This window comes from Liolophura sinensis, chromosome 6 (genome assembly GCF_032854445.1).
Source record: "Liolophura sinensis isolate JHLJ2023 chromosome 6, CUHK_Ljap_v2, whole genome shotgun sequence".
In the NCBI taxonomy this organism is placed as follows: Eukaryota; Metazoa; Mollusca; class Polyplacophora; order Chitonida; family Chitonidae; genus Liolophura; species Liolophura sinensis.
In genome coordinates this window covers 24,040,880-24,155,329 of record NC_088300.1, presented here as the reverse complement: position 1 = coordinate 24,155,329, position 114,450 = coordinate 24,040,880, and the positions used below count along the sequence as shown (strand labels likewise).

At 38.3% G+C, this 114,450-nt stretch overlaps 2 protein-coding genes across 2 annotated transcripts; one reads left to right on the top strand and one right to left on the bottom strand.

Moving 5' to 3' along the window:
• Positions 1–62,946: 62,946 nt before the first annotated feature.
• LOC135468756 (dynein regulatory complex subunit 5-like) lies at positions 62,947–67,180 on the bottom strand. Its single transcript, XM_064747166.1, has 4 exons — positions 67,110–67,180; positions 66,278–66,615; positions 64,851–65,875; positions 62,947–63,778 (listed from the first exon to the last, which is right to left on the bottom strand). The coding sequence occupies exons 2-4, from the start codon at positions 66,603–66,605 to the stop codon at positions 63,563–63,565; spliced, it is 1,569 nt and encodes a 522-aa protein (XP_064603236.1). The 5' UTR covers positions 66,606–66,615; positions 67,110–67,180; the 3' UTR covers positions 62,947–63,562.
• Positions 67,181–67,249: 69 nt separating this feature from the next.
• Positions 67,250–111,368, top strand: LOC135467025 (RNA polymerase II-associated protein 1-like). The gene is made up of 32 exons (XM_064744780.1): positions 67,250–67,390; positions 68,417–68,636; positions 68,879–69,013; positions 69,381–69,421; positions 70,151–70,246; positions 71,035–71,164; positions 73,207–73,374; positions 73,506–73,706; positions 73,923–74,032; positions 75,136–75,237; positions 76,131–76,232; positions 76,790–76,957; positions 77,268–77,426; positions 78,480–78,617; positions 79,721–79,790; positions 80,000–80,103; positions 80,382–80,437; positions 80,772–80,873; positions 81,797–81,967; positions 82,629–82,764; positions 83,870–83,941; positions 84,480–84,586; positions 84,857–85,025; positions 85,294–85,443; positions 86,267–86,391; positions 88,207–88,414; positions 90,562–90,617; positions 90,988–91,139; positions 101,262–101,394; positions 104,930–105,095; positions 107,775–107,999; positions 110,351–111,368. Exons 2-32 carry the CDS (start codon positions 68,441–68,443, stop codon positions 110,477–110,479), a joined length of 4,077 nt encoding a protein of 1,358 aa, XP_064600850.1. The 5' UTR covers positions 67,250–67,390; positions 68,417–68,440; the 3' UTR covers positions 110,480–111,368.
• Positions 111,369–114,450: the final 3,082 nt, after the last annotated feature.

Sequence of the window (114,450 nt, the reverse complement as noted above, 5' to 3'; positions counted from 1 at the left end):
CGATGGCTACAAGTGCTGTTTAAACGATACATAAATAGAAGTGCAACAAAGATACCGCACTATATTCATATAATCGCAAAATTGAGACAGCTCAAACACTTTCACCCGAAGATGTGTATTTGTGTATTTATGTTTTATGCCTAAACTCGTGTGGTTTTGGTCCATAAGATATGACGTGTCATGCGTATACGTAGAACTACACTACCTCCTCTGTAGCCTTTGTCCCCAGTGTCCATAGATGGAGTGATGGCGTCCAATTTAACAATGGTTACCGTGGACCAATGGTACCATCCACTTACCCAAACAATACTTGTTGACTGTTACTTCCTAAGAACAATTGCAGTGAAGAAAAGAAATATTTAACAAATGGAAAATAAGGCATTTTCTTTGTCTGTGTTGATAAAACGAAATAACTTGTCATGTTTATAACAATGTTTTTTAATCGAAATTGATCATGATCATTATCTTTTTACCCGTGATAAACGATATTGTAAAGACAATTCCTTTGCCATATTCTCTAAACCAACCTGTTGTCAACTTTACTGAGATGTTCTGATTAAACACCGTATGCCAAAAGGAATAACTGACTGGAACCACTGCTTATTCAAACTGGCAGCTCTAGTAATCGAAATAATGGTTCGACTGAATCCGTCAGAAGCAATGTTACATGTCTAACTTGAGAGTCTTACCCTTGGTTCACTTCGTCCACAATGACAAACGTGATGGGAGAAAATGTGTGCAATATGGCTGTTTCCTGCTGTATTTGTCGGCAAGCACTCTATAAAAGCTTTCAACTCGTAATTCAGAGACGAGAATCAAGACAACATTCGCATTCCCAGTTCCACATGGTCCTCGGAACTGCAAGCCAACAAGCTTTCGTCGGTGTCATGTAAAATACACCTTTAGGCTTTCATTGCTGGCTTTCCTTATCCAACATTACTTATCGATTATATAAAATGTTCCGTCCGACTGAATCCAGACAGACGCGGCGACAGATAGTTATTCTCTACATAACAAAGGCCTCGAATTTACCAGCGGCAAGCCCAACAAAGGTTATGCTTCTTAATATCTCGAAAATTGGCGTAAAACAGGCACAGACGAATTTTTTTTACCCTCTTTGGTCAAATTATATCGAGATCAAAAGGAATATTATTGCACAGCAATTGTATGGCTTAAATGACAAAGGAAAGAAATGATAATATAACTAAAGGTGTACAGCATAGATAGTAAAAGCAGGGCAGCGGCGACAGTAGCCATTCACGTCACATGGCTAATTGCAATTTATTAGACGTCACTGGCCTGGAATTAGTCAAAATGCTGTGTCGTCATCACATTCAGATGATAGCGTTAGGAGTGGACAATAACAAAGACAAAACTCTGTGACTTTGAGAAATAATTACATTTGTGTCAGTTACAAAGGAAACACTACTGCTCCATATCTGCAGCGATAGTTGACCCTTTTTCGTTAAACTTCAGGGATACCCTCTCATTTCTCCTGAGCCGGCGTAAAAGACAAATTAAACAGAATTAAACATTACCTATATGCTTACAGCATCAACATAGATACTCTGTTGGTAGTTAGAACTACTTACAAAAAAACCTCTTTTGGGAGCCTCGGCACCTACCGCTCTAGATATAATCTAGACTTGATAAGGTCGCTTGGTCAACCATGATCCACAAGCTCCACAGAGACATTTTGTCACGAGATTTTGCATTGCACTGCGAGATAATCCGGTTCTATCATAAAACGTTTTTAGGTACATTATTTTTGACAGAAAGTATAATATTAGTATAATAGATAAATAAATGTTCTCTGGAAGACCATGTTATTCACAAAACATCCTTTTATAAAAGAGAGAAAATTATCTTATTCCTGGTATTTCCTAATCATGATGCATTATCATGAATACACGGTTAATGCTGAGAGTTTATTCAATGCTTAGCTTCTGTTAATGCTGAGTTTCCTTTCACTGACACTGTCACCTTAATCAAACTCTCGGTGTACTAAAGCTTTAGCTTTTATACTTCAAATAAACAGACTTTAACCAATGAGGTAGTTCATGTGGGAGGTTTGTGGGATTCGTCTACTGGATCGTTAAAACGTTCTCCGCACTGTATATGCGGAGTAAAGGGAGGGATACTCTAGAGCCCGGATGTCAAATATTCGCACCCTGGAATCTGCCACAGGCTATAACATGATTAAAGGATCAGCAAATAGTTCTACGTCAGTAATATGGTTCTACATGGACTTTGGTCAATTCGAAACCACAAACACAGTCATAGTGTAAACAAACAATAAAGTTAGATATGGAATTTTAACGGCAAATATCAAATATATTACAAAAGGAACAAACAAAGGAGTAAAGGAAATGTTTTTATGGCCTTTACTTGTTGTTTGTGTTTTTAAGATCTCGTAAGTAATAAATACAGATTAAATCTGCATTAAGATTGTCACAAAAATACAGTGTTCATTCATGTATTCTAATTATTATGTTATATTTATTTTACAAACACCAAATGTTGCCTGCCCAGCTGTCTACTCTAAAGTTACCTGTTATTTAGACAGAGAAATCATGAGAACGTCAGCACTGGCAAAACAAATAAAAAGCTTGCAAAGAAGAAAGGAATGGTTTCCTACAAGCCTTTACATTAACGAAATGAAAAAAATTAAATCACTCAGAAGAAAAGGACGAACATGTCCACAGTTTCTTGTTTTTGTTTCCTCTTGATGAAACACACCAATGTTTATTGCCACCATTGCAATTTTAAACTGCCCATAATGTGTTCATTAGCCCAAATAGGGCACCAGGTCAATTGTTTGTATGACCCTCGGGCCAATCTGTCACAGCAACAACAAGGGGATCATGTACCAGTCAGATAAAGACCAGTGGGAGGCTCTGTGGGCAGGATTAACTTTCAGTTACGGTCTCGTAACCATAACCGCGAAGGCTCCAGGGAAATTGATGCCATTTTCCTGTGGGTGTGAGAAATAACTCTCGGTGTAACAAAGGTATTTCGTGTTCCTCAGGTTCTGTAACAATACTCATCGTGTGCTGTGATAGTGGTTGCCGAGTGCAATTCATTCTGCCACCTGGTGACAGGTCTCGACTTCCATCGCCATTGGTAATTAGTGAGCAAATCGCCATTGTAGCTTTCTGAATCAAAAGCATACAAGTCTGATTGCTGATTCTCATCAGCTTACACCCACGTAAGCAAAATTAATCCGTATGCAGCTTAAGGTTAATCCACCTGCATATCTTTTTGTATTAACTCACACTGCACGTATTCTTCACTTACAAACCGCTGAACTTTGCTTCTGTTTAAAGACTCACATGGGATATAAATTTGAGGACGGGTTCCCAGTTGGATAGCCGTAATATTTGAACACGAAAAGCACATCCATTGTCTTCTTTTAGATTACTGTCAAGTTTGTGCGAAAACAAAATGCAGCTAGTTTGCGCTTATGTGTCAAAATTAATAAAAACTAAGGCCAGATTTTTAAGGGAGAAAGTAAAATCAAACCTGTAAAAAGCCAACTCAACTCACCATAATTCCTGTCTCTCCTACATGGGATAAATTCTCAAGAGTCAGACTTTGCGGGAGGGAGGGGGGGCGGAATCCATAAATTTCTATTTATGAGGAGCAATAAATACTGTTGCTGTGTTTATAGGGCGTCAGCTGTAACGAATTATCAATATTTTACCTTTTAACAAAGTCAGCTATCCACAGAACGACTAATCTGTTGTCAAAGGGCTCCCTGTGTGTAGAATATTCATGGGTAAAGTTACAATGGAATCTGTGATGAAACATGAAATAACAATTCAAGGGATCAAAGGGCAATGAATCCTTCGTAACGTTTGAGAAAAAAAAATGCCATGCAATTCATCAATTCCTTTTCTACCGAGCATCGCTTTCTACATTTACAGGCTCAAAAATAAAAAAAAGAAATTCAGAAGAAGGTATACTTTTGTTTTTGTTGCTGTTGTGGCATTAAAACGAGGGAGTTTTTCTGTGTTAATAATGAGCTTACACGGAAGAGGCTATTTGTGGGGTTTGTAACACATGACTGAATACCATAACTTTCGTTTATCGTTGTGTTGTACCACATTAACTGGGACGACTTGCAGATAAGCAGACGGATGGAGTGAACAAAGTTCCCAAAATTTCGACATGACAAATGACAAATTCTTTTACATTCTGTGACCTTATTCTCGTTGTTTGTTTACAGAAATTGAGTATATTCAAAAGTAGTCAATTTTCTTCAAATAAAAGAAATTCCCTACCGTCTGACAAGCCATTACTATTTTATGCATACCTTTATACCTCTAACAACTGCAAAATTTGAATCGTATTGGAAGTAAACATCCTTCAAGCAAGATTTATAAGTTCCAACTTTGCATCCCGCAGTTTATGTCCAGTCTTCAGGGATTTCTTCTTTTCAAGTTAAAAGAGAAACCATTGTTTGAGACTCCAATTATACACTTCCCGACAGAGACCAAGTGAAGACACGCTGAAAAACAATCAGTCAAACTGAACATTTAGTTACAGTGTGTGAAATCTGTATTGGTGATAAGACCTTGACTGTACGGACTCACTTGAGAGTTGATCACTACACTGACAATAAACTAGTCAAACAAAAAACAATGGACTTGAGTGCTGCTTTATACCTTAGCGATAATGGCTTCATCGTTTTTTCTACAGTATTATTCAGACAATTTTAAGTACTGTCCCTCAACGGAGGCAAATTGTCCGCAAAGGCACCGTAAGACTGACATGGAGAAAACAAGATTGCCTTTGTGTTACAAGGCAAATGCTGTAGCATTCTTTAGGAATGGGTTTTTACGTCTACTTCCCCATCTTATATTTAATGACAATGATCACGTGTTGATATTGGCCAATTCCTAACGAACTAAAATAAATATACCCTTGATCAAAGTATCTACGATCTCGGAGCAGCATCAAGACGATGTTAGATAATAATCTTATCATGTTCGGAAGAAATAAAGTTGTAATATATATGTGGTAAAAAAAAGGAATTTAGCTTAGTTATAAAAAAAAATTAGTTTTGGGTAATTACGTCAGAGTTTCACTTTAGTAAAGATTTGATGTTGAAATGGGTTTTACTTTTACATCATAGGCCTAAACATAAACGTGTGATTTTAATGATTCGGTTTGCCATTATTTCGAGCGAGCGAACAATCTTAAGCCAAGGCCATCGGTAAAGTCCAAAAGCACTCTTGAATGAGTTCGGTTTTCTCTAGTTCCAGTCAGATTATCTGTGAAAATCTCCTCACTGTAGACAAATGCTTACTTTATAACTGTCAAGACGAGCAACTGGGACGCCTTTCCGTGGGTATTCACACGATTTGCCCGTCCGTCGCGGACTCCCTGCAGTTAATTAATGCTTGGAATAAGTTATCACAAAAAGACACTCAGAGTGTAACAACGCAATTAGTAATGAATAGCACTTTGTAATATATTGAAAGGGAGTTGCAATTTGTAATAATTATTACAAAGCAGTGTTGCAAAAATCTCATTATTAGCAAACAAATAGTTCTGATTTAACCACGATTAAAAACGACGTTAAACCTCAGTCACAAATTAGGGGAAGAAGATTTAAACGTGGAATCCTCCATTTTTGTTGTTTTTGCTTTTCACAGACAAGATTGCCATTTCTCCTATGCCTATTGCCATCATTTATGTTACTTCAAACGTATCAAAAAAGTTACATTAATAAAAAACCTGTTTTATAGATCGGAACGGAAAATGTAAATGTAGCAATGTTTAGTTAATACTGCCACACAGACATTTTAGGTTGTCGATACACTATACATTTCTACACTGTTAGCTTGCACTCAGTAAAAATAAATCAGAATTTTGTCTGTTTGGGATAGAGCTGAAAACTTTTATGCTGGTGTTACTTCTTATCATTTTGAGATTATCAAGGCAACTTCACATCCAGCAACCACAGCTCAAAAAATGGTGGTCATAGTGGGTTGATTTTTTTTATATGTTGTAGAGAAACGTGCACGCTGTATGTGGTATTGTACCATGGAAAAGTTACGGCATATATATTTCTGAGGTTGATGTTGACAAATTTACTACATAAATAGTAAGGAAAATCAATGCGCTCGTGTAACGTATAAGCTATGACGGAGCATGCACCTGTCACAGCGTACATGGAAAAACAATGTCTCTTCCGAACCTTTGACATGAATGGTGTTAGATCGAGTCTCGATGCCCTATTGGGTAAGAGTTACTATTTACCAGACAATACTTGTTGACTGCTAACACATTTCTTTGGCATAAATGGAGCGAGCAAAAAGAATATTTAATGGATGGAAAAGATTGTGTTGCAGCTGTCTGTGTTTATGAAAAGGGAAGCACTTTAACAATGTTTAGAATCGATATTCAACATGATAGTCTCCTTCTACGCGTGATAAACTATTGCAAAGGTAATTAGTTTGCCCGTGAAAAAAGGAGTTCTTCTTCAAGACACTCTTTCCCAATTGTAAATTGTAAATTTTTTAGTACACAACCTGTTCCTTGCCCTTAATAGTTTAAAGTTTTGTGATTTTTTTAACTGAACAAATTTGACAATGTTGCGAAGTTCAGTGAGTTGTTCTGCTTAAACGCGATATGCCTAATGGAATCACTACTTATTCAAACTGGCAGCTCTAGTAATCGAAATAACGGTTCGACTGAGAGTTTTACCCTTGGTTCACGTCCTCCACAATGGCAAACGTGATGGGAGAAAATGCTGGCAAAAAGACTGTTTCTTGCCACAAATAGCTCGCAGGATTTGTCGGCAAGCACTCTATAATGCTTTCAACTCGTAATTAGGGGCAAGCAGAAAGACAACATTCTCAGTCCCATTTCCACATGGCATTCGGAAATGCACGCCAACAAGCTTTCGTCTGTATCATTTGAAGTGCGCCCTTAGGCTTTCACTGCTGGCCTTCCTTATCCAAAAACCAAAGAATAGTACGTATCGATTATATAAGATTTTCCGTCCGACTGAACCCAGACGGATATGTGGCTACGCCTAGATAGCGATTCTTTATGGCAGTACATACACTGAACTATTACATAACAAAGGTCTTCAATTTATCAACAGAAAGCCCAACAAATGGATTTTGTTTTTCAGTGTGTCCAAATTTGGCGTGAAATTTGCAGAGATGAATAGTGATATACATTCTGTGGTCAGATTATATCCAAATTATTGCCGTTTGTCAAAAAGAATAACCTCATCGGAGATCAATAAAATGGCTTAATTGACAAAGGCTGTCCTTTTGTCAACTTAAAGGACGGAATAGACTCTCAGAGCATTCGTGTGAAATGAAATATATTTTACTTGTTTCATAACGTCAGAAAAACTATCGCAACCAAGTGAGCTTTAGAACTTTTACATCGAGCTTTTGCTCAATAATGGGTTGAAAAGAAACAATATTGTATGTGTAAATGATTGTCTTTTCCCACAGTTTCCCTTTCATCCCACTTAGATATAAGACTAAAACATATTTAGGAAAACACGTCTGAGATGATAGCGTTAGGACTGGATAGTCTGACAATGACAAATCTGCGTGACATGTCGGTTACTAATAATATTTGGAAAGGTTACAAAGGAAACACGATAGCTCCACATCTGCTTCCGACATCTGCAACGATAGTTATCACTTTTGAATTTCATGGATCTGACACCACACCACACTGACATGTGTCTCTTCAATTAGATTGGAACAAACATAATTTGGACCTATTTGTTTGCAGCATCAACATAGATACTAGTTAGAAGGTAGTTAGAACTACTCGCAGGAAACGTCTTTTGGGAGCCTCTCCATCCGACCGCTCCAGAATCCATTTGCTTGGCCATGACGTCTTGCCTCGAGATTTGCCTACTCTGCGAGGTGCTGTTGGTTCCTCCAGTATCAACCCATAAAGCGTTTTATCGAAAGTCAAATATTTGTGATTGGAGTGTTTAATATCGGCCTCAAAAATAAATGAAATAAATAAATACATGCAAATAAAAAATAAAGTCTTCTTTAATTGGAAGGAAAGCAACTTTTATTCACGAAATACCCATTTATAGTGTAATATAAATCAGTGTTCCAGGCCAACCCTTGGACCCAGTTGTTCAGAAGTGTATGATTTATTTATTTGATTGATGTTTCACGCCGTACTCAAGAATATTTCACTTACGACGGCGGCCAGCATTATGGTGGGAGGAAACCGGGCAGAGCCCGGAGGAAACCCACGACCATCCGTAGGTTGCTGACAAACCTTCCGACTTACGGCCGGAGAGGAAGCCACCATGAGCTGGACTTGAACTCACAGCGACCCAGAAGTGTATGAGATAATACTGGCAATAAGTCATATTCTATATTTAAAATTATTCTAAAAATCAGCAGCCAAAGCAGTTCCCCAGAGTCAAAATATAACAGCTTCAGTTCATATTTAATATACTGTTACACAATTTGTTTACGTTAAGTATAAAACCAGGTTTGAACAACCCGGTTCAGATAGCAGTTATTGCTATATTGCTATCTTGTAATGCACTTAGACATGCTATACAATTTTAACGGCAAAAATACTACAACAGAATCACAACTCTTTTTTTTTTTCGTCGTTCAAAATATTATTTGATTGTCCTTCACCTGTTGTTCGAACTTTTAAATTTCTTAAAGTAACAGATTAAAATTGAATTGTACCCATGGATTCTAATGTTAAACTCGATTCATAGAAGCACTCAAGAGCATCGACATGAGTAAAACAAACAAACTACTTGAATCAATGAATTGAAATAGGCCATTCCTGTACAATGCTGTTTGTGACAGCAGAATGCAATGGTTTCCAACAAGCTATTATCTTAACGAGATACAAAAAATAAACTCAAAAGAGAGGTGCTATTTTCCCAGTTTCAGGTTTTTCCTTCTACCATATAAATTCTGATGAACACAATTTGTTTCAGAGCCTTTTTAAAAACACAAATGTTCATTGCCACTATTGCCATCAAAAGTTTCCATAAGATGTCCATTAGTCCAAACAGTGCACAAGGTCAATTGTTTGTATGACCCTGGGCTAATCTGTTACCACAACAAGGGGATGTATCAGTCAGAAAATGATCAGTGGGAGGCGGTGCGGTTAGTTATAATAACATCTGTGGTACAACAAAAATATAGCTTTGCTATAATTTGTTATGTGGTACAAAGACGAATTTAGCTTGGTTAGTATTACAATTCATATTTGATAAAAAACGACCACGTCACAGTTTTACTTCAGAAAATATTTTACACTGAAGTGGGTTTTATTGTTCCTTCGCATGCCTTGTCTTTCATCAAAATCCAATTTCATACTTGAAACATTCGCACTGACAAAAGACGTGTCCAATTTCCATATGGATTGCAGTGGTTTCTGAAGAGATTTCATTTACTCATTTGCTATTATCTTGAGCGAGAATACGACCTTGAGCCAAGGTCATCAGAGGACACCAGACGCACGTTAAGAAAAGTTAACTCTAGTTCCAGTCAGGTTATCCGTAAAAATCTCCTCACTGTATTAGAATAAATGCTTACTTTATGACTGTCCAGACGAGCTCCTCGCACGTCTTTCAGTGGGTATTCACAGGATTTCCCCGTCCGTCCAGCCGTGCCGTCAGTCAGACGCCGACGACTGTAGCTCGAGTCGCCGACAAAAACAGACTCTCTGAAATTCATTTAGCACAGATTGGTTTTGCAATACCTTAGAAAGCCCGTCAAATTGGATTCAGGTCTGCCCTGTGTTTAGAACCTGGTACAAATTTGGCCAGAATTATCTGGTAGGAATTGCCATCAGTGGTCGTGTCTATATCGCAGATTCCCCTCACAATGGGAGATTTTTCTTTGAGCTAGCTAAAGAAGGACTATCACACCGAAGGAAGTCTGACATCCGCAAACGGGGACTGTCTATTGTATCTATGCAGTTGCACAGCTTGGCTATCCAAATAACTTTCATTATCCGGGACGGTCATTTTTAACAAACTTTTGATACATAAATACGATAGAATTGACACCATTGGTGATAACAGTGTCAATGCGTGGTTACTACATGTGCGTCATGTATTGTGGTTACTACACTATAGACTTTTACTTCGTTCACACGTCCAAAATTTAATCCGGATCTAATATGACCCTGTTTAAAACTAAGCCAGTTGTAAAAATGCGTACATTCACACGAACGTATGGCCTAGTTGGTTTTAAACCAATTCTGGCATTTGTCCATTCACACGGTGACCTTTAAGCCGCTTTAGTAATTGCAACGTCATCGTGACCTCAACGTATAAGGGGCATTTAATCCAGTTACCGTTCACACGGCATAGATAAACCGGCTCAAGACCTGAAACTGACCTGAAAAGCTCTACACTTAGATACGTTGGACGTCCATGTTATTACAAAGAAATTGAGGTTAGAATACCTTTTCTAATTCATAATGTTAAACTCCATAAGGTTAGTTTCGACACCAAGAACTCATTGCCTCGGTGACGTCATAATTATTCAAAAACAAGTTGCATGCTGGACAATGGACGTAGAAAGTAATTTGTTTTATAATGGCTGCACCAATGAGCAGATTTCAAATATGGCAGTGTCAGAAGCAGGGTTAACAGTAAAGGTGACATCAGTTCAGGTAACTAGGGTTACCCTCCTTCACAATATTTTGAACTGCGTCCAATATCCAGCATGTCACTGGTTTTTGAATAATTATGACGCCACCCGAGGCAATTGACTCTTGCCGCCGAAACCGATCCTATGGGCTTTAAGCAATTCAGCAAGAATATGAACTTCAAACATATCCATGTGTAGAGCTTGTGTTGTTAATGTCACTGACTGAAGTCAATTTTGTAGCGAGTATGACTGATTTTACAGAGAGCTGAATATAAGCGACTCTCTAAAAGAAATACTATAGCAGGAGCAAATAAATCTGATTTGCCTTCAAACAAGCAACGTCAAACCGGAGAAAGCCACTTTTGGATTCAAACCAGTCTAACTTTGTGCGTGTGAACGGCTGGTCATAGATGGACCAACGGCGTTCTAATGAGTAACAGTTAAAATGGAAGAACTTTAGCAATGTTTAAAATCAAGATTCAAATTAATACTTCTCTTTTTATCTGTGATAAACTATGCTACAAAGGCCATTTCTTTGCTTGTGAAATATAACAGGGGATTATTCTCTGAAAGAATCGTTTCCTACTTATTAAGACTTGCAGCTACCGACAGTAATGTTCCACGACTAACTTGAGAGTCTTACCCTTGGTTCACTTCCTCCACAATGGCAAACGTGATGGGAGAAGTGCCCATAATAAGGCTGTTTCTTGCCACAAATAGCCCGCAGGATTTGTCGGCAAGCCCTCTATACAAGCCGTCAACTCGTAATTCAGACCCTAGAAGCAAGACAACATTCACAGTTTTATTTATATATGGCACTTGGAAATGCAAGCCAACAAGCTTTCGTCTGTACCCTATGAAGTACATGTACACCCTTAGGCCTTCGGTGCTGGCCTTCCTTATACAATCCCTGAGATTGGTACGTATCGATTATATAATATTGTCCGTCCAATTTAATCCAGACAGATGTATGGGTAGATAGTGATTCTATACATACACTGATATGTTATATCACAAAAATCTTTCATGGCCAGTTTACCTAGAATCAAACCTAGCAAATATATTTTCGCTAAATTTGATATATCTTTGGTCTGATGAATTTGGATTAACACACTTTGGTCAGATTACATCCAAATTAATATCGTTTGTGAGAATAATGTTATCAACAAAGGCTGATATTAACAAAGGCTCCTCTTTTTTGACCCTTTTTTTTTTGCCAAGTTTAAAGATGATTGGAAAGAACATTCGTGTTAAATGAAATACATCTATTTCATAGACATTGAACGAGGCCTCGTTAAACCCTGTTACGTCTACCATTTATTCAGTAATGATAAGAAGCCAGCGATATTATATGGGCAAATGAATACATTTCTCCCACAGTATAAATTACCGACAGAAATGGCCATGGCATATTCAAGGAAACATGTATGAGATGATAGTGTTAGGAGTGGACACGGATAATAGCAGATCTGCGGGACTTGAAGAACTGGCTATATATGTGAAGGTTACAAACGAAACACGATAGCTCCACATCTGCTTCCGTGCAAAGACAGTTGTCACTTTTATAGATAGTTATGACTTTATTTCTCCTGAATCTCCTGAATATATCTCATATCCCAGCGTTACATGACAACCACTTGAAAACTATCTCACTTAACTACAACTCTTTGTTAGTTCTTGACTACTTTTTGCTATTTTGAACTTTTCACATAATTAACAAATAAGAGTTTTGGGAATTTATAGATTTCCCGCAGTCGACCATTCGTTAAAGACAACTTATCTTCCATCGATGTGGTATACACAGATGTACGTTGCACGTGGGAAACTAATTTGCCAAATATGAATGGTTTACCCCGGACACTCCTTTATTCTCCACCCATAATGCTGAATGCCGTAGAACAAGTGCAAATTTCTTCAATTAAGCAAACAAATAAATAAATAGATTAAATCTTACATTAATGCGGTGCTAAAACACACTGTCAATGCATTCTGAGCAAATGTGGCATTTCGGATTCTCATAAACACTATACTATGTCACGTTAATGTCTAAGGGAATGCACCCTGTCTTCCTTAAACGTTTTCTAGTGTCCTTGCCGAACTGCCTTTATGCATTAATAACGATGTAACCACGTTGACGAAAGAGAACAGTACGCCAAACCCGCCGTAGTCCTGTCTCGAGAAAGGTCATTAAGATAAGAGATCACCATAGGTTATCAGCTTAAGCCATTCGTACACACCTATATAAACTTTAGGCGATTTATCCTCGTGGTTATCTTATTTTCTTCAGCCTCTAATAAATATTTTCGATGTGTGAGCTATGTATCAATAGTCTGCACGATGAAATGATTGATGTAAATGCCAACCATTGATACTTGAAGATTTGGTTTTGGCAAATGTCTAGATAGCAACAAAAATGCATCTCATTTGTGGAATCTGGAAATCCAACCATTACACAAGGTACCTGAACTTATTATAATATATACACTGAGACGGCAATATTTATATTTTCAGGACTTAAGTACGACCTAAAACTCCAATCGTTTAAATAAATATGTATATTTTCAGGAATGCATGAATCGGTAAAGTGAATTACCTTTCAATTTTGTGATTTAGTAAACATCATTTGCCATCAGATTGCAGAGCTAGGTGTTTCACCATCCTCCTACAGATAGCGTAAGTCAATCAGTGAGTTTTGCAAAACTACCAATCAGTCGATCAATTGTCCAGGATCTTGACAATATAGCATTCCTGAAATCCCAGTCTGGCGATCGCGCCGATCGTCAAACTTGGCCGTGTGCCAAAAACCAGAATTATTACCCTGGAAAGTAGAACGTGTTACGTCACCATAATCGTTGGGAATGGTCGTAAACTCCTGTCATTTTGGAGACGCGTTCTGACAAGATTGAACCGACAATGGTCGCCTTATTTCTGTCTTGAGAATTCTGATTCCCGAACAGGAGACAGAATGACAGAAAGCTGTTAATAATTTACAGGAACGTTTTTATAGGCATTGTCAACGAAGCATGTGGATTGCGTCTGCACCAAGTGTCCCTAGACAGACCTGAACTGTTTACTGTTTCGCAGGACAGAAGAAGACTATTGATTTCCCTCGTGTCGGTAATGTTTGCTAGCGCGCCAATCCTTGTTTTCAAGTTAATCACGGTCGAAGCGTACAGGTTCCGTAAATCGTGATTGTACCGAGAACTGTAAGATTTCGCGAAATTAACTATATATTGCACTCTTTCTTTCATGAACTTCGTCCATTCAATAAATCATTCATCCATTCACTCTTGCTTTTTCTCGGAATTTCCCAAAAAAATTTACTTTAGTGCGGTTTCAGGGCCAAGTTTCAAAAAGATAGGTCAATGGTACGGTAATAGTGACGTACAAAATATCATACGATAAATGTACGATAAAAAATGTCGTACGCCGCTTTGTGAACTGGACCCTTCTCCATAACAAACATAAATTATCATCATGAATGCGAAATCAGAGCCATCACTTAAGTCACCAAACAGATTACTAACCCAGCCATATACTCTATACACAAGACATAAATTTTCAGGCTCTTTTCAGGCGATTATCACAAATAACCATCAAACTTTCACGGTTTTACCGACAGATGTTTGGCTTTATACATACAAAACAAATTCGTTTCCCACTATTAGGGTGATGCAATTGCTGAGAATATTGATAATTCATTCTTAAATGGAGATTAAAAATATTTGTGCGTTTGTGCGTAGGGAAGACCATTGACCTTCGATTGTCTACATATATCCTATACTAGTATAGGTATATTCCCAATTACATACGATCTGTTATTGTCCTTTGCAAAAACTATGCAAGGAGCGGTTACCTTAATGACGTGTAGGGGGTGTTATTGATGTAAAAGTAGTCTAGATACGGGATACATTTGCGCATAATATAAAGGAATTAATCGATGGGAAGATATCTTAACGATACGCACTGAAATAAACACAAAACAAAAACGAAAGTTCCTGACTGGGAAAAAAAATAATTTGTGTCTATAACTCTATCCTTGTGGAAGACTTCTAAAATTGGTACACATACTAGTTTTAAACATAAATCGGCGTCAATAAAAGTGCTTTTTTCCGTTAATCCGCTAAGATGAACGGGATGAGTTTCATCATGTCAGATAACAACGCAGCTGGCTTCTATCAAAGAGTATACGCTGCTTCACGTACTTTCACTGAAGTTGGTACACAGACTGTGTTTCCTAATAATATCTGAATCCAGTTAAAGAAATGAATTCCTTCTGTTCGAGTGTTTCAAGCTCCAGAGTACTTCATACGACTAATATGTCGTTCGTAAATTTTACTGTTCATGGTGAAATTTTCTTTGGCAGAGATGAAATCTGGATTGTATCAAACCTTACAGTGTGTCACCCACAAGACCCTGAAAGGCTCGCTGCAACGATCAGTCCCTGGCCATTGCCGTCGCGTGTTCAAATCCAGCTCTCGCCACTTCGGGTGAGCTCTGATCCCGGGCACCTAACGAAGGTTTGCCGTTTGTACCGGGCAAACAAGTTTCCTCTACCCATATACATGACCTGCATTATACAAGTAAAAATTCTTTAGGACGCCATTAAACACCGATTAAGTAAATAAATGCACATAAAATCAGGGGTTATACACTTTAAGTATAATAAAACGGGTGGGTTTTACAGCTCGGGGATTTGTATACTTCCCACCGTTACTTGTTATGTTGAGTTATTTTCATTATTATGCATGATAGAATGGAATTCTGCTTTCCTTGAGCTTTATATAACACCCAAAGATTTCGAATTACGGTCAAGAGGGCTAGTGGTTTTTATTTTCGAAACTACCATTTATCTATACCGGAAATATGCTATTTCAACGCAGTACCCAAAGATTCCATTCGATGTTATTTATTTAGTTATTTGATTGGTGTTTTACGCCGTGCTAAAGAATATTTCACGACGGTGACCAGCATTATGGTGGGAGGAAACCGGGCACGCCCGGGGGAAACCCACGACCATCCGCAGTGTGCTGAAGGCTTCGATGTTAAGATATGCTGTATAATCCCCAACCCGGTTGGTGTGGTCCAGAGAACGTGTCCAGACTAAAGATGATGGATTGGGTGCATGCAGGCGGAATAAAATCCACTCGTTCACCCGTAAATGAGAAATACCGGACAGATACATGCGGTACCGATATCCCTGTACGCCGATGCGCCAGGCCAATGAATCTTATGTGAATGGCGATGGCCGGGCCATTCATTGTGGAAACCGCTGACAAAGGGTTTGTCTCTTATCGAATGACCTGTGTGGCAGAGAATACAAAAGCGATATTCCAAGGAGAACAAACCACTTTCGTCTACTCCGAGTCAGATGAAGGACGAAGCACCCTTTGAGGGCCAAGCCGTCTAGACGGTCTCTGTTAATGCCACTAACGTTGTACCATGACGAATGAGGTCGAGCGTTCGAATCCAGCTTTTGCGGTTCTTCTGTGGAGGTCGATGGGTACCTGGCGATGAACAGAGATTTCACTCCATGCGAGAAGGAGTTCTCTTTCTAATTTCATCAAATCATTGTTCGCCATAACATTCTTGAGCGTGTAGCCCTCAAGCGAATGAACAAAATTAGGGATACCACACTCTTATTTAGTGTAAAATGGTGGTCAAGGAATCCTCGAGATTTCTTTCTCTCCAGTGTTAGTGGTCAATAGCGCTCGTAGTGCCGTTTATAGGCAGTCGGACATGAGATTTGTTGGCTTCATCAACATTGATATACCTTGAGATTGCGCTGCGGATAAAAGTCTGTGTATCACGCTTAGGTTTGTCAGTTACTCATGGTTTTACTCAAAGCACTCCAGTTTTCTATTACCCATAAAACTGACCAGGAACGTAAAGAGCTACGTAGTCGTGAAAACGGAAATTGAGAAGTTATATTTATTCAACCTTAAAAGCACTGAGCGAAAATGAGTCTTGTTTCGTTAATAAATGACATCATATTTTCAACGTGATACTGCTGTTCTTGCATGGGAGACGAACATTTTCTGATGTAGACAACATTTGTAATACTAATTCATTCTTTTCCTGATGACATGACGTAATTTTCGATGGTTTTATCCTGTTGACATTGGTTTTGCTGCATGAATCCGTTGTACTCTTGTTTAAGCAGTTGGCTAGTTGCTTTTGAGAAGTACAAAAACCACAGCAACATTGAACATCGTTGTCTTACACAATACGACTAAGTCAAGCAACCAGATATTCCTCTCACGTCTCCACAGCGTTCCCAATCCGACCAACTAATCTCGGTGTAATCAGCCTTAGCAACCGTCCAGCGGATTCTGGCGCCTGACTGCCCGCATGCAACAAAGCGTTGCTGCTACAAATAGATAGAACCATTTGTATTAAGCACAAAGCTCAATGGGAATTCGGAACAGAGTCTTTCAGAGGTTGACGTCTTAGATGGCATTGTCAGTAGACAAAAAGGCTTTTTGCTATGTGGATACACCATGCCTTATTTTTACGTACATACAGAGCATCAATTTGTCGGAGGGACCAGTTGTAAAGGACCAGCCGTTTATAAATGCAAATGTCAATGTTAAGTTTATACTGTAGATGAAGATCCATTACGTGAATCATCCATAGCCTCATCATGTGTATACGGCTCTTCTGTTAATTAGTCATATTCCTAATCATAAAGCTTGGAAGATCATTAAGTTTTTTACTGCAGGGACCAGGCATATTTACTTAATTTAAAGGTGTTCTTTGTTTTGTACTAAAAGAAAATTGGAGTTGTATCTCATCCGCTTTTATTGAAAACGTTTACATTTTCCTAACTCTCCCGTGTTAATGTATTTCCATCTGGCTGTCCCAAGAGGGTATGCATGCTTTGGGTATCAGTGAGGAAATTCTTTGTTTTCGAGACTTTGGAGACGTCTTATGACGTCACCACCACCCAAACATATCACTTGGAAAATGAAGGATTTCATTCTATGGTATACGAAATTCCCATGTTCAAGAGCCCACTTTTTCCGAAAAAATTCAAAAATTATCAACTTACATCTAAACGTTGCCTAATCTCATACCAAAATGGGCTATACCGGAGATAATTTTGTTAAAACATTTATATTAGCTTATCAAATCAAATTTTTGTTATTCACCAAGAATGGCTCAAAATTTCAGTAAATATCAAGACTTGTACCTGTGTTATTTATGGTGATAAAGTGATTCAAAAGTTATAAAAACGGGTCGCATTTTAAATTTTAGTGCTGTAGTAAGTTTGCCACAAGAAAAAATCGTTACACCAGTTAAGCTTGAAAGTTCCCAGGAACATTCGACATGATTTCGGGTGTTACGGGTGTCCAACGAGCCAGTTAGCACTGTGTTCGAGATATGAGCTGTGTTTATTCCCGTGAAACGAGTTGTGTTAATCTCCCGGGAATATAAAATTATTAATGCGGCCTTCTATGAATGCAGTGACGCATCAACTTAATGATTAAGAATATAACTGGTTAGACAGAGGAGAGTCTGTATATGATTCACGTAGTATAGACCTAACATGGACATTTGCATTGGGCTGATCCTTTACCACTGGTCATTCCCTGTGATATTCCTCATTAACTGCTTATGACTTTAGTCTGTTCAATAGATTATCATCGTGGTTAACCACTGTTCATTAAAAATAAAAATTGTAGATGACCAAAAACTGTGCAAATTGGTTTCTTCGTTTCCTCCCACCTGAATAATATTGATCGCCGTTGCATAAGTAAAATATTCGACATAAAACACCAACCAAATATATAAATCAAACCAATATTGATTTTTTGCAGAAAAAGAATATAAACCTTGCATTCATTTCTTATAGTAAGAAAATTTTATGAGAGATTAATGGGATGCATTTACTTACAGGTTCCCAATACAGCACTACTTCGTTCGTCACTGTCTATTAGTTTGCATTTTATTTTTACTACGATTGTGAACATATTACAACTGTGGTATCTATGCATTGTACAATTGACGATTTCCTCTGTGCTTTGTGGATCCTCTTATTTTAACCCGCGGGCTACCCAATTCTTTGATTCTGAGCTAAAGTTAAGTATGACGTTAAACCCCAAGCATTCATTCATTCGTTCTAAGCTTAAAAGCTTCTTTATCAAGGTAAACTGGTATAAAATATGTAAGATGAATTGACTGAATTACCGTCCGTGATTCTGGTTGGTTGTTATGTAGAGAGTGGGCGTATTTGTTGATATGTTCTTGACTCATGTTGAACGGTTGGTGGAATTCAGGGATATATTCTTGCCTAACGTTGTATGATAGAGGAAATTTAGTAATATGGGTTCAGTTGTACAAAAGTGTATTAAGACTTGAGCCCGGTAGTAACTTGTCATTAGTAATTGTAAATTGTCATTAACTTTGATACACTTTTGAACAACTTACCACGTCTGTTGCCTGACGTTGAATGGTTGGGGATTCAGTGATATGTTATTGTCTTAAGTTGAATTGTTGGGAGAATTCAGCGATATGTTATTGCCTCACGTTGAATGGTTAGGAGAATTCAGTGATCTATTATATATATATTTTGCCTCACGTTGAATGGTTTGGGGAATTCAACATATGTTATTGGCTCACGTGGGATGGTTGGGGGAATTCAACGATATCTTACTGCCGCATGGTTGGGGGAATTAAACGATGTGTTATTGCCTCACATTGAATGGTTGGGGGAATTAAACGACATGTTATTGACTCACATTGAATGGTTGGAGGACTTAAACTATGTGTTATTGACTCGCGTTGAATGACTGGGGGAATTAAACGATATGATATTGACTCACATTGAATGGTTGGGGAAATTAAACAATATGTTATTGACTCATGTTGAATTGTTGGGGGAATTCAGTGATACTTTGTTGCTTCACAATGGCTGGTTGTGTGGATTCAGTGATTTGCTGTCACTGGTTGGGCTGGTTGGGGAAATTTAGCGATACGTTGCTGCATGTATTTATCCACTGATGGATAGTTGCATTGTTCACGCATTCTTTCGTTCATTTTGCTTGATTTATCAAATCCACTCAGCACTTTAATACTCATTCAACGAATAATGGAGAGGAATGCCAGCGTGAAATACGGTCTACAACGCCCCATCACCGAAGATGTCGATAAATCCGGCATGACACCTCGCATTCCCTCGACCTATGTATCAGCACCCCTGTAATTTCTGTTAACTCACCCCTGTTATTCCTCACCTTGGCATCTCATCAACTCTGGCTGAATGGTGCTTTGCTCCGTAACGCTGTGGAGTTCTAAAGCCGTTGATTCAAAAGTTCCCTTTATAGCAGAACTACTTCTGATCAGGAATAACTCGAACTCGTTTTTATCTCAAGAACATTAATTTACAAATAAATTGGAAATAGGGGAAAAGCTTCTAGCTCAAAGCCCATTACTAGCGCAATTGATGCTTCAAAAACGAATTTCAATTTCCGCTCGCTGAAGTAAGTCTTAGAATCCCTACTTCTTCGCCAAACCTGCTGTCTAACGTTTTAGCTGTGACGTGCACACTACGGCAGGGTTATGTGGTGAAACACGCTCAGCAGATGTTCAGACTGAGCTTAAGTCCAGCATTTTGTACGACCTTAGTAATTATTTCTAGCGCACTATCACTTTGCAAAGTCTTAAAAGTGACTGAGTGATTACCCAGGAACAAGGGGACGTGTGTAGATCGTATGATCCGATTCATTCCAGTCTCGATCAATAAATTTTCCAATGTTTTGGGGTCTTTGGTAGCAAAAAGTCTGGCTGGTCGCTTAGGACGTCTTACATGTTTGTTTAAGATAACACAACACACATTTAGATCGTTGCACGGATGAAAGTTAATACGCCATATGTGGAAAAGTTCATCATTTACATGCCCAAGAGCGTTGGTTTACACCGGGCATGCCTATGCCCGCCATCCCTGAAACTGACCGTCGTCCTATAAGTAAAGTATTCTTGACTACAGCTGAAGTATTTTTGGAGTACTGTCTCCAATGCCAATAAGCCAGTATTCATAATGTCTAAACTACTGATTACTAGGGCAGACTAGTGTACATGACACGTCCATAACTATTAACCTTGCTGCGTCTTAAGCAACGAAGAGTTATTTCTGTCTGGTGTAGAATCAGAGATCGTTACTAAAATGTTCTGATGACATCCGCACAAGGCTCACACAATACACTACCTATTGTAACCGTTCCAAACAATTGACTGACAATGTAATTGTCGATATTTGACAGTTTTACGGTACTCTTATTTGCACCATGACCATTGTTGATAATTAGCTAGATTTCGGATTTTGGAAAAGTGCACCTGACTTTAAGACATAATATATGGACGCCTTTAATCTTAAAGGAAACATAAAAAGAAAATCCAAAACGGAGATATTATGGTTTAAAGGGAAATTAATAAAGTAGTGTCAAAAATGGAAAAATAAATTATTGATGAGGCATATTAACATCTCTTAATAATAACCTCTCTATTTTATGCATATTTTCCACCAATAGTCCAAAACTTCCGGAATTAATGTCATCGATGGACTTTCTGGGATTTGAATTCTTCCCCCTTTAATCAGCCATGTTAGCTGCAGCATTACATATCTTTGTCGAGGATTACAATGTTTATGATGAAGTCCACGCACAAACCGCTCGGTCGCTACACTTACAGGAAATCGTAAACGGATTTCCTGTAAGTGTTTCCACACTCAGATTTTCTACAGAACTACCCAGATAAGGAACATCAGGTGTAACTTTCGTACGGAAAGTTACTAGGCATTTTACTGCCAAATTAACATGGGAAATATGTCTTTTGGGGGTCATCAACACTGGAGAAAAACGTCATTTTTATGATTTGTGTCCTCCATTTCACCAAAATTTCCAATAACTTCCTCGGCTGCGAGATTATAACAACAAAACATACATAACATAGGCCCCAGGAGAAATAACAGCTGCAGACTGACGACAGTTGGTCCCTAGATAATACAGGTGCGGCTCTTCTAACAATGAAAGGTGAATGTAACCCCACAAAATATTCATGTCCAAATGATACACAGAATATGGAAACTGGGTAATTGATCATAACCAATATCAGCCAAAAGTCTGTAATTGCCCCTCCTTCATTTATTCATTCATTTATTAATTATTCATCCACTCATTCATTCATTCATCGAATGGATTATTGATTTATTAAATACTTACATTAGTTGCTTCATTTTTTTGTTTGGTTGATTTATTTAATCATTATTTATTGCTTGGTTTCTTAATTTAAAAAATTGCACGAAATGTTTTTAGAATCAAGGAATAGCAAAATTATACGTTACTTAAAAGATGACGTCAGATTTTCTGTCCGGTTCTGGACTTCAGAGGTAACTACAAGACAGTGGCATAGGGTTGGAATGTCATAGTGACACCGCTAGGAATTTTTTCAGGAGTTAGAATTGCTGTGGTTAAACAACACATAAGTTAGTGAGATGCTTCAGGAATGATGTCACGTTGCTCCCTCCCCCTTAAACTTGTACTTATTCTCCCCTTTGGACGTGGTTTGACTCTCCTTGCTGACTGCGCCATATGCGATACATCATTTTCCTGTTAACATTCAATGCCCCCAGGGTAATACCTAGACATGCTTTCTGGCTCTGTGCACTGTAAATTCTCATATTACCTTAAAATAAATATCCGTATAAAACCCCAAAATTCCTATCACGAACCAGCTTTAGCTTTATTTCCAGTTCAGGAATAGCCTTTTTAAATCGATTTGAATTCAACATAATTTTCAGTTGCGCATTAATTCCTAAATAAATTGGAGGGCTGCTGGTCCCAGGCGAAAACTTCTACGAATCCGCGAAAACGATGAGTTGTAGAAAAACAACAGCCCAATTTCCGTTGTGAGACATTGTCAGCAAAACAGTAATCTATATGCACATGGTGTAGGCCGATGTTCTGGAGCAGAACCTTTGGGAGACAATTTATTTTACCACGAAAGCTTTTCCACGTTTCACCAAAAAAGAAGTGGCGCAATATTCATCAAAAGAGAAACTCACTTTGTCATGAATATGTTAAGAGCGTTTTGTAGTAAAATATCTACTTTAAATAATGGCCCGGGTGAAGTTTTACATATTTTCCACAAACGAATAAAGAGTGCTTTAAGCACGGAATATTGAAAAGACTTGCCACCACAAAACAATAAGCAGACTTACCAGATGTAAACTTCTGTGAGGTAATGAAACCGGGACTTAATTAGCGAAACGTGTTTGTTTTATATCATTCGAATCCAGTCATTTAAAGTGAATGGTCTGATGATACGAGGCAAGTTCGAAATCACAAATTTAAACGGTACATCAAACAGTTGGGGTGGGGTGGAGGAGTTAAGAGTTTTTCGCAAAGGGAATTCAAGATTCCGATACTCTCATTGTTTGTTTCGTGGCAAGAAGCGGCTGATGATGCTTTCTCGTGTAGTGTTACGTGAAGTTTCTTGAAGACCACTAGTCTTTCCATCAGTGTGAGACATGTGATACGTGGACAAGTCGTTGGTTTACTCTGGGCATTCCGGGCTCATCACATACTTTTGGTATAAGTGAAAAGTATTTCAGTATGGTGTTCAACAACTATCAAAACAAGAAAACACCAAAATTGCATTAGTTATGTGGACGGAGACCCTATTGTGGTGTAACATATGTAACTCGTTTATACTCTCAGTTGAAAAACGTTTCTTTCTTGCAAATAATTCGACGGTGGTAAGCGTTGTTGTGCAGCACAATGACCCAGAAGCACGTCACCAATGTGATCCCTGTGACTTGAAGTACAGCTCAACAAGTAGTGTTCTGGCTTCCTCTCGGATTGTGCGTGGGAGTGAGTGAGTGAGTGCTTGGGGTTTAACGTCGTACTCAACAATTTTTCAGTCATATGACGACGAAGGAATCATTAGGGTGCATGCACGTGTAATGTGCCTCCTTGTTGCAGGACGGATTTCCACCGCTCTTTTATTTAGTGCTGCTTCACTGAGATGACTTACCGAAGGCAAGTAAGCCGCCCCGCCCGAGCCATTATACTGATACGGGTCAACCAGTCGTTGCACTATCCCCTTCATGCTGAGCGCCAAGCGAGGAAGTTACAACTTCCTCTTTTAAAGTCTTAGGTGTTACTCGATCAAGGATTGATCCTGGATCTACCGGTCCCGAAGCGGACGCTCTACCAACTGTGCTATCCGGGCCGGTGATTGTGCGTGGGAACCAGCAAATTCCATCAGCCTGTCAGTGGTTGTGTGTGTTTCCCCGTATAACTGACATATTCTTGAGTACTGTATAAAACTTCAGTGAAATAAGTAAATCAAATAAAGTGGAATTGAAAATGAATGAATACAAATTACTCAATAATTTAAGTATGTGCAAAGTTATGTCACTCAAATTATGTCATAATAATTGTGTTGAAAGTAATTGAACTGTGGTTATGATGACGTGTCATTTTAGGACTCTATGGTATTATATACAACTACAAAACATACCATGCTAATTGAATCGCCATTTCTCATCTTTACATCAAAGGGTTAATTTCCTCTGTTCATAAAGGTAAACATATCCTGTCGATTTCGCATCCTTCGTTGTGTAAAGCCATCTCCCTAACATGCTGTCTTCATCCCTTGGTCAGCTGAAGAAATCTTAAGGCGTGACAAGAACGTGCCTCTGAACATCCCGTTAACTCAAGGAGTGTAAACAATGCTAGTTAGCCAGTTGATCTACATTCGTCCCAATTTACAAATGAACCATAAACTAAACGAATTCTTCAACTGTCAACTGTCAAGACACTTCCTTCCACGAAAATTAAAGCTGAGTTGACCTTGCCCAGTCTATTTAATGCTCTGTCAATAATGGTATGTACACAGAACCAAATCTACACATATTTGCTCACAACCAATAAAGTTACTGACTCTGTTCCTCATAATATACCTTAATGTAGCTTAATTTTTTTTCGAAAACGTTGACTTATATGTTGCAACCCAGCCGCGACATTAACCTCGGTTAGGAGCATAAAACTAACCTCATTGTTGTTCTCTGTTTGAACCAAAATACCGCCTAGATTTTTCCCGTTTAAAAAATGATTTTGATTGTTTTCTCACATATTCAATCAAAAGAAACTATTTTTTCGAGACACCATGGACACACATCATTGACAATGGACTTTATACTTACCTTGGCGTTTAATACCTGTTACGCTGAAAAAGCCTTGCTGTGAATCTTTTAGGAATGCAACAAAATAATATGTTAAAACACTCGTTTCAGCAAATGGACTATCTATACAGTATTACCCTACTGGATACGTCATAGTAAAAGGGCTTAATTTAGCCGCATTCTTCAAGTGCAAAATACCTTGTTTTTACCGAAGATGAATCCGTATAATGGAAACTTACATCTGTTTCTTCTGGAGCGTTACATGCCACTAGCATTACTCTTAGATTCGTTCGACAAGCAAAGACATTAGGCCCTAACCTAAAAAATACCTTTTAAAAAGGCACGGTGACCACTCAATGGACTTTGGATTGATTTATATAACTGTATATAGACTTCAAACCGTACCTTTTTGCTCACTATGGTGGCACGAGCGCTTAAAGTCTTATTTTTTCAAGAGAAAAATCACTTCACATGAAGATTTATGCTGAAGCTCTACGGCGTCTCTCTCTTCTTGTGTGCACCATTACTCTTAGCCAACATTTATCAAACCATTACCTCACCGTAGTGGTGATAATTCAAGGCATATTAGAATGATTTACGTAACTGTAAAGAAATTCTACGTTCATTCTACTTTCATTCTACAAAGCGTTCATTCTTTAAAGCCTCCCTGTGGGATTGGTAACTATGGTGGCACGTGCTGATGGATTTCCGGGTAACCGATGGTAATGAGAACAACATTACTTAAACGAGCCTTCATTCAGACGATTTTTTCAAACAGCTTGGCCACTGGCGGGAAATTACAAATGTTGCTTGTAATGGAAAGCAGCCAGCATATCACTTTCAAGTGATTCCACACGCGTATTACACACGGACGAACAGAGATCTCTGTTCATTACGTGATTGTCCCAAGAAAAGCTTGTAATTTGAATTCCTATTAACAACTCTGCTCTGCTTCAACTTATTTTCTCTCCATCAGAAATGCGAAAAAGCTCTCAAACGTGAAGTGTAAATCAACATTTACAAGAGGATATCGGTGCTCAGGGGGGCATTGTATAGTGTTCGTGTTAAAAATCGACATGTTGTGTGAAAATTAACATAACTATGTTCATAACATACACATCTTGAATAGCTGTGTTTCAGATTCAAGGCTTAGTTTGCAATGCTGATTTGCCATTATGTATCATGTTACTTTGTTGACCCGGAAAACTGAATTATATGTACTTAATTATATGTACTGTTTTTAATATTTATCTTTGTACGGAGAAAACTCCAGTTAAATGTTCAGACTGAGAAGTGTGTTTTTTTAAGTATTTTTATTTAGTGGACTATCGTGTCTCCATTGCCGTTGAACAAAGGCCTTAATACATTTTATATAAGAATGAATTTTCTAATTTACTTATTTATTTTTTACACACATTCATTAATTTTGATTTGATTTATAATTTACACCGGACTCAAGAATATTTCATTTATACGACGGTGGCCAGCATTACGGTGGCAGGAAACCGGGCAGAGCTCGCGGAAAACATACGAACCATCCGCAGGTGGTTGGCAGATCTTTGAATGTAAGCTTAGTGCATTTTAACGAATGTCAGTGTGTAGTAATAAGAAACGTTTCCCGGTTCAAATTAGAAATTCGCTCACTCACATTAAAGCTATTGCTTCTGTGATCAGTTTTCGTGATTTTTTCATCGATAATAATTTAATCAGCCAAACTAACACTCATTACTTGTGTGACTTAGGTACAAACACTCGGCTTTCCCAAATACTACAACTTCGATCAGTTCATTAGGAAGCCAGTTAAATTGTGGTACTAAAACTGTAAAATGACAAAGACATTTCACGCCAAAAGCATAAAATTGTAAATAATGAGAAAATATACTGCTTACAGGGCTACAAGGTCAACTAGATGTGATCATCACTTTATAGGCTTCAACTGTAAATGTAATCTACTTATGACTGTCAGACGTTTTCCCATGTCTTGTGTCGATGTCAGAACACGCAATATACACACACAGGTGTACTTTCATAACAAGTTGATATGCATTAAGTTTCTACCCAGTTGTCCAGACAATGAGATTATCAGGTACAACTTATTGGCGAAAAGTAACCTTACACGGCTTTTTGTGGGCGGATGAGCACAGCAAATGTGGGAATTATTAAAGCTGTAGAAAAAGGTCAGCTACAAATTTGGTGTACTCGTTTTCCCCAAAATTTGCAATACTTTCCTCGGCTCCGAGATTATAAACGCAAACCATACATAAATTAAGTCCCGAGAGAGCTAACAGCCGCAAACTGACGATAGTCGGCCCCGAGATAATACAGGTGCGACTCTTCTAACAGTTAAAGGTGAATGCATCCCTGTGGAACATTCGATTCTAAACAATATACAGATACTGAAAAGTATCTGAGTGCCACTCCTTCACACCATATCATTCCTATTGGTTTAATTTTGGACAGTTTGTGTTCCACGCCGTTCTGGAAACTTTCACTTCTCGTTTGTTCCGCTTCTCCGTCAGAAGCTACTCTCCATGCCATCCCTCAGAGGTCCCACGAATCATTTCTTAGCGCCTGTCAATCGCTTGTGTTTCACTTCGATTTATTGATTTGTGAATAGATTGATTATTTCACGGAATGATTGATTTATAGATTTATTGTTGATTCTTTCATTCATTGGACTCATTAAACAGGGAGACTGGTTGATTTCTGGTGTGTTTGATTGATTTATTTATTGATTTTTTATTGGATGATTTTGTGATAAAAAAAAAGGAATAGAAAAGATGATCAAAGATGACGTCAGGTTTTCTGCCCACTTCTGCGCTTGATAGGTTACAAGACACAGGTTTGGAACGTGACAGTCACACCTGGAAGAAGTTTTGTCGAATATATATAACATTTCCTGTCCGCTTCATCTTCGGAGCTTGGAGGATAACCGCAAGACAGGGACATAGGTTTGGAATACTGTGGTTAAACAAGGCTTTATTTAGTAAGATGGCTCAGCATTAATTTCAGTGAATGTGTCGTCACATTTGATTTGTTTTACCGATTTTTTCACAAGGGAATTCAAGATTCCGATTCTTCCACAGTTCTCGGTTCGTGGCAGAAGCCGCCGATAATGCTGTCTCGTATAGTCTTAGCTGATGTTTACTGAAGACCTCCTGCCTTCTGTCAGTGTGACAGATGTCATACGTGGAGCAGTCCCTGGTTTACTCCAGGTTTCTCTAACCATAACATATTATGGCATAAGTGAAAAGTATTTCAGTATGGTGTTTAACATCTATCGGAACAAGAAAGACACCAAATGACATTAGTCATGTGGACGGAGGCTCCACTGTCGTGTATTATATGTAATTCATTTATACTCTCAACTGAAAAAAAAGTTTCTTTCTTCTCACTAATGCGATGGCTGTCAGTTCATGTCCAGCTCACCCTGTTTCCTCTCCGGTCAAACGTTCCAAGGTCTGACAGCAACCTGCGGTTGATCATGTGTTTCCCCCATGCCCTGCCCGCTTTTACCCTACGAAAATGCTAGCAGTTATCATATAAGTGGGTTATTCTTCAGTATTTCATAAACTTCAATGAAATAAATAAAACAACCAATCAAACAATTGCTCGAATGAATGATTATTACTCAACGTTCTCACCAAAAGATATCAATTATCATAGTGATGAACTATATCATTTATATAAACTATGAATTGCAGTATATTACTTTACTATATAGAAATACAAAACATACCCTGTTAATGCACCCACCATTTCTCATCTTTACATCAAATGGATAATTTGCTCTGTTTATGAAGGTTAACCTATCCTGATGATAACGCATCATTCATTTAACACTGTCCAAATCCATTTCTTTAATATGCTGTCTTTATCCCTTGGTCAGACGGAAGAAATCTTAAGGCGTGACGTTTATTTTGATTACCGTGCAGGAACGTGCCTCTGAGCATCCGGTTCACCCGAGGAGTACCCTCAATGCTAATTAGCAAGTCGATCTACGTTCGTCCCATTTTACAAATGAACCATAAATTTAACGACTTCATTAACTGCCATCAGTCGAGATATCTTTATGAAGAGCATCCAGACACTTCCTACCACGAGAGTTTAATGCTGAGTTGACCTTGTCCAATTTATTTAATGCTGTGTCAATAACGGTATTTACACATAATCAAATCTACACACATGCGCTCACAGCCAATAAAGTTGCTCACAGCAGCATTAACCTAGAAAGGTGACCCTATTCCTCACACATCAATAATATAGGTTATTTTTTTCGAAAACGTTTGAAAAATTAGCCGTGTTGCTCAGCCACGAGTCTAGAAAACTACTCTCATCACAGATCTCTGACCACAGAACCACTATCCACCAAAGTCAAATTACCGTGTACTAGATTAAAAGTCATCAGGACTTTTTGTCACACATTCAACCAAAAGAAACGCTATTTTCCAAGACACATCTTTGACAATGTACGTTTATACTTTTTTAAATTGACCTTGACTCTTAATACCTGTTACGCTGAAAAAACCTTGCCGTGAGTCTATTACGTAATGCAATAAAATAGTATGTTATGCAAACAGAAGGCAATTTGTTATCCTTTGTGAGATAATGCTTATGAACATCAGTAACTGACCATGACATAATACATTTAGAACAGGCATGCAGTTACGTAGCCTGACAGGGTTAGTGTACATATCCGTACCTCACAAAATTTCAGAAAAGCTTGACTTAAGGTCCATTGTGATTTGAATAACGGTCATTTTTCGCATGAAGAGTCTAGGAATATTTTCGTTGAATGTCCTCCACTCGTTTCAGCAAATTGGCGATATATGTAGTATAACTACATAGAGCACGTCATAGGAAAGGCATAAATATAGCCACTTTCTTTACATATCTTCTTTTTACTGAAGACGAATGAAAACTTACAACGACTGTCTATTTCTTCTCGAGATTTATCTCCAAGTATCATTACTCTTAGATTCGTTCGACAAGCAAAGACATTAGGCCTTAATCTAAAAATTACATTTCGGGTACGGTGACTATTTGTATACAGACTTCAAAACGTTCCAAAACGTAACTATGGTCGCACGTGCGCTTAAAGTCTTATTTTTGCGGAGAAAAACGTTCCAAAACGTAACTATGGTCGCACGTGCGCATGGCGACTACACATGGCGATTTATACTTTCGACTCCCCTGTCTTCTTGTGCGAACCATTACTCTTAGCCAACATTGATCAATTACCTCGCCCTCGTGATCATTCAAGGCATATTAGAATGATTTACGTAACTGTAAAGAAATTAACAAAGGATTCCTTCTTCAAAGCGTTCCTGTGGGATTGGTAACTATGATGGCACGTGCTGATGGATTTCCGGGTAACCGATGGTAATGGGAACAACATTACTTAAACGAGCCTTCATTCAGACGATTTTTTCAAACAGCTTGGCCACTGACGGGAAATTGCAAATGTTGCTTGTCGTAATGGAAAGCAGCCAGCATATAACTTTCAAGTGATTCCACAAGCGTATAACACACGGACGAACAGAGATCACTGTTCATTATGTGGTTGTCCCGAGGAAAGCTTTAATCTGAACCATCTTTTTAACAGCTCTGCTCTGCTTCGACTGATTTTCTCTCCATCAGATCACCAACAAGTGAGAAAAAGCTCTCAGGCATGAAGTGTAAATCAACATTTACGAGTGGATATCGGTGTCCAGAGCGCAGTGTTCACATACTGTGTGAAAATTAACACAACTATTACATACACATCTTGAATAACTGTGTTTAGAATTACCACTAAATTATCAACGTTGTGTTTCCATTATATATCATGTTACTGTATCGACTTAAATGAGAAAAAAATAAGCAAGCATCATAAGACCCTTAAAATCTGCATCAAAATTATGTGTGCTAATTTCTTAAAATTTATCTTTACAGAATAAAAACTCCAGTTAATGTTTAGACTGAAAGGCGTGTTTTATAGGTATTGTTATCTAATTGACTATCGCGTCAAAATTACCATTGAACAAAAGACTTAATACATATTGTACACGAATGACTTTAAACATAGCTATTAAAGGAACAAGTCTGTACAATTTACAACAGAGACTGCACTTTCCAAGCACTTTCTACTATATTAACATAGCAAATGTCTCCTGTTGAGATCGTCAAAGTTGTGTATACGAGTTCATCGTCCATTCTTGACCTCTTTACCACAGAAAGGTTTCGGGTTGACTAATCCCATACTGTCATTAAACAAATAGGTTGCATGAGAAATCACATACATGCACACGTATTTCTCCTTTGTCTCTGTACTACAATTGTAAACAATTTGGTGAATGTGATTTTTGGGTTGTGTAAATATAGAAGAAATACTGCTGGGATTTGAGGTTTGGTACAAGAAAAGGTTTTCCTGTACCCATATCATCGTTTTTGACGTGTTTGTGAAATACCTGTTGTCCATTTTTGAGCATTTGTTTATCCTTTTTTAGGGCAAATCTGCTGGAGAAAATATATTTGTGTCCAGAAGAACTCCTGATTTAGTCCACATTTCCTAATTTATGTATGAAATAGGAAAATCAGCCGACAGAACCTGGTTTTCCTCAAGCCATTCAATTGCTATTTCTGGTAAAGATAATGGTGTATTATTAATTTACGCTTGGCTAGTTTTTGTTTCAAAAGTGTAGATTAAAAAAAACACATAGGTTTGATGAGTGTTGTCATGGTAATGTCAAAATTAAGACTTCGCTCCAAGTTTACTCTCCTAATCCTTGTTTGCTTCTGCACTGAGAATCATGTGCACGGGCTGCATGAGTGTGGGACATGGCAATTTGAACGCAGATTCATTTGAGCTCATCAAGGGTAATTAAGTGCTGTGCAGAGGCTGGCAATCAGAGTAAGTAATGGTCTGAAATTATCTGATGCAAGCCACTGATCAAAAATAATGAGTTGCATCAATTTTAATTAACGTGGTTAAGCACTCTAACACGACCATTTATAAAAGAGGCCAAATTCAAGCGATCAGAACACCACAGATCCTATGCTTCAACTGACCCGGCAATTTGACGACACGTCAGAATTGTTCGTATAATTTATCTAAAATGTATATCATTTTTGAAAATGTTTCTTTTGCGAATTGTAAACACTTGATATTTGTTTCATATGTTCGTATTTATCACCTTGTTCGTCTTTGTTCTGAACATATTAACACCGACAAACGCACAAAGCTGTGGTGAAATCACGAGGTGTTTAAAGTAGGTTGTGTCAAAACTTTCAAGAACCTTTACCGTTAGGGAACGAAATAAAAGCAATCATATCACTCAAAAAATACGAAAACGATCTTTTCTGGCTTCCGCCTTTAACACTCCAGAGACTTCATCTTTAAACTGAGACAAAATTGAACTTGAATACCGTGTTATCCATGGATTTAAGTGTCAGTCATCTCCTGTACCTAACTCCTGTTCTCATCCAATCACCAGAGGATATAACTCAATGCTGAGCTTCTCATATTCAGTCACACACTGTCTAAAATCTGATATTACTTGACAAACACTTGCTCACGAAATCCATAGAAAATATCGATTTCAATTGATCGCATTTATCATTTGATAACCTGGCTGCTGAAGGTTCTAGTTGTCTGGTGACAAAGAGGGCCCACAAAGACTATGTTTCAGTATGGCAGACCTTGTTCAGCCCACATTTGTTCTGAACACTAAACTTTATTATTTAAATAAACTTATTTTACAACATAGAATAATAAGTTTTTATGCGTGCCGTTGATGTTGCACACTCTGCAAGGATGTGGCTGTGTATTACTGATTGATTCAAGACTTACAAACAATGTTAGTTAATAAGTCAATCTTTATTCATCCAGTATTTTCCAAATGACGTGTAAAATCGGACGACTTCATTAACTGCCATCAGTCGAAAACACATCGAAATTTTTATTTCCATTTTCCAAATTAGACAAAATGCTTTGAAAACATCCGATACAATACGACTGTCTAGTGTGACAGAGTTGGCAAATGAGTGACATCATGTCGGTATTTCTTGCTTAAACAAGATTCAAAATGTGTTCGGCGTCTATACTAAGACGCCCATAGTTCTACATGAATATGCAATTTGAATTCAGAAGTCTAGCCACCTGTGTCTGTCAAGTGGCAAACCCTGAATTAACTTCTCTCATCACAACATGACCAGAAAAAGGCTACGGTAGAGTCCAATGTTTCAAAGGAATTTTATTCGGTTAAAACTATCATAAAAAAGATCAGTCGGCTGCCATGAAATCTTTTTGAGGATTTTAGAAAATTGTAGATGAAAACAAATTCTCTGTTTAAAAGTTTCGTTACTTAACCGCTTTAAGCAGTTAAAAATATGAGGAACACATTTAGGGCCAATTAATTCTCTGTATCGCATTAGTAAGGAGAGTTAGCATAAACACAACGTTGAACCAATGGTAATGTTCCATTGTCACGAACAAGAAAGCAGGTGCGACGCATGACAATCCATTTGCTTTTTTCCCTTAGTTTTCGCATGCAACCAAACCGTATTTTTCGTTCTTATTTCAACGCACCAGACTTAGTCAGTTATCTGTTACAGACACATATGTTAGGTTGGCAAATTGCCCGTACGTGTATTATGTATTATCAGTACTAAATCAAACATGCTTCATGATCTCTCCTTTTTCTTTTTAATCGAATGAGGCAATGATTCATTAAAGTGAAATGTACTCTTCTCGACTTGCAGACACGCGCAGTATAGAAGGTGTCTTTTACAGGAGACGAATCTCTACATGAAGATTTATAACGTTGACCTACGACCCCTACAGAACGCTAAAGGCGCCTGTCTGGTCTTTGAGGAAACCTCTAATGAAAAATCAGCAGCTCCATTCATGGTACTCGAATTATCCTGCCGTTCACTACGCAATCGACGACATTGATCGCATACAAAAGTAGCCATCTCTCCAGTGTGATGATTATTCAGCGAATTTAGGTGTTGATTTAGGTGTTGATTTAGGTGTCCAAAATGATAAACCGACTTCAAAGCTTTCCTGTGGAATTGGTAACTAAGGGATTGTGGGATTGGTAACTTGGATTTCCGGGTAACCTATGATATCGCGAATAACATTGCTTAACTAATCTATCTTTCTTTTCTGAATTTTTTTTAGAACAGTTCACATCCTGACAGGAATCCCAATTGTTGCAGTGGTAATGGAAAGACAAAGTAATTCTACAAGCGTATTCAGGTCCAATGAAAACGCATCACTCTACACCACGTGGTTTTCAGAGGACATCTCCCTGATTTGAATCAAACGTTCTTTGAATGACGAACCGCCCCTAAAATAACCTAGTTTGACCCAATCACAGCCCATAAAATTACTAACCCTTAGATACTCAGTGTAAACCAACATTTACAAGTGCAAATTACTGTCTACTCATGTATTATAGAATTATTGGGATTTATAACAGGCATAATGTGCGAAAATTAGGATATTAAAACCAAATATTCACCACATAGCTTATACAGACTTTCTTGTACACAGATAGAATAAATTTTCTTTATGCTCTTTAAACTAAGGTACTACAGATAATGAGGAGTGACTAAATTTGTGACCAGTTTTTATTAAGTGTTAATGTTTCAACTCCATTAAACGTGTAAAATTTTAAACTCTGTTTCAAGTGTTGGTTTAAGGTGTTGATTAACCAGCTCTCTGCAAGAGATTAAACACTTTTAATGGAGTTGGAACGTGAACACTTTGAAGAGTGTTGAAACAGTAATACATATTTCAAAAAAGTAATAATAAAAGTGGCCAGATAACTTAAGAGTGTACCTTGCTGCATTTTATTTTAGCCCGTCTAATTTTCAGACAAATGTACATGACCTTCTTAAGTATAATTTTATTTTCAGAAACACAGGTAATTATTCAAGGGGTTTTTTCAAGGGGTTTTTCAATTCCGAGATTGGTCATGCCTTGCACTTTAAATTCGAACATCTTTGGCAATTCTTTAACTTAGAATCCTTAAGGGGAAAAACCAAGGATTGATTTCCTCGGTTTCTGTCACTGGGTGTACGTGTGCAAATAGCATCTTGTCTGATGTCTTTGGCGTACCGTCTCAATGAGGCAGCACTACAGATATGTCAACACTGGGACCATAATTATACACAAGGAGTCACTATAGCCATGTTCGTGAAATAGTCTTGAGTGGGGGATTTAACAAGAATGAAATAAACAAATAAATAGATAATCAAGCATATACTAGATATTTCTCAAAAGCAACACTTCTGTTGTTCGCTCATCTTTCCAAGCCTTACAGTTTCTCCAGTTAACCGTATTCTCAGAGATTCATTTTATTCGGATCATGGGCTTAAAAATACCACCTTTCGTCTCGCAGTATAATAGCGAAGACGGCGTTACCTCGAGGTGCATAGCTATAATTGTTGAAGCGGAAGTCGCTCGGAAAAAAAATCACGTAAGTTTCCAGGAGAGCAATTTACGACATGAATGCGAAAGCGTAAATCCTGACACATTATCGTAATTCCAGGGCCTCAAGGTCAGTCACGTGTAATTACCAATTTGAAGCGCATCGCCGGAATTGTACTGGTAATTAAGCTTTCACTCTCGGGCGTTTTTGTACTTGTAATGTCTGTCCTAGGCTAAATAAGGCTTCCATCATATAAGTCCGTACATACAGTAAGAAGTAACCTTGAACAATTTTAAATAACCAGGTGAGATTAAGTTGCAGCAGAACCTTAAATGTAAGTGATGTTCTGATGAAATCTCTGAGTGCATACATACAACCTTTCAATTGAGGTTTTATAGGCATTTATCTAATTTAAGTTTCAGCTTTCTGTCAGGTCGCCACAGCTCTGTTCTGACCAGAAATGACGATGTCATCACATAACCCAATTAGTTTGGAATCTGTTCGAAATCAAGTGAGGCTGAAGAAATAGGAAACACTAACAAATTTAACCTGCTTGAGAAACTGGTAACATTTTACAATCTACACAGTGTATTTTGACTAGGAGAATGATATATAATGTAAAAATTGCGTCCCATTGTGTTCGCACTAAAAATTAAATATTTGCTTTCTCGCGGAGGACATCTTGACACGGGGCTGCACAGCATTTAATACAGCGCTAAACTGTGCATATGACTAACAGTTCTATATTTCATCAGTGTGACTTTTACTTTTTTAAGGAAACAGCTAAATATAAGCAATAATACTGGTCACTCTTCTGTTCCGGGTGTATTACGTAAAACCTCTTTTAATTCCCGGGGGGTCTGTTAAAGGTCTTCTAGCGTAATGTTCTCCTGCCCCAGGTGCCAGACAGCCGGACTTAAGCCGGATAAACAACCCAAAAGCTCATCTCCCGAGGATATCGCCTAATGTTTTTTCGCAAACATTGCCTCAAATAGGGATCGATTTTTCTATCTCCCGGCACCCAAATTAAGCACGTCTTGGGTCTATGAGCCCTGCATTCTAATGATTAAATGAGCTGAATCAACAGCAGTGTCCACATTAGCTCAGTGGGCGTTACAAGGTGAAGGCAACGCTGAAAACAATCCAGCCTATAATGTCACGCTAGCAAAACAAAAGCTTCTTGCCCTGCTTTATTCCAATGCATACACTAACAAATACGAAGAATTAGCTACTCATTTCGATTCGGGTAGCAGTCGTAAGATTCTGTAAAAAATAGAATCACAAAGAAGAGCTTTTTGCAGGTCAAATTGGGTGCTGAATTCTAATCCAGAAACTGAAGATTCAACCAGCCAGTTCATAACAGTTTTGCTTGTTTACTATATTTGTTCTTCTGGGAACCCGGAAACTGGAAGACTTTCGACTATAAGGAAAGCTATCCCCTTTGTGATCAGTCCTCTACCTAGATCAGAATAGATTGTACAAGGAAATATCATAATAGCTTTATGCTAGGGCAGTGTCTGTATATATCCATTGGATATATGAACAGGTGCAATCAAGGCGCAATAAGTTTGAATAACGACAACTTAAATACTGCTAAACATCATTTCTTGCGAGTGTTAACTGTATGAACTTCTCAATACATAATTCCGTCCTAACTTTTTACTTAATATAATTGTACTTTCTTAGTTCTTTAGTGGTTTGTGATGAACCTTGTTTTGAAAATTTGTATTGCGATTATTGACCTGGACTCTCCTTTATGGTTTATGATTGTCATGTGAATGTTTTCCCTATGGTTGCCTTGATACAGAACGAGTTCGTGTTCCACAACGTGCAATCTCGTGTCATGCACGTGTAATGTATTACACTGTACGCCTATACAATTTCGTAAATGCAAGATTTATTCCAGAAATATACACGTGTCGACCGTTCACTTGTCATTTTTACCATTAAAAGCAATTGTACTGGCACCAGTTTGCTCCTTTTTCTAGAGCTTAATTAAGAGAAACTGGCAGAGATTTCCCCTGTTTCAGGATTAGGTGAGGAATATTGTGCAATATCTACCTTAAGGACTACACTGACAAACCGGTAACTAAGTAGAAGTATTACAACTTCCATTCCTCCAACAGACACATTAATAGTATAGCGGAAATAAATTTTAATACCTAAATCTAATTCCAAACCATGCTGCCAGGCACCAAAGTTGATTTGGCATTGACCTGTTTTTGAAAATTACGATAACCTTGCATATTTCAGATACAATTTTCTTCACCGTCGCTGACACTGAACTAATTTTTGACTTCCGCCATGATTTGCAGCACAGGAGAAATCCAGATTTGGCTGTGCAGCCAAAATAAAACGATTTGCCATTGACCTATTTGTTAAAATCAGCCCTGTGATTTTAATTTTTTTTCACCATCGAGATCGAGATGCCGCCATCCGGCCAAAAACACAATGATCTGCCGTTGACCTATTTGTCAAATTAAAATTACGATAACCTTGAACTTTCCAGTTTTTTACCATCGATGACATTGAACTAATTTTAGATTTACTTAAAGATTTTAACAAAAAAAGAAATCCAGATGGCACCTTCATCTTCTCTGATTATCGGATGGCATGCGTTTGACCTGCATCTATTACCAGCAGTCCATTACCTGGTCTTCCGCTATTACCTAAAGGTCAACCGGCATCATTACATAAATTAAACTTAATACAGGTGTGAAGTTAACCTTATTTGAATTCCCGATTGCAAATATTCGTTTGGGTACATTTATCGAATTACATAATTAGAGTAGGCCATATCCTTGGAATCAGTGCTGTCGAATTCGTTGTCATGACCACGATGCCGTTTAAAGCTATAAGCTATGAGTGGAGTGATAACAATTTCCGTAATTTTCTGTAATTTATTTGCCATAATAGAAATATTTTAAGGATTTATAACTTTCTAGTGAAATATATCCGCCAGTGTACCGGACGAAGATGGTGTGTTATTTGTATGTGCCTCCATCTAAACACATGCATTGAATTTCTCTCTTAAAGGACCAAGTTAAGAGTGCCGTCTGTGGACAGGAGCAGCGTATGTCTTAAGATTAAGCAGAGTTCTTTTTAGAAATTCTCTTTTAGGAGGAATATCGATAATAAGTCGGGACAATCTAAACTTATAGAGTATAACAAAAAGGCGTCCAATGTACAAACTAGAAATTACGATCAGTTATGAGAAACATTTAGTAACATCAGCAATCAACTATAACAGCAATAGAACGTTAGGCCTTTGTGATAGTGACTTTCTCTTTTCATTCCTGTTTCACCCATGGATTTGCCTTCACGATTAATTTAGCACAACACTATTCTATTAAATCGTGTTTAACGCTTGCTTTGGTGTCGCGTTGCATGAAGTTGCAAAACGAGTTGATTTTTTTATTGGATGAGCTAGGACTTAAAAGCACTTGCCTAGCGGTTGAAGGGTGCAATTCATATCAAACCTGTCTGCCATTAGTTTTCATAACTTTGGTGTTTTCTGTCGTCAGGTCGTTCTGTCCTGTAGGCTACAACTGGATAAAGAATTACTGCAGGTCATTCGTCGACAGCTTGCCGCATTCCGTTGCCATCCCAGTCCGAAAAGTCCTACGCGACATTTTAATTATGTTCACAAAATTGTCTTTTGTTTTGTTTCACTCTGTACAGTGTAAATCCTATCTGAACAAAGAAAGGAGATACAATGGACTACAAAGCATAAATTGATTTTGAAGTCTGGTGTGGATGGCCAACGCGTAGTTTCACATCCAGTACCTGACATATTGAGTCAGATTACTTTGCTTTGTTGTAAGTCATCATAACCATTTGATTTATTACTGCATTTTACCTGTTTGACAAAAGTAGGCCAGCATAGATAGGCGTGGTGGCCAAACAATACCGAGGAATAGAAAAATCAAACATGCGCAGTGTAAATATTAATGTGAAATATCATGAAAAGTATAAAGGTTTTTGCACCGGACTGGGACAAATGAGATAAGGTGATCAAATAGCCTGGTATAATTGCTCCTAAAGCTGGTATATATAATTAACGACGTACACCATAGAGAGTAAAGCCAGTGCAGTGACAACAGCTCAACAGCTGGAAAATGATCACACGTAACCAGTGAAATACGGCCTCTTGTAAATTTATCTCCGTCAGGGTTTTATTCTAACTGTTCCTGTAAATGCATAAATAGTAGCAATTTACACGCCTCTTAGCGCCATGGCTTAAGTAGAGTTAGATTTAAAAAAAATGCATTGATGTTAATTGCAATTTATTAGACATCACTGTTCTAGAATTACTCAAAATACTCTGTGGTCAACTCATTTAACATACAATCCTAGCGGCAAATAAACCTGTTTCTTTAAGATAACAGTGTAGTATCCTGATAAGATTTCTATCAAATACTGCAGTCATAGGTTTAACCCTTGTTTAGCTGTATTTGAAATGAAGTGGAGTTCGTTTTGCTTTGAGATTAGTGATAATAGCGAGTACATGGAAAAGGTTTTGGCACCACGTAGACTTCGAAAGATGACAGAAACCATCAACTGGCATGTCAAAGCTACATAAAGAATTTTGAAAAATAAAACCAAAGGGACCTCAATAAAAGAGTTATCACAGGCAAGTTAGGTAGAAAAAGGGATTTTTTTCTTCATAGTAATTAGCGTTAAATGTACAATTTCATCCAAACTCACGGGTTCTCCGCGTTCGCTGATGAAAGACATCATTTTGATTACACAAGACTGGAAACCGTTTCTGGAACACTTAATTGAAGTGAATGGAACACTTAATTGAGAGAGAAAATAATTAGCCGAGAGGAGATTTCATTGGATTGTCAAAATTTAAATTAGTTATCAGGCTGAAAGATTAACTGAGATAGAACGCTGTTAACTTCCTCTTTCATGTTCAGAGGTGATATGCTCTCGGTCACTGCATTCGAAAGCATGGCTGTTACAGTATTAGGCCTCAGATTACTTTTCCATAAGGCACAATGTTAACGTGTAGTGCTGTAACTCAGTCCAAAATATTCCGTGGCAAATAAGCTTTGATGCATACCTGGCTCAACCTTTGAGAAAACAGACATAAAAAATTGGACATAGTCATTGGAAAGGGTCAAAATCTGAACCTTTCTATGCCAGCAGCTGGGAGCGGTGCCTAGCAACGCCAATGGACGTCACTCGCAACCTCATCATCACCTCTCTCCTCACGATCAGAAATTCAAACTTTCACCATTCGAACCTGCCCAAAGTTTAGATAATTTCCATCACTTTGATACCAAGCATGCAACCGTACAGCGAAAATGTCAGGCTGGTGGCGAATAAAGGCTTTACCCAAGCTAAAATACGCAGAATTATATTCGGCCCTCCCGAAAACGGAAGTCCTAATACGGTACCGATTCCATTAGACGTGATTCAGAGACATTCGATTTCCGGAAGATGCCCAGTGCTTACCGAACCCTATGAACTATGTTATGTGTAAACAAAGTGCGCGCAAACGAGTTAGGCAGAAATTTGCTGAACCGATAAATGGTAACTTCAACCGACATATGGTAACTTCAACTAATATATGGTAACTTCAACCTTATAGTTTCATGAATGATTTATAACTAGTGTCTACAAGTTTTCAAATTCAAACTCTAGTACCATATTAATCAGATGATAAAACGATTAAAATGGAGAATATTTACCATACCGTGGTATAAGGTTTTAAAGTAATAGGGTCTGTCTCATAGGCTTTGTGCTTTGAAAATGGCTTAACAATGAACCATAATGGAGAATCGCAGTGTATCTTGTTAAGTCATTTGTATACATCGTGGAAGAGTAACAATACTCAATTTTGCGAGTTTCGCTTCATGTGGTTTTGACATCTGCCATAAATTGCTTCTTTACATGCCGTGTGTATTCGAACTATATGTATTCCGATCCAGAATGATGGTTGTAACTTAATCCTGCTGTATACATTGACATAGGTTTATATCTAGAGATCCACGCTGCTATCTGAGCGCAGATTAAATGAATCCAGGGAGGAAATCTTATAAAACTGCTGTTTGTCATTTAGTACTTCATTTACATGACTGTAATCAAGTCCTGACGGGAGACTTCCAGCAATGACTTTCAGTGACAACGCCTGGCTAAATGGTTTTGGATATTGACAAAGGAGCCAGGGTTTAATAAATACGCGAAACTGTACAGGCCGTATGGATGCCTTACCAGATGTGTCGACTAGATCCCGGCGATATGGATAGCCAGTAATGAAGTAAGACTACCATATAATAATGAATTGGTATCCATCTCGCCTGTTTACTTTCCACTATCCAAGGATTCCATCAGATATTAATATTGATGGTCGTTCACAAACACGCGTCACAGGCGTGACTAGACTTTAATTTGGCATGGCCATGCACACCTGTTGATTTAGCGAGAAACCCAGACGATTTCACGTGCAAGGCATCAGGTTGCTTTGTTTTGCTTCTCCAGAGAGACCATTTTATACGTTGAGCTGTCTTGGAACCTTTATCTTGGAACATAATTCATGCTTATATGACTAAACTATGTGAATATACATTTTGGACAATCACATCCAAATTACAAATAAAAATGTTTAATAGCTTAAACAGATATTTTTAACAAATGCAATCCCTGTGAGTTCAAGTCAAGCCCACGCTGGCTAACTGCGGCCGTACGTGGGAAGGTATCCAGCAACCTGAGGATGGTCGTGGATTTCCCCCTGGGGCTGCCTTGCTTCCTCCCACCATAATTCTAACCACCGTTGTATAAATATTCTTGAGTACGGCGTAAAACACCAATCAAATACATAAATAAAATATTCGGATCAAACCACTAAAATTAGTATTTTTACATTATGAAGCAAATTAACATTGGCCTCTTGGGTACAATAGTATTAGTTTTATGTTACACAATGCCATTTAGGGTCCAGATCAGCTGTGATTAATGCAACTTAAATGTATATACTGTTAACATAGGGTAAGATTTGGCCTACATAATAGCATCACAACATAAAGACTTGACCCGCAGTCTTTGCTATTTTAAACTTTGTAATGAGATGTCGACGAAACAACGGCCTTAAAAATGTCCAAGCTCCGTAAGTAAGAATAGCAAAGTAGGAGAATGCTATTCCATAGTTTAGTGGAACTTTAAATCATATCATTTCTTTCTGTGAAGTTAAAAAACAGCTGCGGAATTATGTGACCTCAAAAATGCAGGAACAATGTTGTCTTCTTAGTGGTAAATCAATTGCTGCAAAGGCTTATTAGCTGTCTCCATAAGCCTGTTATTATGTGTTATTATGCTGACCTGACCTTTACTCGCCTGTAAGCCGGCTTATAACACAAATATTTCCCTGCCGCGTTGTCTATCCATCAGAAGAAATACAGGAGCCTGGTAACAAATTTGCCACAATGGCTGTATTTCATCCGCTAAATATAAAGCCATTGTCCCTGTGTGGGTGATTATGCATAGTTCTCCTGCTTTGTGTTACAGATTTTTATTTTTAATTTGGTTTCTGTATCTCTTGGAACAACCCGATTGTGTACCCATTGAGTTACTGGGAAAATATTAAGTAGTAAGCGTCCCCAATCCGATCCGGTGTTAAACGTGTTTTGACTGAGGCTATCGACTTGACTGTAAACCCTGTTACGGACACTGCCGTAGTTAAAATTGTTTACAAGTCTTAGTATGATACAAACTTAATAAATGAATTTTATTTTATCTCATGTAGTATATGAACTCACGGCAGTATGAATTTAGAGATGGATGTTAGGAAATTGAAGTCATGTAGTATATTTGCAGTGTAGCAGTGTAGACTGTGTTACCGTGTGGAGTTTGTTCTAACTGCTTGTTGGTGCAGCCATTGTAAAACAAATTACTTTCCACGTCCATTGTTCAACATGCAACTTGCTTTTGAATAACTATGACGTCACCCGATTCAATGAGTTCTTGGTGTCGAAACTAAGCTTATGAAATTTAAGATTATGAATTAGAAAAAGTAGTCTAACTGCATTTTCTTTGTAATAATATGGACTTTCAACATACCAATGTGCACATCTTGGGTTGTTACGTGTTACTGGCTAAAGGCAATTTTGGTAGCGAATATGACTGATTTTACATACAGCTGAATACAGGCGACTCTCTAAAAGAAATACACTATAGCTTCATGACCTTCTCTCACGGGCACGGAAACGCGGTCGCATTTCGGGCGTCTGCTGATTATACTGACAACAGACAAAAAATGCACAAGTCATTTGACCTTCCTGGGATGATTCCACTTATACCAGACTTTAGATCAATGATTTATTTCAGTACAGGCAAAGATTATGCATGGATGTACCTAAATTTCGTCGTCCGTTGATTATCACTTGTCTGGGTGAGAATATCACGCAAACAATGGCACCATTTCAAGAACTTTATTTTATCACTGTTTATTCCCTCCAATCATCAAGCAGTTCCCTCCTAAATAGCATTTCAGGCAATACGAATTCGAAGATTCCAGACAGATAACTGCGATTCGTAATTACCGTTAATACATGTAAAACGTGTCAATATTGGATCCGCAAATATCACAGTTCCACATTAACATCCCACTGAGTATTAAGTTTCTTTTGCCACAAGAAAATTTATGAAAATTTCTTCAAATCAAAATCGTAATTGAATTAACAACCATCATGACATGGTGTTTTTCCCTCAGATACACAACGACAACTATGGACAGGTCTCGCTGACCTAGTGTAAAACAAATGTCATTCACGCTGAGCCAAGTGTCATTTAATTGGATCCCGGTGAGCTATTAATCCATCCAAGGCGACACCCTGCTCGAATGGCTTCCAGAAAAACGACAATTTCTTGGCGCAACATTTGATCTATTGATTCTGACATAAGATTGATAACACTGGCCGCGAAGACAATAACAAAATATTGATTGAGTATTGATACGTCTGAAGAACATTAGAGGCAAAAAGCAGAAAAGGATCGCGATAAATCCGCACCCCCCCCCCCCCAAATCCCAATAGGTTTGAAGCCCACATTTACACTCTATCAGATCTATATCAGGGTTCTTTAAGGACACAGTTTTTCTGTTAACTGTATTAGCTGAGATGGAGACTGGTTTCGCTGGTGGTATGATATATGAGTGAGTGAGTGCTTGGGGTTTAACGTCGTATTTAACAATTGTTCAGTCATATGACGACGAAGGAATCCTTAGAGAGTATGTAATGTGCCTCCTTGTTGCAGGAGGGGTTTCCACCGTTCTTTTATCTAGTGCTGCTTCACTGAGACGACTTACCCAAGGCTGATAAGCCGCCCCACCCGAGTCATTATACTGATACGGGTTAACCACTCATTGCACTATCCCCTTCATCCAATCCTTAGCCCTTTTGCTGCTAATCTTCTCTCTCAAGTTCAGATGCAATATTCTCTCTGTCACTGCTCTCAGAATTCTCGATGTCACAGTAAAGTCTCCTCCTTGCAAGCCTGCTGAGTTTTGGCATCTATACATTCCCATTCAGAATAACGATTGTAAATTAATTTATTTGATTGGTGTTTTACGCCGTACTCAAGAATATTTCACTTATACGACGGCGGCCAGCATTATGGTGGGAGGAAACCGGGCACAGCCATGAGGGACAACCACGACCATCCGTAGGTTGCTGAAAGACCTTCTTACGTACGGCCGGAGAGGAAGCCAGCATGAGCTGGACTTGAACTCACAGACCGCATTGGTGAGAGGCTCCTGGGTCATTACGCTGCGCTAGAGCGCTAACCAAATGAGCCACGGAGGCCCCTCGATTGTAAATTAATCCTGTTGTATGTAATAGTACACTTTTATATCTAAAGATCCTTGACACTATCTGAGCACAGGCTAAATGAATCTAGGAATGGAAATCTTATATAGCTGCTGCCTACCATTTGGGTACTTCATATACAAGGCTTTAATCAAGTCCTAACCGGAGTCTTCCAGCAATGACTTTCATCGACAACGCCTAGCTAAATGGTTTTGAAGTAATGAAGTAAGACTACCATATAATAATGAATTGGTATTCATCAAGCAGAGCCTGTTTCCACTATCCAGGGATTCCATCAGATATTAATAAAGTGCGTCGTTCACACGCACTTTCCAGTAAGGTGACTAGACTTTACTTTGGCATGCCCATGCATACCTGTAGCTAGAAACCCAGCAGCTGTCAGGTGCAAGGCAGCAGGTTGCTTTGTTTTCCTTCTTCGGTGATACCGATCTTCCTTAAGCTATAGTCTATTTCTTTCAGTGAGTCACCTATATTCAGCTCTCGGCCATGCTCCCTACTGAAATTGCCTTTAGTCCGTAACACGTAAAGACACGAGTTCCACAAGTCTATATTATTGCAATTCTATATTATTCCAAGGAAAATGAAGTTAGAATACTTTTCCTCCTGATCTTAAATTCCATAAGATCTGTTTCGACGGCAAGAACTCATTGCTTCGGGTGACATCATAATTATTAAAAAACCGACGACATGCTGGATATTGGGCGGAGTAAGACGTGTTTTGACGGAGGCTATCGACTTAACTGTAAACCCTGTTACTGACAAGTTTTAGTATGACAAGTCTACTTTGGCATGCCCATGCATACCTGTAGCTAGAAACCCAGCAGCTGTCAGGTGCAAGGCAGCAGGTTGCTTTGTTTTCCTTCTTCGGTGATACCCCTTACATGTTTAATTGTTTAACGGGTATTTTTATACCTACAAGGGTATATTTGGACAAGGTAAACTGGAACAGTCTGTTGTTTGACGATTTTCTTCTTTTCTTTCATCTGTATTTTGTCAGTCATCCCTCGTGTAAACGAAATGTTTTTTTTAAGACTATCAATCATATCGTCTGCAGTCAGAAGCCCAACAAACGGAAAAGAGGCCAACCAAAAGAAATGAAAACTTCTACACTCGATGTATGTATTATCGATTAAGTCTATTTGCATGTCTAGAATTACCGCTTTTTCTATTTGGTTTATTTAATGTTTAGATGTATACGCAGTCTGTATCACTTGTATACATGCTAACGGCGTAAAACACCAATCAAATAAATAAATCTAAATTTTAAAGGATCAAACTAATAAACGATAGTTAAGAATGTGTTTTTACGTTAATAGCAAATCGTTAATGTCCATTATTCAGTCACCATTGACTTTGCAAAGATGAATTCTTTGGGAATTTGCCAGTTATGTTTTTCCTCTGTCTGATACTAAGTTTATTAGGGTATAGATCAGCTGCACTACAAGTAGCAAGTGCTGTTATTCCACACGGCAAGGTTTGGCCAACATAATATTGGCACTACACCCAACCTGATTCACGGCCTTTGATCTTCTTACTTTTAATGAGATATCGGCAAAGGAATGATCCGATAAAGTACACACGTTCCGCAGTTACGAAAAATTACAAAGTAAGAGAATGTCTTTTCATATTTTAGTGTGACTTTAAATTATATCAGTTCTTTTCTTTCTTTTCTTTAGTTCATAAACAACCAATGAATTATGTGACACCAGGTGACAAGCGTTCAACTGAATAATGCTGGAGCCAAACCGTCTTTGAAGCGGTAAACCAATTTATGCAAAGGCTTGTTAGCTCTGACGAGGTTTCACATTCCGGTAAGCCTGTTATTATGTGTTATTATACTGACATGACCTTGGCTTGCCTTTAATCATCCTTTTCACTGGAGCTTTGTCTATGCATCAATATGTACCAGAATGGTGGAATCTCAACTACTCCCGGAAAACGACAAGGCCATCGCCCCGATCCTGAGTGTTTATCCATATTTCTCCTGCTTTTTCTGACGGGAATTATTTTTACTTTGTTTTCTATATCTCTTGAGACAACCCGATTGCGTATTGATTGAGTCAGTGGGAAGATATTAAATATTAAGCGTCCCTAATCCGATCCTCTTGAGTCAGTTTCATCTTTTCCCTCAGTATCATACACAGAAACACTGCCGCAGTTCGGGCACCTGCTGATAACATTGACGACGAATAAAAACATGCACGAGTCTTTTGACCTTCCTAAATAATTCCCTTTATACCAGGCTTTAGAGCTTACTCTGTATCGAAATTGTTATCACGTGCCGTACGGAGTTCCACAAAGGGTTGAATGGCCTAAAAAATGCATCAATGATTCTATTGCAGCATATAAAGAAGCATTACGAGAGATAAGACTAAATTTTAATATAGCCACACAACATAATACTGATGTGACCTTATGTTTTTGAATACATGTACTTGGTACAACAGCACACATACATGTATGTACCATACACGAAATTAGAGCACACATATATGTATGTACCATACACGAAATTAGAGCACACATATATGTATGAGGCTGATATATCAAAGTGTAAAACATCGGATAGACTTGTCCAGATAATTGACTCCACTGGGTTTAAGCCATTTTATCACTTAAGTTTTTTTCAGGAAGATGAGAAACGCTGTCTGGCTCGTGGACTTGATACCGATCATGAACTAATCATGTATAGCTTTGTATATACAACACAATATACGATGTTAATACAGGCCTACGGGAGGAGATCAAGCTAACAAACGGCGCTGTTCAGGCTATTTCCGTAGTCAGTGTTAATTCTTTAAAATTTTCCCCCAAACTTCCCTTGTAAATATCATTTCAAACACGGCGAATTCGAAGGTTCCAGGAAGATACCGACGATAAGTACTGGTAATACACGTAAAAACTGTCAAAATGGCCAATATTAGATTCACTAATGTCACAGCTCCACATTAACCTCTCACTGAATTTCTCTTGTCAAAGTAAACTTCATTGAAATGTTTCAAGATCACAGTCGTAATTGAATTAAATAAGCATCAGTTCATTTTTTAAGAACACGTCGACTACTGATGTCCTGTTGTTGTTGTTGACTTGTCAGAAACTGTGGAGAGATCTCGTTGACCTAGTGTAAAACAAACGCCATTCACCCTGTGCCAAGTGTCATTTAATTGGATCCCGGTGAGCTATTAATCTACCCAAGGAGAAACCCCGCTTGAATGGCTTCCAGAAAAACGGCAGTTTCTTGGCGCAACATTTGATCTATTTATCCTGACATAAGATTGATAACTCCGGCCGCAAGACAATAACCGAATATTGATTGAGTATAGATAGGTCTGAAGAACATTAAAAGGCCAAAAAAAGGAAATGATCGCACTAAAAAAATTTCTCCTAGCTTTGGAGCCCATAATTATTGCCCTATTACATCGATTCCAGGGTTCTTTAAGGACGTAGAGCTGACCTGGAAACCGGTTGGACTTTTTGTATGATATATGAAATTACACAAATTCGTTATAGTTTCGCGTTTGGAACATGCCCTATTTTTATAATGATTCGCTGAGCAGCATTCGTTGACATGTATATGCACTATTAGACATTATGCGAAATATCCGTTAGCATGACCTTGACTCGTTAAATAACATCTCCAGTTTGACAGGTCATTTGACTTTTCGCAAAAAATCGCAGAGAAACGCCAGAGTCTAATAGATTTTTCCTTGATACTGACACCCGAAGAGGTTTAAATCCCATAACGAAATCTTCACGACCGGATTTACACAATTCTAGATGGGATCAGGTGTTGTGAATGTTTTGCCTCGAAGGTTATACGTCGACTCTACATATGCACTGTGTTTAAGATGATGTATTGATAGATTTAAGGAATATCATATTCTAAACGATAATAACTGTATTTTAACTGGTCGACAATTATAGTTAGATATTGTTGAAGAATTCAAAGCATATCATGTAAATATTGGTGTAATGATTACAAAAATATTTTCTTAGGTAGTACATACAAACGGTTCTGGCTGCAGGCTGTGACAAATCATAACTGGTATTAATGTTAAAAAAAGCACACCAAAACTACATCAAAATAAGTTGAAAATAATACCAAGAAGACGCCATTATCATGAGCAAGTCTGACAGAAAAAAATTCTAATCTTTTCTTTATGATTTGTATTAAATGTACCATTTCATCCAATGAATCGCCCTTTCGTGGGTGAGCGTTTCTGCAGAGACCAGAAGCCCATTTGTTGTTGGTGAAGCCGATCATTTACTTAAGAGAGATAGTATTTGAAGAGTGGAGATTTGAGTATGTTATCAAGTTGAAAGACACGTTGAGATCGAACGCTATTAAACTCACTGCACTGGAAATTATGGATCTTACAGTATTATGCGCGCATCGTAGAAATTCAATTTCCGAAAGATGTCTAAAGTTAGAAAGCGCACCCAAAGATAGCTTCATTCTGTGTCAGATGAAAAGAAAGAGTACAGGTCTGTGAGGCAAGATGTTGCAAAGGCGACATCTGATAATTCTCAACCTCAGTTCTCGACTGAATGACTACATATGTAGAGAAGTCTTGTATTCTTTCTAGATAGTACAGAAATTACCAGATAATAAACCCTTTACAATTTTCTGAATTATTGGTGTACAATACTGCGTTATAATATTTTAAAGCAACTGTCCCTTTCTTGCAGTTATATGTTTTTAAAACAGTTTAACAAACCAAGATATGGAATCACAATGTGTCGTTTGATGTCATCTACAGATACATCAAATTTGTAACAATACTCCACTTTATGGTTTCCAGTTTCATGTCATTCTTACACATCCCACAAATTGCGACTTGATATACTGGAAATAGTTTGGGTATTTATACAGTCCCTTCTAGAAAAACGAATGTAACTTAATCCTGCTGTATACAACACCCCTCTGATACATCCGTGACTATCCGTCACGATGGTATCTGAGCGTAGACTAAATGAATCCAGGAGAGGAAATCTTATAAAGCTTTTGCTTGTCATTTTGGTACTTCATTTACAAGGTTGTATTCTAGTCCTGGCCGGTATCTTTCACTGCCAACGCCTAGCTAATGGGTTTTGGATATTGACAAAGGAGCCAGGATTTAATAACTACGCGAAACGGCACAAGTGCTATGGATGCCTTACCAGATGTGTCGACTAGATCCACATGTTGTGGACAGCCAGTAATGAAGTAAGACTATCATATAATAATGAATTGGTATTCATCAAGCAGAGTCGTGCCTGTTTACTTTCCACTATCCAAGGATTCCATCAGATATTAATATTGACGGTTGTTCACACACACACACCAGTAACGTCACTAGGCTCTATTTTGGCATGTACACACGTTGTCTTCGCGACAAAAAAGACGTTTTCATGATCTTACCAAACGGAATCATTGTCATCACATTTATCATACAATAACATTAAAACAATGCTATGCCTCCAGGCGTCGGGAATGCTTAGTATTCCAGCAGAATCCTGGTTTATGCGTGAATATAATATAATTAAAGACGTACAGTATACAGAGTAAGACCAGAATAGAGACATCAGTGTGCTAGGTTGCAAATGGTCGCATATAACCGTAAAATACGCCCTCTTGTCAATTTACCTCAGTCACGGTTTTATTCTGGCTGTTCATGACCATGAACACAGCAAAATTACAAATAAATGTTTAAGTACTCTAACCAATATTTTTATAGATACAAAAGTATAACAGATCTCTGATATCAACCAAGTGTCATTGCTCTTAAATTTGTCTTCCAGCGAAATATCCGATGAAAGAACTTGAATTTACACTTTTCCTATGTTACCGAACAGGTTTTCTAACAATTCGACGACCTTGTGAAAGCTAATGTCAACAGGATGTTAGGAGAATGAGCTTAGTGAGTTAGGAGAGGAGTAATTGCATGCACTTTCCGTTCCAATTTAACAAGCCTTCCGCCTACTTTTTAGAATGTCGTCATTTCTTTCGTTACTTTCTTAGGGTATTAATACAATCTGCAATTTTCGTATTTAAGTGTACACTACTTCAACTTTAAATTCCATATGAGGCCAAAGATCTGAGAGACAGACCACTGTTACAGTACACTGTGACAATGTTACACAGCTGTAGGCTTAACAGGAAACTTCTGACGTCAGAATATTTGACTGGTTCATCCAGTAATTGAAGCCAGCTAGCCTATTTTCACAGTCTACAGTGCACAATGTATTTTTACAGTTGCAGATTAGTTTGATTATATAACCACGAAAGCATATATACATTCCAAGTTAAAACGTGATGAACACTGCTCGCTTTAATAAATCTTTAGAACGCAGTATGGAGCCATTTGTATTATTAGGCCGCCCTGACATTTTATTCAGAACTTTTAGTAATTAGTTCTACATAAAAAGGTTATAGATGATCTCAGTAAGAATTCGTTGAAGACAGCTTGTCTGTCATATGCCATTAAATCTACCTTACACGTCACGCACGTGGAGAAGTTCTTCAATTCTGGTTTCCTCCACCGATAAAACATGCCGCCATCACATAATTCACTGTATACATAAATCTACGACAATCACTAATACACGTATACTGTTTTATATGGGTGAAATACATTTCTTTATTAAGTATATATTCAGTTTTTCCCCGCAACGCCTGCCTTGAGGTCTTGGTAAAGTCGCGAGTTCACAATGAAAGGCACATAAATGGGGCAAATGAAATTACCCTCAACCAAATTCAAAATTTTATTCCATTCCATCGATGGTTTACCTATCTGAAATCTTTGCACTGTTTATTCAGCGACTCCACGCAGACTCGACCACCTGGTCAGATTCCCATGTTTGCCTTGTTCTTTGATTACTAAGTCACAAAGATTGTACTCGGACAAGAGAAACTGGAACTTGGCAACTAAAACTTGGCGAGAGTAGAATCTGTTGCCAGGCAAATTCCTTGCTTTCTTTCATCTGTATTTGGTCACATATCCATCGTGTAGATGAACCACAAGTGTCCCGCTGAAACCGTTGGAACAGCCATCGTTCTAGCCAACACCGAGCCATCCGTTTGGTAGACAACACCGTTAAACGTGATGCACGATCTCACATTTTGCTTTCTGCGAAAAGAAAACCAAGTACAAATTACACATCAGCATGAACGCACAAACGCTGAGATAACAATGTCATCTTCTTCCAGTCCATAGACAACGCCAAAAACATACATACCCTAAATCAAAATTCAGCATGATCTTAAGAAACGACCGAAATCATTTCAGTAAAAATACTACAAATCCTGTAGAGCTAGAACCCCAACAGACGTAAAAAAGGGGTAAATCAAAAAAAGGGAAACCTTATACACTTGATGTATCCCTTATTAAAATGAACATAAACTCTGTCAGCATATATTCACAGAAAAAATTATATAGGACACAGTTATCGCTGAGATATATGTAAAAATTCTGAACAGTTTTAAAAGCCGAGGAGATGAAGTTAAGCATTGGGGATATGTCACGGAGGGACAGTTCCCTCCGAGTAGCCATGTTGTTGAAGCCCCTATGAACTTCTCCAATCGCTAGCGCTGAAAGCGTCACGTGATATTTGGCTGTCACGTCAAAAAACCTATTAGCTCTGTGTTGTCAGGATGCTTTCTTATAGTAGGTAGACAGATATCGATGCAATCAACTAGATTTTGCGTTTAGTTTAAAAGTTTAACTAATGCATTTTGGACCATACATTTATGAGCAGGGAACTGAGAACCGCTGCTAATGTCACAATGCGTCCATATTGGGCAGGACATTGCAGTAACTTGTCAGGGTGAGTTGGCAAGAAAACCGCCTCGAAAGAGTCACTGCTTGAAAAAAAAATATTGCGACTTTGTATCATCTTTCCTCAGCAAAGTCAGATTTGTTACGAAAGTATCTTCCCAAAATTTGAATAAAAGAGTATGTTATCAATCAGACCATCCTGCTATGTTCGGTAAATTCCCTGGTTAGGCCAAATGTTTACAACCATGCAGGACGACAAGCAGAACAGCTAAAACAGGAAGCTTGTATCCACAAACATGGACATTACCTAGCGCCAAACTAGAAGAAACATCGGCCCTTTGAACATGGAACAGAGCTTATACTCTTTGGTCAAAGCCACTTAACGTCCAGATCAGTTGCGCTACTAGTATTTATTTATTTATTTGATTGGTGTTTTACGCCGTACTCAAGAATATTTCACTTATACGACGGCGACCAGCATTATGGTGGGTGGAAACCGGGCAGAGCCCGGAGGAAACCCACGACCATCCGCAGGTTGCTGGCAGACCTTCCCACGTACGCCCGGAGAGGAAGCCAGCATGAGCTGGACTTGAACTCACAGCGACCGCATTGGTGAGAGACTCCTGGGTCATTGCGCTGCGCTAGCGCGTTAACCAACTGAGCCACGGAGGCCCCCGGCGCTACTAGTACCTTATACCTCTGTTAACATATGGTAAGTTTTGGCCAAGATAATATTAGCATTACACAAGACTTGACCCGCAGCCTTTGCTGTTTCCCACTTTTAATAAGATGTCGACAGAGAATCGTCATATAAAATTTCCACGCTCAGCAATTAAGAGTTACAAAGTGACACAAATGTCATTCCATAGTTTAGTGTGAATTTAATTTCATGTTATTTCTTTTTTTTCTTTAAAGTTCAAGAACGGTCACATAATTCTCTGATATCAAGAGACAAGTATTCAACTGAAGAATGCATAAATCAAATTATCTTCGAGGTGATAAATCAGTTGCTGCAAAAGAATATTAGCTCGATCGACTTTTGTCACCGTAAGCCTAGTAGTATGTCTTATTTATACTGACATGCCCTTGACCCGCCAATAAGCCAGCTTATACCACAGATAGTAGTATTTAGCTGGAGCTTTGTCTAACGGTCAAAAGAAATACACGAAAATGGTAACATATGTGCCAGAATGGCGATATTTAAACTACTTCCGACAAGGCAAGGTCATTGCCTCGATCCTGAGCGCTTTCCCATATTGCTTCTGCTTTTTGTGATGGATTTTATTTTTACTTTGCTTTCTGTATCTCTTGAGACAACCCGATTGCGTATTGATTGAGTCACTGGTACGATATTAAATATTAAGAGTCCCTAATCCGATTTGCCTTAAGCTAGCTTTATCGCTTTCTCTCAGCATTACAGACGAAAAAGAGGACGCAGCTCCGCCATCTGCTGCTTTCATCAACGGCAGACAAAAACACGTATGAGTCTTTGGAGCTTCCAATAGTAATTCTCTTGATACCAGACTTTAGAACTAACCCTGTACTGAAATTGTCATCGTGCCCCCTATCAGTATAATGGCTCTAACCGAAAGGTGCTTAATCGTCATGGGGTTAATCGTCATGTCAGATGTTAGTTTTCGGGTGACGTTTTGGATCAAACATTGGCTCGACTGCAGTTTGTGGATCTACACTAGATACCCTGACTGACTCCTGTATGGGACCAGCATAACATGTCTTTTCCAACTCGTCGGCTTGACATCCCTATATTAAATTGATTGCTATAGATGCAGAGTAACATCCTTTTTCAACGGTAAATGGCCTGAATGAATATCATGTTCAGCAGGGTATGAACAAGCCCAAAAGCCTACGTGGAAAATCAGGCAACAAATAGCCCCATTTAAAGAAATTTCCCCTGTAAATGTTAATTCCTACATGTTTTTCGTGAAATTCTCTTTAAAATAGCATTTAAGTAAGGCAAATTCGAAGGTTCCAGCAAGATAACTGCGATACATAATGACCGGTAATACAGGTAATAATGTACCAAGGTTGCCAGTATTGGATTCACAAATGTCACAGTTCCACTTTAACATCCCACTGAGTATAAAGATTCTCCTGTCAAAATAAAATTTACTGAAAAGTGTTTAGATCACAATCGTAACTGAATTAAACAACCATCATTTCAGGGTGTTTTTTTTTCCCTCAGATACACCACGACAACGGAAATCCTGTTGTTAATTTGTCAAGAACTATGGACAGGTCTTGCTGACCTAGTGTAAAACAAATGTCATTCACGCTGTGCCAAGTATCATTTAATTGGATCCCGGTGAGCTATTAATCCATCCAAGGCGACACCCTGCTCGAATGGCTTCCAGAAAAACGACAATTTTTTGGCGCAACATTTGATCTATTGATTCTGACATAAGATTGATAACACTGGCCGCGAAGACAATAACAGAATATTGAATGCGTATTGATACGTCTGAAGAACATTAGAGGCAAGAAAAAAAAACAGGAAAGGATCGCACTAAATAGTTTTCCCCTAGCTTTGCAGCCCATGTTTATAAACATATCGATTCCAGGGTTCTTTAAGGACGTCGTGTGGGCCAGCCGTTATAACTGAACTGGAAACTGGTTGAACTGGTTATATGATATATTACATCACAAAGTGTTCTTACAGTTTCGTGTTCAAAATAATAGGAAAAGACATGCCCTGCTTTTATTCATTGACCTGCTTATGAGAAATATGCATCATTATTACTGACTCGTTACGCAGCGTCTCCAGTTTGACAGGTCCTTTGGCAATTGGCGATGTATTTGGCGATAGAGAAAAACAAGAATCTAATAGATTTTTCTTTGATACTGACACCCGAAGAGGTTTATAGCCTATAAGGAGATCTTAACGACCTGATTTACACAATCCAGGATTTTGGCACGACTTGGGTCAATAAAAGTGGGTACACGGGACTAACACACCATTGACACTCTCCATACAGGGGCTCGATAGGTCAATAACCCTTGCCAGTTTGACACCACAATCACTGCTAACCACTGGTTATTTGACCAGATATTTAAATGTGCTCATATGATTCATCCGTATTTATAAACCTTATGACAAACTTTCAGAATACAAAGGTGACAAACTCTAAACGCTAGGTAGATCAGCGCTAATGAGAACACGGTGGCTTAATAAAAGATAGCAAGTAACAAGCTTTAGAAGCGAGTGTATCTTCTTTATGAAGGAAAGAAAACTTTGGCTTTACTCTACACTCGAATCAAACAAAGGAACAAATATGATCTTTGGTCTGATAAAAGGTCTTCTAAGACATGGACTTGAGCAAGCAGACAATAACTTGTGAAGGGCCGAAAGGTAGTCATGTAGTTTCTCCTCACTTTTAGACTATACCTGTATACGGAATGTGTCGCCACTTCAAAAACTCAGCTTTGTTTGCTTTCCTGTGGAAACTTATTTGATACCAAGATATATATGGAAAGGAATATTTTAATGAAAAATAAAACTAGACTCTGCATACAAACAGTACTAAACGGAGATTTGGAGACACTTGGAAAGAGGCTCTACTGTATGCCCTTGGACTAGACATGACAGCTATGCCTAATCATACCTGTATTTTATCTGTTGAACAACTATACCTGGATATTGAACAAAGTTAGATTGAACACAGTTGTTCAGAAGAAGTATGTTAAGTACGAATTGATCAATAATATTATTTTCTTGTTTCCTTCTGTCGTTGGTGGAGCTGATGATTTAACTGAGAGAGATAATATATACCGAGGGGAGAGTTACTATAGTCTATTTCTTTTATCGAGTCGCCTATATTCAGCTGACGTTAAAATCAGTCATACCCGCTGCAAAAATTGCTTTTAGTCAGTGGCATGTAATAACCCATGCTGAAAACTGATATCCTTGCAAAGAAAATGAAGACAGAACACCTTTTCTACTTCATAATATTAAATTGCATAAGCACACTTTCGGCGGCAAAAACTCATTGTCTCGCGGTGAAGTCATAATTATTCAAAACCAGGTGGCATGCTGGGGAATGGGTAGAGCCCGATATGTCCGATATTTATGTCAATAAATAGTGTGATAAAAAACAATGTATTCGATTCGCTGAGACAGTAGTGAAGGTTATTAGTGGTGCACTTTGTGCTAACCGCATGTTGGTTCACCTATTGTAAAACAAATCATTCTCCACGCCCCTTGTCCAGAATGCCACTCGATTTTGAATAATTATGACGTCAAACGAGGCAATGAGTTCTTGGTGTCGAAAAAAAGCTTATGGAGTTTAACATTATGAGGTAGAAAAAGTGTTCTAACTTCATTTTCTTTGCAAGGATATGGATTCTCAACAGATCGATGTGTAGAGCTTGTGTTGTTACGTGTCACTGACTGAAGGCAATTTTAGTAGCGAGTATGACTGATTTTACAGACAGCTGAATATAGGCAACTCGCTTAAAGAAACAGACTGTAAGTTCAAGGACACGCTGTGACAGAAAAGTATGAAAAAGAAATCTAAATTCAATTTCCAGAAGATGTTCTGCAACTTAGGCCAGCCGATCAGAGAATGGCCATATATTCTGTGTTCGATGAATCAAAGTGTAGAAACAACTATGAGGCAAAACCGCGCAGTCTCAGCCTTCTAGATTCATGATTGAACTATACTTTATTCTCATCAAACCTGTTATCTCTACATTCCACAGTACAGCGGAGTCACCACACAAATGCATTGGAAATTATTTATGTGCCGGAAAGGTGTTAGCTTTTAAAGCAAGGCGTCTATCACCTGGCTTTTTCAAGTGTGCATTAAAAATGAATTAAAATAATCGAAGTTTACGGTATCACAATCTACCTTACATTCACATTCTAGTTTGTGAGTTCCAATTTCGTGTGGTTTTGACACGTACCACAAATTGCTTCTTTATGTCTTTTGACTGGTCTTCATATGCTCGTTCCTCTCTGGAACCTAATTATGCTGTATACAATGACATACGTTGATATCCAGAGATCCACATGATATCTGAGCACAGACTAAATGAATCCAGTTGAAGAAATCTTATCAAATTGGTGTCTCTCATTTTAGTATTTCATTTACAAGCCTGTAATCAAGTCCTGACGGAGTCTTCCTGCAATAACTTTCTCTGGCAACGCCTAACTAAATGGTTTTGGATATTGGCAAAGTAGCGAGGATTTAATAACCCCGTCAAACGGTACACGGCCTATAGATGCCTTACTATGGACGTGTCGAATAGATCCCCGCGGTATGTACAGGCAAGACTACCATATAATCATGAATTGATCTTCATCAAGCAGTCTCTCGCCTGTTTACTTTCCACTATCCGGGGATCCCGTCAGGTATTAATATCGACGGTCGCCCACACATACAATTGTTCATACTACGACAATCACTAATACAAGTATACTGTCATACATGTTCAAAATACATTTGCTTAGTTAACGAATGTGCATTTTTTTTCCTCAACGGCTTCCTTGAGGTCATGGAAATGACGCTAGATCTCAATGAACGTCTTAAGTAGATGGGGCAAATTTTATTCCAGTTCATCGTTGAACAATGTAGTTGGAGCGTAGGAAAATTCCTGAAGACATCACCACCTGGTCAGATTTTTGCTACTGGATTTTGTCTTGTTATATCAAACTGGAGTCTGCTGCCGGGCGATTTTCTTTCCTCCATCTCTGTTTGGTCACACATCCATCGAGTATATGGCCCTCCAATCTCTCGAGTCAGATTGAAAAACAGACGGTTTGAAAAGCAATCCTTCCGGCCAAACTGAAACATCCGCTTCGTAGAATTCATTTCCAACAAAGTTAATACATCACGATATGCTGAGAAAGTCAGGCACTGAAATCACGACGAAATGATTATGAGCGCTCAAAAGCTAGGATATTCACGCCATGTTGTTCCAGTCCAATGACAATGCCAAAGAAATCGCCTAAGTCAACATTCAATATAATCCGAAAACAGTCCAAATCTTTTCCTTAAAGAACAACGAATCACATTTTCTAGAACCAGAAGTGCGAGGAAAAGGTAAATTAAAATTAGTGAAGCCTTATACATGAGTTATATTGACTACCAGTGAAGTTCCTTGTCTGAAAGTACCACTTTCTTCATTTTGTCTATTTAGTGTTTAAATGTAAACAGTATTTGCCTCTGTAGTTTACATATTAATGGCCTAATCAAATAAATACATGTAAACCAGTCTCAATTTTAAAGCATCAAACTACTAAACGATATTAACGATGTCTGTTTACATTTACAGCAAATCATTAATGCCCGTTAATCAATCACGTGATTATGGAAAAGTGATTTATAAGTTCCTTAGCGATTCCCCCATTATGTTCTTTCTTTGTACTTGTGTACTTCTATTATTTTTCTGACCTCCAAATTGATTAAGCGCCCAGATCAGCTGTACTACAATCAAACTACATACTGCAGTACGGCAAGTTTTGGCCGACGTGATATTAGCTCTACATAAGACTTGACCCACAGCGTTTGCTATGTTCGGCTTTCATTAAATGTCGACAAAGAAATGGTCTTGTAAAATGTCCACGTTCCACAGTTAAAAGTTATAAAATGAGAGAAAGTCATCCCATATCTTAGTGTGGCTTAAAGTCATGTCATTGTTTTTTTGTTTTTTTTTTGTTTTTTTTTCTCGGTCTCTGAACTTCAAAAACAGCCGGATTGTCTTACATCAAGAGACAAGTATTGCGTAACCATTGAGTCACTGAGAAGATACTGAATCCGATTTTTCCTTAAGCCAACTCCATCGTCTTCTCTCGGTATGACATACCAAAAAGCGGACGAAGTTCGGGAATCTGCTGATTACATTGACAACGAACAAAAACATGTACAAGTCTTTTAGCCTCCCAGAAATAATTCGCTTTATATCAGACATTGGAACTGATTCTGTATTGGCTATGTTGTCGTGTGTCCTTTGGAATCCGATGTATTGTTTAATGGTCTCAGGAATATGACTGAATTTCCTTACAGTCAAAAGAAAAACTGTCATGGCTTTATGATTTGAGTGCTTCGTACAATTGCACACATATGCACAATACACGAAAGGGAAGCGCACATGTGAGGCTAATAAGTCAATGTGCTTCTCGCTTGCTTGCCTCTAGGGCAATTTGGACTCAACTGGGTATACCGAATAATCACCATGACGGGCGTTACTTTTAGGTTACGTTTTAATTCAAAAGTTTTCTTGTGCGTAGATTATCACTTGTGTTTTACCAACAAGAAGGGAAACGCTGTCTGATTGGTGTGCATTATAATGTTATATTAAATGCCTTGATTTAGAGGAAAAGTCACATACCTTATCAACAGCAAATGATCTGATCGATGATGTGCCATCTGGTGCCTTTATTACCTAAGTTCTAGCCATGTACTGTTAAGTATGCACAACACTATAGAATATATTTGTACAGGCCTACGTGAGAAGATCAAGCAACCAACAGCAGCATTTCAAGGGATTTCCTTTCTCACTGTTAATTTATTCTTGTACAATGCAGTCACAATGCATTGTAAAATTAAGTTCCCTCGTGCATAGCACTTCACACTTGGTAAATTCGAAGGTTTATGCAAGATAACCGCGATTCCTAATTACCGGTAGTACAGTTCAATAGTGTCAAGAAGTGGATTCACTTCCACATTAACTTCTCATATGGAATAATGTTCTCGTCGAAATAAAATTTATTGAAATGTTTTTTTTCTATTTTTGTTTTTTTTAGATCACAATCGTAATTGAATTAAATAACCATGATTTCTATTTTTTCACTAACACCACGACAGCTGATGTCCTGTTGTTGTTGTTAATTTGTCAAGAACTATGAACAGATCCCGCTGATCTGATGTAAAACAAACGCCATTCACGCTGTGTCAAGTGTTTTTTAATTGGATCCCAGTGAGCTATTAATCCACCCAACGCGACCATGTGCTTCGATGTCTTCCAGAAAAACGACAGTTACTTGTCGCAACATTTGATATATTGGTGCTGATGTAAGATTGATAACTCTGGTAGCGAAGACAATAACAAGATATTGATTGAGTATGGATACGTGTGAAGAACATTAGAGGCAAAAAAAAAAAAAAAGGAAATGATCCCGCTACATAAATTTCCCCTAGCTTTGGAGCCCATAATAAGTGCCCTAGTTGTTTTCAGGGTTCTTACGGACGTAGTCTGTCGGTTAAATATTACAGCTGAACTGGAAACTGGTTGGACAGGTTGTGTGATACATGACATCACACAATGTCGGTATAGTCTCGTGTTTGGAATAGGAATAGGAAAAAAAGGAATGCCTTTTCATAATGTTTCGGGACGAGGCAGATCTCTTTGCTTTTTCCCATGAATTTCCTAGAGAAAAGAAAGAATCCCGAAGAGGTTTAAATCTCATAAGACGATATTAACGACCCGATTTACACTATCCAGGATCGGGGCACGTCTTGTGGCAAAACGAGGGTCAATAAAAGGGAAGGCTGTAGGCCTAACAGATTATTGACACTCTCAATGCTGGACCTCGGTACGTCCACAACACGTTACGCGGGCAGTATCCAGTTTGACACTTGAATGACCACTAGCTACTACTTATTTGATAAGGCTCAATAAAATAACACTACAGCTTCGCTTTGCAATAATCTCTGGTGGTTATAGAATTGTCAGTTTACGGTTTCCATTGTTACTTGGGCTATATGGATTCTGACATTTGAATTATACCTGTATTGTAAGCAAACAATGTAAAAAAATCGTAACGGTGTTAACACACTGGACAGAAATGTACGTCAAGTAGACACTTAACCTAGAAACGACTGCTCCTCCACCTACATACACGAAACTTAACGTATAACGTCCAGGGAATTCTTCACGCCCACAGATCAAAAGCATGGCTGCTCCCAAGGCTGGCATAAAGTATGCATTTGGTTCAGATAACACTGAAGTGTCATCAAAAGATACTAAACCGTGCTCATATGATGTGCACTTGAATCACATTATCTACAGGCGTGACAAATGTATAGAATACAGAAAAAAACTTACGAAATATAAGTTGTTTCATGGCGACGTCAACAGTGTAATAATTGGTGTCTTTGTCGGTTTCCCGAAAGCCTATTACTGTTTTAACTCGGTGTGAACTAAAGTGATAATTTGCTGGGCTACAAAAGAGCATTAGGATTTCATCCTGATCTTCAGTTTGAACAATCGGCCATTGGCAATTAACAAATGAACAGTATCCATAAACACACCTCCTCAAACAGAATAAAAGGTAATGAGCAATAAAATGGAGCATTCCTCTTTGTGACCAATTTGAAGAACAATGATGGGTTGATGCTCTTAGTAGAGCAGTTGGTCAGGAACGTCAATTTTGATTTTTGTACACATATTTTAGTGTATCGTTGATATACAGGATAGGCACATTTTTGTGAAATGGCTTCAGTGTCGATTTATTCTGTTTCGCAGTATAAAGATGGCGCTCAACGAAAGACTGTTCCCAATGCTAATGTAGTCCAGAGCTATTAAAACAGAGCACATGTATATCATACATGCCACACTGGTGACAGTGACCGGTGTTCATTCATATAAAGATAGCATGTGGCCACTTTCACAAAACTTCATAAATCAGTTGTTCGTAACTTTTCTCGTAAATGACGTCTAATGACGCTTTATATGCAGGAGACATATGCAGGTGATTTTGTTCTAATCCGAGCCTTGGGCAAGGAATCCCCCACATTCCAGTAGCTCTGTTGTCCGGGCCTTCCAAAATATGTCATCTGTCCGCTTGACAAGCTGTTCAAATCATTCTGAAAGAGGAGATTTTCTTCCCATTCCAGAATCTACGAATCGGGTCGGCCATTGATGACAATAAGTGGTCGACAGCGCTCGTATGGCCTTTATGTGGTTTTATAACATAGATACTTACAAGCCGACCGCTTGCGGTGTACATTATATATATAAAGCGACAACGCCGTAGATCTCTACACACACAAACTGAGCTCCCTTTGCAGATGACAATCTATAGGTTAGATATGAGAAACTTCATAGGACACTTGTCGATGGCTGGCGAGTTTGCTCCGGGCACTCTAGTCCACTCATAAAACTGACCTCCGCCCTTTTATAAGGGAAATAGAAAATAGGAGTCAGCACTGTGAATAGCATAGGTCATTTTATTGCATACTCCTTACATATACAGTTCCATGTATATGTAAGGATAACAATGCAAACTTACAAATTAATTTTTATACATAAATATATTAAACAATAACAAAACTTTTGCTGCAGCATAACTTTATAGAATATAAATTTTGACATGTTATATAAATTCGTCCTGTTCCCAATACCTGATAGTGTAATAAAAATTTCACTCACTGGGTGAAATTGTTCATATATCACAGCTCAAAATAAATCATCAACCCTCAAGAATTGCAACATGTCATGTAGCTTCCCTCAACAAACTCTCATCAACCGTGAAACTACTCACAACCACAAAAGAAAAAAAAATTACAAAAAAAAAACAAGTGTAGATCAAATATTTACATGATTAGGATTCAGTTATTTGTCGTGAGGAGTAGCGTAATTTTAAGATCAATGAAAATCTCAAGCTGTCCTTAAGGTAGGAAACTCTCGGAAGATGTACAGCTAAACTGAATATTTTGACAGCCCCTAGTCACTCAAGGAGCGTGTTTGTCAAATCAATCAGGTCTAAAGGTAGTGGTTAGGCCTGAGGCAAGCCAGGGGCTTTGATGGCAGAGCTGTGTTTCTTGGTCTGGGCATTCTCAGCTAGCCGTCTCTCCCGTTCCTGCTCTCGGTTACGGTTAAGAATCTGATTGATACAGTATTCTGCTTCCTGGCCACATTCCGTCAACCGCAGATCCATTATGGTTATAACCGAGTTTTCATCCATCCCTTCCTGGAGTTGCTTGCCACCGTCCTGTCAAGAAAGCACAAAACATACAGAGTTATCACAACATCGTTACAGAGGCTTTGTCAATATCAGAACAAGGAGTCATTTAATCCCTGGCTGATTTAGCCGAGACAATTTGAAGATAGAGGGAGTCTTGGTTCTGTCAAACTGGCGTCAGGCCTAAGCTTACCCCACTCCCTGGGGTTCCAAAATATGACAGGCCAATTATGGACCTGGCCAGAGTAATAATGCCAGCCAACTATGTCTGCCAAGCGCAGCCCAGCAGCCCCTTAGTGCCCTGATCCCAGTTCAAAGCAAGCCAGACTACAGGCCGACACACCATTCCACAGAAATTGCCAGACTTCATAGAACTGGGTTAGTAGTCACTGGGACTCTCGGAATTCAGTTACACTGATCAGCTGGGAAATTCCATATGGTGAAAGACAAACTGGCAGAAAAGGTCACATTCTGAACATCAGTACCTAGTTCTCACAGCACATATATAGTAAGAGTGGGTATTACAAATCAGTTTTACTTCATTGTATTGGAGAATAGCTTGTACAACCAAAGGCCATCTTTATCAAGCGTCTTAAGTCAAAAATTCAAGCACAGCTACAACTATTAGAATTTTCCAGTTGTTGTGAGTCTTCTTAGAGGTTATCGAAAAGTGTGATAAATTTAATTAATGATTTATATGTTTTTGGTCAAGTTTATGGTGAGAAACTCACAACTGGGCATTGAAATACAAATGGTGTGACTTAAGAGATCTTCCCCTTGTTCCCTGATTCATTTTTAATGAACCACATATTGGCTATGCGTACATCAACAAACAGACTGAAACCATACATATTTACAAGGCCATGGTCAATCTTGCAGGACATGAAAACTGTTTCTGTGATGAGATAATTTAAATGGTAATGTACTCTAATTCACAATTTTAGATGGCAGATATACATGTATATGCATCACTGTTTATCTGATGCATGTGAACTCAGTTTACCCTTAACAGCATAGAATTGGATCCAACAGCAATATAAATTTCTTCAAAACAAATTAGAAACAGAATGTTGTAACTGTAATTGTGAGAATTATGACTTACAGGTCCAAGTCTGTTGCAAGACAGGTCAAGGGAGGTAATTGTAGTGTTTTGGGCCACAACTTGTGACAGTATAGCAGCAGTTGGCTCCGCCATGTCATTACTGGCCATGTTGAGGTCTGTCAGGGTGCTGTTTTTGAGCAGAGCTCGGCAGATGGCCTGTCCTCCTTCGTCCCCGAGCCGGTTGAGCCGAAGATTGAGCACTTTTAGTGTGGTGTTTTTGGTGAGGGCGTGAGCAATAGCCTGGGCTCCAGCAGCTCTGATAGCATTGTCACAGAGGTTCAGTTTAACCAGCTGACTGTGGTTGTTAATAAACTTCCCCACCGCTCTGGCTCCCCTGTCAGAGATGGTGTTGTGAGAGAGATCTAATTCTACCAGAGAGGGGTGATCTAAAATATTACTGATTAACACTCGCACTTTGTCATCATCTACTTTACTTCTGTGCAGCTTAAAGACTTTGAGAGTTTTACAGGCGGCTACACACTGGGCCAACTGAAGACAGTCCCTGGCTGTGAACTGGAACAGATTCCACTCAAAGTTCATTCCACAATCCTTCACTCCATATGTTAGGTGTAACTCTTCTAAGAATGGTAGTTTGGGACATATTGGTGTGAAATTAAAATGGTCACACTCCAGTTCATCACCTGCATCACTTCCTGCATCTGAGGCATCATCAAAATCTGGTCCTTTCGGAGTCTCTCTGACAGGAGGAAGGAGCTGACGAATGTCCAGTTTTTTGACATACCGAGATGATAAATCGAGAGTTTCATTTAAGATTGTTGGATCTGTTGTTCCTGGTACAAAGTGCTCAATAATTGCTTGCAAATTTCTTTCGAAGTACATTCGCTTCCAGCTGTCCGCATAAGCAGACACATCACATATTTCCCACCTGGCTTTGCAACATCTTTTCCAATATCCTTCATCCTCAACTAAGTTTGCAGTAACTTTTAGTGGAATATCAGTGGATATTTTCTCCAAAACTTTCACTTTATGTTTATCCAGTAAACTATTTAGGATTTGTGAATTATCTACAAAATAAAAACATGATAATAAATGCACAAATTCAAAAAATGTAATTATGACATCACTTCTAGTAGAGAACGAATGCTTTCTTGTGCTAGCATTTAAGTACTGATTTATAGCATGTCTACTGTATGTATGAAACTTTCTATAACCTTGAACACAAGAACATCCAGTACCGACACTATTTTTTTTTTTATTAAACATCAAAAAATCATAGTTTAAATATATCTCTAATTTCAACAACATTGGTTTCATTATTTTTATATCTTTTTTTTTATAGCTACCAATAAGGGTATCTGTTGCTTATAGAATAATAGTGTTCATTATTTGTCATTAAATGTATGACTGAAATACACACAAGATAATACAGTAGCCTGCAGAATACCTAAATCATAAAGATCACTCACTCTCAAAGTTTTGCACTATGTGTTTGACACATAACTCCACCATAAGAGGCACTGTTGCCAGTGACCATTCTGGATCTTCAGCAATGATTCGTCGCATGTTACGCCAGTCTGCAGCTGGGTTGTCCTTCCCTAAATCCACTGGTGAGGGGATTATGTTAGGGCCCTTGTCCTTACTGGCTGTGCTGTTGTTGCCACTTTCATGCGAATGTGCTGATCCCACCCTGGACGGGGATTTGGATGCTGGTTTACTGCCAGCACTCTGTACACTCTTTGCATCCTCATCTCCTGCTCCTTTGTCCGATTCAGCACTAAGAGGTGGTTCTGCCATTTTTTATCTCCTGGTGATGACATAAAACACTTGTTATCCAAAGATAAAATGCAGAACTAAGTTAACCTTTCGTTGAGAAATATTATCTATATTGGGGCTTTCAAGAAACTTTAAAAGGCACAAGAATTACGATTGCATTATCAAACCTATACTGTACTATTAGCCCTATAACTATGCATTTATTGATCAACTTAAACCCAAACAAAATTATCCATCCGGTTTATCAGATTTGGACTCAAACTCATTATGTTTAACATAATACAAAATACCTACAGAAGTCGACTACACTGACTTTCATTTCAAACTTACAGATATTCAGACTCGATCGTATCGGTGCACATGTAATGTAGGCTAGTAAAGTAGTAGATAAAAGGTGGCGTAACTTGGCACAGTCTAAACAACGGAATGGATATTCCAGACATACCTATCTTCAACTTTCATTACAAGGTTAAAACAGCAGACAGGTTTACACATTTACCTATCCTTTTCATTCTTAAACTTTACCTTATTTCAGTAAATGCGTGCAGTGTTTTCTCTTCAACTGAACTGTGTCGATCATGGTAATGTGTCGTTATGGCAACATACAATCGATTGTCTTGTGCGCATGTCCCTCCAGATGGCGCGTTAAACTTCCGTCAAAATGTCAGCTCCCATGTGTGCCGTGCTGGGGCGGTAGGAAAAGATAAATTGAACAAATAATGCTTTGACATAGCGTTAACTTCTGTGATGACCTAAGCACTGGCTCCACATTCTTACTGTTGTAGGATATCTAGGCCTTGTAACAAGTTAGTATTCATGTTTGGCCCTTAGTGCGTTGTTGTTGGCTATGAAGGCAACAACAACATAACAGAAATGATAAACAATCAGTTACCGGTACAGGAAATATTTACGATTCATTCCCTATTCATTCGTGTTGTATGTTGTTGTAAGTCATTGGCATTGAACATTGCCGTTGCGTGGTCAAACCTAGTCTGAGTCGTCTGACCAGGAGGCTGAGAAATCTTTGGATACGTCTGGTCATCCAGATGGATTCAGAATTCTATAATAACACACTGGCCATCTACGTGGATTAGGCTACGCCTAGTCATGGCTGTAATCATGGCTGTGGAACATCTGGTCAGAGACCCTGCTATTTGCATAATTGTCAAATTGTGCAAATAAACACCCCACATACCTCTAGCTGGTCAAAACTGTAGGCCTAGTGGGTCGTGGGTTCCCCTACCCAGTTTCCTCCCACTGTAATGCTGATCATCGACATATCATCGACATAAAATATTCTTGAGTTCAGGAGAAAACACTAATCAATTAAGTTAGTAAAGAAAGAAATCTAACTGGTAAAATGCACCTTAACACTTTCAAGACATTTCCTATTGTGAAGCACAAGTCGATAGTGGTAATATCCCATCAAAAGCAATGATGAGTGTGGTGGTATCATGCTAGTCAGTAAACATTGGGAATAGCTTTGCAGAAAGAAAAAAATTATACCTACACCAATAACAGATAAAAAAAGAACTCCTTATTAATGCTTAATTAACATTTCAAAGCGTTATGTCACAGTTATCTGTTAGAAGAAGATAATGAGGGATGTTAGAGTGTGTACCAAAGCAGTTCATGTTCTAGATATGAGTTTTGAGCCTGGTTTCCTCCCATTATAATGCTGATGACTGACATATAAGTGAAATATTCTTGAGTACAGTGTAAAACACCAATCAAATGAATAAAGAAATAAATAGATCATGTAATGTAAAAGCAGCATTCACATGCCTTTTAGGAGAATTGTGGTTGAGAAACGTAATTTTTCTGACTGACAGGTGTCTGTCAAAGATAATCCAGTTATGTTGAACAAAAGACCCAAACCTGGGGACACAGAGGAAGATCTACTGAAATTTCAACAGGAGTTCCTATCAGGACAGATAACTCCGTCAGCCAGCCTGGTTAAAAAACCAGGAGATAAGAGGAAATCTTCCCAGCCTGGACAACATGAAAGTGTGGGCTTGACCGGATCAGGGCGAGATGTTGTGCAGCTACAAGGTAAGGTTAAGATTTCACTGCTTTAAGTATGTTTATTTGTTTTCATTTTCATGAATACATTACCATTTACAGACAAGACAACAGATTTACTTTTTTTTTATTTAAATGAGTAATAAATTCATTGAATCATGTTTCTGTTTTAATAGTCAGTGGGTATGAGTGATCTACACTGAATACATTTTACTAACATGCCATTGGATGTAATGCATATCTTTACACATGGGGTAATTAACATCTTGCAGGTTTACCAAGCAAAGCACCAACTATGTCCCCAATTCCACCAGTCAAGAAATCAAGGTTCAAGGCTTCCAGGGAGGGAAAATCTAGACATTCTGTTTCAACACAGGATATGGAGGATCCTGAACATACGATAGACAGTAAGAATTCTGTTAAGTTTGAACGCTTTGGTCAAATTTGCACTAAGTTACTAATCTATATATCACATAGTAATCTATGTAATGCAAATATGAATTCAGTGAAAATGAGAGAAAATTCCAAAATTTCAAATGTATAACAATTTAATTTTTGATAACTTTTGACTATTTGAATTAAAAAGATAGTGTATTTTCTTTTTACATTGTGTAAAAATTGTTTTGAAAGCAATATTGTGATGGTGTTTTGATTATATTTAATAGTTTTCTTGTTAATATTCTCTGCCAGAGTATAAATACTGCAAAATGAATGTGAAATATGAACTTTTCCCATTTGTTAGTAATCAGTTCTGTTTTTGTTTTTCTGATTCAGGTCATGATACATCTACAGCAGCCATTCTCTCTGATATTATCGTAAGTATTAAGATTAATGACGCATAACTGTAATTTGTTGACCATATTACTTGTATTTACATGTAATTCAGTATTGTATAAGTCACTAACACCCCACATACATTGGGAGTGGGGAAATCATGAAATTCACTGTCTGAAGTCAATCACACTGTCGCGAATCATGCACCTTATCACCAAGCCATGTTCCGTTCCTGATTTTGTTCTGTGTTTTATGGGTGAGCTGACAATAAAAGATCCAAAAAGGGAATAAAAATAAAATTGAAAATCCTGACAATAAAAGGTCCGAAAAGGGAATAAAAATAGAATTGAAAATCCACTCTTTTTATATTATATGATCTTAATGTTTTATATAATTTTCCTATTTTTCAAAGCCTTTCGATCACATAAAAGGAGCAATTGCTGAGACAATCCTGACACATTTCCTCCAAATGAGATAATTTTTCAATTTTATTTTATACCTTCCAACAACATTGAAAAAAAAAGATTCATTCTGCTTGTGGAAACAAAAATTTAAATTATTGTGTCCTTAAGATTGATTGAAAAGACATGTATGCATAATTGCACTGGTGTGAGTCACATCTTCCAACCTTATGGAGAAGTTTGTTTGTATCCATATTGAATCTCTTATGACGGCTAATATTAAAAGTCATAGCTGCAGCTTATAATAATAAAACATTAAGGCATAGTTGGGCATTGCTTGTTGGAGTTACAAAGTGTTTCAAACTTCAGGAGCGAGACACAAGAAGTGCTGGGATTTACTTCCCATCATCTAGTGCTCATGGTTTTCCAACAGTTCTTCACAGGGGTTTTCTAGGCACAAGAACAGTAAGTATTGTTTGCTCTGTATTCTAAATCAGATTATACAGCCACTTTGAATGGTGATGAAGTTAGCACATTATAAAAGCAATTTTCAGATATGCAGAAACAGGACATGATGAATTTGCCCTGAAAAACATGTTCAAGAGCAATTTCTAGAGCAAAAAAAAAATTAAAGTAGAATATTACTTTTTTTTTTTTTTGATTGGTGTTTTACGCCGTACTCAAGAATATTTCACTTATATGACGGCGACCAGCATTATGGTGGGTGGAAACCGGGCAGAGCCCAGGGGAAACCCACGGCCATCCGCAGGTTGCTGGCTGACCTTCTCACGTACGGCCGGAGAGGAAGCCAGCATGAGCTGGACTTGAACTCACAGCGACCGCATTGGTGAGAGGCTCCTGGGTCATTACGCTGCGCTAGCGCTTTAACCGACTGAGCCACGGAGGCCCCAGAATATTACTTTTGGTGCTGAAACTGACATTTGGTCAGTAGGATATTAACCTACTTTGCAAAACAACAGAACACCTGTGTAAAACAGAAATTTCGGAAGAAGTCGGAAAGAATAATTTAGTATGAATGAAATGTTAGGCCAAATAGAGTAACAGACATTAAATTTATGCACAGATTTTAAAAATATTGCAACATTTTGTTTGTCATGATGATGTCCCCATCAAATGTGCTAAAAATTATTTAATGAACCCACAAATTAATTCAAAACTAATTCTGATCAAGAATGAGGGTACTGATACATTTAGGAAAATGATTAAGTTTCAAAGTGTTTGCTTTCTTTCAGAGCTCTTCCAGAGAAAAAAATACAAAAAGTATCTTTGCACAGCAGATGGAAAATTCCTCACCAGCGGAATTTGGTGTCATTGTACATGATGGGCAGAGTGTAGGGACAACTATCCACTCAGGGCGTAATAGTAAGGAACATTAAAATATGTTGTTAATTGAATGATTATGGTTTAATGCCACGTCCGCAATATTTCAGCCATAGAGTGGTGAAAAATGCGGTAAATAACCTAACGTTTCACCCTTTATCCCAGAATCCATTTTGTTGGTTGTGGTTGTTACTGACAGCACCACGGGAGAGCATCAGGGGTGGTCAGGCCATTATACTCACAGTTCAAGAATGTAATAAACAAGCTCACGCTCCACTGAGAAGTTAGGCTATGCTTTTGTCACCAACAGTTCATGTTTTCCTCAGTTTTAATGACAATAATTTAAGTACAAGTTAATTGTTTTATTATTATTATTTTGTGATAAATGGGAATTTTGGGGAAAGCTCTGTGGGGGTTATGCATGACCACATACCACTACGCATGTGGGGTGTCATGTCAAATATCCGTTTTTAAACTCCAGGGCTCTCCAGATACAAAGCTGTTGCAGAATTTAGCACACTGCGAATATATACTTGCAAACAAAACCTGGCAGCAGAAAAGATGATGTCAAAGCAACACCTACACATGTGCGTTTGCACTGCGGCAGCTAAACATTTCATGTTCATTCTGGTGTAATCTGAAAGACTGTCAACTTCTGTCCATATTTCGTAAACATGAATACTTAATTTATTTAATTGAGTCAGATGAAATTTTAATCGTACAGAATGGTTTTATCTACGTGTAGATACAAGCCACTTACAATCACCGGACTCGAAATTTCCATGTGTTTACCCATCGATCATGTGATTTTTGCTGGCCAAAGGCAAAACAATAATCTTATCTGTCGCTGGCGACATGTAAATCACATCTGTCCAAAACTGTACAGAGGAAATCATAAAACATTTTGTTTATGATGTCAGTGACAGTGTTGTGTGAACTCCTAATGTGATAACAATTCAAACAAATCCTGTCTTCCGATACGCTGGACTCGCACACAGCGCTGCCAATAATGGGTAAAAGTAAATCCTTGCAGTGGAGGTTCTGAATATAAATATGCGGGAAAAGGAACTCTTCTGCAATAGGAATGATAGTTCCAGCTGTAAAGAAACTAAATGTGCCTGCAGTGTACATTGTGCATGTTTATTCCTTGTTTGGCGTGGTCATGCTTTCAGACAGTGTTTGGAATTTAAAGGTTTGTAATAGATGTCGCAGTTCTTCATACTTTCAACTGGCCCCCATAGCTCAGTTTGTAGAGTGTCCGCTTTGGGGGTGGTAGATCCACATACAATCCTGAGCCGGGTCAAATGTAAGACCTTAAAAGAGGAAGTTGTAGCTTCCTTGCTTGGCATTCAGCATTAAGGGGAAGTGCAATAACTGGTTGACCCAGTATAATGGCTCAGGTAGGGCGACTTACTTGCCTTTGGTTAGCTGTATCAGTGAAGCAGCACTAGATAAAAGAGCTGTGTATATCGGTCCTACAAAAAGGAGGCACATTACATGCACTGTCGTCCTATGACTCAAAAATTGTAAAGGACGACATTAACCCCCAAGAACTCACTCACTCTTAATACTTAATACTTTCTTCAGTTTCATTCATGGGTATATTTAGAGATGTACATGCAGACCTACTAGTCGGGAGACTTGCACACCTCACCTGCACAATGACTTGACCCCATGTGGCACGGATTAGCAACCAGAGCTGCTTAGTGCCATGCAGGGAATGAAACATGGGAGGGGCTAATCACTCTCTTCTGTCATCTTGCCGCCAACTCAGATTGTGCGAAAGTAAATGACAGTAGCTCATGTGTGGAACTTTAGGTCATTTACAGTATCCGAAATACTGTGACCAGATTATTCTTTTAAGACACTTTTAAGTGTGTTTCCTAAATTATTGTTTTTCTGGTTTTCATATATTTATGTGATTACTATTTATGGCATATTGAAGAATTTGATGTTCATACAATTTGCAGATATATACATGATAAAATAGTTGTTGATTTAACTTTCTTGAAGACTAAAATGGATATTAGATGTATAATTTCTGTTTTTAATGAAACATCACATTATTGGCTTTTGTTTATTAGGAGCTGGAAACTTGCTGGAACACAAGCAAGATGGCTCCCACATTTTACAAGGGGCTGGGGTTTCTAAGAAGGAGGTTGAGAGAATTCATTATGAAAATCTGTCACAAATGGCATCCATGTCTGAAGAGGACATCCTGAGTGAGCAGAAAAAACTACTGGAGACATTAGGTATTGTGTTTTTTATCGCTTTGGCTTTAGATTTTTATTGTTTTATTTTATTGAAAGATTGCTTTGAAACAATTATGATAATATCAGTATGTTGTAGGTTTTGTTAACCCATATTATCGTGTTCTTTGAAGACCCCAAGCTGGTGGCTTTTCTAAAGTCTAAGAAGGCTGCAAAACTTGACGAAGTCAGTGATGAACAAAGCCAATTGGAAGTCGAAAAACAAGTTACGGTGGAAACAAGTGCTGACTTGGTTTCTAAAAAAGAAGTTGCCATGGAAACTAGTGTTGACTTGAAAGCAGCAGGTGACACCTTTAAACCAGAAGTGACAAATGGTAAGCGATTTTGTCTTGTTGCATTGGTTATGTTAGGATTTATTGACTGAGTAGTATCTACTTATAACAAATTATTCCAAAATGTCCCCAGTGTGAACGTTTGCGTGATAAAAAAAAATTCTTTGTTGTTACCTATGGTTTGCGCTTTCTGCTGAAGACAGCAAAGTTTATATTAATTAAATAATAGTTTAATGTTATTGATGTGTGATTATTCAGAGGATTTGCCCCTAGAGGTGGACAAGGACTGGGTTCATATGGATGTGGTTGAGTCAGACAAACTGGCCTGGATGAAGGACCTACCTCCTCCAAGGGCAGATAACTCTCAGGTGACCAACACGTTTAACAATATTCATGACAAACTTTGTCTAAAGAACTGAATTGTGAATTTTGCGATGTTTGATTCACATTAAACAGAGAGTTTAGCTAAATTTAGGTGTTGTTGATGTGGTGGTGTTAAAATAATTGTGCGAATATAGTGGGAAACTCACAGATAGGCTACATAACAGGGTCCTAACACAGTTTTTATTTGTGACGCTGCAGTGCTTGTGTTTTATGAGCATAAATGGATTGATAATTATCTCATAATATGTGAAGAACAGCAGAGTGCAACTTTGGAGCGCTTTGTTAAAGAGTTTTACAAATTCCCCATTTTCCCAAAGCTTTCCCAGCTCCCCAGTTTCCCCAGCTCCCCAGTTTCCTCAGCTCCCCAGCTTCCCCAGCTCCCCAGTTTCCTCAGCACCCCAGTTTCCCCAGCTCCCCAGATTCCCCAGCTCCCCATTTTTCTCAGCTTCCCAGTTTCCTCAGCTCCTCAGTTTCCGTAACTCCCCAGTGTCCCCAGCTCCCCAGTTTCGTCAGCTCCCCAGTTTCTTCAGCACCCCAGTTTCCTCAGCTCCCCAGTCTCCCCAGCTCCCAAGTTCCCCAGTTTCCTCAGCTCCCCAGTTTCCCCAGCTCTCCAGTTTCCTCAATTTCCCCAGCTAACCAGTTTCCTCAATTTCCCCAGCTAACCAGTTTCCTCAGCTCCCCAGTTTTCTCAGCTCCCCGGTTTTCCCAGCTCCCCAGTTTCCCCAGCTCCCGTTTTCCCAGCTCCCGTTTTCCCAGCTCCCCAGTTACCCCCAGCTCCCCAGTTTCCCCAGCTCCTCAGTTTCCAAATTTACCTGAAAGCTCCAGGGGATAACTTTTTATTCTCAAACATATGAAATTTCTTTTATGGCTTACATGTAAATGTGGATTTACACATTCACATGCAGTAGCTTTCTTTAAACAGTGAATGTCTCAGAATCTCTATCTGTATGTACATGCATACAAATCATGGTGAACAAAACATTTCAACATAGCACCTCCAGATTATAAACTGATGGCATATATCAGTCACAAGATTGAATTATTCATTCATTAGCATAAAGTCATTATATTTCTATGTGATTTCCAGACAGAACAGCCAGCGCGTTTCGATTTCCTTGGTAACGTTCTTCCTGGAGACTCTGACCTTCCTGTGACCTTGGGTTTACATCACCATGGAGATGAACCAGAGGTAGCTTTTTGATTATTATATTGTTATAACTCCTAATAGCCCCCAAGGTGGTGTGAAGTCATATGGCAGTTGAGTTTGCCATGCTAAAAAATAATATTTCTGAAATATTCTCATTATGCAAACTCTTCCACTTGCACGTTAACGGATGGTAGAGAATTGTCAAATAGGAAACTAATGCCAGTCTTTCAAGAGATGAGTGAACTATGAAAGCTTAATGCTACATGCATATTTCAAAGAGAGGATATTTTAAGGTAACCATCTCGGCCATGGCCCTAATGTTGTTGTTATATTTATGTATGCTGTCAGCTAAAAACTGCTTTCACAGATGTTCTGTGCTGTATGCACCTATCAATTGTATTGTCATCTTGGCACCTCACTGCTTCTACCAATTGAAACTTTGTTGGTTCAGGCCCTCAGCCCCTCACCAATCAAGTGGCTGCCTCAAATCCAGCTCTCACTCACTTGGCTTTGCATGGCCGTTGTTGGTATGCTAGGACAGCATAGTGACTCAGGAACCACTCAGTAATCAGTCACTGTGAGTTCAAGTTCAGCTCATGCTGGCTTTCTTTCCATTAGTACATGGAAAAAATTTTCCAGCAACCTGCAGATGGTCGTGGGCTTCTCTGAGCTAGGTTTCCTCCAAATATAATGTTGCGCACCATCATAAAAGTCAAATATTCTAGAGTTCGAAGTAAGCTACCAATCAAATAAATAAATAAATGGTTTGGCTGTGGTTTTAAGTCAGGAGGCCTGACAGCTCCCTGCCAGAGGGTGGTGGTTCACTCTTGGCACTTTCCCCTTGCCCATAAACCTTATTGCCATGGTACAAGCCATAAATTCTTTAGTACAGCATCAAATGCCAATCAAATAATCATTTTTTTTCTGTCCTGCAGAGAGCTGGTTACACCCTGGAAGAACTATTCCAGTTGTCCAGGAGCTCTAATGTCCAGCAGAGGTGTCTCGCACTTCAGACCCTGGCTAAGATCATCATAAAGGTGAATGTGTTATGGATCATGTTTTCTGTCAGATCAGTTTTTGGTACAGGTATTCAGTAAGTTTATGTTGATTATATTTATATATTATATTTGTTTATGTTGTTGATATGAAGATCTTAAGAACCTGGGAAGATGTACAGATTGTTTTATATGGTTTTGGACATATATCAGTTATGGTAGGACAATTTAGTTCTGGATCTGTTTAAACTTTCTGATATACAATATGAAAATATAGAAATAATGTCTGCCATTTGCATGCAACTTTAGAATATTAAGATGGTATATGTAAGTATGATTGTGTAATAAGCAAAAAGCAAATACCCTAAATGACCTCAAATTTCACCTACAAAGGTGATTTTTAGAGGCAAATAAATGTCACAAAATGTTATTTTGGTGCTGAAACATGCAATTTTCCAGTAGAATATTATTCCATGTTCCAAGCAAACCTCAAAACACCTTCCTAAAATCAATCTCAGAATGGGCAAGTTAGTCATGGATGATATTTGTGGTCATTTAGGGTAATAAATAATTAATAATACTTTTTTTCTGATTGCCAGGCTAAAGAAGGGTGTTTTGTCCACTTACTGCAGTCTGCCATCTTGCCCATTGTGCTCGATGCAGGCCTGATGTTTCTGCTGCGCTGGTCGTTGGATGACAGTGTGGAGGCTGTCAATACCGCTGCGCTGGCTGTGTCACATGCTGTCCTTGTGAACACAGCAGATGAGGTGAGATCAACTTTGTATCAGAACAATAGGATAAGAATCTGGGTTATCATATAGGGTGGTAACCCTCTGCACCAAACATCATTTGATGTAATAAATTTTTTATATGGTTATTGGTATATTTTGATTTCGTAGTTCCCAATGTTTAATCTGTTAATTAGTCTGGCTATTCTTACTTGATAAAATGTTTTTGCCAAACTAAGAGTTGAAAATGAGTTATTACACTGCATCTTAAAATAGGATGTATTTTATCAGGAGCGCATAACTCCTGCTTATTAATCAGATGGTTAAATAAATAATTTTGTATGATCAGGCGGCTTTAGACCAGGTATTTGATTGGCCGGGTGGGGTGGCCCTTGTGGCTCAGTGTCCCAGGGTAACAGTCCAGGAAGCTCAGGAACAATCTGGTGAGAGGAAGGAAGAGCAGGTGGAGGATGTGGATGCTGATGTGTTGAAAAAAGACCTTATTCAGGTAACATGGAAGTAGGAATAGGTCTCAGTTGTAAGGTGCTTGAGTCCACTCATGATGCACTATTCAATTTCGTCTTTAAGGCCACTTTCTATTCTTCTTTCTCACAGCTTTTAACAGCTTATAGTACTATAGGATGATGTGATGTACAAGATAAGTTGATTAAAATGATTTACAAACTTTGTGAAAGAGAACTTTAGATATTGAGTTTCTACATTCCTCCACTGTCATGGTTGGTGGGGGCGTTGGTGACAGTATGTTGTCAATGCTTGTGGGCCTGTTTGTCGTATCCAGGATTAGTCAGAGGTCACTTACCTGCTACCCATGTGACATGCCTCAAACATGGGAGAGTTCATCAGTGAGTTATGCTCTGGATTCCTCCACCCTTTGAAGTTGACTGCCATTCTATATGTAAAGATTTTTTTTTAGCATGGAATTAATATAATTAAATTTACAAAAAATTTATGAAAAAAAAGTCATTACAAGATGTGAAATACATCGATGACTTTTTATTTATTTTGTTTACTTGATTGATTGGTGTTTTACGCCATACTCAAGAATATTTCACTGATACGTGGCCAGCCAGCATTATGGTGGGTGGAAACCGGGCAGAGCCCAGGGGAAACCCATGACCATCCGCAGGTTGGTGTCAGACCTTCCCACGTACGGCTGGAGAGGAAGCCAGCATTAGCTGAACTTGAACTTGCAGCGACCGCATTGGTGAGAGGCTCCTGGGTCATTACACTGCGTAAGCGTGCTATCCAACTGAGCCATGATGCCTTTTTAAATGGGTACATAAGCATTGATTACATGGGCTATCACAAAGGTTATGCTATTTCTTTCCTTCTGGAAATTTTTATCAAAAAGCACCTGCATTGTTTATTGACATCTATTGTTTCTACTAGAAAACCATCTTAGGGAAAGTTTATATGCAGGGGTTTTCATGAAACTTTGAATGAAGTATTTTTTAGAATATTGCATTCACAGTTGAAATTCACTACAAAGTTTTTTGACACTGTCCACAGGTATCTGTTTCTGTTTTGATTTTTGTCACAGGGGTTGGTATCCCGTATGACTATACTGCCACGACTGCGCCATTACCTGACTGTACTGAGGCCCCAGGCTCCACCTGTCCTCCACATCCTGGCTATCCTCACCCGAATTGCACGTCATTCTCAGACCACAGCATACCAGGTGGGTGATGGAGCACACACAACCCAGACTGCCAGCTTCATCTTTTTTCATACTGCAACATTCAGTTTTGCATTTTTAGTGGAAATCCTCAATTTACATGTACAACTGGTAGACAAGGTCAGGTCATATCAAAGACTGAAAATAGTACATGATGCTGCCTTGCTTGACATTCAGCATTGAGAGATTATAGCAAGGAAACATGACTGGTTGGCCCAGTGTCAGTATAATGTGACTTGGTGAGGTGTCATGCCCTCTGCATGATATTTTAGTGTCAGCTGCACTTTGGCAGCATGGACTCGCCCCGGCACAAGAAGACACAGGAAATGTCCACACACATAATGACTTTTTGTTGTCATGTTATTGAAAAATTTATTTATGTATTTATTTGATTGGTGTTTTACGCCATACTCAAGAATACTTCACTTGTACGATGGCTGCCAGCATTATAGTGGGACGAACCTGGGTAAAGGACTTACAAATTGCATACATACATACATACATACTTACATACGTACGTACATACATATATACATACATATATACATACATACATACATACATACAAACAAACAAACAAACATACATACATACATACATATGTACATACATACATATGTACATACATACATACATATGTACATACATACATACATACATACATACATACATATGTACATGCAACTGCAATGAATCCATGAGTTCTCAAATGAACTTATATATACCCTAAGCGACCATAAATTTCATCCATGACTAACTTGCTCATTTATCCTGATTCTGAGTCGCATAGAATTAGGAAAGGTGTTTTGAGGTTTGTTTTGAACATGGGATGTTATTCTGGTGGAAATTGTAAGTTTTCAATAACAGAAATAATATTTTGTGACATTTGTTTGCCTCTGAAAATGCACTGTTGTGAGCGAAATTTTAGGTCATTTAGGGCATTATGTAAACAAAGTTGTTCAGACTTTTTATTACTAGGATATCTGAAGAAAGAAATTATCTTGTAAAAAAAAATGTTCAACTTGAACTTGATGTACAGGTGTGAGGGCTTTCAGGGAAAAACACTCCACTTTTGTTTTTGGTGAAAACATAACTTTTTTTTGCAGTTGATGAACTGCCCATCACTCATAGAAACCATTGTTAAAGAATTTCTGCCAACCAGTTGGACTGCTTCTGGTAAGTTAATGGGTTTTAATATTTTCAGTCTTACATGCATTATTGCTATTATTATTGTGGTTTTGAAAAAGCAAGTGTATTTACATTAAACTTCAGTGAATCACCATATCAAGACTGTTCTTTAATTTTCATGGCAAGCATTTTTAAACGTTACTTAGCCAAGCTGCTTCTTCGATACTTATTGAAAATGTCTGTTTCTTCCTGGCCAGATGTCACTCAGCCTGTGTCCTGTCTCTATGGTTACCCTGTGCCAGCTGCTGTTAGACTCCTCAGAACCATAGCTCAAGCTGGAAGAAACATGGCTGCTATTCTGGTTTGTTCTTATTGTCACTTTTCTGTCATTTCTCTATACTGTTTAAGAGAACATAAGCTTAAAATAAAAAGTAGAGCAAAATTTGGCCCAAATGCCTGCTGACAAGGATATGATTTCGTACATGCACCTTTTCATATGCTTGTTTAGAGGAACTAAACCTTAACCCTGTACAACTGTTTGGGAAAGAAATAGTTCTCTTGCCATAAGTTTTTTGCTTTTAAATGAGGTTAGAAAACAATCACAATCCAATATTATATATGTTTTCAACTTCCTTTCAGGTTTCTAGGCACAGTGTTCTGTCACAGTTGATGGTTTACCTTTCATTGAACACATGGTAAATTTATCTGTGATCGTTTGATACATTTGCACATAGCTGTAAGATATATGTGATATTAGGTTTGCATTACATGTATCATAAAAACAACTTTTAACTGGACAAGCAACAAATTTAATTTGGGTAGACTTTTATGTTTTGAAAATCTAAATTTTTCCTCCATGGAATGGATAGAAAACACTTGAGCCATATTACCAGTATGCCCCAAGTATACAAAGTCCCATCATGCTTTAAAACATCTTTATAAAATGGAGTACAGGACTTTGAATTACAAGTACATTTATCAGTAAGTATTATTTGTCCAAATTGACAATCATATTTGTATTTTTGACAGTGACATAAATTTAGCCCGGGGAGAGGCAGTGTCATTACAGATGGAGGCTTATCGCTTCTGGAGAGTGTGTCTACTGTATGGTATCGGAACACAGCAGTATCTGTGAGTGTATGCTATACATGTACATGTCTGCTCACTTTTACTTCATTAACCTCAAGGTTAATTACTCATTAAGGAAGACACCTCTGATCTGCTTATAGAAGACAGACAGACACTTGGCAGTAGAGGAGTTTGGATTTAGAACTCTTTTATTGTTAGAAGTAAATATAGCCCTACTGTACCAAGTGACCTGTCAAAATGTTTTGATTACATTTACTATAATAAAAACCAAGGTTTTACAAAAACTTATGTAGGATAGATGAATAATGGAGAAAGCATTTGTGCTTCCAGAACACAGCAAAACAGGTGATCAGTAAATAATGTCAGCAAGCATTTTCAACACAGTAGGACTTTTTTAACCATTAGGGAGAAAAAATTCCATCTCAAAACTTCCCTAGACAGTGTGTGGTTTCTCTGTCTCTGTAGAACACAGCTTCTTCAGTCTACTAATCTGATAGTTGCAAGTAATTGTGAATCTAGCTAAGTCATCAGCCAGATACAGGAATGAATATAAAAACCTATAAAGTCCAACCTTTAACTATTGGACTGATTATATACATTTTTTTCATAAATGTGTAAATAAAAACGTCACTTGACATAAATACATGTACATGTGCTAGTTTTCTACACATACATCTGCCCTAAAATGACCTAAAATTTCACATTTTCAGAGGCAAATAAATGTCACAAAATATTATTTTTGGTGCAGAAGCTTACTACTTTCCTGTAGAATATCATCGCTGTTCCATGCAAAATACCTTTCTAAAATCAATAGAACTCTCAGAATCAGGAAAAATGGGCAAGTTAGTCATGGATGAAATTTAGGAATGACAAAAGAATGCTGCCAAGAAAGTGACATTGTAGCTGGGTTCTGTTGTTGTAGTTGTACAGGTGTAAAGTTGCTATCTGTTGTGTTTTGTCCTCAGAGACCTTTATCCAACACTGATGGAGAGGTTGACAAAAGCCCAAGGTCAGAGGCTCTCAGATGATACTCTTAATGACCTGAACTTGACAACGGCCCTGATCAATGTGCTCCAGGCTGTTGTTGTCGTAGCAGGTTCGGAGATAAATCACCTGTCCAGAAGTTCTGCAGAGGGGTGAGAAGTAGAGAGAGAACTGTAGTTGAAGGAGAAAGATTAACACAGTTTAGCAGAAGGAAACAATTAACCCACTTGGTAGAATTGTTTGGGTTTTGTAGAAATACAAAAATAGGCTTATAGATGTAGATAGATAAAAAAAAAATTCACAACATGCTAAAAATGATTTTATTTTGCAACTAACAAGGTAATAAACATGTTTCTGTGTACAGTTTACACATACATGACATGCAGTGGGAGGTCTGAGTGGTTAGGGTGCTAGCACAGCGCAATGACCCAAAGCCTTTCACCTGTCATTGTGCTCATGCTGGCTTCCTCTCTGATCGTACATGAAGGTCTGCCAGCGACCTGTGGATGACCATTGGTTTCCACAGGGCTCTGCCAGGTTTCCTCACAGTGTAATGCTTGCAGCTGTTGTATTCATGAAATATTCTTGAGTACAGCATAAACAGCAATGAAATAAAGATGTAAATAAATCAAACAAAAGATGACACTACATGTTTACCAGTATGCATGTCTATATCGTTAATGTATTTAACTTTGTCATAGCATGCATGTGAATAATTTAAATGACTTCCTTCAGGATGTGGTTTGATAATATCTCCCATCATTGTTTTTTTCCTTTTTCTTTATGGTTTTTTTCTCGTCACATTGCCTGCAGATGTGCAGATGAAGACTCACATCAACCCGCTGACCTCTTACCTCTTTCCTGGTCACATGTGGCTGGGCTACTACTCCCTGTCAGGGCACTGTGGGAAAAACAAAAGACACAGATTGTGGAAAACTTCCAAAATAAGGTAAATAATTGAAGTATACCCTAATTCTTCAACCTTTATGCATATCCAAGAGCAACTTTCAGGGATTTATGTTCACTTATGATTGAATTTTGGAGACAAAACTACATTGGATTGGCCAGAGCTTCACACAAAGAAAGTATAATTTGATCAATCTAAACCTTTCTACGCTGAATAATGACTTCAGAATATGCTTGTAAATAAGAACACCTTGTAAATATGTGAAAGTATTGAAGAATTACAGTATATGACTAACATAGCCAAGCTGTAAAACTTGACTTGATCTTAAACATTAAGGTACATGTACTCTTTAGTGTTCGTGTGTTGTATGGGTGTACTTTGAAGGAAACTTAGCGTTACCATACTTACAATGTCCATATTCAGAGTCAAAACTTAATGGAGACCAGGGTTAAATTCCTCCCCCATACATAATCCTTTAAAATTAGGAGACTGTATTGGTTCTGGCTGGTTTAGCGTTTAATGTTCATGTACAGGGATGAGCCATGCAAGTTCTGATTGGCCCAGTGTCAGTAAATATTGGCAATATGCGGAATCACAAGTGGTTTCTTTAAAGGATACATGAAAAGGAACTCTAAAACAAAGATTATGTTTCTATGCCAAATGAAGCAAATTATGCCCTGGAATTTTTGTTAAAAATTACATCATTGTTCATCTGTTGAACACCCCAAAGTGCTCCGAGCCCGGTGAACCATGTTGCTACAGTGTGGGCAAGGTGACATGTACACAGATATTGCATGGCTTCTTTGGGCCAGCTTAGCGCCCCCCTCCGTGCTCTAACACCCTGCCCATTTGGTCTCTTCTCCACACCCCGCCCCCATGCGGCCAGACCCCTTTGGTCTGTCCCCGTCAGTGTTCTTCTTAAACAGGGATCATTGTTGACGTGACTGCTGCAAGCTACTTAATATCTGGACTGATCCCTGAGGCCTTAAGAAAACTGTACTTTGAAGCCATGTAGATAGATGTCCGGTAGAAAGTGGTTTTAAGTAAACAATGCTATGGCTATTAGGGTATCCACAAAGTGTAATCCCTACTACAAACATCAGTAGTGTTTTATTGTTTGTCTGCATATATATTTTGTACATTCCAGAAACAGAGTTTAACTTTGGCAACTTCACTCATAGATTTCTTGAAGACTTTTTACTGCCTCAGTGAAAAACAGGTAGGTTTATTATATTTAGTGTTTTACTGTTTTTGTTAATAATTTAACAAATTTAATAACTCATTTTAATTAACGTTAATCTCTCTGTAATGAAATTACATTATTATGGTTACGATGTGCTCTAATTATCATTAGGGGGCCTCTGTGGCCTAGTGGTTAGTGTGCTACTGCAGCACAGTCACTCAGGAGCCTCTTACTAATGTGATCGCTATGACTTCAAGTCCAGCTCATGCTGGCTTCCTCTCAGGTTGTACATGGGAAGGCTCACACTGGGAAAGCTCATGCTGGTTTCCTCCCAGCATACACGTAGTGATATATTCTTGAGTGTGTTTTTTTCTATTGAGTATTCAAGTAAATAAATAAGTACATCTAATTATCGTTAGAAGCTGTTAATTGTACAGTATACGTCTGTTAACCAGATATGGAAAACACGAATTTTGAGGAATATTTCCGGTTCATGGTCCACTGGCCAAAAAAGAAACAAGCTTCCAGCCCGGATGCAGTTCCCTTGTAAATGCTTCTGTTTGTTTTTTGCAAGATTGGTGCAGACACTGTGGAGCTGTTAGAAGAACTGGAACAGTTGAGCTCTGCTCTAATTAACATGTGGAGATCTTTAGGGTTCCAGGCCATTCTAAGTTACCTGAGGTTAGTGACAGATGTACCAACACTTGCTAGTTTACAAGATATGCTAAAAATCATGCACGAAAACATGTATCTAAATATTCACAACTGAATATGGAATCATCTGTTTGCCCAGTCTGTGTGCATCTACATGCACTTTCAATACTGATTTGGGGAAATGCCTAATATTCATTTGCAATTAGTAATTATTGGTAAATTTTTCTGTTACTCTTGTTGTTTTGATCATTTGAAATATTTAAACTTTTTTTGGGATTTTCATTGGATTGATGCCAGCCATCATTCCAACATCCTGACAGAACATACTCAGACTTGTGGAGAGTCCTCAGACAATCTGCCAGAGTTGACCTCTGGCCTCGTCTCAGGTCAAGGTCACCCTCTACCCATACTACAGCCTCATTCTCCTGTTCCATTCATCACCAGTGTACTCAGTCTTACTCACACAGTCCTGTAAGATCCATAAAGGACTGATACAACCGGTAAGTCTTCAAATATAAATTGACATAACATTGATTGTAAATGAATTTTTTTTTTTTTAGTTCATTAATATTTTACAAGGACAGAAACTTTTCTAAGACATACATTTACATCGTATGTTGAAAGAAGTTAAAGACAAACTTATAATGTATTATATATTGATGTAGCTTTTTTCACAAAAAAATTTGATAAATTTTTGGTATTGCAATATATCTCATTTTTTTATTTGCACACAGTTGCTGTCAGTTGTGATTGGAGAGGCATATCTTACATCATACCTGAGGAAAATTGTCTCAAGAACACAGATTTCTCCATTAAATAGTAACTTCTTCACGAAGTTTGAAAACCTTCTGCAATATTATATCATCAAGCTGTCATGTCTGATGGTGAGCATTGGAGTTTTCTCCCTTTCCATACCGTCTGCAAATGACCAAAAATTTCACCCTTGAGAGATTTTGAGAGTTTTACTGAGCTTGAAAGGGTGTTTTCAGGATTGTTTGGAACGTAGGATGATATCCTATTGGAAAAGTTTCAACATATTTAAGTAGTATTTTGTAACACTCATTTCTTAATATTCGTCGCTTAATATTTACAAATGCAGATACATGTATGTGACATACATGTATAGCTCTTTCTATACAATTAGCTCTTACAGGATGTAGTACATGTATAGCATTTTCTATACAATTAGCTATTACATGATGTAGTACATGTATAGCATTTTCTATACAGTTAGCTATTACATGATGTAGTACGTGTATAACTCTTTCTATACAATTAGCTATTACATGATGTAGCACATGTATAACATTTTCTATGCAATTAGCTATTACATGATGTAGTACATGTATAGCATTTTCTATACAATTAGCTATTACATGATGTAGTACATGTATAGCATTTTCTATACAGTTAGCTCTTACATGATGTAGTACATGTATAGCTCTTTCTATACAATTAGCTCTTACATGTATAGCTCTTTCTATACAGTTAGCTCTTACATGTATAGCTCTTTCTATACAATTAGCTCTTACGTGATGTAGAACATGTATAGCTCTTTCTATACAATTAGCTCTTACATGATGTAATACTAAAACCAGATCATTTTGGGCTGCGTGTTGTTGTTTTTTTTTAAGATACTGTATGTGGTAATTTGTGACATAAAATAATAATGTAGTATTCAGTTATCAATATATGCATCTCTTTCAGACCCACGTCGAAACCAGAGTGCATCATGAGGCAGGTCTGTGTTTGCTGACCAGACTTCAGTATGGAGATGAACACCTTGTTCATGATCTCATGTCATGTGTCATCTATAATACAGCCTTTGTCAGGTACGTGCTCATCTTCCTGACAGACATACGAAATACTAGCTCTGCAATCCTGGTTAAGCCACATGAAGTAACCAAAGCAGAATTACAGTGATAACCTGCCTGTGATCTAGTTGTAGTTTCATTGGAAACCCACCTTGAAAATCAATCATTTTGGTTGCATTTTCACAAACTGCCAGGTGAGTCAGGTGACAGAAATTTATCTCTATGATCTCAAGCCCATTCAAAATTCTTAAGGAAAAGTAATGTACCGCAGTGCTATTAAAGTAGAAATATGTGTAAAGTGCTGGAGCTATTGTAAATGCCTTTTTATTCACGTGGTACTAACATTTGCGGATATTGTGGCAAACTCATTTCCGCGAAAATAAATGCCATCGAATATAAAACCCATGTAAGTAGGCCTAATTTATTAAGGTAGCATGCGTTACTGTTATGTACAGTGCAACAAAAGTGAGTTCCCCCCAAACCATTGTTTGATATCTCCTGTGGTATGCACCCGATCGCAGTGAATTCTACATACACTATCCCAGTAATCCAGAGGAGGTGGTATATCAAGGATTTACTTGCAGGTGCAGTTGTATTCTAATGGGCATGCACAAACTGAAAATCAGTCGATTTTGAAAATTTCATAAAAGGAGTCAACCAGATTTTTCACTGCCAAATTTTTATTTCATCAGAGAATTCTTGCTGCCAGTTCTGAAATATTCTTGTGGGTGGGCATTAATGACATGACACAAACCACAAGAAATTCATGCGGTTAAATATGACCTGCATTAGCTCTCAGATAGTCAATAAAAGGTTCTCGGACCTGAATCGCCCACATTACTGTCCACAAGTCTTGGACAATCAATGTTGCACGTTTTGTAACTGTGGTATACCATGCCTCGATTATGCAATGCGGCCAGGGCAATTGCAATTGGTCTTTTGGAGGCTAACACCCGTGTAAAATAGGTTGCACGTCGAATGAGGGTGAGACCAAACACCATTTGGAAATTGCAAGCGAAGTTTGCCTTCCAGTGAGATCACTTTTCAGACTCGCCCAATACAACGCTTGACCGTTTGCGCACTTCAGACTTCCTTTTCATAATGATGATTTCTGAGAAATTTACTCAAATCTGTCACAGTTCACCCGAAGTTTCACTCACACTGTTGATGCATGAGAATTAAACAGTGGAATTTATTTATATCACATTTAATCTTTCATGAGTGAGTGACACGAATATTTGCTCACGCAGCAGGCAAGGGCTTCGTCTTATAAAGATTAACAGTCTTCAGAAGATTAAAAGCTTAGGAGGATTAACTGCCTTTGTGTGATCCAGTTACTGTATTGTACAGAACTGTCACATCTTACAGGTACAAACAAGTACAAAACAACTGTTACTTGAATGTTTGAGTTGTGTTATTACTTGACGTTTTGGTATTAAGTTTGATTTTCGTTTCTCAGTCGTCCAAAAATTCTGTTTAGATCCCCGAAAGTTGATTCCCCGTGAACTTGTCTTCTTACCAAATCCGGGAAAGTTGATGCCCATGAATAAAAAGGCATTTACAGTATTTCTCAAAACAAAAAAAGCAGATTTCATCTGTAAATACCTTCCTTTCATAGAGCTACAACAGAGGCCATGCATATCTTAGTGGGAAAAGCTGTGTGCATAGTCTCATGAAACTTTTAAAAATTTAAATTAAAATGTTTCATGTAAAATTTGACGTCAGTTATTATTATGTAAACAAACCGTTCATGTTGCAATGATAACATGCCTTACAGTGCCTGTTCTACATGGTCAAGCTCATACTTTTTACATTTGATGTCTGTTTCTTTAGAGAAAGTCAAGAAGAAGAGTTGACCAGAGAGGGTTTAGAAAGGATGACATTATCATCTGAAACTACACATCTGAGGTCAGCCACACAGGAAGAGGTCCCAGGCTACACGGTCGCAGCTATTGAGGGATGCTGTTACCCACCTGTCCAGTATCAGAGCAAGTTACCTTACAGCATTTGGTCACATGACCCAGGCAGTTCACACCTCCAGGTGAGCAAAATAAGGTCCTGGTTTCTTTAAGGTGACTGGGGTGGGTTTGTAGCTTAGTTATAAAGATGGTTGTCCTGAAATCACACCGGGCCAGTTGTACTATAAAGTGTAGTACTGTAATTCTTCAACCCTGTTGCCTGTTTACAAGGTATTTATTCAAGCACATTCTGAATGCATTATTCTGTGCTGACATAAAATTGTACTTTTTGTGATGCCATGAAATTGGCCAATCCAACCAGTGTAGTTTTGTCTCAAAAATGTAATTGTTAATGTGCATAAGTTGCACTAAAAGTTATTTTTTCTTATGCGAAAAGGTTGAAGAAATAGGTTAGCTAATACTAGAAATAGGTCATATTTTATATTCAGAATTATAGCCAAATTCAGCAGTCAGTAAAGTTGTCCAAAGTTAAAGTATACCGGCAGCAGATTAAGTTCACGTTTAATATACTGTTACGCAAAGGGCCAAAAGTGATGACTTGGCTTTCAGTGAAATTTAGTATGAAGTTTTAAAAACAGTTCTGAACAACCTGGTCCTGGACATCCAAAGTTCAATCCCAGGGTCAGAATCCTCTTAAAAGATTTCCCTGTCTCATCTGCTCTTAGGGGCCATTGCAGCAATAAGCAATTGACCACATCGGTTTGGTTGTTCATGTGGCCATACATGAATTTTCATGGAGATCGCTTGCCTTCAACATTTGTGATGTACATGTTCACCTTCATCTGCAGTTAAAATATGTATGTCACATGTGGAAGACTCATTTACTTACGAAGACAGTGGCTTACTCAGGCACTGTAGTTTCTTTAAACACAACATTGACTACCATCACTTAAGTAGAAACTTCCTGAGCACAGTTTTAAACACCAGAGATTACAGAAATGGAAAAGTCTAATTAGGGTTGCCCAAACATGTAAATGTACCTATATTCACTTTCCAAATTTCTGAGACTTACTTTGTACTGTTTCATTTTTTTAGTGAAATTCTCTTTTATTTGTCATTCTTGATAGGTCAGATTCCTGTATGTTTGTTTCATCTCTATATGGTGTAGGCAGAAATTTTTTTTAGTAATTTGACTTTGCATTTAATTTCATTATATATGAGGGTAACTTCCGTTTAGTGTTCTTAACCCAGATTATAATGGTGACTGGTATATGGAAATCATACATAATTGACTGTTTTTTTCTTTTTTGCCATTCTCATTTACAGAGCCAGATTACTAGGACAACCATTTGCAATTCAGACTTTCTTCACGTCAAATTATAGGAGAGTGCTTACTGCCATCTGATTGGATGTTTTTTTCCATTAGTTAATCTCTACAACCAATCATTGACTGTGTGAGTAGAAACACTTGTTTGTCATTTTATTTATCATAATTGAAATGTTAAACTCTTTGGATCTAGATCCATGTGCAATGTAAGCATCTAATTATTCTGTCATAAAGGAATTTGATTTTCTAAATAATCAAAATACTACATAAGAGCTGCACGTAGCTGTACATGTGTAAATGTATGTTTGTTATTGCATGGACTTATTCAAATTCATCTCTACAGATTTCTCCAAATATCTTTAAACCCGGAATTAATAGATGAAGGGATATGAAACTCCGCTGTCAGAGCCAAGGGTATTAGACTGGCTATTATTTTAGCCCGGACAGTGGCTTCACAAAGTTTGGGTAGTGCACGGAAAGCCAGAACATGTCTAGACTTCTTTGGGAACTATTGTCGCCTGCCGGAGTGAGCCGATGTCTACAGGGACAAAGCCATTGTCATATCCGAGAGACCTGATGAATATAGCACTAGGTTATGATCAAATCGCCCTTCTGTTCGCTTCTTCACATGCATGGAAAAGTAGGACTCCTGATAGCAACAGATAATTCTGTGAAGTTATACGCTGTTCTATAAGACAACTCAGAAGTTAATCCCAGCTTGAACTCAAAACCTCTATCCCTTCACCTGTTGGGATCTCTTGCTGATTCAACTGCGGCTTTAAGGCACAGTTTGTCTAACACCTGGCAAGGTACCACTTTTCCATAGGTACAAAACTGAAATAGTGTGATTACAAGATAATGAAGGCACGGCCCTAACAACAATGGATAAGTAACTCAAGCTTAGTGAAAAATAATAGGTTTCTTCTATGTGTCTACTTATAGGTGCACATGTGGTACAACTTTGATGAAAATTACCTAAAGAGCTCAGGAGATATTGTGTTTGCCGGGCTGTCACAATTTATAACTAACCTTATAACTTTATAAGTAACCTCTAACCTCTGCCCAGTTTCCTCCCTTCATAATATTGGCTGTAATGCTGGCCGCCGTGAAATATTCTTGAGTACGACGTAAAACACCAATTAAATAAATAAATAAATAATGGCATTTCATTGCTCAAACAGCTTTGGGGTTTTACAATCTGTTCATCTTTGATCTTTGTTGACAACTTCTCTCATTTGGACCGTTTATTTCTGTCATTAAACTCTTTCAAGAACTGATATTAACAACTGATAAATCAAGTATACTGGAACAATTAAAGGCGCAGTTCCAGTAATCAATGTTTGTATAAATACTGCGGTATATTTGCAGATGTGATCACTCCACATCATCTCCTGCCCTGGTACATTTGGTCTCCAATTGTCTGGCATGGATTTACCTTCTGGAGTGCTGGCGACCTTCACACCTGGCTCAGGTGCCAGTCACTCTCAGGGTCACCAGAGTCATGTGTGTCTTTCTAGCAGGTGAGTCTCTCTTTTTTTTTTTTTTTGGACCAGCTTCAGACGGATTATATGCACGTATTGCAATCGCAATTTGTTTCCCTGTGTCTATTCAACCATGTCTGTCTGTCTTTCAGTCCAGGGGTACAACTCGAGATATGTTGCACCCCACATTTGTTCAATCCTGCCTTTGTCGTACCAGCCATTTTGCTATTTTCCTGATATCCACTATATATGTATATAAATAGATACAGTACATTGTTCAGTTTAAATTTTATGTGGTTACATAGATACAACAGGCACATTGTTTCACCCCTTACATTTTTCTATTTCCTTGGTTGCCATGGTATCCAGACGACCCATTTTCTTACACCCATTATATAAATAGACATGACATACTTTTGACCACAAAAGGTAAATGTATTGCTACATAGATACATGTAGGTATGACTTTGTGTCTCAGGAACAATGACATACCTGTTCTTTTCACAGCTGTTATGGTAATCAGATTGCCAATTTACCTATATCTACTCTAATAGGAATATGTTGGTTCAGGCTAGCTTTGAGATCGGTTAGCCATGTTACCATTTAGGGAAGGTCTGTCAGCAGCCTGCGGATGGTCGGGGGTTTCCCCAGGGCTGTGCCCGGTTTCCACCCACCATAATGCTGACCACCGTCGTGTAAGTGAAATATTCTTGAGTACAGCGTAAAACACCAATCAAATAATCAAATAAATAAATAAATATTAACTGTTCTGAATCGTTGCATAACCTGGACCAGTTGCCACAAAAACAGGTATACTGTGATCCTAAGGTACAGTTCTACCACATCCAAGGTATACATAGATCGTCTGCAGGCTATCCGCGGACCCCCCTCAGGGGATGCTCAGAGACTCCGCTGGAGGTGAAAGCTACATCAGTAGGAGTTTTGGAACACCATTCGCAGGACTTCTCTACACGATCTAGGGAGCATCGGTACACCTCCCACGGTAACAAGGCAGTTGTAGGCCGATCTTTGACATGATTATCCCCTGAGCTAGACATAGGGATGGGGGGATGGAGGGGTGGGGGAATAGTGACTGCTGGGAAACAAAAGTATTTAGCTTGTAGTTGATGTCACAGATTAAACGTCTTAAGTCACCTGTGTACTATCAAGTTTTTGTGTAAATCACTCGTTGTGTTGTTGTTGTTTTCACATGTACACATTCGTTGACTCTGTGTCACGTGAACCATGTGGTTCTGTCAGTCATGCGACATGGCGACATTAAAGTTCCTCTTTGTGGGTTTGTTATGTAATTAGTTTTTGTTAGCAGAGTTCAATTGTTGTTTTCTAATAATATGAAAGTTGTAGATGACAAAAAATGATCGCCTTTTGCTTTTGGTGAAGCTCTATCGGAGCTACTGTTGTACTTCATAGTGCCCCTGTGCAGCTTAATTTTCTAGAGTAAGTATATGTACCTGTAGAGCCTACTTGCATTATGGTGGCTTCATACGACTATGTCAGTGTGTGTAATGAAAATTTAGCCCATTAATTGCTCCAGTAAAGGTATGTGTACAGGTTTAGTATTTAAATCATGGACTGTATTTCCCGTTAACCAGCGCGCTGTATGTTACACCATAAGCTCTATACTTCATATTACAATGAGCACTGTTAAAGTCTCACTCCATGCACGTCATTGTTTTCACTGACACTTTAAAAATAGACCTCTACCAATCACTGTCATTTTGGTCAAACTACACAAAGCAGAGAGTGACCAAGTGCATGCTATTACTAATAGGATATGTGAGAAATTACCAGCAGATTACCTCTATCTAGTTTCATTGTCTGGATGTTGTTGAACAACTCTTCAACCTCAAGCTTCAATTACATTGTGCATGTAGAAATGTGTTGAGCGGTCAAGAAAATTTAGTCCAAATTTGGAGTTGTTTTGTTCATTAATTACAAACATGTAGCTGAAACAATCATGTACTATATTATGTTACACAATAAAACAACACTTTCGGTTGCTGTATGAATCAATAACATACTTTATTTTTACTTTGACAAGAAAGTACACTGTAATTTGTTGAACACTGTTGGGTCTACTGGTGGTACATGTAGGCCTTTCACAGCCGATGCAAGACAGTTGTTGTTGGCACTCACAGAAGGAAGGAGTCGGTGGCCAGGTGAATCTGTTAGTACTATCAGGAGAGGATGTGGATGTCATTTGTGGGAGGTAGCCATTGCCTCTGCAGGGGTAGGGTGTTCAGTTCACAGACCATCCGCACATGATGTGAACGATATCCGTGCATCTCCCACAGGGCATCCACGGATAGCTTGCAGGCGATGTGCAGAGTATGTATACCTTGGATGGTAGTACTGTAATTCTGAATTTATATCACCTCGATAAGCAGGAATAATGAAGACCATCACATCGAAAATAACACAGATGTGACTGACCACCCATTCTGACAGCATCACACCCGACAACCACCATTTTCGAATCATGTGACTCCGTTGCTAAGGTGGCGCTGGCTGCTCTTCCCAAACTAAAACGATGCCAAATGCAGCTGACTAAAATTGAAAATGGCAGTTGATGAAGTTTGGCTTGCTGCAGATGTAACAGTTACATAACTTTACCCTATTACTTACACCCCAGCCAGTCTCTCTAGTTAGGTCCTCGTGACTACTCAGGAAAGGAGAGTGGAACACACACAGGGTCCACCAAAGCATCACAGCCTGCTATATATGAGTATTTATTCACGATGAATCTGGTATTAATTATTAATTAAATGTCATGACAATTGCACGGGCGCTGGTGCTACACTCAGACACTGCTGGAATATTACTGGGTTAATGCCGATACCACAGTATTCACACAGGAAGCCATCAGTCTTTGTGAAGGATTGAATGAACTTTATGAGGATATACAGGTTTCCATTACCGTAGCTATTTTTATTGTTATTATTTTTATTATACAATATTTCTGACGAGAGGCTACACGATTATATCATAACGAGGGCTGGTGGCATTGTGAGGTGGAGGACTGAGTAGAAGTGGTTTATTCACGGCTCAGCATGGTTCACAATGTCAGACAAAAGCTTTCAGCGTAGCACAGCAGTGAAAGGAAGAAAATTTCCCAGACTTGGCATGTCCATATATCCATATCATTTTTTTCATCATGTTTGCTATAATTCTAACCAATGTGATGGTAGGAGTACAATATGTGAGCTCAATAAATAGATGTATATAAAAAAAATATGTATATGTTTGCCTACTGGTGTATCTTTGCTCTGACTCCTATTTATTGTTCTGTAGAATGATCTTTGATCTTAAACACTGTGAAAGGGAACAATGAAAATCCTACAAAGTGTTCTCTTTTCTAATACAAGCCATAGAAGAATTGCAGGTCAGTCCAAGAGCTTTTTGATACACTAGGCTTAAAATGGATAAATCCAGTGGAGCGTTTAGATTTGATGGTATGTTTGAATAATTTTCTGTGCGGATCTTTAACTGTGTTTAGACTTGTTCAGCAGGATAAGATTAAAGAATGTGTATTTTCATGCATAAAGGGAATGAAGGAAATCTAATGGGGACCTATGCTGTTTTATCCTTTGTTCATAACCCGATACATGTCTCCACTCAGCAGTACAAGTGGAAGACAAACAAGTGTAATGTTTAATCGCACAACCAGTTTTGGATTCACTAGAAATCAATAAAAGTCATTTAGGAATAAAACCTCCCAAGCTTAATCGATGAAGGAAAAAGAAGCAGGCACAGCTGTAGCATTAGATATCTGCTGGAGAGCTTGATGGAAAGCTTCATCTTCAGACCTAGTCAATTAAGTTAGTTACAAAAACTTCCAACGTTAGCCACCACTGAGGTGTGAATTTCAATCAATCTCTCGGCTCAACTTATATTGGATTTCACCTGGCTGGGCACACCGGCCAGATAATACCATTGTCCAGGAACATCCAAATCTTGATCAATCACTGACAAATACAATCCCACAAGTAGCTTGTCAGTTCAAAATATTTTATGTGTGAATAATGAAAAGCTTTGGCTACGTTAAAAAAAAACATTTTTTTTTCAAAGTTTGATCATTAGGATATGTTAAAATCAGAATTAATGCCTTCATGTTGAAATGCTTCTTTGCTTGTACTTTATGTCTAAAAGATTTGTTTTATTCATTTGATTTGTGTTTCACAACATAATAAAGAAAAATTTCACTTTAATGACAGCAGTTATGTTTATGGGTGGAAGGAAACCAGAGCAGTGAATTCAAAACAACACACCTTACCAGGTACCTGACAAATCCCTTGGTATAAGGTGAATGAGTAAAAGCTGGATTTGAACTTGCAAACAGGGCTTAAACATATATGCTAGAGAGCTTGGTGAGAAGCTTCACCTCATCATCAGACCAGTCAATAAAGTAATTTTTAAAACCTCCCGGCATTAGCGACCACTGAGGTGTGAATTTCAATCAATGTCTTGTCTGAACCCATCTTGAATTTCACCCGTCTTTCCACATGAGAAAGATAATACTATTGTTCAGGAATGTCCAAATACTGAATGATCACTGACAGAAGTAATCTCACAAGCAAATATTTTTCTTATCATTAATGAAAAGTCTTGTTAACTGCACTTTAAGAGGTGTTTTTGTCAAATTTCAAATGTTATCATAGCTTAGAATTCATCTTGAAATGCTTTTCTACATGCCCCTGTATCTCTGATTTTTGTATTACACTGTGAATGAGAATATTTGTCTTTAATTATAGCAGTCTGGTATTAGGGTAGGAAGAAATGAGGTAAGGCCGGGGAGAAAGCATTTCACCTTGTTTGGTACCTACCAGATATCTTGATGTACATGACGTTAGGCGAAGTAGCAAAAGCTGGATTTGAACTTCCAGCCACATGCTGGTTAAAAAAGCCATTTGGTTACATAACCCTGTGTAGAAAATGGCTAGTGCATATGTATATAAAAATACATGTCACACATGTGTGTGTGGTTTATGTTGATTTCAATATACTAAAGTGTCTTTTGATGGTGGCTGTTAACATGACCATTTACTGTGAATAATGTTGGAAGTTTAGCTCAGCAAGGCTACATACACCTGCTGTAAGTAGGCACAGTAGCTAAACCAATGACTATCATATTAACAACGTGTGAACCTATATACATGTACATGTATGGATTCAAAAACATTCTTTTTTAGCTGCAGTTAGCGCCTGCATTGTATGTTGCTGCAAGTTGCCCTGTTGATCAGTGAGATGGTTGGTTGGGCAGATTTTTGACATCCTGTGCTTTGAAACAGGCCTTTCATTTAACAAAGGACTGAGTGCAACACAACACGAAACACTGCGCTCATTGGAGCAAGGTGATTAACTCAGACATCAGTGTCATAAGTCAATTAACACTTCTGGCATGTGACAGGCTGAATCTCCAAACCTAGTATACGTCAGCTTGTCTGTGTAGTATTCACACTTGATCAATGGGGTTGAACCCTTAGGTAACTGCTGAAATCCCAGATAATGATAATGTGGTTTAGACATTAGGTAACTGCTGAAGTCTCAAATAATGACAGTGTGGTTGAGCTTTTAGGTAACTGCTGAATCCCAAATAGTGATAATGTGCTTTAACCTGTAGGTAACTGCTGAAATCCCAAATACAGATGACATGGTTTAGACGTTAGCTAACTGCTGAAATCCCAGATAATGATAATGTGGTTTAGACATTAGGTAACTGCTGAAATCCCAAATAATGATAATATGGTTTAGACATTAGGTAACTGCTGAAATCCCAAATACTGATGACGTGGTTTAGACGTTAGCTAACTGCTGAAATCCCAGATAATGATAATGTGGTTTAGACATTAGGTAACTGCTGAAATCCCAAATAATGATGACGTGGTTTAGACATTAGGTAACTGCTGAAATGCCAAATACTGATGACGTGGTTTAGATGTTAGGTAACTGCTGAAATCCCAGATAATGATAATGTGGTTTAGACATTAGGTAACTGCTGAAGTCTCAAATAATGGCAATGTGATTGAGCCTTTAGGTAACTGCTGAAATCCCAAATAATAATAACGTGGTTTAGATATTAGGTAACTGCTGAAATCCCAAATAATGATAACGTGGTTTAGACACTAGGTAACTGCTGAAATCCCAAATAATGATAATGTGGTTTAGACATTAGGTAGCTGCAGAAATCCCAAATAATGGCAATGTGGTTGAGCCTTTAGGTAACTGCTGAAATCCCAAAAAATAATAACTTAGCTCAGACACTAGGTAACTGCTGAAATCCCAAATAATGATAATGTGGTTAAGACATTAGGTAACTGCAGAAATCCCAAATAATGGTAATGTGGTTGAGCCTTTAGGTAACTGCTGAAATCCCAAATAATGATAATGTGGTTTAGACATTAGGTAACTGCTGAAATCCCATATAATGATAACGTGGTTTAGACACTAGGTAGCTACTGAAATCCCAAATAATGATAATGTGGTTTAGACATTAGGTAACTGCAAAAATCCCAAATAATGGTAATGTGGTTGAGCCTTTAGGTAACTGCTGAAAGCCCAAATAATGATAACGTGGTTTAGACATTAGGTAACTGCTGAAATCCCAAATAATGGCAATGTGGTTGAGTCTTTAGGTAACTGCAGAAATACCAAATAATGATGATGTGGTTTAGACATTAGGTAGCTGCTGAAATCTCAAATAATGATAACGTGGTTAAGACATTAGGTAACTGCAGAAATCCCAAATAATGGTAATGTGGTTGAGCCTTTAGGTAACTGCTGAAAGCCGAAATAATGGCAATGTGGTTGAGCCTTTAGGTAACTGCTGAAATCCCAAATAATGATGACGTGGTTTAGACATTAGGTAACTGCAGAAATCCCAAATAATGGCAATGTGGTTGAGCCTTTAGGTAACTGCGGAAATCCCAAATAATGGCAATGTGGTTGAGCCTTTAGGTAACTGCTAAAATCCTAAATAACGATAATGTGGTTTAGATATTAGGTAACTGCTGAAATCCCCAAAAATAATAACTTGGCTTAGACACTAAGTAACTGCTGAAATCCCAAATAATGATGACGTGGTTTAGACATTAGGTAACTGCTGAAATCCCAAATAATGATAATGTGGTTGAGCCTTTAGGTAACTGCAGAAATCCCAAATAATGGTAATGTGGTTGAGCTTTTAGGTAACTGCCGAATCCCATAAGTGATAATGTGGTTGAGCCATTAGGTAACTGCTGAAATCCCAAATAATGGCAATGTGGTTGAGCCTTTAGGTAACTGCTGAAATCCCAAATAATGATAATGTGGTTTAGACATTAGGTAACTGCTGAAATACCAAATAATAACGTGGTTTAGATATTAGGTAACTGCTGAAATCCTAAATAATGATAATGTGGTTGAGCGTTTAGGTAACTGCTTATATCCTAAATAATACCAATGTGGTTGAGCTTTTTGGTAAGTGCTGAAGTCTCAAACAATGACAGTGTGGTTGAGCTTTTAGGTAACTGCCGAATAATTTGCAAGATAATGTGGTTGAGCTTTTTGGTAAGCGCTGAAATCCCAAATAATGATAATGTTGTTGAGCCATTTGGTAACCACTGAAATTCCATATAAGGATAATAATGTCAGTTAAACATGTTTTAAATAATTTCCATTCTTACATGTGTTTTTCTAAAAGCTATGGTTGCAAAGCATGTGTCTAGTGAACCTTCAACATCTTCTTCTAGTGAACCTTCAACATCTTCTACAAAATATAAAGAGCGCAGATAAAGTTGCCCTTTTGTGGGGGGGTGGGGAACTCTTTGTAATGTGTATAAAGGCAACATGACCTAAGAGTATTGAACCACTTAGGTTTTTCATGAGGAATATTGGACAGTTGTGTAGTAGGCGATTTGTATTTGCACAAGAACAAATCCTTGATCTTTACATGTAGGTCATGGAGGGAAAAAATGACCCTTTTTGTGCAAACTCGGTAAATAACCAGATTGTCAGTGGCCTTGGCCACCTTTGTCAAGCAGTTGTGGAAATTCTTTGGTGGTCTTGTGTAGAACCAGTTTTGCGTCTGTTGACTTAATTGATCCATGGTCTGTGTGGACGGTTTGAGGTCAATGGATTGTTTTAGACAGCCCCCAGCTTTTCCCCAACCCAGAAAGGCTAATTCAATCACAGAATAGAATGGAATCCCTCAAGAACCTAGCAAAGACATTCTCGTAAGTTAAGCAAGTGGATTTTGTTGGCTGCATTTGTAGCTAGCCATAAATTGCATTTTCCTGGTGGTTTGAGAGTTTGGCACATTTTTAAGCCTAATAGGAATGTTGCTTTTATCTGCCGATATAAAGATTTAAGTACGGCATTTCCATCATTCCAGTTGATCTGGGGATTGGTTTTAGCACTTCGCTTACTTTAAATTTATTTACATAAATCCATCGTGATGAGAGTTTGGATGTCTTCATAGGTGTAAATATCTTCATTGTAGATATAAATGTTAGACGAAGTCCTGTATTAAAATTGGTGTAGCTCAGTCACAATCAAGTGCACAAGGACTTTTCTTTGTTTTTGTTTTTTGCTTTTTGCATTGTATAGCAGGATTGCACCTGTAGCCATGTTGTGGTGGAATCTGAAATAAAGAAGGTTCTAAGAACTAATAAGCTATAAAACTAGAATTTATGTTCTCCCTAGATCAGCATGACTTAATTAGTTCAAGTATCAAAGTACCTGTTCTTTTTAGGCAGGAGCTACATGCTCACGTAGTGTAGAGGAAAATGTGGTGTAAAGGTAGTTTTAATTGTTTGTCAACCAATAGACGTGATAGAAAGTATATGAATTTCCGCATAATCACATCTAAGTTTATAGGTTGACAATGTGCATGATGACGGTAGTGGTCATAAATACTGTTGATTATGTGAAGTGACAATTCTCATGGAAATTGAAAACCAAACCTCTCAGGATACTGCTTGGAACAATGATGTGAGGCTGTAGATGACCACAGCCCAAAGTCTTGTGTGACATACTGTAGAATTTGTAGATTTTAGTTATATTTGCCAAAGTGAAAAGAAAAAGGCTATCATAAATGACATGTACTTTTTATTCTGCTATTAACACGAAATACAGTAATTTGTAGCTATTTGAATGTTACTATCAAAATGTTTGGATATAAAATCTGTATGTATTTCTTCATGTACCACCATCGTCAGCGGCATAATGCTGTGAAGCAGATCAGTTCCTTTAGTTTCATTATTTTTTATTATTTCCTCTCTACTGTTAAATCGGTGACTTAAAACAATATTTGATCTAAAATTAATTTGCTTTATTCACGGAAATATATTGACCTTTAGTAGCAAGGTCATCTAAGGTTTATTTGGAAGGTATATGTAGGAAATGTAAGTTTCAGCACAAAACATCAACCTTAACCGCCAATAAAAGTGTATTTTTTGGCCATTTGTTTTGGCCATTTGTTTTGGCCATTTGAGTAAATACAGCACGGTTGCAATTATCTTCATATACATGCTTACAGCAATAATGTTTACAGTCCTGATTCTGTCTAAAAACATTTTAGTACAAGCCTTCTCCATAACAATGGGGTTATGTTGCTAAAAAAGATTTGTTCGTTTGTCGGTGTGTTTGTCATTCTTTACTTTTTGGACAAGAACCAAGCTAAATATTGTCAGATTTTTTTTGTGGAGGTTTGCTTTGTGGAACTTCCCTTCAAGTTTCAAAACCGTCAGATTCATACATCAGTCTTGCATATTTAGCGTGGGATTTAAATTTGATTCGTATTGTGACATCACTTCACGAAGATATTTTGGCTTTAATTTACTGGTACATGACACAGGGGTGCAACGACCACCAAAGATTCCTATTTTTCAACTTCTTGGTTTATTTATTTATTTATTTGATTGGTGTTTTACGCCATACTCAAGATTATTTCAGGTGGATGAAACCCATGACCATCCGCAGGTTGCTGCCAGACCTTCCCACATACGGCCGGGGAGGAAGCCAGCATGTCAACTTGTTGAAGTCAATACTTTAGCTACACATATTTGTTGTTTGCTCTTTTTTTTCAATTTTAGTATATTTTAAGATTTTGGTGTAAATTATACTGCTAAAGAGTTACAAGTGCATTCATCTCCCTTTGTACAGGTAATGATCTGTTTCTGGACCGTCGTATCCATGGTTACTTGGCAGCTCTACTGAGAGAATATACTAAACCTAAGCACCTGGATAAGCTGGACTTTGAGGCTGATATACCTGGCCTCACATGCTTCTATGATTTGTGAGTATTTAAAAGTTGACAGGGTACTCATGCTCCATAGCTGGGAAGGTCTTCCACCAACCTACAGATGGTCGTGGGTTCCTCCGGGCTCAGGCTAGTTTTCCTCCCACAATAATTCTGATCGCCATCATATAAGTGAAATATTTTGGAGTTTGCCAATCAAATAAATAAATAAATAAATAAATAAAACCATAATGTAGTATGCCTATTCAGACCGGGAGTTTTCTAAATTGCCCTGCTCTTTGGCCTTGGTGATGATTAGTGCTTTTTTGGTGTGATCTTGCATGAAGTTCACTGGGGACTTCCACCAGTATGACACACATCACACAAGGGAAAGTTTGCATATGCAACTTGCTGTGCCAAAAGTTTCTGGCTTACTTCACCACCTGTAAAACTGGCTGCCAGCACAGAGTGGCAGAATTCTTGAATATTGTGTTAGCAGTAATTAAATACACATATTATCCTTGAAAACTCCCAGTTTCTTAAAAGACAGAAAACTGAGAAAATGGAAAACATGATGGGGTTTTGCAATGCAGTTTGGATTATACTAAACTTCATTTCTTCTGTTACTCTTAAGACAAGAACTACCTTCAGGTATTCCTCTCTGGTTGTGCGATCACTGTGAATTCAAGTTTACATGTAGCTCATGCTGGCTTCCTATGTGATCGTAGGTGGAAAGTCTTTCAGCAACCTGCTCTACCCAGATTACTTCCAGTAATGCTGGCATCCAGCATGTATAAAAGTGAAATATTGTTGAGTAAAACACCAATCAAATCAATAAACAAATACATGTACTGTCAGGTTGACTGGTAAGCACATCTGCCGTTAAGATGGAGACCTGAGCCAAAGGTCATACTCAGAACTTCAAAGCCGGCGGTTTGGTTGGCTTGGTACTATGCTAGAGGAAATCAATTAAGTTCTGTTCCTCCCTGTATCAGCACAAATTGTCTTCGTGAGCATTAGTGTGGGTTGTCATTTGTTTATAATTCATATATTTATATGTTTAATTGGTGTCTTATGCCATACTCAAGAATATTTGGCTTATACAACGGCACCCAGCATTATGCTGAAAGGAACCCGGATATTCAGTATACCTCAAATAGCAGGTAAATAAAGTTATTAAAAAGGATTTTCCAGGGTAGTGGACAGAAATATATACATTTACAGAAATTGTACATCAGTAAGTTTGCTGCAGATGATTGCTTTGATTATTAGCTTACAACATTACCAAAATAAACTTCATCATTAGCTAGTTTATCAGAAAAATTACCATAATCAGTGATCTCATAGGTCGGATGCAATTTCAGAAAATCCTGCTCATTTGTGGCGGGCTAGTGTGAGTATCTGGGTAGAACAGTGCTAGAATCTGTGGATCTGTGACACAGTTGTATCCCCAGTGAGCTAATCAGCTAGCCAGTCTGTCCCAGATCAGTCATTAGACCCCCCCCCCCCTCTCTGCACCAAACTCTATCCATTATACATGTACATGGATCTGTGTGACTATTGATTACGCTGCCTGTCCGCTGATAGACGAGTCTGGATTCGTAGCAGATTACCGCGACAAGGCTTTAAGAGACAATCAAGAGTCTCAGCATCAATGCTGTATCAATTACATGCTGTAAATCACCATCGGGAACTTTTTTCTTTCTTCCAGAGATGTGTGTCCAGACCTGCTACCTAAGCCCTCTGGCATACATTGACTTCCCTGTGACACTATGTGCAGGTGTGCGCTATAATTTACACCCCTTCTGACCATCCACATATCACTTCCTGTTTCTAAAAAGAAATCTGAAAAAAAAAATTCCCTCCAAACACTTCAAATGAAGCTCATGTTACAGACAAGAGCCTTGAGTTTATATCTGTATATGAGTTTTTGTCTTCAACAAGTGTCGTGCCAATTCCCACCAAGCATCCATCATCTCATTCTGGACAGTTATAGCATCTTAAGTCAAACGCCCTTCTCCATATATGGAATTAGGAAGAGATTTGGTTTCTTGTGGCTATTTGTGTCTGAGGTGAATCGTAGGGTAATATATCAAGTGGGATCCATTATGAAACCAAAATTCCCTGTCATTAACACCTACATTTTTCAGAAGCTTATCATTCACACCATCATCCATGGTACACAAGACCACAACTCCTACTTGTACTTGTGCTGGACACCATTTCTCAACACCTACATCTGCTGGACACCAATCCCAAACATCTATATCCCCTGGATGCCAGTCCACAACATTTATATCCACTGGACACCAATCCTCAACATTTATATCCACTGAACACCAATCTTCAACATTTATATCCACTGAACACCAATCTGCAATACTGAACACCAATCTGCAACATTTATATCCACTGAACACCAATCTGCAATATTTATATCCACTGAACACCAGTCCACAAATCTAATTATAACTCACCAATCCACACCAATCACCAATCCACAACTGTTACACACTTGTATACATTTGCTGGACATCAATTCTCAATACCTATATTCACTAAACACCAATCCCCAACACCTGCACTCGATGCCTATATCCATTGGATTCCTATATCCATTGGACCCCAATCTTCAACACCTATTTTATTGAAAATAGGTGACACCTTCATGGACTTTATGCGAACCCTCACCACCTGGCACTATTCCTCAACACTTATGTCGACAACACCTTCATCAGCTCAATGTCAGTTCCCAACGTCTTCATCGACTTGAAAATAATTTTCGACTTCGACACATTCATCAACTCCACATATACATCTACTCAACACTTTCATCCACTCAACACCTACATCCACAACACCTTCTTCAACTCAACACCTATTTTCACAACACCTACATCCACTCAGTGCCAAACCTCAGGACCTTCATTCACTTGAAAATATTTCTCAACACCCAACACCTTCATCCACTCAATGCCTTCATCCACAACACCTTCATCAACTCAACACCTACATCCACCCACTGCCAATCCTCAATAACTTCATCCACTTGAAAATAATTCTCAACACCTTCGTCGACTCAACACCCACATCTCCAACACTTTCATCAACTCAGTGCTAATTCTCAACACATTCACCCACTTGAAAATAATTCTCAATCCTCAACAGTACCTTCATCCATTCAACACTCACATCTCCAACACTTTCATCAACTCAATGCCAATCCTCAACACATTCACCCACTTGAAAATAATTTTCAAATCCCAACTTTTCAACTCCATGAAGTGAAATAAAATCCCTGCGGCAGATCACCTGTCTTTCTGTGTCCATGCCAAAGAATTCTAGATAAGAATTTGGTTTCATGTTGTTACCCATCAGTCAATATTGGCCAAGGAGTATTGTCGTAGAGGGCAACATCTGCCAGACTTACACCTTGGCATGAGGAAGAACCCTATTGATTTTCAGCGACCTTGACCTTTTTCTTAAAGGTCATTGGGGTTATGTAGGTTTAATTTTATAGAAGACTTGACTTTGTGCTTACGTTCTTCGACTTTGTGCTTACATTCTTCGACTTTGTGCTTACATCTCTCAGGTACATAAATGTGCTCCAGCAGTATCAAGCAGTCTCCTTTGGCGACTCTCTGTTTGGCTGTTATGTCTTGGTTCCTCTGCAACAACGACACAACTTTTCTCTTAGGAAGGCGGTGTGGGGAGAGTACAACAACATCCTCAGAACACTCTTCATCCCAGTAAAGGAGGTGTGTAGCATGATTTTCTTGGAGAATTTTACCAAGCTTTATGTTTAAATTTTATTTTGTCTTACATTAAGTGAAATGTAATCATGAGCAAATTCAAGTTCAAGTCCAGCTCATGCTGGCTTCCTCTCCAGCCCTATGTGGAAGGGTCTTGCAGCAACATGTGGATGGTCGGGGTTTCTCCCATACTCGGTTTCCTCCCACCATAATGCTGGCCACCATTGTATAAGTGAAATATTCTTGCGTACAGCGTAAAACACCAATCAAATAAATAAATAAATAAAACAGGTGCCTTTATGTCATTATGATGCACAGTGTTTGGGATCAACCCCGGCCTTGCACAGGGAATATGTGGATTTCCTTGCTGTTTTTATTCCTGAGCCTCTGTGATAATAAATGGTAGATGAAGATTGTTTGTGCAGTCCAGCGATCATTGAAGCATTGTCTGTTACACATTGAACAGTTGATCAGTAACATGCCATAAATCGTCTCAGTCTGTGTTTTACGCCAGGCTCTCCATCAATAAATCTCTCTCTTCCACTTGAAAAAATATGCCATTACCAAAGTACATAAATACATGTAGCATGATAGTATACATCATCAATACCTTACATAGCAAAAATGCCACCACAGAGCACTACACAGAAACAATATGATATTTATCAGAAAGGTCTGCACACTGTACGACAGTTCAGTACTGGTTGGTTCATAATCTCAATGTACACCAGTATAGGGCAGCTGGCACAGAGCACCATGCAGCTGCTGTGGAGTACCAAATGGTTCATGATTGTGCACTACATTGTACCATGTTATCGTTGACTGTGATGTACCAAATGGTTCAGGATTGTGCACTACATTGTACCATGTCGTCGTTGACTGTGATGTACCAAATGGTTCAGGATTGTGCACTACATTGTACCATGTTGTCATTGACTATGATGTACCAAATGGTTCAGGATTGTGCACTACATTGCACCATGTCATCATTGACTGTGATGTATCAAATGGTTCAGGATTGTGCACTACATTGTACCATGTCATTGTTGACTGTGCAGTACCAAATGGTTCAGATGTCATTTAGTACTAAATTAAAATATTGTATTTAAGTTAAAGGTCAGCTTTTTTCAGGTGACACACATTGCTCGATTCTGATTGATTCATATACTAGTACCTCATAGAATTTTCTTTTTATGAAGTTTGATTAATTTCTTATCCAAAAAAATTAAGGGTTGGCATCAATAGTATCATTTTAACAGGCCAAACTCTAGGTGAAACACAATGAAATCTATAAAAATGCAAGAAAAAAAGTTGCTTAATAGAAAGTAAGTTGCATAATCGGAGGTGAAATGTCAATGGTGAAATATCCATGGTCATTCTGCCATACTAAACTTTCCTGTTTGTGCAAGTTGGCTTAATAAGCATTTCTGTGGCTGTTTCTTTTGTGAAAAAAAAGAGATATTTGATTGACAAACTAATTGGGAATTAAGATGAAATGGTAAGACCAATAAAGTTCCCCTGTGGCTTAATGATAATTTATTTCTGTATTCCATTGTGTTTGTGCATAGAAAAGCACTTGTGTAATGAGCACTAACTAATGGAGGCAGATTCTGTGACATAAATCACATTGGAAACAAGGAATTTCCCCATCGCTATGGATACCATTTGTCCCCAGTGTCTTATGCATATATATTTATATCGCAATATGTCAGAAACTTTGATAAGCTTTATGTCCTGTTAAACATACTCCTATTGAACCATCTTGTGATATGTGAGAGAATACATTAACTATATTAACCCTGGAAGGGCACAAAACTGGAACATGGATAATCTTGTATTGTCATTTGCAAATGCATCCCACAGCTTTGTGGAAGTGGCACTTAGGAGACTGCTATTACCAAGAGTTATTGCTCATGAGATCATTGGATGCCATTTTAGAAAGTCATTTTGTCATTGTGTGTTTGCACTTCCTGATTATGATTTTTTTACTGTTTTTTTTTATCTTCTGTGTTCTTCCATTATCCAGCTGTGGCATTTCTGGACAAGAGTGGAAACGCAAATCAATCGCTCTCCATAACATTTACTTAGAAATTTTATATTGATAAATGTTATCTATAAAAAAAGCTATTTTGTCAGTATATGTGGATGTATTGTTTCATGTGTATTTGATGTTGCTTTGGGACATATGATACATTAAACTGGTATCTAAATGTATTAAGTGGTGCTGTGCCAGTATAAGATATTTCATATATCTGTCGCATTGTGTAAATGACATACCACTACTTCATATAGGATTCATTCCACAGCTAAGGAAAGTATGGATGTGAAAGTGAAAGATTTGTCACATCATAAGTGCCTACTGTACATATACAATGCAGGGGCCTCTGTGGCCTGATGGTTAATGTGCTAGAGCTGCACAATGGCCCTGGTCCATCTCACCAATGCTGTCGCTGGTGGTTAGTGCTGCACCAGCTGGTTTCTTCTCTGATCGTTTGTAGGAAGGTCTGACACTGACCTTTGGACGGATATGTGTTTCCTCCAGGCTCCGCCCGGTTTCGTTTCACCATAAAACTTCCCTGTCTGGTCCACAGCAATAATCTTACAATCATCTTCTGATATGTCACATTCTTTATAGTTTTATTTTGATGATTGTGATACCATAGTTATTTTTGTTTTACTTTTCAGTTATTGGTCCCATTAAGTTATTACCTGGAACCAGAGGAAAGGAATGTTGAGTTAATTCGCCTGTACACCCAGTGCCTTTTCTCTCAGACCGTACGCCCTGTTTGGGCCCCCGTCATGTACCTTATAGCAGTTCATCATGTCAACAGGTTCATGTACACACAAGATGGCCGCCATGCAGCATTGAAGCATCTCATTATCAAGCAGCTGCTGTCTTGTCCAAATGAGGTAAGGGAAACAGCTCATAATCAAGCAGATATTCTTTTCTCAAAATAAGGTATTAAAGGAAACCGCTCGTTATCCAGCAGCTACTGCCCTCTCCAAATGAGGTAAGGGAAACCGCTGATTATCAAGACAGCTCCTGTCTTGTCCAAATGAGGTATGAGAAACAGTTATTTATCAAAACAGCTGTTGTCCTCTCTAAGCAAGGTAAGAGAAAAAGCTTATCAAAACACCTCTTGTAATAAGGTAATGAAAACAGCTCATTATAAAACGAAAGCATTTGTCCTCTCCCAAATTAGACAATAGAAACAGCTTATTATCAAACAGAAGCTGTTCTCTCCAGATGAGGGAAATAACTCATTATCAAATACAATGCAGCTGAGAGTTTGTAATGATAGTAATAAACACCCACACATATAAGCATGTACATGTAGCGCCCTTTCATGCTTTGGCTAATTGTGTTGTCAACATTTAGTTCACCAAAAATCTCCTTTAGCAAATTTGGACATGTTTATAGATATTTTACATTTGCCTAAGTTTATGAAGGAACAGAAAAAAAGAAAGAGCCATAACCAGCATTGAAGCCTACCGTAAAAACTAACCCTAGTATCTTTGATCAGGATGGTGATATTTAACAACTCCCATAGGAAATCAGTCTACTGTGTTTGGGAGAAGTCCGAAAGCTTTTGTAGATGGACTTCTAATTTAGTTGGAGCGGAAATGTCACATCTTTTGTTTCAGCGTCTTTTGTCGTGGGAGTCTAAATATAGCGAGCGGGATGTAAATTCTTGACGGGGACAAGTCCCTACAGAGCGACAAGACCTGTGATGATTTTTACAACAAGCGACCTAAACTTGTTGGCCGCTATTTTCAAGGGGGTGTCAAAGCCATACAAGTAATCACTGGTGGCTTGCTCAGCCGTGTGGTATCCCCAGCGGACATCCATTTAAAATGGCACTTTCTGACACCTTTCTGCGTAATTGTGGGACAATGTCTTCAAACTTCTAGGCTTCTCCAGTCGGTCTCTTACAAACTTATCCATCACTATTGACCCAGTTGTGAGCAGCCACGTGTAATGTAATACATGGAAACTCTTGTTGCTCGCACTGGCCATCTTTCCTTCTTGATTGATTCTCTACACATTACTGATAGCCAAAGGACTGTAGATTGCTAAAACGTTGACTTTATGCTAGAGCTACATGTACAATGACATGTATATGTAATGCCATCCTGATCTGTTGATTGAAGGAGTCAAAATATGCCTATTTAAAGGTGACAGTGCTCTTTGATTGCCAGCCATAAAATGAAGTGAGCTTATCCTTTTTTTAATGGGGTGTCCAGGTCGTAATAGTTATGGTGCTTGTGCAGCACAGTTACTCTTGAACATCTCACCTATGTGGTCACTTTTGTGACATGCTCTCGTCAGATGTCAATAAACGAGAGAAAGCAAGAAGAATCGTGTTTGCATATGTGGCAGTATCCAAATTTTTTATTGTTTATCTAAGATTTGAGTTTAATGTGGAAATGACATTACTGCAGCCCTTGCAATGATAAGCCGTTGGGTTCCTTATAACATCCTTTTAGATGTAACTCCTCCAATATCTTCTGTTGTTATGTTCTTCCTATGCTGTTTTGCTTGGCCATTTTTGTTCAGTGCATTTGTGAGGTTTTGCTGGCTAAGTTGTATAATTGTTTTGTTCAGGAAGAAACTTGCCTGTTGACTTGGATGTATGAGGTCAGCTCTGGTAGACATGACCATGACCTTTATTAATACAGCAATACAGAGTTTGTCAGGTACTTGTACCTTGATAGGTGTGGTGGTCCTCTCCTTGCTTCTCCTGGTTTCTTCCATCTCCTGGTTTCTTCCATGCTTTGCCTGGTTTCATCTACACTGCCTGGTTTCCTCCACACTTTGTCGGGTTTCCTCTACCCAGAAGCCTCACCACTGATGCACACAGGAAACAGAGCATGACATAGAACAAGAATACGTAGATATTCAGTTTTACAACCTAAATTCTAAACAGTGACATCGTATAAATTCCAGTTACATTGAACCATCACTGCAATCATTTAAGTGTTTAAGATGTTACTATTTAAACATTTACTTTAACAGTTAAAATAGAATTAAACCCTGATGTAAATTGACGAGGCCGCATTTCACCAGTTTTGTTTGACCATTAGCCAACTGTCACAATCTGATTATTCTGGTTTTACGCCCTACGGAGTAGTCATAGGACATATGACAAACTACCTCATTGTTCTCGTCATTGTTCTCAGAATACCGTCTTTTCTGTTTGGTGTCATGGAACTTGCATTCAGAAGAAAAGTAACAGGTGTATTTGGTTATTTTGTTTTAGGATTTGAAGAAACACCTGTTGTATTACAAATCCGCTGATGCGGATGCGCCGCATGGAATGACGTTGTATGAAGAGTTATCCGCTATGAGGCAGAAGCTCATTACATCAGTGAGAGACAGCAAAGAATGAACCTACTTCTATTGGCTATTTTGTCCGCGGAATCGTTATTCAGCGGAAGCAGTCAGCTTGTCTATTTGATTAGAGAAGTCTGGTTAGCAAGAAAGCCATTTTGATCTTGTAATAAGACAACATGTCTATGTCCAACGAGGTTTGCTTACTGTTGTCGGCAGTGACATTTGAGGTGTTTATAAGGATGTGCTACCATAAAGGTAGAATTCAAGATCCACGAACATCGGGTCACTTCACTCGGACGAGGCAGCGAGGTAAAAGGATAACATGACAGAGTATAGGGAAATAAACAACACAGGGCGATATTCAGAGAAGTAGGGCTGATAAAAACCGGAAATTATTGTATGTAAGACAACAGAATACTGTGCACAGCATATGGAAATTCAACAAAACCTGGTTTCTGACTTATTTATCCCTGAGTTTTATATTATCTCCCATGTTATTTTAACAATGTTTTCACCTCCGTGTGTGAGCGAGTGTACGTGTTGGTGCAAATAAAACCGCAAATGCCCGGATGTCCTTGGTCTACGGTGTAACTTAAGTCCACATGAGAGACCATGCGGGGACAGTGCACAAAAGATGAACATTACATTCACTTGTATGTCTTAATTAATTATTTAATTAATTAATTAATTGCAACGCGACACTTTTACCGACACTCAGTTGAATATATATTTAATATATGGGTGTATAGATGTAATGAATAGTGAACAATTTTGACATTAACATGCATTATTTAAAGAACATGTCAATCAACAGCCTGCGGACGATCGTGGGTTTTCCCCCGGGCTCTGTCCGGTTTCCTGCCACCATAATACCGGCCGCCGTCGTATTAGTGAAATATTCGTGAGTGTGGGGTAAAACACCAGTCAAATAAATAAATAATTGTGAACACAAATCTGGGCGCTTTTCAGATTTTCTTTTTGGCATTATACTTGTATTATTTATCTATTTGATATAGGAGTTTAATGCCGTACTCAAGAATATTTCACTTCAGGACGCCGGCCTGGATGGAGGGAACCAGGTCAAGCGCAGTGAAAACCACAGCCTTTTTGCGTGCATCAGACAAACTACCTAACTTCAAGCAGGAGCCGATCCGGTAGCAAATGGATATTTGCACGCGGCGTCATCGTTCATTGGCAGAACTTTTTGTCATTGTACATAAATGTCAATTTAAAAAAAACCAGTGCACTGCCTCTTGAAAATAATTCATACCTGCGACGCGACGTAAACGGTATGTCTTTACTTCGCATAGTATTCATGCTACAGCTTGTGACGTCATCATTCCCTAATGTACATGGTATCTGTAAGATTCCAACCCTTTCTCCATGTATGAGTGGCCAATTCGTTAATATTAACGAAACCCGTCTAACCCTAACCCTATCTCCTAACCCACACCCTAAATACCCATTTCCAGTGATGACGCCACACCCTAAATACATATTTCCAGTGATGACGTGTTTCATTACTATTCATAAATAGGCCACGTCTACCTGGAAAGGGGTTGGAATACTACCACTACCAATTTAGATACGCAGTACGCAGTGTTTTGGTTTTCTTCAGTCCACGGCAATACACCAATATATGCGCAAAGTCGATCGGGTGAACGATTGTGGAGAAAATGAAAGACAGATATGGAAAATTCTTTCCAATATAGTTGGACAAATTGGATTGCTTAGAAACGTTATTCTTGTTGATAAAGAGGCAATTCCCTCTGTGGCAGTGAGGGATAGATTTTAATGGTTTTGTACAATCTATGAAGAGGTTATTGGCAACTCTTCTGCATGAATCAAATTAATATTATATCAAAAAGTTGATGATGGCAGACAGCAATATTTATATTACCGCTCCTCTGTTGATTAAATTAGATGTCTATTAACATTTCACAAACCAGAAACGATTCCCATTTCCGAAATTTCGCTTAGAACTTTTGTTTGGTGGTAGATTCCGTATAAGTGAAATAATGCCCTGGTATTTTTGGATACTACCAGTGCGTAAGTTCAGATTGCTCATATATCACAGCACTTCATTCTAACCAATCAGGCTCGTTACCAAGGTTTTTACAGACATCCTGGCACAGTGATTTTAATCCCCAAAGCTCTAATTCTGTTAACTTGCGTGTGACAGAGAAAATAAATTAATAAAGGTGATAAATTTCTCTCCATCGATGACAGGTAGCTATGCGATTTCATAATCCAACAGGTGATAATTAATAACCAACGGCTATTATTAGCTCATCTCCCACCTGACGCAGTTAACCCGTGAACGATTCTGTTGGAATGACAGAATCCTCGTAGATCTGAAATTACAATATAAATAACCGCAGTTGCAAAATTCTTGAGTGTAACATATACCAAGGGTAATAGAAAACAGAAGTTTCTCCCAAGAACTGAATACTTCAAAATTCCAGCGATTTAGTAGAGGAAATCCACAGTCATTTGCTGTAATCTGGTCAGGACCAAGATGTTCACCATCAAACCGTGAACACTTTACTTTCGCTTCGCAAAAAGGTGAAAAAGGTCGACTCTAAGCGAATTTGAATATTCCGTATAGACTGCAAAAGTAATGTCAGTGATACATCTTTTCCCGCGCGCCATGGCGACTCAAGTCCAGGATCATCGTTCATTTGAAAAGCACTGAGTGCTACCTTATTCTCTTGCCACTAAACGTCGTATAGCAAAAGCAGAAATAAAAACTATGCACCACAGTTTGAATCCGAATTACCTTGGGTGAAAAAAATTCGCCATTCTTTATGGGAACAGAAGTGTACCGGTACTCTAACAATGAATTGATACATTGAAATTAAATGAAATTAAAACATAAAAATAACACTAACTTCATATAAAAGGAATTCTCCTTAAACAAAGTCCCATAACCTTCCGGGTACTACATATCTCGGCTGAAGGAGCTCATACATCTGGTAAAGATAGCTAGTTAACACATTCAATTTAAGGCTAGTATTTGGGACTATAGCTTGATATAATGGAAAACCGCCATACTTATTCATAAATACAGCGGATATAAAAGTTTGATGCATATCTGATTAATTTATCTTTTTATCTTTTCCCCTAATATGTGTGCTTGTACAGCTGAGATTTTAATCATATTTATATATGTAATATGTTAAAAAATGTACAATTCAGATTTAATGTATGTGTTTGGGTATATTATCAAAACATTTTCATTCAAAAAAATGCATCAGACATGCGTCGCATCTTCATTTCGAGCATGTTTGTTCACAAATGCATTTGACTTCCATTACACGTATATCAGTGAGAGGTCCCAAGTACTTACCAGCCACAGGGAAATTATTTTCAAGTGTTCAGTCTATGTTAAAGAAATATCGAAAAAAAAAATCTTCATAACCACAATAACAAATATCTTTTTACAGCCAGCTAAGCTTTAATAGCATTATTTTAATGTTTTTCCCTCCGTAAAGAAACACAAAGCCTACATTTCACTCGTCAGGTCTTATATATATATATGAACCTTATATATTTGAACCTATTAAAGCGCCTATCCGACATTCGTATACAACTCATAAAAGATACAGTGACGCCCCAATTCGATAATCGCAAGACCTATTTAGCCCAAATAACGTTAAACACCAGTTCACAAAGGAATGTGTAGGAAATTATATAAAAAATAGCCAATAACGCTGGTATAGCATGGAAGAGAGAAGCAGTCAACAGTTTTCAGTGACGCAGAGAAGACCGTTGATATCCTGTAAACATGACGTCCAGTCCAATTCAAATTTCACTCTCGTAGTCCGTGAATAATTTTTAGGTCGAATACAAGTATAGGTATCTCGGTCGAGCTGATCCCTGCCTTGGTATAATGTAAGGAATGAGGTCTGTTGATTCAGTAACACTACAGTAAGCCTAGGTCCATAATGCGTCTCAGCCACAGATTCCACGTATTCTACCAGGCTGCATTTACAGCACACAAACTGCACGGTGTGTGATTGCTTC

What these genes read in the sequence shown, in the direction of transcription:
- LOC135468756 (XM_064747166.1), bottom strand. Translation starts at nt 66,605, where the DNA reads ATGGCAGAACCACCTCTTAGTGCTGAATCGGACAAAGGAGCAGGAGAT. An exon ending in CATAGTGCAAAACTTTGAGA is followed by an intron (nt 65,876 to 66,277) that starts GTGAGTGATCTT and finishes TTTATTTTGTAG; the next exon opens with ATAATTCACAAATCCTAAAT. An exon ending in CTTGCAACAGACTTGGACCT is followed by an intron (nt 63,779 to 64,850) that starts GTAAGTCATAAT and finishes CTTTCTTGACAG; the next exon opens with GACGGTGGCAAGCAACTCCA.
- LOC135467025 (XM_064744780.1), top strand. Translation starts at nt 68,441, where the DNA reads ATGTTGAACAAAAGACCCAAACCTGGGGACACAGAGGAAGATCTACTG. An exon ending in TCCTGAACATACGATAGACA is followed by an intron (nt 69,014 to 69,380) that starts GTAAGAATTCTG and finishes TTTCTGATTCAG; the next exon opens with GTCATGATACATCTACAGCA. An exon ending in CCATTCTCTCTGATATTATC is followed by an intron (nt 69,422 to 70,150) that starts GTAAGTATTAAG and finishes TTCAAACTTCAG; the next exon opens with GAGCGAGACACAAGAAGTGC.